The 118,929-nt window shown below is 35.9% G+C and overlaps 1 protein-coding gene across 4 annotated transcripts; it reads left to right on the forward strand.

Annotated features, from left to right (window-relative positions):
* The first annotated feature begins 28,108 nt into the window (after positions 1-28,108).
* LOC132131003 (CBP80/20-dependent translation initiation factor-like) lies at positions 28,109-96,421 on the forward strand. 4 transcript variants are annotated; one of them, XM_059542951.1, is made up of 14 exons: positions 28,111-28,281; positions 41,751-41,966; positions 44,051-44,122; positions 45,851-45,955; positions 46,040-46,110; positions 47,415-47,519; positions 48,489-48,564; positions 72,234-72,310; positions 75,032-75,104; positions 79,220-79,654; positions 80,215-80,514; positions 86,436-86,591; positions 93,744-93,797; positions 95,895-96,421. In XM_059542951.1, the coding sequence occupies exons 2-14, from the start codon at positions 41,787-41,789 to the stop codon at positions 96,108-96,110; spliced, it is 1,920 nt and encodes a 639-aa protein (XP_059398934.1). In that variant the 5' UTR covers positions 28,111-28,281; positions 41,751-41,786; the 3' UTR covers positions 96,111-96,421. The 4 variants fall into 4 exon arrangements, with proteins under 4 accessions (XP_059398936.1, XP_059398934.1, XP_059398933.1 ...); XM_059542950.1 differs by having other exon boundaries at positions 75,032-75,100; positions 79,168-79,654; XM_059542952.1 differs by lacking the exon at positions 75,032-75,104 and having other exon boundaries at positions 28,112-28,281; positions 79,168-79,654.
* Positions 96,422-118,929: the final 22,508 nt, after the last annotated feature.

Genomic DNA, 118,929 nt, shown 5'->3' on the forward strand with positions numbered 1-118,929 from the left:
ATATATATATATATATATATATATATATATATATATATATATATATATATAGTTAAATATGTTATTATATTTTATATTTCCATTTCTTTTAAGTCTATTTAAATTATTATATTATATTTAGTACTTATATTTAATTCTTCTAAAAACCTTTTTTTTTGAGACCAAATAAAGATGGTTGCTGAAGTTGTCATGAGATTTATTTACCATTAAATCTATTTGAATATTTAACATTTATATTTTTTATTGTGTGTTTGTGTGTGTGATTAAATATTTATTAGCAGCAGTGAGATTAATAGCAACTTTTCCAGGAGCTGCTTTTTTTGACAACGATCCCAGTAATGTCTCATATTTCTCTTCTAGAGTTTCAGAAAAGATCTCAGACATGTCTCAAACTGTGCTCAGATATAAGTCTTGAAGAGACCTCGAAATGAAATTCCCCATTGTATATTCTTACTGTATGACAGTTATTGACTCATTTGTGTCTGGTTTTATTCCTCAAAAGGAGTTTTAGGAAAATGAAGTTGATAAACAAATGAAGCATAAATCATCTCTTGTGAGCAATAACATTTTCTGTGACATTATAAAGTATTTTCAAGAACAAAACAGTAAATGAGTGTAATTTTGCAGGATTTTCATTAGCTTTTACTGGAATCCTGTAAAACTAAATCTGTTTGTGTGCTGCGCTGATCATCACGTCACATAAAGAAGCCGGTCTGGGGTTACCTTTGGGTTCATCTGTTGAAAGATTGGCTGGATGAAGTGTTTTCACACTTCTACTGAGATCTCGGGTGAGCTGTGGGTTTTCTGATGTCGATCGGTGTATTTAAAGGAGCATTAGTGAGGGTTTGATTAGTGTAATGACCAGCACACATCCACCCACTGATGCCCTGTCTCTCTACCTCTCCTATCCCTCATGTTTGCGCTCAGCTTTCGTGTATAGATTTGACATTCATTATTTTGATTCTAATTCTATTTTTTTCCCAGGTTTTCAAGACATCGTGAAAATGATGCTGCCTTCAGTTGCACCCTGAGAGGTTTTTGCATCATTACAATTTATATTATTTCCATACAGCACTGAAATGGTAATTTTACAAGGTGGACATTCAGAGTATTGACTGAAGACTTGCTTTCCAGCATCTTTCACCTGGACACGCAGCATCCAACTCTGCTGTACTGCTGAGAAGTCAGTGTTTCACACTGATAAATATGACATTGATAAAGTCACCTGAAGCCTGCATGTTGCATATCCAGAGCAGGGTTAATTATAGTTTAAATTAAAAGCAGAAAAACACATTTTTGTTACCTTAAACAAAATAACCGTTAATTGAAAAATCACAGCTCGCTGCCAAGGCAACACTTCTCATTTATATTTAGTTTAACTTGATGTACTAAAATAACTACAACTGAAATAAAAATGAGTAGGAAAATCTATTTAGAAATGTAAAAAAAAAAGACTTAAACTTTAACATTACAACAGAAAATGTAAAAATAAAAACAAGTTAAAATATTAAAGTCATACTTTTATTCATCAATGATACATTAAATTGATCAAAAGTGACAGTTAATACATTTATAATGTCACAAAAAAAATCTGTCAAATAAATGCAGCTCTTTCTAAAAATAAAATGAATCATTGTCACAAAAATATTCAGCAGCACAATTGTTGATAATAATCAGAAATTGTTTCTTTGAGCAGCTAATCAGTATATTATTCTGATTTGTGAAAATCATGTGACACTGAAGACTGGAGGAACGATGCTGAAAATACAGCTGTGCATCACAGAAATAAATTACATTTTAACACAGATTCACACAGAAAACAGCTATTATACATTGTAATAATATTTACAATATTTACTTTCATTCTGCAATTAAACGCAACCTTGGTCAACATAAAAGACATTCAAAAACATAAGAAAAATCCTCCATATTCCAAATAATGTACATTTAAAATAGTGAAGTATTGAATTTCTGCTTTAATATCTAAAGTGTTAAAATACTAAGGGAATATTGTTTTCAGTGTGTGTGTGTGTGTGTGTGTGTGTGGAGTAGGATGATTTGTGACCCCTGTATATTAAGGGCATCATTTGTATTCATCTCTCCATTAAAACTTCACGTTAATTGAGCCGCACATCTGCATGTATTGTACATCGAACCTCGTACTGCTCAAGGAGGAGGTTATGAATCTCAATATGAACTCAAACATTTCTCATCAAATTTTCCATTTCATATCTCATATCTCTATCTCTCACTAAATGACATCTCTTGGCTCATTTGTGTCTGTTTTGGTTTTGTTTCTGAAGGAGTTTTAGGAGAAGCGTCTGAGATGAAGTTGATGCTCAATTGAAGTAGAAATGAGAAGTCAGTTATGTCTTGTGAGCTACAAAAGAGCAACATCTGAGCAATAATGTTACCCTTGATATCATAAATACACATGTAAGTAATTTCATTATTATTAAATGAATGTTTGAATGTAATCTGCAGTCAAAAGTTGAAGGTCTCAGTATGCACATTTCTCATAAAATTCTTATTTTCTTTTACATATCTCTATAAAAGCATAAGATCCCACCCTCCTTGCAAATCACTCTCCAAAGCCACGCCTCCTCCGAAACACTAACCAGCGACACGAGGAGAGACGGTGTTGGTGGAGGGTTCAATGCAACACTGTCAGATTAACTCATGTCTCATTCACCGGTGAGAAAACATACAAAGTGAATAATATTTCATATAACACCTTCCATTCTCGCTCGGTCTGCAATAGTGTATGACGATGAATGATTCATTTGAGTCTGCTTTTTTCCTGAGGACTGATAGGAGAAACATCCAAGACAAATTTGGCACTTAAATGAACCATTAATAAGAAGTCATCTGTATCTTGTGAGCTATAAAAGAGCAATATCCGAGCAATAACGTTACCTGTGGCATTGTTAACACACAGAGTATTTTCACAAATTATTGTTTAAATGTAAATGAATTAATTCCTGTGCAAAGCATACATGCATAAAATCATTCTTGTAAAAATGTTGCATTTAATTCAATGCAACAATCTGCATTTGAATGTATTTATGAATAATTTGTTGGGAATTCATTCTATTTGTCTTTCGTGAACGAGGCCCATTGTGTTTAAAATCAGTGTGTTTCATGAAATCCAGAGAAGTGTAATCCTCCGCAGTGTTTCTCGACGTGATTGTGAGCCGTTGACGGCCTCCCTGTAGGCGACGGCAGCTCGTCATGACTCTCACAGACTGGTGTGTGTGTTGTAAGTGATGAAATGAGAGGTGTGTGTAGTGTGTCCTGCTGTGGTGACGGTCTCTAATCAGCTTGGGTTTGAGGGCATGTCTGCTCTGCCCAAAGGCAAACTGTATGCTGTGGGACCACCAATATCATTTCATTTCTCTTTCTGTCTACGGCTGGCTCTCTCTCTGTCTCTGTCTCTGTTGTTACTAAGCCAATAATGACCATTGTTTACCTGCGGTCACTGAGGAATGCACAGGCCATGAACCAATATCAAACTACACTCATGTCATCACAACTAGTGCTGCTTTCTCTTACACTCTTAACTTCTTCATATGTTTCTAGTCTTATTGCACTTCTGAAACACAACTTTAGCATGCTTTTACTATAGAAATAATATACTTTACAAGAATATACTGAATGTAATGTTTACTGACACTTGATTGCATGTCATTTGCAATTTAATGAAAATGCATTCTTTTTCCTCCAGATAAGTTAATTGATATATGATTTCATAACTACTTCTGTTAACATTAAAGTGCACTGCTGAATGTACTGACAAGCATTTAAGGGAAACTAAAATACTTTAATGTCGTTTTATATTTTATGTCATGTATTTAAATATATGTGATTTCACATCTGTAATGATGAAGTTGCAATTTAGTACATTTAAAATATATTTTCTTTAAATGTAATATTGAATTAAGACACTAATGTAGTTAAAATCAAGTGCTTTAGTGTTAGGCAACACATCAAAATAAGTGTATACCTTAAAGTACATTAAAGTAAAATGTTTAATTTACATTATTACAAAGCACACTTTTAAAAGTGAAGTGTGTTAAGAAATAGTCATTAAAAAAGTGTACTGTATTTTTAGTAATATTATATTATGTACAAGTGCAGCTTATTAAAAAATACCAGATTTGAAGTACACTACAAGTGCGCATTAAATACATTTGAACATGGTGCTTTTACACATGTGTGCCTGATTCATTAGCGCATAATATTCTTATAGAGCGATTTGTTTAGAGCTGCAATATGGTTCAATGTATTAAATCTGTTTATTGCTTTCTGGGCTCTTTAAAGTACTAGTATTAAATATTTAGGGGTTCATAGTTAGTGTGGTTCACATGCATCAGTTAGCCCCTGCTGGAAGATGCTGTAACTACAATATTATTGGGACAAAAAACTTTTTTCTCCTGTGAAATGCTATTGAAATGAAGCCGTGCATTCTGACAAAATATTGTACTTCTTTTAAAGCACCATATAAAACACAAACATCTCAGTATATTATAGTAAGGTTTTTTTGAAAGTGTTTGTTTTTGTCTTTCAGGCCACTTCAGGCCATCAGTTGCTGGTCCACATTGACTTGCATAGTGTTTTTTTTGATTGAATTTTTTTTTTCATACTGTGGAAGTCAGTGGAGACCAGCAAGTGAAGGTGAACTTCTTCTTTGTAATTATTTAAGAAATTCCCTATTAGTAATTTAAGGTTATGGCATCATCTGTAAACCCCTTTTTAATTCTAAATGGAACGTTTAATTTAAATTTTGAGAATGTTTTCACGTTTGCTTTAGTCTAACTGCTCTTTAAGTTTAACATCTCAATGATTTTCCTTTCATAGTGATGACACCGATAGTATTTCGTATCAAAACCTGACACATTTCATGATTCTGTGCAGCGTTTGAGATGAAAGGCTGGGAAACGGAGATGCTGTAACGAATGTAGCTTGTCATCCGAGTCTTTGTTTTGAACCCAGCGACAGTGACGTTAAAACACAACCCTGTGTGAGCCTCAACACTGTCATTACAGAGGGCCACGGGGGGACGGAAGTCACATCTAACCCTTCATCACCGGCCGTTTGGAGCAGACGTCAACAAGGACAGATTGTATCTGTGAGAGGAACATGGGCCAGTTCTTCAGACATGACCAGAGCCTGAAGATGATGGTATCAGATTGCTTTACCACAGTCAGGAAAGGAGGGACTGATTGATTTTTTTGATAGCACCTTTTAAATCGGATATGCAAAACCTGTATGTACTTGTTAAAGGAATAGTTCACCCAAAACTGAAAATTTGCTGAAAGTGTGCTCACACCCTCCGGTCATCAAAGATGTAGATGAGTTTGTTTCTTCATCAGATTTGGAGAAATTGAGCATCACTCGCTCAGCAATGGATGCTGTGAAGTGAATGGGTGCCGTCAGAATGAGAGTCCAAACAGCTGATAAAAACATCACAATAATCCACACCACTTCAGTCCACCAGTTGTGCGTACTTGTAAGAAACAAATCCATCAAGATGTTTTTAACATCAAATGATTGTTTCTGGTCAAAATGTGAGTCCATAATCCATAATAACGGTTCACTTAATTAACTATTCCTTTATTAGTGATGTAAAGAGTGTGAATAGTATCCTTCATTTATTCCTTACATAATACTATGTGCTTTTCAACCACATGTACAGTAGTTAACTAAAGATTAGTTAACGGTTAACCTATCTTCAAAAATCTTATTAAAGGCATGTTTTTAATTTATGATCATATTTAGCTAAAACTAAAACCAGAAAAAACTTCTTTTACTGAATTAAATATTTAATGCAGATGACACAGCATAATTTTCATTTTGTTCATGATGTTCTAAAACGACTAAAACTAAAATCAAAATGTAAAAAAATAATATTTAAAATGATAAAAACACAACAAAATCATAAATTAAACAAAATATAAAAATACATTCTGATTCAAAATACTAATAAAAACTGTAATAGCATCTGACTCAAACTAAACTGACACTATTTGTTCTGTTCTTATCTTGCATTAAGGGAACCGTCAGTGGAAAATGAATGATATTTAAGTGCGTGTTTCCTCTTGTGAGGTGAGTACAACCTCAATTATTTACTCACATGAGAGAAATATTATAACTGTGGACTATTTCATGCTGGAATTTCCCACGATAAGGTCTTGGAAGAGGCTTTGCTCTTTCGCTTTGTATGTTCAGACTTTGATCAGGGTCAAGTGTGTGGCTTTTACAGTTCACTGTAGAGGTTTGGGGTTCACGGTTCTGCCCCTAAAACTCCCTCCAGAGGAGCAGAGGGTGTGATGACCTCTTTAGATAATCTCACCTGCAAATACATACATGTCATTGGCCTGAATACTTGTTACCCAGTGTGCAAATGTGTATTTCAAATGCTTTAAAATGTTTTCATGGCATTGCATTACATTTAAAAAGTTTGCAATGATAAAGATCTAGTGTAAAGTTTAGTGTCACTTTGTGGACTGATTAAAAAGTGTAAGACTTTTTTGCTGACAGAAATGGAGGATGTGTGCATAATTCATGATGACAACAAACTTTGTAACGGAAATGCATGATGAATGTCTAGATGTATGTCGATCCTGGTGTTTTGTGATGATGTTGTTGATAAAAACAAGGGACGTTTTAATGCACGAACACACTGTTGCAGGAAACTGAATCATCAGTGTCCCAGAGTTAAGACTTGCTAGTGCTTGATTTTGCTTACAATAAACCGCAAAAATTATTCAAAGAAGTGAAATTAGTTTTGAGAAAAGCACTTGAGCAGTTTTTTTTTTCTATTTTTTTTAGAAACTTCTGAAACCAAAACGAATAGGTGGGAAGGGAAATGCATTTTAATTACATTGTCAGTAGATCATTATTTTACAGTTAATGACTTTAATAATTTCACGTGGCCCCCAAACAAATAGTGCACCCTAAAATGAAAATTTGCAAACAATATACTCCCCTTATAGGCCATCCAAGATGTAGATGAGTTTGTTTCTTCATAAGGTTTGGAGAAATGTAGCATTGCACCACTTGCTCAGCAATGGATCCTCTGCAGTGAATGGGTGCCGTCAGAATAAGATCAAATTCTGTGCAAATTATTAAAAAGTCTTCCTGTTCCTGTGCTTGTGTGTTTTTTAGAGGAACACCTCTCACAGGGGGTGTCTCTTTTTAACCGCTATGGTTATTAGACCTTCTGTGCAGCCACCACTATGGCCAGTTTTATTTTAACAGGTTTTAATGTTCAAAAGAGACCACTGTTCTGCAGGGTTTTTTTGTGGGGGGGTTTTTTTTTTTGAGCTCAGGCTGTTTTGAGAGGCAGGCTTGTAATTTGTGGTCTCAAATGGAGACCTTTGCAACCCGTTTCCTTTTGCTCATATGCAACATACATGGCAAAGATAAATATAAAGGCTTTGCCACCTCACTTCTTTGAATCCAAATTTCGCTTTAAACAAAATAGTGTAATTATTGTTTTCTCAGTAATAGAGTTGTGTTTGAAAACACAAACAACAGACATATAAATTACAGAACAAAAAAATAAATGATCCCTGATTTTACCAGGAAACTGACATTTCGCTCAGACATAAGCATTAGGATATTGTGAGGAACAGATTTGTGAGGACTTGAGGGTGTGGAAACATTTAAAACAGATTTTGCATTGAATTATTTGCTTTGCAGTATTGTTGGATAATTTTTTATTGGTAATGCACTAGTGCAATTTAAAAAGCAATAGTTATTAAAGCTATACTTTACCCAAAAATATCAACATTTATTCACCCTCATGATGTTCACAAACTGAATGGCATTCTTTCTGCCATACAACACACACAAAAAATAGATAATTCAAGAATTTTCTGGTTTAAAATATAATATAAAAATGAAATATAGCCTATATAAAATTTAATATATAATATTTAATTTATATATCTTAATAATATTAATTTTTTTAACGATTTTAAATAAATGTAATTTATTTTTAATTATATATTTAATTATATAATAATTTTTTAATATTTGAAAATTTAAGTTAAGTTACATGGGGCAATCATTGCCTAATGGTTAGAGAGTCTTTTTTATCGCAAAATCTTACATCTCACAATTTTTATGGATTTTATGCATTTTTTTTTATTATGCTTATTTTTTTGCATTAATTCATCAACTCTTTAATTTAATAATGAAGTTGAAATGGCTTGTACAACCAAGTTGATCATGTCAAATATAACGCAGCAACTGAACTTAAGTGTTTAAGTTGAAACAGGTGGAATGTATATATATTCTATATATGTTAGTCTTTTGTGCCTCATTTTTATTTCAAGTGCACTTTCCATTTTTTCTTGTGCACTAGTGTGTGTTTATGCACATGCATTAGTTTAAGACCTAATATCAACTGAAACAATTTCCATTTAAATAATTTGTTATGGATTATTTGAATTTTTAACCTAAAATCGTCAGTGACAAATACATTTAGAAGTGATGCACAATAATGCATCACAAATGAGTCACTGATCGTGTCAAATGCACTTGTTGAACAACTGATCGAATGAACAACATTCAGATAGACTTTAAATACAGCACATAAACTGATGAGCGGCACATAAATAAACGTGCTTTTATTAGTGTAACATCACCGGATCGACACAGGCTTTCTGTAGTACCTGCTTCTTCAGTAATGCATCTCATCCGTATGGATTTCTGACCTGATTTTACCCAGAATGCTTTTATTTGCATTGTGGCCCATCCAACAGGCAGCACCATTATAGAGCGGTTTCTCGACTACCAGGGCCTAATTCAGCATGCAGCATTGCAAATGACTGTCAGAGTAATGAGAGCTTGACATGGTGTGTGTGTCCTGTGTCATGCATGTGTGTGTGTGTAAGTCATGTCTCATGCTCACTGGGGCTCCTCCAGGCGACGGGGGTCTGTAAACACCTCATCAGCTGATTAGCCAGACTCAGTTCACACACACACACATTGTCATAGAAACAGGGTTGTTCATGTCCTGCTATAATAGCCAGAACACACTGTGTGTAAAATTGAGGTGCTGTACCGATCAACCTTTTATTGTAACTTCACATGCACGGTTAAAAGCTTTGACTGACCCCCACAATCCAGACAAACTTTACAGTGAGGTTTTTGTTTTTGCATAATGCAATGCATACTGTGTAGAATGTGCATATGTTGTCTATGCATGCAGAACACAGACGACCTGCTGCATTTGCTAAAATATGCAGTATACAAATTGAGCGCATTAAACAGATTACTGTATCCCACAATGCAATGCATTCGACTTGAACTTCCATTTCTATAATCTCTATACATCTAAGCAACTCTCTACTGACTCATTTACAGTTTTTTACAATCACTTTGTTACTATTTTCAGAACCTTGATGTCATTTTTCATAACTCTAGACACAAAACTCACAACCAATGATAAAAATGCACATTTTTCGAAACTCTAACCCTTTTCTCAATTGCTTGGATACAATACACATAAAACTTAGATCATTTGTTCATTCAACAAAAATCACCTGTTCAATATGACACAACTTAACATCAAAGTGCTACTATTTCAAAAGGCAATTCACACATTACATTTCAAATGAGTGTCTATTCATTTCCTTACAATGATCTAACTATCAATTGATACAACTGCTCAAAATGATAAGTAACTGTTGCATTACTCTTAGTATGGAAACTCACAAACAATCTTCCATGTTTACTGTAAATCATGAACGTTTCAAGATAACGAGATTCATTGTCACCATTTAGCGCGGAGCATGAACCAATTAGACTACAATATCCATGGATGTAGCCTAATATTTTATCATAATGCTTCATCAGACACTGTGTCTATGGCCCCAAATACTGTACCACCTTTTCAGACTATTTACAGGATTGACAGTAGTTTTGTAACCAGGCCAAATAGTGGAGGCAGAGGCAGAATTCTAACTGACCAACAAGAGCAGGCTGTGGTCGATTTGGTTGAGGCCAGAAATTATATTCGCCTAACAGAAATTCGCCAGCATATCTTGGACAATGAAGACATGTTCAACAATGTGGGATCCATACGTTTGCCAACTATTGCACGCATACTAAAAAGGCACCAGGTATCTATAAAACAACTATACCGTGTGCCTTTCGAAAGAAATGCAGACAGAGTGAAGCAAATAAGGACTGAGTATGTTCAGGTAAGTTCAGTTTCAAGATGGCTGTTGTAAAAACATTCCCAAAAATTCTACATTGTACAGTAATCTCTAAATCTCTTTCTAAAATGTACTTTCAGAGGGTGATGGAGCTGGATGCTGATGATGACCATCACAAGTTCATATATTTGGATGAGGCAGGTTTTAATCTGGCCAAGACAAGGAGGAGAGGTCAGAATTTCATTGGCCAGTGGGAAACCATCCAAGTACCTGGACAACGTGGGGCTAACATTACCATGTGTGCGGCTATGTCGGAAGATGGTGTGGTGGGTTTCAATTTCATAGCTAATTATTTTTGCTTTGATTCAAATAAACCTATGTTGTAATTGTACTGTAGTGTTTTGCATCAATATATTACAAACTTTGTTCAATGATTCCACTGTGTCTGTAGTATTCTCTCTACTACTGCAGTACTTTTACAGAGATGTATTTACTGTACATGTAGTACCATAATGAAACCTGTATCACCTATTTTGTTCTACAATATTTAATGATTGTACGAACAATGACACAGTGAAACTATCGGTTGCTTGTGTGTGGGTGATCTATAGTTATGTTTCAATGGTATTTCACAGTAAAGTTGTGTTTTGAACCAATGATTGTGCAAGTGCAATATTTCTTTAAAGATGTGAATGCGCAAGGCAATGTTTTGAACATTAGACAGCCTGTGTTACAAGTGATAACCGTTTTGAGTTTTGTGTCTAGAGTTTTGAAAAATTACATCAAGGTTCTGAAAATAGTAGCAAAGTGATTGTAAAAAACTGTATGAAAACTTATTTCTGCCACAGTATAAAAATATAAAAAGCAATTATCTTGCAAATTTTGAGTTTATATCTCACTTTTTTTTCAGAAAGGCAAGAAATGACAATTCTGATGGAAAAGGCAAAATTTTGAGATAAAAAGTTGCAATTGTTCTATGGCAGGGGGAAAAAAAACAATTTGTGAGATATAAACTCAGAATTGCAGGAAAAAGACTTAATTGTGAAGAAAATCATAATGGAAAGTAATGTTATTTACTTATTTGATGATTATGACTGAATGCCGCTCACAAAATTACACGGTTGCAATTAAAATATTTTAAAATAGAAAAATATGTAATACTGTAATAATTTCTCTGTAATAGTTTCACAAAATTACTGTTTTTTACTGTATTTTAATAGACTAATGTCAAAAACCAACCCCAAACTTTTACACTTTTTAAATTAATTTTTATTTGTTTACTTTTATATTTGAAAGTATACTATAACCAGTGTTATTTTAGTATTGAGAATCATTTGAATTAGTCTGAATTTTACATTTTTTACATTTTCATTTTACTTTTAATTTTAATAATTTTTATATATATATATATATATATATATATATATATATATATATATATATATATATATATATATATATATATATATATATATATATATACAGTACAGACCAAAAGTTTGGAAACATTACTATTTTTAATGTTTTTGAAAGAAGTTTCTTCTGCTCATCAAGCCTGCATTTATTTGATCAAAAATACAGAGAAAACAGTAAAATTTGGGAAATATTATTACAATTTAAAATAATTGTTTAAATTTATTATACTTTAAATTATCATTTATTTCTGTGATGCAAAGCTGAATTTTTAGGATCATTATCACATGATCCTTTAGAAATCATTGTAATATGATGATTCATTATCAAAGTTGGAAACAGTTCTGCTGTTTCATATTTTTTCAGAACATGTGATACTTTTTTAGGATACTTTGATGAATAAAAGGTAAAAAAAAAAATGTAATAACAATATACACTACTGGTCAGTAATTTGGGGTCAGTAATTTTTTTTTCTTTTTTTTTTTAAATAAAATCAATACTTTTATTCAGCAAGGATGTGTTAAATTGATAAAAAGTGATAGTAAAGAAAATATATTATTAGAATATATATTATTAGATTTTTCTTTTATTTTGAATAAATGCAGTTCTTTTTAACCTTTTATTGATCAAATATATTAGACAGCAGAACTGTTTCCAACACTCATAATAAATCAGAATATTAGAATGATTTCTAAATGATCATGTGATAGACTGGATGTTACACGTGACACTGAAGTGACATTGCATCACACGTGACATTGCATCACAGGAATAAATTATTTTTTTTAAGTATATTCAAATAGAAAACAGTTATTTTAAATTGTAATAATATTTCCCAAATTTTACTGTTTTTTTCTGTATTTTTGATCAAATAAATGCAGGCTTGATGAGCCGAAGAAACTTCTTTCAAAAACATTAAAAATAGTAATGTTTCCAAACTTTTGGTCTGTACTGTATATATATATAGTTTTCATTTTAGTTAACTATAATAACCCTATTCTGAACATTCCCAAAATATGCCAAAGGTTGTACATTAGTCTTGATTCGTCGTTGTAATGATTTTGGACTGGTTTAGCAATGCAAAGCATAGTTCTAGACTGGTTTACACTTAAACAACCGGTTAACGTTCACTTCAGTCCTTGTACCTGCACTCTCGTCTGTTCATTGAAATGAACTATATTTGGCACAGCTCTGGTCTTCGGTCTTCATAGTGCGGCCCCCCGTCGGCCCGTAGTGGTCATGGCTTTTCGGGGCATCGAAGGGTAACGACAGCATCCGGATACGCGAGGTCACCACCCTTCAATTGCCATGGTGTCAGTTCGGCAACCGAGGTGAAAATTAAAGATGGTGGGAGGCGTCTCGCGCCTCCTTCACCGTGTCCCAAGAGAGAGGGAGGGTGTGTGGGGGGGCGGCAGATGACAGACATCTCAAGAGCCTGATCACCTGACGAGAAAGACGGGCGATGCTTGAGCAGGGGTGCAGTGAGACACTCCCTGCTTCTTTCCTCACACTCATTAGTGAAATCTCACTATTGTTCAGGGTTAATGCATGCTGGCGACGGACGGCTGACGCTGCTGCTTTCAGTTTCTGTCTTTGACAACACAATGCATTAAGAGAAGAGTAGAAAGAAATGAAGATATAGCGTCGGGGAGGTTTTTTGTGTCATCGTTCATGCATCCTTCAGCAGGTGCTTTTCTGAGCCTTGACCGTCTGCGACACTTTCACGATTTGTCAATGGAAGGTTTTCTAGTCTAGGACTGGGAGAAGATTGTGTGTGACAGGTTTAACAGCAACGTTTTGATCGTGTTGATCATTTAGAAGCCCTGTTTGAGCATTAAATATGATACAGCAGGCTTTATAGGGTTAAATTCTTAGTACTTTTACAGTTGACTATCAACTCTGGCTCAGATGTTTTTCCTAAAATTCATTTGTAGACTCAAATGAGTCACTGCTTGTCATCCAGTAAGAGTCTAGAGCTGCTTAGTTCATCTGATGAGAAATGTTTCATTTCATATATGATAACTTGTTTGAGACTCTAGAGGAGAAACATCTGAAGAGTAGGAGATTTGTTTCTCATTTACTTTCAAGAATGTCTAGGAGAAGCAGCTGAAATATTAAAGTCTCGTGTGATTTTCCAGTCCTATGGGTGTGTGTGTGTGTGTGTGTGTGTTCTTCCCTGTGAGTCAGTGTGGTTGTCCATTCTGAATGCCGTCGGTCAAACATTATAATCTTCCTCATTTTGGTCTCTCATCAAAAAAGCCAAATAACATTTATTGCCAAACGTCTTTGTTCCACTGCTGTTTTGATAAAACAAATGTGTTTTTAAGTGCTCTTCATGCAGGCGTCCAGACTGCAGCTCAACGCTTCTTCAACACACAAGTCAGATCAGAGTCACACAGAATGTTATGAAGGATTTTGACACATCCGTGTTTACACACACACACACACACACACACACACTTGGAACATCTGCATATTCATAGGGCAGTATGGAGTGAGATTTTTTTTATTGTGAATTAATTCAAAATGTAAATCACAGATTTGGTCCAAGATTATCTTGAGTTTGATGATTCCAAATCCACACAAATTCAACTACAGTCATTTAAAAAGTAATTGAATATATAACACTTTATATACACTCAGACATAGACAGAAATTATTAATCTGAGCAAGACAAACTATTTTTACCAATCCACATAATGGCCACAAATTCAATTCATGCATTTTTAAAATTACTTTGACTTTTTAAAAAGTGATCAAAAGTGATTATTGTATTTTTTTTGTTTTTTTAGATAAAATCTTATATAATCCTATTTTTTTTTAAGGCAAACTTCACCACAGAATAAAATGAATGCATGAATGCATGTTGAATTGGATGGAAATTCTAATTAAAAAATCTCCAAAATAAATAAATACATTTTTATTATTCAATATATTTTAAATTCAGTCTCAATATTTGGTTGATGGAAATGAGAAACACATGGGAGAACTCAAACTTTTTAAAATGTTCTTTAAAGAAGTCTCTTTTGCTCACTAAGGATGCATTTATTTGATCAAAACTACTGTGAAATCTGTAAAATTATAAAAATATTATTACAGTCTAAAACTGCTTTTTTCTATTTTTGGACTATAGTTCGTTGCTGTGTTTTAAAACTGTATTTTCAGCATCATTCCTCCAGTCTTCAGTGTCACATGATCTTCAGAAATCATTCTGATATGATGATTTTACTGCTCAAGAAACATTTCTGATTATTATCAATGTTAAAAACAGTTACAATATTTTCGTGGAAACTTTGATACATTTTATATTTCAGGATTCTTTGTTGAATAGAACGTTTAAAATAATATCCTTTATTTGACATTGTTTTGTTAAATTAATAATATCTTTACTATCACTTTTAAACAATTTAATACATTCTTTCTGAACAAAAGAGTCCATTTCTTTTTTTCCGGCTATACATATATATGCTTGAGCATGTGCAGTGTGATCTTGGGAGGAGTAGAGAGAGAGAGTGAATGAGAAAGGTTGAGAGGTTAGAGTGTATGTAGAGGGTGGGGAGCGCTGGACGCCCGTGATGGCTGTGTTTCCATGCAGACGGGCCAGGCGGGTGGTTTCGGAGGAGGATGTGAAGCAGGGAGCTACACCCTTGTGCTCAGCTTTGTTGTGTGACACACACTCAGCCCACCCTAACATTCCAGCTGCTAAATGTGGAGCTCAGTACAATTGCATGTTAGCAGAGTTACAAATGAGACCAGCGGCGCAGCTGAGGACAGATAGACAGAGAGGCCTTGCAGAACTTTACCCTGGTAACGATAGCCTATAATTATTGCTAAAATCATAATGTGTATTTGATCTCTTTCAAACAGTATATGGATCTTTGTGTTAAAGGAAAAGTTCACCCAAAAATGAAAATTTGCTGAAAATGTCCTCACCCTCAGATGTAGATTGTTTCTTTATCAGATTTGGAGAAATGTAGCATTGCATCTGTTGCTCACCAATGGATGCTCTGCAGTGAATGGGTGCCGTCAGAATGAGAGTCTGTAAAAACATCACAATAATCCACAGCACTCCAGTCCATCAGGGAACATCTGGAGAAGACAAAAGCTGTATGTTTGTAAGAAATAAATCCATCAAGACATTTTAAACTTGAAACCACTGTTTTCAGCTAAAATATGAGTTCTCTATCCATTTTATTGTTTTCTTCAGTAAAAAGGTCATCTGGTCTAAATCAGGAGAGAAATCTGCACATATCAAACATTATTTACAAGCTAAAATATTTCCAAAATATATGTGGGTGGATTTTGATGTGAGAGACAACAGCAGATGGACTTTTTCACTGGAGGAAGCGATATTATGGATTATGGACTCATAATTTAGCCAGAAGCAACGTTTTGAAGTAAAAACACTTTACTGATGGATTTGTTTCTTACAAACACGCAGCTTTTTGCTTCTAAAGTCTTTGATTGATGGACTGGAGTGTTGTGGATTACTGTGATGTTTTTATCAGCTGTTTGGACTCTCATTCTGACGGCACCCATTCACTGCAGAGCATCCATGGCTGAGCAAGTGATGTGATGCTACATTTCTCCAAATCTGAGGAAGAAACAAACTCAAATGGGGGAATTATGACCAAGGTAAATGTTTTGAAGTGTGATATTGATATAGGATCCATATGTTTGCTTAACCGTGTGCTTGTTCACACTAGGAAAGAATATTTGCAGTGAAGATTTTGAATTGAATTCCTGCACAACTATGCATTCCTGTTAACATACTCACATATAGAAACACTAAATTACTCTAATGACATAAGGTTTATTGTCCCCCCGATGTTGTGCATTTAAGTCTTTTTTTTTTCAGCTTTAAATCCTCAGTTCTCCTTCACTGTCATTGCATGGCGAAGCTTGCATATCAGTGAAAAAAATGCTCCTTTTGTTCACAGACGAAAGCAAGTCACACAGATTGGAATGACACGAGAGTGAGTTCATGAAGACTATTTTTTGAGCATGTACTAAATGGATTTCATAGTGTGTTTAGTATATCGGAGCAAACAAAATCTGGACTGGATCATTTACAAGATGTAAAGAGGATTTCCTGATTGTAACACTGAAACTGTCATTTTTGTGAAGCTGCTTTGAAACGGTACGTACAGTATGCTATTGATTTGAGCACATGTGAACACTCAGGTCATGTGAGGTGGGAGTGTGTGACAGTTTATAACAACAGAACAAGAAATGCAATAAACAGAGACGGTGTGTGACTTCAGAGAAGACAACTATACCACAAACATGCAGTAACACGGGTCAGGGTCACGCTTTATGGCACATTAGGGTTGGGCTAAATGAAGATCAAGTGTCTGTGCACTCAGAAAGCACGGTACAAAAGCTTACACTGTGGCGCTACCTTTTGAAAAGGTACACTTTTGTACCTTATTTACTCTAAAAGTGTGCATGTATGAGTACCTAAAGTGTACATATTAGTACTTACTTAGATGGTATTTGTTCATTTTGAAAGGGTATTACCCCAGTGGCAGCTTTTGTGCCTTTTTTCTGAGAACATATAGTGTGTACTGTATATACAGTATATGCTCACCAAGGCTAGTCTGGTCATACATGTTATTTGTTCAGCTGTAGAGTCTAGCATGAACATTTAACACAGCCCAACCAAACTGAGTCACTGCATCTTGGTCATTTGATTTTTAAATAACTTTTCCCAAAAACCCACCCACCCGCACATACACACACCCATGCCAGAGCTTGTAGACAAACTCATTAAGAGACCACGGCTATCATACTCACACACACCCTTCTCATGGCACACCACACTGTGGTCCTCAGCATCTGCCTGCTGACACACACAAACACACACACACACACACACACACACATGGCCCCTCCACCCAAACACTCAAACAAATACAGCACCCACCCTCAACGCTTCCTCAAAAAGAGTCTGGCCACAAACTCAGGTTCAAACACACTCAAAACCCTCTTTGATCAACAGACCGATCGACCATGAACACACACACACACACACACACACACAGAGGCACGCTGTGGTTTAGGGTCTGAGGTTTTTATTTTAAGTCCGTTGAACCCTTCAGGTGTTCAGTGATGTGAAGACACCCTTTACAGACCCAAAAATGATTTGATGTTTAATGATGATTAAATGTAATTGCAAAAGCAAATATTTATAGTTAATTTTATGAACAGAATCATACAGTATTTAAAATTCTACCTCATCGTTTTATTTAATTATTTTTTTCTAAGTCAAATCATTACTATGATCTATAGATGATAGTATTCGTACATGTGTTTTCATTTTAATTAATTAATAATCTTAGTATTGCAGTATCTCGTTTTATAATAGGATAAATGATCTGCTGTTTTAATTTAATGGGGCTCATTATGGGGAATAATGAGTACAAAACCTATAATGTAATTGTAAAACTGAATGTCCTTGCATAAGATACAAAAAAACAATGTAAAACAAATGTTCATTGTTAATGTTATGAACTACATAATATTTAATATTTCACCTCAACATTAAAATAAATTTTGCATATATCTTCAATGTTTTACCTTTAATGTATTTCCAGTGCAGTATTCTTTTGAATTGTATTACATTAATAATCAGCATCCTTGAGCATGACTACAAAATCTGCTAAAATTTTAACTGTAAAACTGAATGTCATTGCATAAAAAGTAAATGTTTATGGTTAATGCTACATATAACATAATATTTCATATTTCACCACAGTGTTAAAAAAAGAATTTTGCATATATTTTACAAATTTAGAACAGATAGGTTTTTATTATTATTTAGTTATCCAATATTCTATAGATCATAATAGTATTTTAAACTTCCTTTAATGTATTTTCATTTAATCAAAAAAATTAAATAAATATATAAATAAATGTAATAAATGAAAAATAATAATAGTTATAATATTTGTATTATAGATTTCTTTTCTATAATAAACTTTTTTTTTTTTTTTTGCTGTGTTACATTAATGAGGATCATCATTGAAAATAAGTCTGCTAAATAAGAAACAAAGTCTGCTAAAATGTAATTGTAAAACCATTCTCGCGTAAACTGTTGCATTGAACTGAACACAGCAATTAAAGTGGATTTACAAACTATTTTTCACAGATTTTTTCATCTATAGTTTTAGGAATGAGGCTCATTTTATAACCCCTTTTTTATTTTGAGTTTGTGTAAAGCAGGAATCCAAGGCATGTTTTGTGACCAACTGTAAAAAGACGTTTGTATGTAAGTCACTCCACCTGCTATGCTCAGTATTTTGGAGAGCTAAATGATCTCCCTCCCTCGGAAATCCACTGTGATTTACTTACAGTAAATATGCAATTACTGTAAATAGTTTGGACGATGCTTACATCCTCCAAACCCAGTCATGATGACGAAGGAACGCCAGATTCAAAAGCTTTGGCTCTGCCCAAAACCCCCACAGAAAGCAAGGTTGCAGTCACACCATGCAGTGTTTGATGCTGGGGTGATATGTGCAGGATTCCAGTCCGTTCGGGGGCAGGAAAGGAGAGCAGGGGTTTGGTCTAATTAAACATTAGGTTGGTAAAGCCGTTAGTCTTTATGTGGGTTCGGTTTCTGGCGAGTTTTAGCGAGAGCCGGTGTATCCAGTGAGACTTGATTTAATTTTACGCCCCTCTGACACAACAGGGCATGTTTTTAAGACACGAGCACAGGCTGTGGGGTGACTCTTCTCCGACTGGGACACAGTCTGGTTTAACCATCACTGTGCATTAAATGTTTGGTTTATTTCCGCCTTTAGCCTGATATTGATCCGGTGGGTTGATAACTAGTCTAATTTATATACAAAAACCTGGTTGATTTAAAATTCGTGGTTTGAAACCTACAGTAGAGCCACCCACTGAAGCAAATCATGACTAAAATCAGAGCACAGCTGATCAACGTCTAGAGAAGCACTGTATGATTAAGATGGGTGTGCAATTTAAACTGATAAGTAGAGATTGTCTTTGACCTGTCTTTTTTTTTTTTTGGATTGCGCTTGTCGTTTTATGGGTTTGGCTGCTCTTCTGATTTAATTAATCTGTCTCCACCTTTTATAAACTCCAATAGCATCATAATTAATCATCAGGGTGTGGGAATAGTGTTTTACATTTGATTCTTATTCACAAGCCTGCTCTAATTGTTGCCTCTTTGCTGTAAATTGCTTTAGTATAAGGGTTTGTTCACACAATGGTCACAAAAAATATGTCTTATACTAAAAAAATGTAATGAATATCCATGCATTAGACCAAGCGTCTGTATCTGATTAAATGCTGCAGGATCATTTCTCTACATTGGAATCACATTTCTTAATCTCGTTTAAATCAGATTTTATGTGCAGTATGAAGTCAATTTGGCTTATTTTGTTTATGAAATGTTTCTTTATCTACCATTCATTAGTTTTGGGGTCAGAAAGACTTTTTTTAAAGAAATCAATATTTTTATTAATCAAGGCTGTGTTAAATTGATCAAAAGCAACAGTAAAGACATTAATAATGATCCAAAAGATTTGCTGTTCTTTTGAACTTTAAATACATCAAAGAATCCTGTAAAAGGAAATGTATCACGGTTTTCACAAACATATTTGGTAGCACAACATTAATAATAATGAGAAATGTTTCTTGAGCAGTAAATCATCAAACTATTCTGATTTCTGAAGATCATGTGACACTGAAGACTGGAGCAATGATGCTGAAAATACAGCTGCGCATCACAGAATTAAATTACACTTTAACAGATATTCACATAGAAAACAGCTATATTGAATTGTAATAATATTACAGAATATACATTTTTTTGCTATATTTTTGATCAAATAAATGCAAGCAGAAGAGATTTTTCCTTCTGCCAGGACATAGTAGAAATATTGCTTTTACATATTTATTTTAATATTTTTCGTTTGTATGAAGTATTGGTCTGAGGATTGTTATAATTGTCAGTTATGGCTATTTAAAAAAAAATAATGGCAGGTAATTTTTTAACTCATGTCTGAAGAATCAAGAATCGTCCAAATAGTTTATTTGTGTCTCATTTTAAGTTATTCTGAAAATTGTCACATTATTGTTATTTGAATCTGTAAATGTAAAACACAAAATAAATTTAGTGTCATTGCCAGTCATTCTTGTCTGGCAAATAACTTAAAAATGAAGCAGCAGATTGTTTCTGCTTTCACAATACAAAAAAGTAACGAAATGAGTTAATGTGTTTAACAAATAAGACACATGGGTCGCTGAGACAGGGGGACAGTTTGTGGAAATCTGGTCATTTTAACATATAAAGTTGATGAGAGGATCCTCTGGCTGAGAATAGCAGAGACGTGGAGGTTTAAAGACTGTCTGCACACACACACACACACACACAGAAAATGTGCCAATCTGTGCTTAATAAGGTGTCCAGACAGAAACTGTAATAGAAAACAGCAATAAAATGTGACTGTCCGACCGAGTGTGATATTCAAACGAGCATCGGCCTCTCAGGAATGCTCATTAAAGAAGAAATTAACCAGAAGCAGAGTTCATTTAACATCTGTGACACATCTCTCACACAAAACCTCAACGTGTTTAAGGACTTGGTTTATGAAACATTAGTAATATTCAAATTCAGAAAGAAAGAAATGTTAGATACTTATCAAGAACCATACTTTTTAGTGTAGATTTTTTTTTTCTTAGCTATTAATAAAGATCTTCATGCTTTATTGGTTCTTCTGATCAGTGTTTGGTTTATGAAATATTAATATTACAAATCTATCAATGAATCAATACATTGGCTTCTTATCCAGAACGATATTTTGTTGTATATATATATATATATATATATATATATATATATAGATCAATAAAGTTTGTGTTATGATTTGTAATGTTTTAAAGATTCTTCATATAAGTGTTTGGTTTATGAAATATTAATAATTTTGAACAGGACAAAATCAGAAAAAGAAAATACAAATTGTTATGTATGAAAAATTATTCATTAAAATTGGAAAATCCAAAGTTTCTTATCAAGAACCATATTTAGCTTCTTTTTTTTTTTTTTTTTTCTTTGGAGATTAAAACAGTTCTTGATGTTTGAAAGATTCTTCAGATCAGTGTTTTGGTTTCTGGGTTTTGAAAATATAGTTTACTTTTCTCTAGTTTTTTAGGAAACCATATATATGGTTATTAAAGAATAAAAATGTAAACTGTTCTCTTGTAGCACTTTGACTCCAAAAAAATCTGTTTTTTAGAATGTGTTTATGAAAACTTCTTTTTCTGCACGTACATAACTGAATCTGAGACTTCAACTATGGGAACTGTGTATTAAGGAGCAGTGTCTCTCTGTGTCTGTCTGTCTCTCTCACCCTCCCTCTCCTGTACCTGACACCTTCTACGTCCTCCATGAACCTCTCTCATCGGCCCATCTGCCCCCTTACCACCTCTCCCACACTCTTCCAGCTCACCCACCTACTCAACGGGTGCTCACACACTCAGAGCCCAGAGCCCGACGCCGCAGCAGGGGGTCTGACGCAGTACCGCCGACCACCAACAGGGGACAACTTGGATGCATCAGAAAACTGAAAAATGCTGCCTTCGGAGGATGCATTCCACAGTTGGAAGGCATCAAGGCACGTCCGAATTCAATGTCAGCTTCAGTTCCTGTCTCCTGAGATGCCTTCATCTGGCCGGCTCCTGAAGGCAGCATAGATGTATCCTTCGCAGCTTTTGATATCCCACAATCCTATGCGTTCCATTCTGTGACAGTTAAGCCAAAAAAAAAAAAAAGATGGAGTCTGAAAGCTGCAGTTTGTGGTCAGTTTGTGTGTAAATGTATATTTCTAGCGAGAAATTTATATTGCAGTAATGAAATATACAGTTAGTTATCACCAAAGCTCTCTATATTTCGCTGTAGATCATTTAACTGTTACTCTGCCTCAGAAGCATAGGCGGAAATCGCGCGCGCGGGGGGGGGGGGGTAAAATATAATTGAAATATGTGTATTGTAAATAATATAATGATTTATAGTTAAACTAATTGTGTAAGTAGTAAAACAATACAAATGCAAACTGAGCAACAACAAAAAAAGTTTTAAATATCTCGAGTTCCCCCTGCTTTGCCCCACAGTGCTTTGGTCCACTGCCTGCTCCCCTACCTCACCACCACCGACACACACACAGTCCGGTGCAAGAAAACAACAGTTTCAGTCGTTGTGGAACTCCATAAGTCTAGCTTACTTTATTCACACACACACACACACACACACACACACACACACACACACACGGCAAAAGTCTGTCCCCACCTGCTGGCTAAAGAGCCAAACACACACTGAGTGAGGATTTGTGTGTTTGAAACACCTACTAATCTTCAATTATGTTTAAATGTTCAGCCGTTTAAGCTCAACTCCGTCTGTCAATCATCTCTCTGGAGCTGGATGCGACATGCTGGTGTGTGTAGAAAAAACTCAGCTGCATTTTTAAATAGGGTGTTGCTATGCAGGTGCTAAGGTGTTCACATATGTGGTCATCAGGTTACTTTTGACTGGCCATTGGGCTTGCATTCTTACGCAAACCTGGCAACCCTGGTGACGGTTCATCTGGATGTCATTCAGATCTACAGACAAGAGAGTGATGCTGTGGTGAGCAGGTGTGGAAGTGGCTGAACGCAGGGCCTGATGTTGTTTATGTCTGGGAGGGGGACGTGGAGCAGAAGGAAGGGAGGTGGCCGTCCTGCATAATTCCACGTTTCAGTTTTTAAACGCAGGCCACAGCCTCACAGAAATATCATCACGCCGGCTCTCCCTCGCTAATTACTGCCTTGCATACCCTCCACTGACTCTGCTCGCTCGCTCTGGACAGGGCTGCAGTATTCACAGAGGAAAACAAACGCAAAACAGTCTTTACATCAACCCACTGGTGTTGTGTCTGGAGAACGGGGCCGTTTTCGGGTGATACGAGGAAATGTGGAATAAAGGATGGATGGGTCATTCCTTTTGTTTGAGCTCTGTAAACTTCAAAAACCTATTACATGTATATATTTATAGCAGATTTCAGGTTTATTGATTATAATTTGGTTATTTAGATACTATCAAGAAAATAAACAGGATGGAAATAAAGAGCTAAAGTTATCTTACACAGGATTTCAGTTTTTTCATTTTATATATTTTTAAGTCTCGTTAATTTGTCACTTTTGTAATATTTCTTATATGTGCTTTATATGTAACTACAAGTTGAAACATTTTATAAATAAGTAAATGATTATAAATAAATTATTTGAAAACGATTATAAAACTGAAATCATTGCAATTCTCATTTATTTAGTGTACGTTGAAGTACTAAAATAACAAAAATTATATATATACTGTATATATATATATATATACATATTCATATATATTATATATATTATATTATATTATATATATATATATATATACTTCTATCTTCTTTCTCTGCTAATGTCTCCACTGCTAAAATGACATACTACCATAACAAAATTAACAATTCTTCTAACTCTCGCATGCTTTTTAGAACATTTTCCTCAATTCTTTGTCCTCCTCCTCCCCCTCCTGCTTCATCTCTAATAGCTGACGACTTTGCAACGTTTTTCATTAATAAAATTAAACACATTAGTGCACAATTTTCCACACCACAATCAGTCAAGCTCATATCACTAGCAAACTTACACTCATTTACATCCTTCTCTTCACTCTCTGAGGCAGAAGTCTCAAAACTCATCCTTTCTAATCACCCTACTACTTGCCCACTTGATCCTATTCCATCTCATCTCCTTCAAGGAATTTCTCCTGCAGTTGTACCTGCACTCACTCACATCATCAACACATCCCTCCACACTGGTGTTTTGGTGGTGGATTTGCAGCACTTGTGTTGTCAAACTAATGAAGATGTTTTCTTCATTTGCTGATGTTTTTTTCAATTTGCATGTGTTTTCTTAAGTTGCAGCGTGTTGAGCTATCTCGGCCAACGAAGAAAACTCTAAAATAAAAATCTAAAAGTAAAATATAATTAAAAAATTAACACTATATAAATGACACTATAATAACTGGTTAATTAAGTTGTATTATTTTTTTATTGAAGGGTTATTGTCATTAACTGAAACCATAAAAAAATTACTTGCCTGAAATTAAAGAAACGTTAATCAAATAAAATATTATTTTTTTTAAATTTCAGCTAGATGTTCCTCATTTTCTTTAAGTTGAAATAATAAAAGAACTAAACTAAATAAAACAACAGTAAATAGACATATCTATTTTTAATGCACAGAAATGCCAAAGACACACAAGAAAATTATAAACCATTTGAACTGAAAGTATAAAAATATGAAAGTATAAAAAATAAAATCTAATTTAAAATATTAACGAATAGTATATCAATGGTCCTAAATACCTGGTTTAATGCAATGTTTTGGTTGCAATGGCAAATTATTAAGTTGTTTTTTATAATTGTCATGCAGCAAATAGTAATTGAATGAAAAGAGGAAAACAGGTATGAGTGAGTAACAACCAAACAACAAACTTAAACTTGCAGAATTATCTCGATGCTGCTGATCTTTGGCATCATGGAGTCTCTCAGGAGGAAAAGGAGATTTTGAGGTGCTCTCACAGAATGGAGGCCGGTGTGTGTGGAGGCCTGCGCTGGTGACAGGTTGTCCAGGTCGGGCGAGAGATGGAGTGATAGAAAGGATGGAGGAAGAGTCTGCAGGAAGATAGATCACACCAGGAAGATTAATTAGTCTCTGACAGTGACAGCTAAAGTGTTATTGCCATCTGGAGAGTGTGGAACTTCAGGAGACTTCTGAGTGTCAGTGTGTGTGTGTGTGTAAGACATGAGCTTGGCAGTGATGTTATTGATGAATACAGTTCTCGCCAAAATGGCCAGGCGACTGAAAGGTGTCGAATAAGGACATCACATACAATGACCTTCACAAACATAGTGATAATTGTGTGTGTGTGCGTGTGAACATGTGTTTTTGGCATGTAAAGGGAGGCGACTTTTCACTTGTCTTTTTAAATCTTCTCAGAATATGTAATAGTCAGAGAAGCGCCATATTTAATTTCTGACCGGAATGAAAACGAGGCTGTGAGGGACTAAAGTACAGAGCGCTCAGTTGAACTGTTCAGGGTTGCCAAAAAGGTTTGATATATTGCATAAATTGTATTTTATATTGAGATCTGATAAAACTACACTAGATGTTAGGTTTTGTGAAGGGGGCCAATAGTAGGGAACCTTTGAGCTGTGTTTGTTATCACTACCATATAGTGGTTTTAAAATTTGCATAACAATGACAATATATATATATACTTTGGATATGGGAACATCGTATTTCGAGTTTTGATATTTGGTATATGGTCATTGGGTTATTTTTTGGCTATTTATATTCAGTCATTGGGCTAGTTTTTGTAATGTTGTTTAGTATACGAAAAAAACTATAAATACTGTAAGTCTTTTCTTCACAGCCTCGTATTCATTCGCGTTATATTCAGTATGGTGTCTGACTAAATGCTCAAATAACCCAACAGGGCCCAGGACGAGAAAACGGAACTATAACAAAGTAGGCCAAGATCAATACAATGCCAAACCCTAAAACAAAAATCCACATTTTCAATGCAACGCAACAAATAACATGTTCAGATGTTTTTTTGCTACGACCATTATGAGGTTTTGTCTTCATCGCAAATTAAAGAAGTTATTTTTCTAGTTAAATAGTCCAAATGCCAAGTACAAACCACGTGTCTTTAACTGATTATGCACAAGAGGGCGATAGTGAACAGACAAAGATCCACAGAGAGCTGAATGCGGCAGAGGAGATTTATGACCACTAGGGGGCAGCACAAAACAAAAGATTGATATTTGATGACTGCACTGATGCACTTTTATATGCCATCTTATTTTGGACTTAATACTCTCTCTCTCTCTCTCTCTCTCTCTCTCTCTCTCTCTCTCTGTCTGTCTCTCTCTCTCTCTCTCTGTCTGTCTCTCTCTCTCTCTCTCTCTCTCACTCTCTCTCTCACACACTAATACCTAATTTTTTTCTCCTTTGAAACTAGATTGCCCTGGTTTTCCAGTAATTTTTTTGGGCAATTAACCTTGATAATACTGTGATATTATTGTCCAAAAATCGAGTATCATGAAAATTCCATGGTAAATACATTTTAGTACTATGGTGTATATCAACAGGTTGCTTTTTATGTTAGACATCATTCACAGGTGATTTATAGATTAATACATTTTATTATTTTAAATTATTAAATACTTTTTAAGTATTTGTATGACCTTTTTACAAACAATATTTCCAAAGCAATAAAAAAAGGACAATAACAAAAGCAAACAAGCAAACTCACATGTAAATAAATACATTTTATTTCGTTTATTTCTTAAATAAATACTTTATCAGCATTTCCAATGCATCAATACAAATAAAATAAAATAAATACATTTTGGTAACATACATCAAACTTACATGGTATAAATTTTTTTGACAATTGTTTTCTTTTTGTTTATATATATATATATATATATATATATCAATATATATCAATATATTGATATTGGGGAAGTCTATTGGGGAAGTCGTGGCCTGGTGGTTAGAGAATCGGACTCCCAATCGAAGGGTTGTGAGTTTGAGTCCTGGGCCGGCAGGAATTGTGGGTGGGGGGAGTGCATGTACAGTTCTCTCTCTACCTTCAATACCACGACTTAGGTGTCCTTGAGCAAGGCATCGAACCCCCAACTACTCTCCGGGCGCCGCAGCATAAATGGCTCCCCACTGCTCTGTGTGTGTGTTCACTGCTCTGTGTGTGTGCACTTCGGATGGGTTAAATGCAGAGCACAAATTCTGAGTATGGGTCACAATACTTGGCCGAATGTCACTTCACTATATATATATATATATATATTGATAGATAAATGCATTTCATTTTATTTTATTAAAAGTACTTTATTGGCTTTTGTTTTAACAAACAACAGCCTATTTCCAGAGCACCAGTACAAATATAAAATAAACTGAATAGAAAATTAAGTCAAGTCAAGTCAAGTCTGCTTTATTGCCAATTTCCACATGTACAGTACATACAGAGAATCGAAATTGCGTTACTCTCAGACCCCGGTGCACACAGATAACATTACATTAAAGCCTAAAAATCTAGATCAAATATAAAATGTAGATACCACTATACAATAAGGGAATGTAAAAAAAAGACATATAATAAAATTAAAAATAAAGTTAAATAAAGTGGCAGATAGAGTCCAAATCAATGAAGTGAACAACATTGCAGATAAAAGATTTTTAGTGCAAAAAAATTTAAATATTAAATATTAAATATTTTTTTTAAAAATTAAATATTTAACAATGAGATAAGATAGCACAGAATAGAATAACCATTCAACAAGATATTCCTCATAAACAGTCATTCTCTTTAAACTCAAATTCCCACAATCCCCGGTTGCCACGTGCGCGTGCTCTGTCAGCAAACCGGACTAAACGTCACATTCCTGCATTCTCATCACTGCGAGCGCGAGTGCGTGTGTGTGGGAGAGAGAGGGACGCAGGCTAATATCTCCCTCCCGGACACGTCACTGTCCACAGGAAACACTCATGATCGGGCGGATTTAACCCCGGAGGACACCTGGCGATCCCCGCAGGCCCGATCGCAGATCTCGGGTGAGTGTATTCTGGTGTTTTGCCGCAGATCTGAAGCTCTCGCCGGTTTGGGGTGTTTACTGTGGCGTATCCAGCGCCTGTAGTAACAGCGCGCGACCGGATGGAACGTCTGTGATACATTACATTGTAACACTTCACACGAGCTGCCACCCGCAACTTTGTATCTTGTTATTGATAGAATGTATCGGTTTGATCAGGCGGCGTCGCTTTGATCATAGAGAAATGACAGATGTCTAGCGTTCTGATGACAGCTACAATTATTCTGATGTGTGTGTGTGTGTGTGTGTGAGAGAGAGAGAGAGAGTGAGTGTGTGTTTTGGTTTCATTGTTGCTGTTTTGAAAATCTCAAGCCATAACAGCGAACGAATTTTAAGCAATAAAGGCACAAATGTTATGATTTTTGGGGAATAAACGGTCAGATATGTTAGTGTTAAAAATGATCTGCGATCTGTCTCTCTCAGAGCTGTGTTCCTGATGATCGGTTCAGGACTGTATTACCGGTTTCATATCGTATCGATCTCCGATGGTTACATCAGACGCGGGCAGGGCCACAAACATACACATATGCCTGCATGCAGTTAAACAGCCCTGAACTTCCCCTGCTGCTTCTGCCTCCTCCTCATCAGCAGTGACACGCAGATGGGCTGCATTTACACTAGCGATACATAGGCCCTTTTTTCAACTGATACCAGTTATTTCTATTAAAGGTATAGTTCCCCCATAATGAAAATATGCCCTTAAACAAATTTAAAGGAATGTTGCATTATTGTTCATGACTTGCTCAACAATTGATCCTCTGCAGTGAATGGGTGCCATCAGAATCATAGTCCAAACAGCTGATAAGAACATCACAGTAATCCACACCACTTCAGTCCAACAGTTAATGTCCTGTGAAGCAAAAACCTGCATATTTGTAAGAAACAAATCCATCATTAAGTAGTTTTTAACTTCAAATCATTGCTTCTGTTGCTTCCTCAGTCCATAATATTGTTTTCTTGATTGTCATCGGATCTGAAGCGTTATTATAGATTATGGACTCATATTTTGGCCAGAAGCATCAGTTACCAGCATTTAGGCCACTGGTTTGGATAAATAATAATATTAATCTCTTACTCTGTTATTAGTGCGTTATTTAGCTATGACTGCATGACATTGTAATCAGAATAACTATTGTAATCAAAGTCAAAGTCACCTTTATTTATATAGCGCTTTAAACAAAATACATTGCGTCAAAGCAACTGAACAACATTCATTAGGAAAACAGTGTCAATAATGCAAAAATGATAGTTAAAGGCAGTTCATCATTGGATTAAGTTATGCCATCTCTGTTCAGTTAAATAGTGTCTGTGCATTTATTTGCAATCAAGTCAACGATATCGCTGTAGATGAAGTGACCACAACTAAGCAAGCCAGAGGCGACAGCGGCAAGGAACCGAAACTCCATCGGTGACAGAATGGAGAAAAAAACCTTGGGAGAAACCAGGCTCAGTTGGGGGGCCAGTTCTCCTCTGACCAGATGAAACCAGTAGTTCAATTCCAGACTGCAGCAAAGTCAGATTGTGCAGAAGAATCGTCTGTTTCCTGTGGTCTTGTCCTGGTGCTCCTCTGAGACAAGGTCTTTATAGCCAGGGGATCTGTATCTGGGGCTCTAGTTGTCCTGGTCTCCGCTGTCTTTTGGGGATGTAGAGGTCCTTTCTAGGTGCTGATCCAGCATCTGGTTTGGATACGTACTGGATCCGGGCGACTGCAGTGACCCTCTGATTTGGACACAGACTGGATCTGGTGGCTACGGTGACCTCGGAACAAGAGAGAAACAGACAAATATTAGCGTAGATGCCATTCTTCTAATGATGTAGCAAGTACATAGGGTGTTATGGGAAGTGTTTCCGGTTCCGGTTTACCTAATTAATGCAGCCTAAAAATCCTTTAACGGATTTGGATAATAAAAGCATATTAGTGTGTTATGTGTATGCCAGGTTAAAGAGATGGGTCTTTAATCTAGATTTAAACTGCAAGAGTGTGTCTGCCTCCCGAACAATGTTAGGTAGGTTATTCCAGAGTTTAGGCGCCAAATAGGAAAAGGATCTGCCGCCTGCAGTTGATTTTGATATTCTAGGTATTATCAAATTGCCTGAGTTTTGAGAACGTAGCGGACGTAGAGGATTATAATGTAAAAGGAGCTCATTCAAATACTGAGGTGCTAAACCATTCAGGGCTTTATAAGTAATAAGCAATATTTTAAAATCTATACGATGTTTGATAGGGAGCCAGTGCAGTGTTGACAGGACCGGGCTAATATGGTCATACTTCCTGGTTCTAGTAAGAACTCTTGCTGCTGCATTTTGGACTAGCTGTAGTTTGTTTACTAAGCGTGCAGAACAACCACCCAATAAAGCATTACAATAATCTAACCTTGAGGTCATAAATGCATTTGACATTGAGAGCATAGGCCGTAATTTAGATATATTTTTGAGATGGAAAAATGCAGTTTTACAAATGCTAGAAACGTGGCTTTCTAAGGAAAGATTGCGATCAAATAGCACACCTAGGTTCCTAACTGATGACGAAGAATTGACAGAGCAACCATCAAGTCTTAGACAGTGTTCTAGGTTATTACAAGCGGAGTTTTTAGGTCCTTTAATTAACACCTCTGTTTTTTCAGAATTTAGAATAATTATCATATATAATGGACGAGTGAGGCTGGCTGTCACATTTATACAGTACAGAGTGAAAAGTCTTCTTGAGTGTTAGTTAAAAAAAACTTAAATGTCTTTACATATGATTTATGTTGTCACTTTATTGCCTCTGCTGGGCAAAACACTGAATATTTGAAAGTTAACCGCTTTGTTTTGTGATTGCATAATTGTAGTATTGAGTAAATCTACAGTGGGTATAGAAAAGAATCACCCCCCCCCCCCCTTTGAAATAATCAAATTTTGTTGCTTTGCAGTCTGAAATGAAGACAGAAAGTTTTTGTTTTATCCAGATTTATTCACTCAGAGAAAAAAAAAAGAAATCACTGAGTTGGAAGAAGGATCACCCCCCTCCTAAAAATGCCTTGTAAACTCAATAAGTTGTAGCTGATCAGCTTCTTAATGGCACACAAAGCCATCTGACTTTCAGCTGTGCTCATTTTGATCAGCTCAGCATGAAAAGAGCTTTCCTGGAGTATTTCAGTCCTTGGTAGTGCAGCTGAAGCAAACAATGAGCTACTGGTGACAAGACACTGTCAAAAGATCTCTGGGATAAAGACGTGGACAGGCACAAGTCAGGAGATGGATTAAACAAAACATTTCAAATGCTTTATGAGTGCCTAAAGGCACAGAGAAGTCTATTAAGAAGTGTAAGGTATTTGGTAAAACACAGACCCTCCCTGGATCAGGACGTCGCTCCAAACTGGAAGAAAGAGCCAGAAGGAAACTGGTCAGAGAGGCGACAAAGAGGCCGACAGCAGCTCTGAAGCAGTGAGGGGTCATTGTGTGCATGTGACAACAATATCACAAATCCTCCACACATGTGGCTTGTATGGAAGGATTGCAAGAAAAAAGATGCTCCTCAAGAAAGGCCACATGCAGTCAGACTGAGCTTTGCCAAAACACACCTTGAAGATTCTGAGGCAGATAAGACTAAAATTTAATTATTTAGTTTAAACACCAAATGATATGTCTTGTGGAAATCCTATACAGCTCAGCATCCAAATAACAGCATTCCTCCAGTAAAGCATGGAGTGGTAGTATCCTGTTACTGGGAGTTTCTCTGGAGCACTCGTCAGGACAAAAGGAAAAATTGATGGGGCAAAATATCTGCTGCCCTCTGCCAGAAAAATGTCAATTGAAAGACTGTTTACCTTCCGACATGACAATGACCCAAGGCACACAGCAAAACTGAGCACACAGTGGTTGAAGAAGAAAGAGGTGAATGTCCTTGCATGCCCAAGACAGAGCTCCGACTTAAACCATACTGAAAATCTGTGCAATGATCTGAAGACTGCAGTCCACAAACACACACCATCAAATTTAAGTGAGCAGTGAGCAGTTCTGCAAAGAAGAGTTGGTAGAGACGTATCCCAACAGACAAAAGGCTGTAATTAAAGCAAAAAGTGGTTCTACAAAATACTGACACAAGGGGCTAATCGTTTTCCTACCTAGTGATTCTGCTTTTTTATTTGTACAGAGAGAGAGAGACATGTCTACACATATCTACATGTCAGTCTGAGAGCATCGTATACATTAGCAGAGCAGTTTCCCTCTTCATCAGAACTGTACAGTTAATAATATAAACCGATTCGCATCAGAATTTCCTTTGACTATATACACTTATGTGTGACTCAAGTCTAGCTCAATTCATCTCAGGGCAGTGGATTGATTCAGTGTGACTTAGAAGTGAAAGATTATTCTGTCCTGTGTGTGTGTGTGTGTGTGTGTGTGTGTGTGTGTGTGTGTGTGTGTGTGTGTGTGTGTGTGTGTGTGAGCGAGCGAGAGAGAGAGACCGGTTTGGTGAGAATTTGTGTGTATGGTTGCAGATGATTCTGCTAGATCTTTAACTCTTCAAATTATCTTGTGAGAATTAATTAATTTGTCTCATAGTGACACAGGAAGGTTCAAGGTTTGTATGTCACATATACTTAGTTATCAACAGAATGCAGCCTGCATTGAAATATAAGTCTTGTCTACTTCATGACTGTGCATAAGATATATAAAAAGATAAACAAATATATAATGAAAAAATTAGCAAACCTGAAATAATGCAAAGACTGTTAACTGTATCAAACTGGGTCACATGTTCATTTTGCTAAAACGTGGAAAATGTTGGCTTTGTAAATAGAATTTGGAGTTCAATTCGAGGTCAAGTTTTGCCTAGATTGTCAGACAGAGTATGGCTGTTTCGCATGCCCTGAAATGTAAATAAGTTCCCTGGATTGTTATTATATTACTTCCTAAGTAACATACTCAAACATTCACAGACAGCTTTATGTTCTTCAATATGTCCGTTGCAACTGATTTTTAAGAACAGTTGAATAACAGTAATATGCGAAGTAATTTATGCTAAGGGATGATTTATACAGTAACATCATAATGCACATGTAATTTTACCTCCTGTTGATTTAAAATCTATTCCTTGACGAGAGGCTTTGTTTGTCTCATAGAGCAGAGCTGATAGGGCTGTTTTAGTCACCCTCCATTGTTTATCCAATCCCTGTTGCTCTCATCATGAACTAAGATTCTGATTGGCTCAGTCATACAGTGTCTGTGCTTCTCATTGGTGGTCTGTGGTGCTGTGTGAGTTGGAATGGGTGTGGAATGTGTTCACTTCCTGCTTTTTCAGCCAATCAGAGCTGCTGAATCTCATCACATTCCATTGGGATTCAGATCACATCATGATTGTGTGAGAGAGGTAGAGACAAATGTCTCTCCCTTTACAGCTGTAATTGATTTTTGTGGGCCTGTAGTTAAGTCGTTTCATATCTTGCACGTTCAGCATATTCTCATATTACTGTGCATGTTTACAGAAAGACCATTTAAACAGCAGTTTTATACTGACTGTCTCTACAAATGCTAAGATTTAGTAGATTTAGCATTTGCAGTGTCAATGCTTATGCATCCTGGATAACTATGCAGTGTGCTGCTGACCGCCGTAAGCTTGAGAGTACAAATGAATGCATTTGAAGTTGCATTGTTGTGGATGACGTCTTTCATTGTAGGTTCTTCAGTACGGAGAGTGCGGCATTATCTGTTTTAAAAAGCTTTTCTTCAGAGCTTCTTTGGCGGTTGTCTGTCAACTGATTGTAGATGTTGTTTGGTGAGTTCTGTTTGGTTGTGCTTTAAATGTTTAGAGAATAAATTAGTTTAACCGATGCCTGAACTTCTGTCTGGTTTATGTTATTTGGTTGTAGTTTAACTTGATTAGAAAATAAGATGTGTTCAACAGCTGTATTGGCACTGTTCTACCGATTATATCATCTAATCAAACAGTATTTGACCATTTTAAGATGAACCACATCAAGATTTGATATACAATGGTGTTCGTCATTCAGTATGGCATCAAGAACCTGATCCCTAGATTTGAGTAGATATTCAACAAGATCTGATCTGTGAATGAATCAGCCCTCATTCATTGAGCTGATGTTGTTTGATAGCTGTTGATTTGTTCTCAGGTTGTTTCGAGTTTAGCTGTGATCACGTGTTGAAGAATAAGATTGTACACTGATTAGATCCTGTAGTTTGAGTGAAAGTTTGCTATCGTTCTAGATGAGGTTCTGCTTTAGAACAATAGATGCATTGTTTCTTTTATTCTGGTGGCAATGAGCTTTAGTTTTACACACCAGAAAAACTCTCTGTGGTTCATTCTATTAGATGTTTTCAGGCTTTATTTTGATAATTCTCCCTAGGGCTGCACGATTTTTGGAAAAAAAATTGAATGAAGTAAAATGCTAGTAAAAATACTTTCCAGGTTTGCTGTGCTTGTCTGTAGGGCCGCACAATTTGGCGATTTACATTTTGATAAAATGTAATACTTTTTTTATCAATATGCCTGATTTGTCTACAAAATATACGTATTTGGTCTGACAATTTTTTTATGTCATGAGACAAAGATTTTTATCAGGACAAATGTTTTAAGGACCAAGAATATTTGTTGCAATTTTTATTGTATGAATGTCTTTTTGCCGAATTTGAATGATTGTATTTATTATATTGTTGAATCTTTCATCTGTATTTTCCATGTGAAGCTGATTTGGCAATATATTTAAATATAAAGTAAATCAATATGTCTTAAAAAAAAAAAAATATATATATATATATATATACTACTACTAAAAACTAATATAAAAATGACTAAATAAACACAAAATTAGTAATATAACCTAAAATATTTTAAATTATAGATTATAAAAAAAATTATTTTAAGAAAAGTAATATAGTATTAATAAAATAATCATAATACGTAGTATTACAAATTATAATATACATAGTAATTCATATTATAAGTCATTATTTCTCAATTTTCAGATGTTAAACCAGTGAGCTTTTAATTTGACAGAAAACACGCTAAAGATATATTTAATTCATTAAACCACAGTCTTTGCAATTTAATAATCACACTAAGCCATGTTGGAATTTAGATTTGATTTAAATGAATTGTGCCACCCTAACCACCCTTAAAAACAAAATTGATCCAGATGTGTTTTGTGATCATGTTGGATGAGAATGTTGCACTGGTGCTGATGTGACTGAAAGGTGTCGTCTTGACAACCAGCTGACATCATCATGCTGTCAATCAGAGCTCCAGCCATTGATGTCAGGAGAACTCTCAGGACAAGCAGTTTAAAACATCTGTTAGAAACACTGAGCAGCATGCTGTCAACTTAGATTTCTAATTCAACTATTTAAAGTTGAAGTCTCTTCTGCTTGCGTTTATTTGTTAAAATACAGTAAAAATGTATATTGGGAAATATATTATTGGGAAATATAAAATATCTGTTTTCTATGCAATTATTATTTTTTATTAATTTATTCTTGTTATGCTCCGCTGTATTTTCAGCATCATTCCTCCAGTCTTCAGTGTCACATGATCTTCAGAAATCATTCTAATATACTGATTTGCTGCTCGAGAAACATTTCTGATTATTATCAATGTTGAAAAATATTTTTGTGGAAACTGTGATATCATTTTTTAAGGATTCTTTGATGAATAGATAGTTCAAAACAACAGCATTTATTTGAATTAGAATTCATTTGTAACATTATAAATATCTTTACGGTCAGTTTTAAATAATTGCAACCTTGATGAATAAAATAATTTCTTTAAAAGAAATTTACTGACTTTTGAGCGATACTCTTGCTTAACAAGAAACACAAAAGTAAAAAAAATGTAAAAAGGAAAATGTATTGCTGATATGATTCATAATAAGTGGGGCTGATATCATAGTCTGTGTAATCTGAATCCTGCTTTGTCTTTGTCAGATCTAGAGAAACTCGCACATTTCACCTGTATTCCTCAAGTGTTTGTGCTGGTGAGAGGGAAATGGTTTTGACTCTGCTGATGTGATTGATCCTTGTCCCAGTAAATCCTGAAGTCCATCGTTGTGAAGAAATGTGATGATATTTAACGAACAACAGCACCTCTGTGTCAGAATCCATGTGTTAGACATCAGCTGACCACAGGAGGAGTGAATGAGGGACTCAACACAGTTTAAAATGTAGCAAAAATGACAATATAACGTCAAATTGAGTTTGAACTACCATTCAAATGTTTTGGGATCGGTACGTTTTTTTATTGTTTTTAAAAGAAGTCTCTTCTGCTCATTAAGGCTGCATTTATTTAATTGTAAATACTGTAAAAACAGTTAATATTGTGACTGTTATTACAACTGTTTTCTATGTGAATTTGTTTTGCAAAATCTCATTCATTCCTGTGATCAAAGCTGAATTTTCAGCATCATGACTCTTCAGTGTCACATGATCTTCAGAAATCATTTTAATATGCTGATTGGTGATATCTGTGGCGTTCGTGTTTAAAGTGACAGTCTCTGTCTCTTGAGCACATTTGCATGTCTGTGTTTATCAGGGTCTGTGATGGTGTTTGCTCCGTTATTACAGTCGACAGATATTAAGCGCTGGATATTTCTTTATATTGCACCAGGGCAAAGTGTACAGCAGACTTTGACTTACTTCCTGTCAGTGTGTGCTTGTGTGTTTGACACATTAGATATATTAATCATAAACCACAAAGATGCATCTGTGACGATGTGAAACGCCATAATGCAACATGTTTATGGATGAAAGTGAATATTCTTGCAAATCATTTGATATTATTGTTTATTATTATGTTTTATTATTAACAGTTGTTTCAGAGAGATTTTGATGAATGATCATGTACAAGAACATGTTTTTTCTCTGGAATAACATGCACTGATGGAACATGTTTGGAAACACATCGACATGATGGATTGTGTGTGTGTGTGTGTGTGGGGTGTGTCTGTGAGCTCTTTGTTCAAACAGCTGTTGTGAGCGAGTGTTACACACGTGGAGGATTTTACACACACTACTGCACCAGACAACAAACAAAGACCAGACACACACACACACACACACACACACACAGCATCACTATCAGCACACAGTGTCTCCCTGCTGTCACCCTTCTCTTATTTTGTTTCCACATTTACACTTCGTGTTGTTTTCAGGTTCAACATATGCTTCTTGCTCCATCCACACACTCACTCCATTCAGATCCAGTATTTCGGTCAATTTATTAGTGCTTCACTGCCATTACTGTACATTTATTATTCAGAAGCTGTGAGAGATAAATATATGTCAGTATATTAAAAAATAAAGCAATGCTAGCTGTAAACACACACATATATAAATATATTTATTTGTGTAGGCTATATATATTTTGAGCTTTCTATTCATTAAAGAATCCTGAAAGATATGAACATTGAAGATAATTATAAAGGTTTCTTAAGCAGCAAATCAGTATATTTCCATGATTTCTGAAGATCACGTGACACTGAAGACTGGAGGAATGATGCTGAAAATACAGCGGAGCATCACAGGAATACATTACTTTTTAAAATATATTCAAATAAAAATCAGCTATTTAATATTGTAATAATATTTCACATCATTACTGTTGCATAAATGTATACTATTCTAATTAAATCATATATAAAATATAAAATGTAAGGTGTAAGGAGGTGATCAGAGAGCAGTGAGACACACACCATCAGTCAGACAGATAGGGCTTTTACTGCAGCGCTGGAAGAAGGAACTGTTTTGGTGGGAAATTAGACGCACATTAAACAGCTGAACACACACACACACACACACACACACACACACACACACACACGTTATACTGTTGTGTGTCTTTCTGTTCCTTTCTTCTGTTAGTGTAGCTGTGCTGTTGTCTTTGATTGTAGTTCATGTGTTTGTGTGTGTAGATAGAAGCTGTTCTGGAACAACATGACATTTTATTATTATAATGATTGCAGATATGTTATTTTTAACCTCTGCTCACACTGCCAGCATCTTTAATGCAGAATAGTTCCTCTAGTGGTTGGCCACTAGTAAGAGTTTTGTTTAGTATTGTTTAGAAATGTGAACAAAAACACACAACAACCTTTAAAAATCTGCATCCTAAAAGTCATGTTTTTATCATTGTAATATATTTTTCTTCCTCTGAACTTTTCTGTTAATGAACTCAAGGAGAAATAGCATTAACAAATCATTTTACTGCCTTACAGTATTCGCAATTCAATCAAATCAAGTCTGGCTCTATAATTAATTAAGCCTAAATTTAAGATTTATATATTTGAATTGCATTTAAAATGTGTTGGATCACAAAGTGTTAACATCAGCTAATGACCTTAATATTTGTCAGTCATATAAAAATGAGACTGGAATAAATAAAGTATGGTATTGGCATAGTTATTAACTCTTTACGTACCGGTATATCGATTCTGAAATCATAGTCATATTTTCAAAATGCATTCATTCAGATTGCTTTTCATCAACACAAATCTGTTAATTGTCAAAACAAGTTTATATGTTTAAAAAGTGTGTGTGTATGTGTGTGTGTGTATAATGTATGCAATAGTATGCATTTATGCAACAGTAATAATGTGAAATATTATTGCAATATTAAATAGCTGATTTTTATTTGAATATATTTTAAAAAGTAATTTATTCCTGTGATGCTCCGCTGTATTTTCAGCATCATTCCTCCAGTCTTCAGTGTCACATGATCTTCAGAAATCATTTAATACTGATTTGCTGCTCGAGAAACCTTTATAATTATTATCATATTTATATATATACATATTATAAAAAAAACCAGGGTACTGATTATATTCAAGTTTTTTAAAATTTTTTATGACAGACAAATACGCACTGCATTGTTTTCTTAATTTGGTAAAATTGTAAATTTAGGCGTTTTTTGTCCACAATTTTTTTTTTAAAGGCAAATGTGTATATATATATATATATATAGTGAAGCGTTGCAGCATGTGCTTCAGCTCCATTAGCAGAGAGCGTGTCGTAGTGCCCGAGGCTGTGACTGCCCTGTCAGAGACGTTTGCTCATTTAGACTTGACAGGATGATATCCACAGGAATGAAATGAGGAGTGTTCAATGTCACGAGCACCAGTATGTGAGCGGCTAATGGAAAAGCCCTAATGAGAGCTCAGTTAATCTTATTTCTGCCTAGACAGATTCTTCTCCAAATGTGGGTATGTTTGGGCTATTTTTCTGCCAGTTGAAACAAGGCTGCTCATTAGATTAAAGACTTTGTCAACGGCTAATTAGAGATTTATTTTGTTATTTCCAACTTCATGTCTGAAATATTTTCTGATTTCCAACCTAATGAAATTTGTAGCTCATTCCTACTCATGCATTCGTATAAATGAACCAAAAAGACATGTGTCCTGTAGTAATGCTCTTATAATGCGCAATGAGCTGAAATGTGAAGTTTACATTTTAGAAAGCATTTATGTCTTCAGTAATAATTTATCTTTTGCACTGTAAAGTGACTTTTTTTATTATAATTCATGTGTTTAACTGTCAGATTTATTAGATTTGTTTGGTTATACTGTTTTTTTTTTGGTCATTTTATGATATTTTGTAATGTTTATTTCGTTTATATTATTTTCATTTGTTAGTTTTAAAAGTTGTAAAAATGTTATATGTATGCATGTATAAAAAAATTCATTTTCAAGTAACTAAATTTAAATAAAAGGTTTTTACTTATTTTTTTATTATTGTTTTAGTTAGCTGCATTAACTCTGGTACCTGTATGAGGATGATGGTAAAAACAGCCTCCATCAGACAGATCCTTATTTCTCACAAATGAACAGTGTTTCTCTTCTGGGAAAATGGAGCAAAATAGTGATGACTCATCCTGCATTACTCAGATTTTTGTCCAATCAAATGCTCTCCAGAATGAGAATGTCACGCCCTAAAAATTATGACTAATAAATCATGATTCATGGCTGTAATGCAAATAAAAACTATTGGCTATTTATGAAAGGGGGCTGAGCTATTTTGATGCTCCTTTACTTCCTGTTTCAATATGAAATGTCAACACAGAAAATAAATCTGTGCTTGGCACACATGACAAAATCACTTGCAATGTTGTTTAAACTCTTTAAACAAATGTAATATCATTTAACAATATAATTAAGTGTAGCATTTTGTGTGTAAAGCATGCAAAGCTTGAATGAAGTGTGTCATTGACAGACGATCATGCTGTACTCAGCTTATTAAAGCTCTTCGTCTGAATCTAGTGACACAATGACAGTTCTCACGCTTCTAATCCTGACCGTCTCATGTGCTGGATCTCACTCTTTCTGTTTCCTCAGCTCTAGTGTGTGTATTGAGCCAGCTGTCTGTCTGAACAGCTGATATCACAACACACACACACACACACACACACACATCTTTTGTTTACATTCTCTGAAGTGTCTGATGTGGAATATATCACTAAAATTGTGAAATCACTAAAAGTGAAAGTAAAAGTAATATGTAAGCATGAGAATTTGAATATGTAACATGAATATTTTATATATATACTTTATATAAATCAAACAAAACTTGCGAAAGGATAAGAAGAAAAGAAAAAAGAACAGATTTCAGTCTTTTTATTGTTTACATTATTTATTGTTATTAAAATACAAAGACACGCTACCAAAAGTTTGGGGTCTCACAAGATTTGTTAATTTTGTTGAAAGAAGTATCTTCTGCTCACCAAGGCTGCATTTATTTATCAAAATTACAGTACATTTTTAGTTAAAAATGGCCATTTTCTATTTTAATATATGTTAAAATGTAATTTATTCCTGTGATGTAAAGCTGATTTTCATTGCTCCAGTCTTCAGTGTCACATGATCTTCAGAAATCATTCTAATATGCTGATTTGCTGCTCAAGAAACATTTCTGATTATTATCCGTGTTGAAAACAGTTGTGCTCTGTGCTTAGGAGCATGATGAATATGTACACAAAGGATCAATTCACAGATTACTGGTGGTGCAAAGTACAGTTGCTAAACAAAGTAAATTCAATTCAAATTCACAATTGTATCAAAGCAGCTTTATAGAAAATGCATGTGGCTACATTAAAATCTCCCTTTCTCTCTCTCTCCCTCTCTGTCACCTGGTGTAACTGGGGCATGTCGTCCCACCCAGAGCCGTCATTATATAATGCACGCTTTTGACTTTTGAGTAATACATATAGAGAGAGAGTAAAAAAAGTAAGAAAAGAAAAAGTTTGGAGGTGAAAGATGAGAGGAGAGACAGATGTGATGGTAAAGCAGAAGCAGACGAGACTTTATTAATTCGGTGTCTCTGCTGCCGCCGCTGGTGAAGCAGATGAACTGCAGCGTGTTATTATTATACTATTTATTTTCTCCATTTAAAGTGTAAATTCACATGATTTTGTACATTACCAACAACCTTTTTCTCTTTGCCCCGCCCACAGCTCCCCTCCTTCCCTCCCTCCCTCGGGCTGGTGGCCATGGAGAGCTCATCGGTAGCCTCGGCATCTTCAGAGGCGGGAAGCACGCGCTCACAAGAGATCGAGGAGCTGGAGCGCTTCATCGACAGCTACGTGCTGGAGTACCAGGTGCAGGGACTCCTGAGCGACAAAAACGAGGCCGACCAGGATGTGGACAAAACCCCGTCCCACATCTCCCAGGTAAATCACACCCTGTCCCCCAATCCTTACTAGAGCCCGACCGATATATCGGCCGGCCGATATTATCGGCCGATATAAGCTAATTGCATTTAAATCGGCATCGGCATTTATAACGGCCGATGAAACATGAGAAACAGAGTCTCATGCTTCACTCATGTTATGAGTGTTGCATAGTGTGCCCACCAGAGGGAGCTCTGCAGCTCCAGAGTTAACAACAGCGCCAGAAGTCCACTACAGAAGAAAGCGATCAACTGTTTTGACGGTGAGTCTGTCGTTCGTCATGTGAAATGATTGTAGATTTAGTTCATACCCTGTGTATAAAAACTGTGTGGTAGTTCTAGCTAACGGTCCTATCATTATTACTTCTAAATATTCTGTAACATCACTTACAGCCGCTAATGCATTGCTATATTAGATTAGCCACAAAGCTAATACCATGTTTATCAGTGGAAGAGCGCGAACGTTAATAGGAGGTCAAACTATAACGTTAGCGTTTAACTTATTCTTATTCTATTGCGGTGTGTTTCGCACATAATGACCACGTAATTGGGCCTTTCACACAGGACGCGGTATGCACGGCGCTTGCCGCTGGGCTCAGCGTTGCCCTTCAGATACAACACGATTTGCGCTGCGCTATGGCATAGGCGGAGTTTTAAAAACGTTTAGCGGGAGCTATTTCATAGTCTGTTCCTCCTCCTTTCGGTCAGCAGCAAACATGTATCTGTCCCATTGTAAGAAGCGAGCGATAGCGCTAGTCCTGCTGATGAGAATTAAGAGAGATGCAAGGAAGAAGAGGCTACCCTCAGGTCCAGAGAACAATTTGGTGAATTCAGGCTGGTTACGTTACTCTAACGCTAATAGCTTCCTTTTTAGCAGGCCCCTTAAATGCTTGCTATTAACTTGTTTGAAGGTGGTTCTTCTCAAAATTGACAGCGGTGTGTTCATGACACTAACGTTAACCATTCAACTTCGAATTGATTCCATAATCTTCCGGTAATAGTAGGCAAGACGATGTTTTGATTCAGACTGCACAAAGAGAAGAGGAGAAGATATACGGGTCTGTTGTGAATGTGTCTGTGAGAGCAAATATAGTGTAGTTACAGTAACTACAGTAGGTGCGTCAGAAATGATTAAACCAGAGGGGACATGTAAATAAATGTGAGCTGAACAAGCGCTTTTTTTTTTTTTTTTTTACATATTGTTTCAAAGCAGCTTTACAGACATAACAGGAAAATGTTGAAATAATATTGTTAAATATAAGTAGGTAATACCTATTGCTTGACAAATAAAAAAATATATATATATTTCTCATTTTTGCCTATGTAGGAGATCCCAGTTTATTATTATTATAATTCTAATGATGACATGAGTAATGATACATGTTGATATTATTAATACACATGCTTATTCTTTCTCTGTCTCTCTTTCTGCCTACAGATGGCTGAAAAAGGTGAATGCTGTAGCAGCAAAGTGTGGGACTACTTCTGCAAATACTTTAACTTTAGTATTATAATTTATTTACAGTACACACACAGACTGTTAAAACCAGCTTCAACTGGAAGAAAGTAAAAGTGTTAAATGTTTAAAACCAGACTGTTTTTTGATCATTAAGAAATATATACTTTTGATGTGCAATTGTTTAGTCATTGAGACTGTAATCTAAGGCTTTTTTTTAACATAGTCCATTCTGGAAAATGGTTTATACAGCCCACATACATAGAACAGGCAGATATTTTGCTATTGAATGTTGTGTAAATGCAGTTTATAGGAAATGGGTCTAATATCCAGATTATTTTTAAAATCAAAATATCGGCTTATAAATCGGCTCTTTTCGAGTTAATATCGGCATCGGCCCCCAAAAATCCATATCGGTCGGGCTCTAATCCTTACAGGTAAAAGACACCCTGTCCTACACCTAACACACCCCGTCCAGCACCTCACAGGTAAATCACACCCTATCCCAGACCCCACAGGTAAAACACACCCTGTGCTGAGGATGATGCACTGTAATTCTGTTTTACTAAGTAATAATCAAAACAAATAAATACAATTTGACACTAATGTTGTCTCTCTCTGTCTCTCAGTGGACAGAAGACTGCAATGATAAGATTGACGGGAGCTGGTCGTCTTCACGAGGCAGGGGCTCGTCAAAACCAGTAAGTTTTGTGTGTGTCTGATCCATAACACTTGTGTAACACCCTGTTCACACCCGACACAAGCGACTCGTCAAAAGTTATTAGTCTTATTATAACTGATGAAGCTGTGAAAGCATCTGTTGCAGTCGCCTCTGGTGCAGAGACAGTGTTAGTGTTGAAGATGTGTAGAAATGTTTAAAAATCACTTTGAGTGTTCAAAAACAGGTGTTTTTCTAATCAGAAAATGTATTAATGGATTCACACAGAAAACAATAGAAACATCAAATTAGCGCTGGGTCCCAGTTCACATTTCTGTCTACACATACTGTCTGTCCTTAATAGTGAGCGAGATTAGAGTTAGAGCGTCCCAAATCATAGCTGTAAACAGAACGTAACCGATGCCTTGATGGCGTTCTGTTTGTCCAAGTGAAGCTAGATGCTAATGTTAAAATGAAAACACATACAGTAAGTGCACTGGATGCAAGTATTTCCAGCTCTGCTAGTTTGATTGCCTGTGCCATATGATTCAGAAATGTGTCAGACCGCATTTTGTAACACGGTGCAAGTGTGCACTTCATACTTGTTGCCTTAAGGGGCACTATAGAGTAAAAAAAAAAAAGTTTAATTTTTTTAATATTATTATTATTATTTCGGTAAGTTTTTATTTCAATTGCATTTTTATATAATTTTTCAATTTCATTTCCCTTTCCAAAAAGCTTTGTGTGAAAACGTTTGCAAGCGAATTTCTCGAGAGTACTATCGATAATTTGATACGTTTTTTCAGCAAGAGCTGATCTGCTGCAGTTCTTTTGTTTTTGTGTGCAAGTGATTTCTATGCACTTATGCACATTTTTTTTATAGTGCACAGGGTACAAATTTTAAACAATATAAATTTATAATTTCTTTGACAAAAAAAAAAACAGATTTGCGAGATATAAACTAAGAATTCTGAAGATAAATGTCAGAATTGCGAGATACAAACTTGTGATGCAAACTCGAGTTTAAAACATGCGACTGTGAGATATAAAGCTAAAATTCTGAGAAAAAAGTCTGGATTATTGCATATATATTTGCAAGATTAGACCGTAAGAATTGTGAGATTAAAAGTCACAATTTACTTTGCTGTGAAGCAACTCTAAAAAGACAATGGTGTCATTATTCAGCTCAAGTCAAGACAGCAGAAGCATACTGTTCTGCAGTGTGTGAGAGAGAGCATTGTGAATGACACAGTGACCGTATTGTGGGTCATGTGATGTGATGCTGTGTCCTCTGAATGTGATGTCACATGCTCAGTTGCATCTGATGAACCATTGCCTGGATTGACTGAACTGAAATCTCATTTGACATACTCCGCATGCATGATATGTTGTAGATATTTTTCTCTTTACATATCATTTACTTCACCAGCTCTGTCAGCATTTACAGTGTGTGTGTGTGTGTGTGTGTGTGTATTTGATCTACAGTCCTGGAACCATCTTTTTGTGATAACTTTTGTTATTTCCTAATATATATATTTTTCTATATTATTATTTTGTCCTTTTCAATGTAGTTGTCGATAGTTTTTTTTTTTTACTGGATATTTTTGTAGTGTTTTCTAGAATCAATTTAGTTTTAGTTTTTCAATATATAAAAATGTTAATTTAATGTGAAATGAAAGAAGCTCTCCAAGTGAGAACACATATTGCAGGGATTAATTTGTGCTTATTTTTATGTTATTAAAATGATTTTGTTTCTTCTTGTCTCTCTCAGGATGATTGGGAGCACAGCAGTAATGGCAGCACCGGTTCTAGACCCAGTTCTGGTTCTAGATCAGGCAGCAGAGGACGAAACAACCAGTTCAGAGCCCCAGCGAGGGTGAGATATCATATTTATAGATGTATGTCATCAGGAACATTTCTTTTTCCGTGTTTTTAAACTTTCATGATGTGTGTGTTTTAGAATGGAAACAGAGACTGTTCTTTGGATGTTCTTGGGACGGACATCTGGGCTGCAAACCTGGACTGTCATGGGTGAGATTCACACACATACTTTTAATAAACCTAGGCATGTAAGTAATGAGATGTAATTGTAGGGCTGCACGAATAATTGAAATAAAACCAAACTGGTTATATGGCTTAGTCATGATTTCATTTAAAAAGACCATAGAAATGCACACAGTTCATTTACTTTTGAATGAAGTAAAACAGTCCTCGATTAGTCGATCCAGACTGCTGAAATGTGTCCATATTTTCAGCAGTCAGTGAATATTTTCATCTGCTCTGGTTTTTCTGCTTGTGCTTTGCAGTGCTGCTGACTCACAGTCTAATTTAAACCTGGTCATGGCTAAATTTAATTAATGAGGCTCTCACCTTCAGCCCCCCTCCCCCTCTCTCTCTCACACACATACACACACGCACACACACACACTAGAGGCTTGTTCTTATATTAGATTTGATCTGTGGGGAAAAAAATATTGCAATTCAAAATAGATTTTCTATGTGAATATATTGTAAAAAATATTTGCCTGCGATCAAAGCTGAATGTTAGGCTGCATTTATTTGATCACAAATACGGTAAAAACTGAAATATCTATTATCACCATTTAAAACAACTTTCGATTTGAATATATTGTAAAATGTAATTTATTCCTGTGATGTGCAGCTGTATTTTCAGCATCATTCCTCCAGTCTTCAGTGTCACATGATCTTCAGAAATCAGAATAATATGATGATTTACTGCTCAAGAAACATTTCTGATTATTATCAATGTTGAAAACAGTTCTGCTGCACAATATTTTTTGTGGAGTTGGTGATACATTTTATTTTTCAAGATTCTCTGATGAATAGAAAGTTCAAAAGAACAGCACTGGTTAGAAATATAAATCATTTGCAATATTATAAATGTCTTTACTATCACTGTTGAGCAATTTAATGCATCCTTGACAAACAAAAGTATTAATTTATTTTAAGAAAAAAAAAATTTTGAACAGTTTTCAGGTTGCCAGTGCTTTGATTCAGAGTTATGCCACTATAATCTGTTCAGAGCTGCATATCGCCTTTCAGAACAAGCTCTGAGATTCTGTGGATTTTAGGAAGAAAAAGAAAAAGTGCCTGAGCTCCAGTGTGTCTAGGGTTTCAGCAGAGTTTTACAGTCCTGGATGGATCAGGGGAAAATAAAGGATTTGAACGATGCATGTAAAAAAGGCTTAATTGCCTTTACATTTTTAGGGTAAAATGCAATTTTAGGTCTTTAGTTGAAGTGTAAATGTACTGTAGTTAAGGATTCCTATCGTTTGTGTATTGATGTTGTGATTTATGTGCGTTTGTGCTCTCAGAGGCGCTACGTGGGACATGCAACCAGAGAAACTGGATTTCTCTCAGTTTCACAGGAGGCCGTACAGAGGGACACCGAAACACCTCCCGCACATCGACCGAGAAGGGTGAGACAGACAATAACGTCAGTAACACTGACACACACACACACACACACACACACAGATGCAGTCTGAATCACTTCACAGCAATGCACTGAATGCATTTATACACATGTATTTATTCTCACGATATAAACTGCATGTCAGGGAGTTTTCAGCATTCAGTGTTATGTCGCTCTGCTCTCTGCTGCCCTCTACTGGCTGAATGAGAAATGACCTGGGGTGCATTGAGAGAATTGAACCCCTACTGTAAACCCTACTGTGTCATATTTAATACAGGCCTCTAAATAAACAACATCATCAAAACTTGGCTGAAAAACAGCGAATCACTTTCAGCTCGTGCTTCACGTGTCGTTCTGCTGTCAAATATTTACAGATTTTTATAAAGTAAATGAAAGAATAACTTTCATGTTGTAAGTAATAATCAAGATCAACACTTATGGACTGATTTTTTTTTAAAATGTGAGTATCAAATATGATCATCAGATTTTTGATGAATGCTTATTTGTTCATCTCTCAATCATGATTGAATTTCCTTGCATTATGTGATTTGATCATCAAACTAAGCATTTAAACATCATCTTACTTAGACATATTATTGGAGATACAGAGTGACGACTGACATTTCTATCATTTTAAGGATGTATCAAGTATCTGATATGCTATTATAAAGATCTAATTGATTTACATCACAAGTATTAGAATTTCATCACGTTTTGTCATCAACTGAACCAAATTGCCTATTTTTTGCTCCGTTTGAGTCTCTGTATAAAACTGATCTGTTTTTTTTCCTCCATATCCTCACTTTATTTAGGGCTTGGTTTATTTAGTTAGTTAGTATGGAAACTTTAAAGCACATTATTATACATAACAGCTAATACTACTCTGTTGTTGTTTACATGTGTCAAAGAATAAACAAGCCTGGAGAGTCTTTGTCTGGCGGGACGTCTTCATGTCATGTTTGTCTGTTCACAGGATGATGAAGGGCAAACTCGATGATGATGATGATGATGATGGTATTGACCTGGACAACATGGAGAAGTTCCTGCCGGTAAGAAACGACTGTAGATGCTGGAAGGTGTTTTATTTTTAACTGATCCAACACTGACATCTAGTGGTGAAGTGATGATATGACAGTGTGTGTGATATTACTGGATTTTAGCTCTGCAGGATTGCATTATCTGCTCAGGAATGTGTCGTTTACACTGAATGATATGAAATTTACTCCAGGCTTCTGAGTTGGTGTTAGTGTATCTGTCTAATTCAAGCTAAGTTGGGTATTGTCTGCATTCCTCTTGTTCTGAGACACAGAATTAAGTGTTTTAATAAAGTCATTCCCGAACAGTATATGCAAATATTAAGTTGTTACAGTAGTCTGTTTTTCATTTTAAGGTGCATTTTGGTAATTAGTTTAGCTAGATACTAACATGCAAATGAGTAATTACATTAGTCTGAATTTTAATGTTTACATATTTAAGAACTGCTGTAGCAACTTCTTGAGCATCTGTCTACAGAAGGGGATGAGAGAGAATGATGATAAAAGAATATATATATGTATATATAAATAAAGATGTGGTAGCACTGTTGAATGGAGCTATTATAGTCAAGTAAAAACCATAAAAAAACAATTGGTGCTAGAAATAAAATAAACTTTCTAAATAAAATAATAATAATATATGTTTATATATAATATTTAAATATAAAAAACTTGCCTAGGCAATATTTCTAATTTTCATTTATTTTAACTTGATGTACTAAAACTGAAATACAATTAATAATAAATATATGGACATAAATAGAAAAAATAAAATAAAATATATATATATATATATATATATATATATATATATATATATATGTGTGTGTGTGTGTGTGTGTGTGTGTGTGTGTGTGTATATATATTTATATATATGTATATATATGAAAATTTTAACTAAAATTAAACATAAAATATAAAAAACTAATTGAAAGTGAATAAAACGACAATGATACTAAAATAACAAAGCTTTAAGTATATCAGTATGTAGTTTCTCATCTTGCGGATTAAACCCCATCTGGAAAATATAAAAGTTGATTTAAATGTACTAAGTCAAACACACTTTTTTTTTATTCCCCCCTGGAGTATTAAAAAAAAAAACATATTCATGGATCTAACGAGACACAAAAAATCTCAAACTCATCCAAATAATTACCACAAACAAACAACCATCTCATCTGCTGCTGTTCAGTCAGTGGAGTGGCGCCATCTAGTGGTTTCACAATGTCATCACCAATAAACTATAGGTTTCTTTTTCTTTCTTTCTGTTGTGTCTGGCTGCTGGTGAGTTCTTCGATCCACCCAGACCCAGCAGGATGTTGTTAGGGTGGCAGTGGCGGGTCAGAAGGTCATCTGCGGGCAGCGTCTAGACGCGGTGCTGGCAGACAGGGTGGAGTGTGTGTGTGTGATGCCAGCCATTGTTCTTACTCAAGTGATCTGTTGTCTTTCCCTTGTTTTCTGTGATTTTATGTGCGTCTGTTTATTTAAACAAGTTACAGGAAAAACGCGTAGATCACTGGATGTTAAAATAAACACTTTTTTTTTTTTTTACATTTTTTTTTTATTCTCTTCCGTAATTGTAGTTGAGTAAACGTCTATAGAGATACTGATTGAAAATGTAAATTTCTTTAAAAGAAATCTTACATGTGCATTACATGTAAAAATATAACTAGGTTAATGATGATATCCTGTCGAATCATCTTCACAGACTGTGAAAAGGGTCTAGACCAGGGGTTTTCAAACTGTGGGTCGCGACCCACTTGTGGGTCACAGAATGGAACAAGGTGGGTCGCACAAAGTCACTTGGCTGCAGCTAAATTTGCGTTTCAATGACACACACACACACAGTTCAGTCTAGGGCTGCACGAAAGTGACGAGTGGGAACGGTGCGAGGCCGGTGGAGTGATTGGAATTGAGCGACACCTGCTCGACTCACCAGTCTCGAGAACCACGGAGGAGATCGGAAGGATACAAAAGAGGAGCGTCCGTCTCCCCGGCAACTCACTCCAGCCCACCGCCTCGAGCATCCTCCTTCGCCCTACTCGATGGCACTGCGGATTCACCTCAGTGCCGAGGGATCTTCGGCAGCGCGTCCCTCCTTCCTCCCAGGCTTCGGCACCAGTCTAACACATTAAAAACTTCTCAATCACGGGAAGGAGGAGGCGGGAACCGGGAACCCACTCGTCACAATGATATAGCCCACCAACATTAATAAGGACTGCAATATCCTTAGTGTGATTTTCGAATTGCAATTAAGTCCGCGTGCTTTGCGTGTTTTGAAGCGCGGGCGCGCACGAGTTGTAATAACAGTGAAGGTCTCAGAGCAATGTCATTAAAAGGTTCAATCGGTCCGCATTATTAAAAGAGAAAAACTTGCTCACTTCAATACACTATATTCCGCATGAGATTGCATACACCAGAAAACAAATGTTACGAAAACGGTTTCAGGTAGGCCATGTTCATTCATTTCTATCGTCCGTTTGAGCTCTGTGCACTTTTTTCGTTCGGGAAACGGTTTGTAAAAAGCATTTCACATGTACAGGGTGAGCAGTGCACAAACGCAGGGTTAATTGTAACACTACAAGATTTAAACATTTCCACATAACAAAATGCACAAAAAAATAATGCAATACTCCTTGACGTATCATCTCTTTTTAGAGAAAAATTTGCCAAAGTTCAGAAATCTTTTGAAGATATTGCTGAACATTAATTTAACCATTGCTAAAATAAATTTCTGCCTGAACTTAGTCATCCAGTTTTTTTTTTTTTTTGTTTATTTAAAACGAGACACATGTTTATTATTATTTTTTACCTATTTCACAATTATTTTAATCTCCAAACAGTTTTAGATAGTTCTGCTTTGCTTCTTATGCTTTTTCTAAAAAAAGTGTTGGATTGTGCTCCGTTCTCACCGACACACACGGAAGGATCGTGAATGCATTTTCTGCAACAAAACACAGCAGCGCAGATTACAGTTCACTGGAGTGAGCCTGTTTAACGTTTTTATGGACACTACATATTCTAAAGTCTGTAAACAAAAATTAAAACTTAAATATTAATAGTGATTTTTTTCAGGTGTAGGCCTACTCTAAAATAAAAAGGTTTTTTTTCTTAAATACTTCATTTCTGTCATCAAACTTTTAAGTAAGATTAGGCTTAAAGTAATATCAACCTTTTTTTTTCCTCAAATATTGTGGTGGGTCATGAAATAGATTACACTTGTCTAGGTGGGTCGTGGAATGGAAAAGTTTGGGAACCACTGGTCTAGACGACTGTGAGAAGTCAGCCAATCACAACAGAGCTCATTTGCATACATGACTGACAGGTGTTTATAATGAGTTTGAGTTGAAGAATCTTCTCATGTTAGAGTCCTGTGAAAAACATTTTGGCATGAATAATTCATTTTAGTTTTACACACACGCATACACACAATCAGTCTCCATCTCTAATCCATGAACTCTCTAACCTCGTGTGTGTGTGTGTGTGTGTGTGTCAGGTGAATGATTTTTATAACTCTATTGTTTGTCACCTGATACACAATATCCTGCCAGATTCACATGCCCTGTGGTACACTCTCTCACACACACACACACACACACACACACACACACACACACTTTATCTGAGTGTTTGGCTGGCGTGTTTTTATTGTGTGCTGTTGTTCTGTTTGTTTGTTGTGTATGTGTGTGTCATTGTGAGCGGATGTTTCTGCGCATTGTAAATTTTGATTTCCTTTAATACAGAGCAGAAGGAAGTGAAATGTGTGTGCGTGCGTGTGCGTGCGTGTGTGTGTGTGTGTGTGTGTTTTATCACGTTCACTCTTCCCATCATTCCTACAAAATAGGCTTCATTTCCAATAGGGTCAGTCTGTCTGTTTCCGTCTTGATGGAGGTGTGTGTGTGTTTGTGTGTGTGTGTGTGTGTGTGTGTGTGTGTATTTATTTAACTGTACTTCGACCCTGAAGTTAAATCGGTAACTCTTTACAATTAGATCTCATTTTTTAGCATCAGTCATTGCATTTGTTCACATGAACAACAAAAATAAATATATATTTTAACAGCATTTATTAATCTTTGTTAATGTTAACTTTATAATCTATGTCATCACATCAATTGATGTTTATGCAATTTTTGGTTTTAAAAAATCATTAGCAAATGTTGAAATGAACATTAAGATTTTTTAATGCTGTAGAAGTATTGTTCATTGTTAGTTCATCTCAACTAATGGATGTAGTAAATGTTGACGAATGAGAATGACTTACTGGTAAATTTGACTAAATCTTGCTTTTGAGGATAAGACCTACAAAGATTCAGAAGTAAATATTTTTTTAGGAGTTGTTTTAGTCTATAGAAATTATATTTTATATAAAAATAGCTGAAATCAATAGCACGGCCTCATTTAAACAGATTAAATGTATGTGTTTTATTTCTGTCTGTATTTTGGGAGAAAACATTGATTTCTTGTTTTTTGCCACACAAGGTCTCTTTACGCTTTACTTGAAGCCTTTTATATATAATGCATTTTAAAAGTAGTTTTAATGCATGAGTTGTGCCTTGTAATGTACATTATAATGCATTGTATGATCTCATGAATATATGTAACTACAGTTATAATACTTTATAATCTATTAATTATACTTTATCTAATCATTGTTACACCTTTAGAAAATATAATGCATTAAGACACATGACAAAGCTATATATCATTAATATTGTAATGCATTTTAATTTTGCATTTAACTAACAATTATTTACGAAACAATATTATGCATTACAGTGTTCATTATGAATAACTTTATAATGCATTATACATAAAGGTTTTCAGGAAAGTGTTACCAGCTTTGAGAACTGAAGCTGCATTTTTTCATAAAAACAGTAAATATTATTTTATTTTCCAATTAGTTTCATAGTCATTATAATTTATTTTTTTAAAAATAACCGGAATCAATAGCATGACCTTATTTAAATCAGTCAAAAGTGTGTATGTGTGTCTGTGTTTTGGGTGAAAACACTGAGTTCATGTTTTTTGCGTCATATGTTTTGACTCGTGTGTGTGTGTGTATGAGTGAGAGAGACTGTGATCAGTGGTCTGTCTGCGATGGGTCAGATACTAGACGTGTCTAGTTCCTGCAGAACAAAAGGCCTCCAGTTGGCCAGACACTGAGCACTCGCTTCCGTAAACTACGTGCGGCCCGTCAGGAGCAGAGAGAGAGCGAAAGAGACCCTGGCAGATCTGACACACAACAATGAGGAGGTCAGACACCCCTCCTTTTCCTGTGATTGTCAAACACACACACACAGCTCCTACCTGCGTGTCATGCTCTCTTTGTTGTAATGCTGGAAAGAGGAGGTCAATGGAGAAATCTTGGATGCGGAATAATATGTTGGGAGTTGTGGAATTTGTGGGTGGATGCTTGATGGCCGATTATTACGAAACCCGGCACTTTAGAGATAAAATGCAACTATTTTAAAGAGTTTGTGTGTGTGAGAGAGAGTGAAATACAGTGTCTTATTAATGCATCACTAGTGCTGTTACTCATAGTGAGATTGTGAGACTTCAGAGTTTGTGCTTCAGTCGTGTCATGTTGATAATTTACTAAACAACTGCACCCTAGTAACCACATAGAAACACCCTAGTAACAAACCAGGACAGCCTAGTAACCACATAGCAACAACCTGGTAACAAACCAGAACAGCCTAGTAACAGCAAAACAACTCCCTGGTAAAAAAGCAGAACAGCCTAGTAACCACATAGCAACTCCCTGTTGACAAACCAGAACAGCCTAGTAACCGCATAGCAACACCTTGGTAACAAACCAGAACAGCCTAGTATCCACATAGCAACACCCTGTTGACAAACCAGAACAGCCTAGTAACCGCATAGCAACACCTTGGTAACAAACCAGAACAGCCTAGTATCCACATAGCAACACCCTGGTAACAAACCAGAATAGCCTAGTATCCACATAGCAACTCCCTGTTAACAAACCAGAAGAGCCTAGTATCCACATAGCAACTCCCTGTTGACAAACTAGAACAGCCTAGTAACCACATAGCAACACCTTGTTAACAAACCAGAACAGCCTAGTATCCACATAGCAACACCCTGTTGACAAACCAGAACAACCTAGTAACCACAAAGCAACACCCTGGTAACAAACCAGAATAGCCTAGTAACCACATAGCAACACCCTGGTAACAAACCAGAACAGCCTAGTATCCACATAGCAACACCCTGGTAACAAACCAGAACAGCCTAGTATCCACATAGCAACACCCTGGTAACAAACCAGAACAGCCTAGTATCCACATAGCAACACCCTGGTAACAAACCAGAACAGCCTAGTATCCACATAGCAACACCCTGGTAACAAACCAGAACAGCCTAGTATCCACATAGCAACACCCTGGTAACAAATCAGAACAGCCTAGTATCCACATAGCAACACCCTGGTAACAAACCAGAATAGCCTAGTAACCGCATAGCAACACCCTGGTAACAAACCAGAATAGCCTAGTAACCGCATAGCAACACCCTGGTAACAAACCAGAACAGCCTAGTAACCGCATAGCAACACCCTGGTAACAAACCAGAACAGCCTAGTAACCGCATAGCAACACCTTGGTAACAAACCAGAACAGCCTAGTATCCGCATAGCAACACCCTGGTAACAAACCAGAACAGCCTAGTATCCACATAACAACTCCCTGTTGACAAACCAGAACAGCCTAGTAACCGCATAGCAACACCTTGGTAACAAACCAGAACAGCCTAGTATCCACATAGCAACACCCTGGTAACAAACCAGAACAGCCTAGTAACCACATAGCAACACCCCGGTAACAAACCAGAACAGCCTAGTATCCACATAGCAACACCCTGGTAACAAACCAGAACAGCCTAGTATCCACATAGCAACACCCTGGTACCAAACCAGAACAGCCTAGTATCCACATAGCAACACCCTGGTACCAAACCAGAACAGCCTAGTATCCACATAGCAACTCCCTATTGACGAACCAGAACAGCCTAGTTACCGCATAGCAACTCCCTGTTGACGAACCAGAACAGCCTAGCAACCACATAGCAACTCCCTGTTGACGAACCAGAACAGCCTAGTATCCACATAGCAACACCCTGGTAACAAACCAGAATAGCCTAGTAACCGCATAGCAACACCCTGGTAACAAACCAGAACAGCCTAGTATCCACATAGCAACACCCTGGTAACAAACCAGAACAGCCTAGTAACCGCATAGCAACACCTTGGTAACAAACCAGAACAGCCTAGTATCCACATAGCAACACCCTGGTAACAAACCAGAACAGCCTAGTAACCACATAGCAACACCCCGGTAACAAACCAGAACAGCCTAGTATCCACATAGCAACACCCTGGTAACAAACCAGAACAGCCTAGTATCCACATAGCAACACCCTGGTAACAAACCAGAACAGCCTAGTATCCACATAGCAACACCCTGGTAACAAATCAGAACAGCCTAGTATCCACATAGCAACACCCTGGTAACAAACCAGAATAGCCTAGTAACCGCATAGCAACACCCTGGTAACAAACCAGAATAGCCTAGTAACCGCATAGCAACACCCTGGTAACAAACCAGAACAGCCTAGTATCCACATAGCAACACCCTGGTAACAAACCAGAACAGCCTAGTAACCGCATAGCAACACCTTGGAAACAAACCAGAACAGCCTAGTATCCAGATAGCAACACCCTGGTAACAAACCAGAACAGCCTAGTATCCACATAACAACTCCCTGTTGACAAACCAGAACAGCCTAGTAACCGCATAGCAACACCTTGGTAACAAACCAGAACAGCCTAGTATCCACATAGCAACACCCTGGTAACAAACCAGAACAGCCTAGTAACCACATAGCAACACCCCGGTAACAAACCAGAACAGCCTAGTATCCACATAGCAACACCCTGGTAACAAACCAGAACAGCCTAGTATCCACATAGCAACACCCTGGTAACAAACCAGAACAGCCTAGTATCCACATAGCAACTCCCTATTGACAAACCAGAACAGCCTAGTTACCGCATAGCAACTCCCTGTTGACGAACCAGAACAGCCTAGCAACCACATAGCAACTCCCTGTTGACGAACCAGAACAGCCTAGTATCCACATAGCAACACCCTGGTAACAAACCAGAATAGCCTAGTAACCGCATAGCAACACCCTGGTAACAAACCAGAACAGCCTAGTATCCACATAGCAACACCCTGGTAACAAACCAGAACAGCCTAGTAACCGCATAGCAACACCTTGGTAACAAACCAGAACAGCCTAGTATCCACATAGCAACACCCTGGTAACAAACCAGAACAGCCTAGTAACCACATAGCAACACCCCGGTAACAAACCAGAACAGCCTAGTATCCACATAGCAACACCCTGGTAACAAACCAGAACAGCCTAGTATCCACATAGCAACACCCTGGTAACAAACCAGAACAGCCTAGTATCCACATAGCAACTCCCTATTGACAAACCAGAACAGCCTAGTTACCGCATAGCAACTCCCTGTTGACGAACCAGAACAGCCTAGCAACCACATAGCAACTCCCTGTTGACGAACCAGAACAGCCTAGTATCCACATAGCAACACCCTGGTAACAAACCAGAACAGCCTAGTATCCACATAGCAACTCCCTGTTGACAAACCAAAACAGCCTAGTAACCACATAGCAACACCCTGGTAACAAACCAGAATAGCCTAGTAACTGCATAGCAACTCCCTGTTGACGAACTAGAACAGCCTAGTATCCACATAACAACTCCCTGTTGACAAACCAGAACAGCCTAGTAACCGCATAGCAACACCTTGGTAACAAACCAGAACAGCCTAGTATCCACATAGCAACACCCCGGTAACAAACCAGAACAGCCTAGTAACCACATAGCAACACCCCGGTAACAAACCAGAACAGCCTAGTATCCACATAGCAACACCCTGGTAACAAACCAGAACAGCCTAGTATCCACATAGCAACACCCTGGTAACAAACCAGAACAGCCTAGTATCCACATAGCAACTCCCTGTTGACAAACCAGAACAGCCTAGTTACCACATAGCAACTCCCTGTTGACGAACCAGAACAGCCTAGCAACCACATAGCAACTCCCTGTTGACGAACCAGAACAGCCTAGTATCCACATAGCAACACCCTGGTAACAAACCAGAACAGCCTAGTATCCACATAGCAACTCCCTGTTGACAAACCAAAACAGCCTAGTAACCACATAGCAACACCCTGGTAACAAACCAGAATAGCCTAGTAACTGCATAGCAACTCCCTGTTGACGAACTAGAACAGCCTAGTATCCACATAACAACTCCCTGTTGACAAACCAGAACAGCTTAGTAATCACATAGCAACACCCTGGTAACAAACCAGAATAGCCTAGTAACCGCGTAGCAACTCCCTGTTGACGAACCAGAACACCCTAGCAACCACATAGCAACTCCCTGTTAAAGAACCATGACTAGCCTAGCAACCACACATAGCAACTCTCTGCCTAGCAATGCTCTGGAACCAAATAGGATACACTAGCAATTGAATAGCAACCTGTTAAATTATGATGATTATGAATCTAAAAATGCAGTGATGTTTTTGTTTCCCAGTTGAGAAGTGTGTGTCTGAGTGCCGTGGTTGAGTGTGAGATCATGCACTGGATCTTTACCTAATTGGGCCTGAGAGAGCCATGATGATGTCTGTCCCATCATAAACACTCAGAGACTCGAACCTGTGTTACCCGGGAACCAGACCAACACACACGCTGAAGACATGTCCAAAAGAACATAAAGCTCCTGCTGCTGTAAACACATGAAACGGGTCACTGTCTGAGATCACTTCATACACACTCGAAGAGATTGTGTGCTAAACTTCATTTAAGGAGTTAAAGAATCTTGACTGATTTTTCTCAAGGTATCCAAAATCTGGAAATATCAGGGAATTTTTAAACTCTATAAAATGATTCTTACAAATGTTTATCCAGTAACAGTTATTTTAGTACTATTTATGTACCTGTGTTATTATAGTATTTATTTTTATATTTTAATTGGCTTTTTTATATTCATTTTTCATATTAATTTTAGTTAAATTTTTAGTCATCGGTAGTGCTTTTAACATTTTTATTTGTTTTGTTTTCATAATTTATTCTATTTTCTATTTATTGTATTATATTTTTCGGTTTCTATTTGGCTTTAATTTATTTAATTTTATTTCAGTTTTAGTTTTAGGCATTTTAGTACTTAAAATTAAAATGACAAATCTTAAATGAAAATACAAATATTGCTATATAAATATTAGTTCATTTTTTTATTTTTACGTTTTTATTTTTTTAATTTCATCTATATTTCAATTAACAGAAATACATTTTCATATAGTTACTTTTGGTAATTTTTGTATTTCAACTTAAAATTAAAAAGCTTATATGAAAATTAAAAATATTGCTTTGGTAGCTAACTGAAATATTCAAATAATATATGTATATCCCAAACTTAGAATTATTTGTATTGTCAAAGAAAATAAGAAATGTTGTTTTTTAACTTTGAACTGTTTTTTTCTATCTAATACTTATATTTTATTTGAAATCAATTATATTTCAGTTAACGAAAATGGTATCATCAGTTTAAGTTAAACAGTCATTTATGAGCGGCTAAAAACGTAATGGAGATTCATTGGTCTAAAGGTGTGGGAACTCTGATTTTCAGTCCCTCTTTTTCTTTTTCTCTGGAAATCTTTTAATTGTTTGTGTGTGTGTGTGTGTGTGTGTGTGAAGCTAAGATGGTTTGATTGAAAGCGTCCAGTCTCTCTCGCTCTCTCTCTCTCTCTCTCTCTCTGTGTGTGTGTGTGTGTGCGTGCGCAAGTGTGGACCATTTAGTGGAAGTTGGTTTATCTGTTGGAGATGTTTTCTTGCCTGTTTTACCGCTGTCGAGTCCTTCAAAGAGGGTAACTCTTTCCAATGTGCCTCCGTTCATTTCTAACGATTCACTTGAGGGATTACTTAGCCGTTATGGTAAAATGATGATGCCGATTAAAATGATCCCTCTTGGTGTTAAAAACCCAGATTTAAAACACGTTATGTCTTTTAGACGTCAAACTGCTATGATTTTGAATGCAGATTTTCAGTGCTTGGACGTGTCGGCGAAATTGACTTTGGCAGGTAAAGATTATACGATTTTTATCAGCACTGAATCACTTAAATGCTTTTCCTGTGGGGCCTTTGGACATACAAAATTGAAATTTACTAATAATAAGGTGACTGAACAAAATGAGACTGAGCCTAAAACACCTCTGGAGCAAGTGGCTCCTGCCATGGAAAATGGTAATCAGGATGGCAAAGATAAAACTGATCAGCGGGCTGAATCGGATTCACTGTCAAAATATGATGAAAATCCGAAAGAGGCAGTGATCAGTCATGCTGAGAATGCGGGAGAGTGTTCGCTGAACGCTAATGAATGCGCTAATGTTCGCTGTGTGGCGATCGGTGCTGAGACCGGCGCTGCGGGAAACAGCGACTCTGAGCGCTCCAGGGAGCCAGATGAGCTCGTTACAGTCGAAGAGTCTCAGTGGATCAGCTATCTGAGAGAGGTGAGGCTCAGTCCATAAACACAAACTCTGACAGTGAGGAATCTGATATTGTGGATTATTTCACTGATGTCAGCTCACAAGGAAGTGCTGCGGAGAAAAAACGCAGTTCGCAAATAAAACCACCTTATTACACAGTACAACAAATTAATAATTTTCTCAATGAAACTTTTAATCAGCGAAGACCAAAACTAGAGAAGCATTTCTCTGATTTACGACTGTTTGTTGATTCATGCACTGTGGCTATGAGAAAAGCTTCATTGGAGGAGCTTGATCAGCCTAAAAGATACAGATTAAAGAAACATGTCAGTGCCGTTAAAAAACGATTAAACACGTGTCATAAAAAACATTGATACGGTTATGTATAGTAAGGTGATATATTATTTTTGCATTCTTTTACCTTTCGTTATGACAACCTTAAACATTGGGACCTTTAATTTTAAACAAAGAGAGTTGCTTTGTTTGATTACCTGCGGTTAAAACCGGCAGATGTTATTTTGTTGCAGGAAACGCATACAGATCGTCAAAATCAAGCACAGTGATATGGTGATTGGAAAGGCAGTGTTGTATTGAGTCATGGTACAAACCTTAGTGCGGGTATTGCCATCCTTTTTTCTCCATCTGTTAGTATACAGCCAGATGTCCTTGAAATAATACCTGGTAGGATGTTGAGAGTTGATACTGTTTTTGGTGATACTCCTTTTTCTTTAATTAATGTGTATGCGCCGAATGTTGGTCAAGAACACATCTCATTTTTTAAAACACTTTCTGATGCTTTAGTTAAGTGTCCTCAGGGAAATATTGTTATACTTGGTGGAGATTTTAATTGTACTGTTAATTCACATTTGGATAGGAATCATGATGAACCTCACCAAGCTTCTGCTGAGATTTTAGAGAAAGTAATTAATGAACATAATTTAGTTGATGTGTGGAGGGAGGCCTTTCCTGGGGTCAGACAGTACACATGGTTAAAAGCTAATTCTAATATTATGTCAGGAGCTAGGCTTGACCGTTTTTATGTAGAAAAGGGCAATAGGGGTAGGTTTTTAGTAGTTCAATTTCACCATCTTTTCTGTCAGATCATCACTCTGTTGCAAATGATAAACTGCTTTTTGAAGAATTTATTGGAGGAGCGAGGAAGATCAGCCCTTCTGAGAACCAGATTTGCACAGCTGAATGACATGGATGCTCCTACATCATTCTTCTTTGGGCTTGAAAAAAAAAAATCAAAGGGAACAGAAGAGTTTTCATCAGTTAAAAATACCAGGTGGTGGAGTTATAACGGATCAATGGGAAATTCAGTCTTAGGCTCTTTCTTTTTATAAGGATTTATACCGTTCGGAATTATGTGACGATGCAGTGACTGATGAATTTTTATGTGACCTATCCAAATTGACAGAAAAAGCAAGTAATGAGTTGGACAGGCCTTTGACTTTTGGAGAGATTTCACAAGCTGTTCAGGAAATGTGTTCTGGGAAGTCACCTGGATTGGACGGGCTCTCGGCAGAATTTTTTAAATCCTTCTGGAACCTACTAGGACAAGACTTGTATGATGTTTTTCTTGAATGCATCAATCAAGGGACCCTTCCTTTGAGTTGTCGAAGGGCAATTCTTACATTAATTCCAAAAAAGGGGGATCTTGGGTGCCTAAGGAACTGGCGGCCGGTATCACTGATATGTGTTGATTGAAGATTTTATCCAAATCATTGACTAACAGGCTTAAGAAATATATGGCATCAGTCATTCATATGGACCAAACATTTTGTGTCCCCAAAAGGACAATTTTTGATTACCTGTTTTTGATGCGGGATATGATTACAGTGGCAAAAATGCACAATTTAGACATCGGGTTGCTTTCATTGGATCAAGAAAAAGCGTTTGACAGGGTCGATCACCAGTATTTATTTAAAACTCTGGAAGCTTTTGGTTTTGGTCCTTATTTTGTATCTCTTATTAAAATATTATATAATGAAGTTTTTAGTATGTTGAAGATCAATGGGTCTTTAACCAGGCCTTTCTCTGTGTCCAGGGGAATAAGGCAAGGGTGTCCTCTCTCTGGACTTCTGTATGCTATTTCTATTGAGCCTTTATTAGTCTCACTTCGGAGGCAGCTAAGTGGTTTTAATATTCTTAGTGACCCCAGTGTAGGTTCAGTTAAATTTACAGCATATGCTGATAATATAACAGTAGTTATAAAAGGCTCAGAAGATGTTACAAGTTTGATATCTTCCTTAAATGAATATCAACAAGCTTCATCTGCATGCATTAATTGGGAGAAATGTGCATCCTTGCTATTGGGCGACTGGCAGGCGACAGGACCCCCTAGGCTGCCGCAGCAATGCAGATGGGCCAGAGATGGGTTTAGAATCCTTGGTTTATATTTTGGCACTAATAGTTATACAGAAAAGAACTGGGAAGGGTTAGCGGACAAGGTAATTCTCAGAATTCAGAAGTGGCGATGGATTCTTCCACATCTCTCTTTTAGGGGGAGATGCCTGGTTATTAACAATTTAGCAGCTTCAATGTAATGGCATAAATTTACTGTGTTAGATCCCCCTAAGGATTTACTTTCTGGAGTTCAAAAAGCATTCATTAATTTTTTTTGGGATGGCTGTCATTGGCTTCCTCCAGGTATCCTTTATCTTCCTGTGGCAGAGGGATGTCAGGGATTAATACATTTGGAATCAAAAGTCCTGGCAATGAGGTTACAAACATTACAAAAACTTCTGTATAGTCCAGATCCTTTGTCTTGGGGTGGGTTTGGATGATACAACCCGAATTCCGGAAAAGTTGGGACGTTTTTTAAATTTTAATAAAATGAAAACTAAAGGAATTTCAAATCACATGAGCCAATATTTTATTCACAATAGAACATAGATAACGTAGCAAATGTTTAAACTGAGAGATTTTACACTTTTATCCACTTAATTAGCTCATTTAAAATTTAATGCCTGCTACAGGTCTCAAAAAAGTTGGCACGGGGGCAACAAATGGCTAAAAAAGCAAGCAGTTTTGAAAAGATTCAGCTGGGAGAACATCTAGTGATTAATTAAGTTAATTGATATCAGGTCTGTAACATGATTAGCTATAAAAGCTTTGTCTTAGAGAAGCAGAGTCTTTCAGAAGTAAAGATGGGCAGAGGCTCTCCAATCTGTGAAAGACTGCGTAAAAAAATTGTGGAAAACTTTAAAAACAATGTTCCTCAACGTCAAATTGCAAAGGCTTTGCAAATCTCATCATCTACAGTGCATAACATCATCAAAAGATTCAGAGAAACTGGAGAAATCTCTGTGCGTAAGGGACAAGGCCGGAGACCATTATTGGATGCCCGTGGTCTTCGGGCTCTCAGACGACACTGCATCACTCATCGGCATGATTGTGTCAATGACATTACTAAATGGGCCCAGGAATACTTTCAGAAACCACTGTCGGTAAACACAATCCGCCGTGCCATCAGCAGATGCCAACTAAAGCTCTATCATGCAAAAAGGAAGCCATATGTGAACATGGTCCAGAAGCGCCGTCGTGTCCTGTGGGCCAAGGCTCATTTAAAATGGACTATTTCAAAGTGGAATAGTGTTTTATGGTCAGACGAGTCCAAATGTGACATTCTTGTTGGAAAACACGGACGCCGTGTCCTCCGGGCTAAAGAGGAGGGAGACCTTCCAGCATGTTATCAGCGTTCAGTTCAAAAGCCAGCATCTCTGATGGTATGGGGGTGCATAAGTGCATACGGTATGTGCAGCTTGCATGTTTTGGAAGGCTCTGTGAATGCTGAAAGGTATATAAAGGTTTTAGAGCAATATATGCTTCCCTCCAAACAACGTCTATTTCAGGGAAGGCCTTGTTTATTTCAGCAGGACAATGCAAAACCACATACTGCAGCTATAACAACAGCATGGCTTCGTTGTAGAAGAGTCCGGGTGCTAACCTGGCCTGCCTGCAGTCCAGATCTTTCACCTATAGAGAACATTTGGCGCATCATTAAACGAAAAATACGTCAAAGACGACCACAAACTCTTCAGCAGCTGGAAATCTATATAAGGCAAGAATGGGACCAAATTCCAACAGCAAAACTCCAGCAACTCATAGCCTCAATGCCCAGACGTCTTCAAACTGTTTTGAAAAGAAAAGGAGATGCTACACCATGGTAAACGTGCCCCGTCCCAACTATTTTGAGACCTGTAGCAGAAATCAAAATTGAAATGAGCTCATTTTGTGCATAAAATTGTAAACTTTCTCAGTTTAAACATTTGCTATGTTATCTATGTTCTATTGTGAATAAAATATTGGCTCATGTGATTTAAAAGTCTTTTAGTTTTCATTTTATTAAAATTAAAAAAACGTCCCAACTTTTCCGGAATTCGGGTTGTATATACTTAAGAATATTGGAGGATTTGGGCTTGATAAACAGTTGTTCTTAATGCAGAAGACATTGGTGGAGAAGGTGCATTCTTTACCTTTCAGTTTTTATTTAGGAGTGATTAAATCTTGGAATTGTTTTAAAATATTGAGACACGAAGATGAGCATTATGGTGTTTCAGAACCTCTTTTTTTTTATAATCCCCTTTTTCAGTTATCGGCAAATGTGTCGTCATCTTTAGTCAATCAGTTTTTGAAGGCTGGGGTAACAAAAGTCATGGACTTGATTGATTTAAACAATGGCCAATGGTAAACTGTACATGCAATTGCGGATCAAGTTGGAATAAATTCCGTAAGAATTGTGGAGAGATTAATTGGGGATCTTAAGTCATCTTTCCCTCAGACTTTCATTTCCTTTATTAATAATGTTTTTATGAATGGTTTTATTTCTCAGACCTTTCCTGAGTTCAGGGTAGTTCCCAAAGACTGGGAATCTGATTATAACAGTCAGACCAAATTGCTGAAAGGTTATAGTGCTATGGTGTTTCATTGTATTGGGAAAAAAATGTTATACCATGTTTGTGTCAAAACTGTACATTTTGACCAGTTAAAGCATAGATCAGATACAAAATGGAGGTCATGCCTTTCTCTTTCAGATGAGATCTATCCATCATGGAGGTTGCTGTATAAGCCTCCTATCTCTAAGAGATGTGGAGATATTCAGTGGAGGAGACTACATTGTATTATAGCCACAAACTCTTTTGTGTCTAAAATTAACGAGACTGTTTTGCCAGTATGTCCTTTTTGTAATGCTCTTGACAATTTGTTTCATATGTTTTGTGAGTGTTTTAGACTTAACTCACTATTTTCAGTATTGGAGAAAATGATTGTAAGATTGGGTTTTACATTTACCAACAGTTTATTTATTTTGGGTTGCAGATATAAAAGGTCTTGGCAGCAACAGTGCACACTTGCCAATTTTTTAATAGGACAAGCTAAGCTTGTTATTTTAAAGTCTCATCGGTGTAAAAATACTGGTAAAAATGTGAATATAGTAACTCTGTTTAAGTCTTTAGTAGAGTCAAGAGTGGTGATTGAAAATACTTATTATCAACATAATAATAATGTTCTTTATTTTGAATGGAAATGGGATGTTGAGGGAGCTTTGGTGACTGTGTGATTCAGGCAATTTGGTTTTTAATTGGTAATGGTTTAATTATTTTGATGTTTGGTTTGGATTTGTTGTTAAACTTGTTTTGATTTATATAATTAAAGTAGTTTAAGAGTCAAAAGTCTTTCTCTCTCTCTCTGTCTCTCTCTCTCGCTCTCTCTCTCTCTCACAGCTCACAGTCACATGCCAAGTGTTCGGCTCTTTGACTGATGATTCATTGTCTTCCTCATTCCATCCGTTAGCAGCACAGGAATTCCTGTGTCACTTTCCCTCTTGGAATTCTGCCTCATCATCCAGAATGTCATGACACAGACTCAGGAAAAGGGTCACGTCAATACCAGAGGTGATGGCTTCAGTCATCCTGCAATAGTCATGCTAACAAAGAGCTATCTCTGCTAAGTTTAGAATCACAGATCTCACACGGGACGCTCTGGCTTAGTTCGGAGAGCCTGCAAATATCAGAATTTTTTTTAATGTATTCGCATTGTATCCGTTGACTTGTTTATGGTCTGAATAGCAAAATAAAAGCATGACATTTAATCTGTTTTGTGAACAAACCCTCAATAACATCTGCAGAGATTGGATCACACGCCCAGCCAATCAAAGCACAAGAATTGTTTCTGTAGCTCAAGTGGTAGAGCATTAAGTTAGCAAGTGCAAGGTTGGGGGTTCGAATCCCAGGGAACACATGTTAGGAGAAAAGTGTTAGACTGAATGCAATGTTTCTAATTCTAAGTGGGTTTAAGTAAAACCTCTTTCCTAAGAATTATTTGAATTATTTCCAGCTGTTTTGAGCATTACACGCATCGTTTTAAATTTCACATGAAATTTCCAGATTTTAAAGCTGATGGAGTGCGATACTGAAGATCTGTAGAGTCTCTCTGGCTAATCTTTCTGAAATGAGTTCTGCTCGGACTGATGTAATAATCTCTGCGTCAGGGTTCGTCAGTGTCCTGTGACGGGAAACGTCCTCGCTCAGGTTAAGGCATGCTTTCCTAATCCACAGTTTTTGAAATCCCATAACCATCTAATATCATCTTGTGCAGGGAAAGTTGAAGTTGTTTCAGTGAGGGAAGGTTTGTGTCATTTCATTGGCATGAGTGAATGTTGAGCTAGTTGAGATCTCATCAGCAGTGATGGTCATGATGATTTTAGGACCGATGTCAGACGTAATCTTACCCACCTTGTACTCTCTTGGACCCAGGCCCGGCGCCACAAGGGGGCAAAAGGGGGCAAAAGGGGGCAATGCCCCCTCAGATCTGACTTGTGCCCCCTCTGTTTCATTTTTGTATTCATGGTTAAAAATAAAATGTTCAACCTTTTGAGTTAAATAATAATTGAACCTTATCCCCATGGGATTTAGAATGTTCAGTGTTGTGACTCGTGACATTACTGCCAGATTCAAACGTCTTTCGCGTTGGTTGGCGCTGAGCCAGATACTGACGAGCTCAACGCTGTCATATATCACAACTATGCAGTGTTTTCAACCTCCTAATGTTTATTTTAGATTTCAGACATTAAAATACACATAAGCACTGGTAAAACAATAGCCTACATTTGGAGTCTGTGGAAGCAGCAATAACAATCTATTCAAATATAATTTGCTGACGTGTGTTTTTCATATCAGACAAACACAGTGGAAGTAGGCTAACTATAAAGTTTACTCTATTGTTATAAAGGTTTTTAAACGACCAAACACACTCACTTAAACATATTTGAGAATCGTAATATCAGATAGTTGATGACATGGTAAGTAAGTTTGTGAATATTTCGAATAAAAAAGGAAAAACGAAATGAAAGATAGCCTACATCTGTTATACAGTGTTATTATTGTGGCTGCGATGTTTCACGTGACAAATATGATGCGTTGCCATGGAAACATTAAGGGGAAACATTCTAAAATAACTGTCGCCTTGAAAAATCTTACTCTCGGGAGTCAGTTAGAATATTTTAAACTTAAGTGTTTTAGGGAGCGCTGTATTTAAAAATCTGTTGTTGCAAAGCGAGATCTCAGTGTGTATTAATCATTGATGGTGTAATAAAGTTAAGCCCCCTTAACAATTTCACATGCCCCCTCAGTCATTTCATCCTGCAGCCGGGCCTGCTTGGACCCCTAAATCATTCCACTGGCTAGAAGAGAAAGTATTTGTGTATCATATTTAGTGGATAATTAGAAATAATAAATATTGCTTGTCAAAGTCAAGTAAAACATTCTTTTGAATTTTCACATTTTAAAATATTTTTTTCTATATAATTGTCAATTAAATTATAAAATGATTTAAATACAGTTTTTTCATATGTTGTCTATATTATATTATTATTTTATACATTATATATTGTGTGTATACATAATATTATTTGTATATTAATAATATAAAATACAGTTTTTAATTTAAATCATACAATTCTTCAAATGTGTTGTTTTTATATAAATGCTATTTATTAATACCATTAATAAATGAATAATGGTATTTCTTTATTAAATATTTTTATTAAGTATAAGTTTTATCTTTAAATTATATGCCATATTATACATTATGTAACCATAGTTACAAAGGGACAGATTAAATTGTGTTATGAGGTACATTATGGTAATTCTATTCTATTCAACACAAAAGATGCTATTCTTTAGTCAGTGTTGTGTACTGTACCTGGGTTTTTATATGATATGTCTGTCTCTCACCATTTGCTTGACATCATAACCTCACTGTTACATCATCATTACCTCATCACTGGATCTCTGTGCAGACCAATCAGGTCAGAGTGGGAGGAGTCATCATTCCCCACTCTGTAAGAATGAATTCCATTGTGACCTTTAACCTCTGGAATGTGGTGTTATGCATAAGTTTCCTGCCGTTGGCGACTCCTCCCAACTTCACACCCCCTGCAGTCACGCATACACACTGACCAACAATCCTACAGCCCAGGGTCAAAGGTCACGCTCAGCAGGGACATGCCGAACGGTGTGGTGTGTGTATCTATGTGTCAACGACTTTGATCCGTCGTGCGCAGGACATACAAACTCATTCACATTGTTTCACATTAAAAAAAAACAGTCAGCCCTTATTTCAAATAAACCGAAGGTCTCCTCCCTACAGATTATTCATCACATTCCTTATGTGTTTTAAAACACGCCTCGAAGAAAGCCTGATTTCTTTGTGCTTGCTCGCAATAGTTTACTTTTTTGTACGTGAATCATAATTGAGGGCTTTAATCACGGCAAACGAAAACTCGTGCCTCGCTTTCCTCGGTTTCACGCTTGTGCAAATATTGACATATTTAGGTGCTTTGAAGTCTGAATGTGTTTGGTGTGGTTGCGATTATCATCTGGAGAACATTAGAGCGGAGACGTCCAACTTGTGACATCCTGCAGGACTGCAACAGTAGCTCCACACACACACACACACACACACACACTGAAGATGAATGGATGCTTGAGGACCCGCCTCTCTTGTAAGGAAGTTCCTCGTGAAGTTTAGAATCTCGTAGACTTGATGGATTCCGATGGGACCAAACCCAAAATTACAGCTGTACCCTCACAAGTCTTTATGGCTGCATTCACACTGTCAGATGGATGCATCTGGCACACAGCAGATCCTGTTTCTTGTATGCAAACGGCAAATTGATTATAAGATGAGACCTTACCATTTTACACACGGACATCTGACCCTGATATCTAAACACTCTGAATTCAGGATTTCTTGCATGTGTAACAATAGCTGGAATAATGTAAGGACTTGATTTTGTCCATTTGTGTATTTTTTGGATTCTATTCATTGCTCAACTGTCAAGTTACATCTCATTACTGTATTGCAAAAATGTATTAATCTGTATTAGTAAATTATTTAAATATTGAATATTATATTATATTATTAATAATATTATTTATATATTCTTATTTATTTCAAACTTTTGACTTGTAGTATATATAGCTTATTTCTGTTGCATTTTCCTTGCATTTTTTTCTTCTTCTCTGAATTGTGATATATAAACTTGCAAATGCAAGGAAAAATAGTTATGATATAAAAAAAATGTGCAGTTATTAAATTTTTTTCCAAGGCAGAAAAAAAAAAATCTGAATCGTGAGATGAAAATGAAGAAATCTGAGAAAATGTAAAAACAAAATTATTATTCTACTGCTAGAAAATTGCAAAAAAACTATAATAAAATACTTATGAGATTAAAAGTCACAGTTTTTGTAGTGATGCACCGAAATGAAAATTCTGCGCCGAAACCGAAAATTTAGGATGCACTTGGCCGAAAACCGAAACTGAAGCCGAAAATGGCTTCTTTTAAAAACGTATATATATATTGCTTGGATTTAATGGATCTGAATTGAAAAATCACAATATAATAATCAAACTTTTATTAACAGTTACATAACAAAACATAAAATATTTTTTACAATAAATATAAATAATAATTATTCTTCAAGTTTTATGTTCCATCAAATAAAATAGTTTTTTTAAAAATGTGCAAGAAAATCCACAATTTTGGAGATTTTTGCAGAACAAATGTTACATATTGCAACTTTGGTGTCCTCTCGTATAGGGCTGTCACTTTTGTGAAAAAAAAATCCTGTTCGATTTTTGAGACATAGGCAAAGTGTTCATTGAATCGTTAGTAAATTGCCAGAACCTGCAGTTTCTGTGTGACGCGCGTTCGCTGCGAGCGTATAGTGGCGAGCTGGACGCGCTCCGAGAGAAGGCCGTTAAAATCGATTCCCTGTTTTCGTTTTCGAAACTTGTGTTGGTTGGTCCGATCGATTGTGCAGCTTTTGTGACAAGCCTTTTTTGATTGTGACAGCCCTTTGACATGCTTAATCTGTGATAGGCGGACACGTGATAACAGCTCGACCGTGAGTGAAACCTAAGCGCTTGCGCACGGATGGGAGGGGCGGGTGACATTCATTTTCAGTTTACGTTTTCGGCTGTTTTTTTTATTTCGGCCCGAAACCGATAATGCCATCTCGGCCGAAAATTTTCGCCGGCCGAAATTTCGGTGCACCCCTAATTATTTGTATTCTGTGGCGGAATTTATGGCAGATTAAGCTTCCATTTTTGCATAAATACAGTATTTATATAATAAATATGAAGTATAATATATAAAATATTCATGCATCAATGTTGTAATTGTATACAAAGTAAAAAAAAAAAAAATATATATATATATATACATATATATTTATATATATATATTTCTCACTTTAGTCTGAGCCAGTCAAGTGTGTATATTCCTGCCAGATTTTTGATCATTTTGTTGTATTTTCATGAATACATCCGATGGTTGTGTTTTCTTAAGTTTCAGTTGTTTTTGTCATTTCTAATAAATGTGATGACTGGCGACTCTCTGGGTTCGGCTTTGGCAGGGTTTCTTTGCGGTGGCGGGGTTAAGCGTTAGAAGCCCTCTTTACCCGGTTGATGAGGAAAAGCAGCCATTTACACTAATCTCCCGCCACATCTGTGTCCAATCAGAGACAGCCAATCAGCACACAGTGGTTTTGGCTTCAGAGCCTCAGAAGGGTTAGAAAGAGAAACCCTGAGGGTGTGTGTGTGTGTGTGTGTGTGTGTGTGTGTGTGTGTGTGTGTGTGTGTGTAAATGCTGCCACCGCAGCTCAGAGCTCAAGAATGTTCCATTATGCTGTGAAATGGAAGGTTGTCAGAGTTTAGGTTTTTATTACCCATCATGCACCAGTACTTGTTTCCCAGATCTTGTCGATAAACTTTGGCGTTTTATCCTCCTTTAGTATCCAAGAGGTTTTTTTTCTTCTCTCTTTATCTCTAGTTTGTGGTGTGTTTTGTAGATGATGTCTAGGAATTCTGAGCTCTGAATCACATGCACAAACACACACACGTCTTCATGAAGTAATTTCACGTGAAACACTGAATAATGAAGGGTGGGACTTGATTTTTACCATCTGTATTTGAATGGATTGTAATCATTGCTAAACTGTTATGTAATGGGTCATATTTGACAGTTTTATAAAAAAAAATAATATAAAGCTAGTTTTCTTTTTTTTCTTTTTTTAAATGCATCAAAGATGCATGCATAATTTATGAAAAAAGTGTGTAGTATTTTGCTAAATATTTAAATTTTTATTTTTTTTAAATTTGTAATTGTTAAATTAATTAATTAAATTGTTGTTTTTTTATTTAATTATATAAAACAGTTATGAAAATCACCATTTAAAAACAATGAGAATTAAAACAAAACATTACAGTAATGAGAGTTTATGGGGAAATGTGCATAATTATCATGAAAATAAAATCTCAACAATAAAATTCTTAATGTTCCTGAAATTATTAACTAAAAATGTTTTAAAATTGCATAATTTATGCTATATATATATATATATATATATATATATATATATATATATATATAGCATTTTGCTTTTCCTCATCTTTTTTCTCTTTTTTATAATTTTTTTTTTTTTTTTTTTTTTGAGGTCCGTGCTTGTTTTCAAACTGTAAAATACTTTTTGCTTTGGCGTTTCTCATGTTATTTTCTCTCTCTTTCTGCAGGTTTTCCCTCCTCTGCCTAATGAAGCTGAGATCGCACACACGAAAAAACTGTTTCGTCGCCGCAGAAATGACCGCCGGTGAGTCGCTCCGTCTCAATGTTTCTGTCCGACTCTCTTGCAGTTGTTTAGCGCATAAGTTACATACACAACGCTGGACTCGTAAAGCAGAGAAAACAGCAGCTCACACTTTTCCACACGTGTTAATGAGAGCATCAGCCGTGTGTTTGTGCTCAGTGTAAACCCTCACACTCTGCATGTTCTTTACTCATAATCGGCTCTTTTAATCTATAACAGCACTCCCACTTTTTTTCTTTTACGTTTTGACTTTGACTTCATCGGAAAAGTGCTCTGTTGTAATTTGCAGTTGCTAAGAAACTGCAAAAAAAGAAAATATTTTGGTCTAAAGAAAGCGGAGGGTGAAAGAAAGCAAAAGCTTTGTATTATTCGTGGCTTTGTTGATGTGAAGAAAGGCTCTCGTCGTCGTGGCTCTGATGTCCTTGTGTGTGAAAGCCAGTCTGACTGGATGTCTTCAGTGGACGCTTCTCATGTCTGCTTGTGATGCCGCAGGGTTCGAGGACGTTTACGCTGAGGTTTTGGCTTTTACGGCATGTGTGGAAAAGAGTAGATGGTTTATATGAGAATAAAGGCTTTTTATTCTTTAAACTTTACTAGTGCTCTTGATGCCTGGATGAGTCAGGATTTTTATAGTTAACTAAAACCATAAAAGAAATTTTTACTTGAACTATAATAAACTGAAAAAAACAAACAAACTTCAACTTTTACTAAAACTGTAAAAAACATTTAAATAAATATGATTCAAAATAAAATTTAAATGAATAAATATGAATATATAAACCAACTTATAAATGAATAAACATTTTTGAAATTAAATAAAATATAAAAACTTAAACTTAATTTATTTCTATTGGTTGCTATTAGTTTATTTAGTTTACTTGATGTACTAAAATAAAAAAGTAAAACTGATTATGTAAATGAACTAGATTGAAATATTTAAACTGAATAAAAATGAAAAAACAATAAAAATTACTGAATATTTATCCTAAAATTAAATGAATATATAATTTAAAATAAAATTATAATGAATAAATATTAATATATAAACAAACATAATTATATATTAAATTATATAATTGTGTAATTAAATATATATTAAATGAATAAATATGAATATAAAAATATAACAATAAAAATATAATATAAAAAAGTATAAATAATTATTTATTTGTTTATTTTAAAAATGTTCAGGTTATTTACTGGTAGATATTAGAGTGAATTTTATGATAATTAGTGGTTTTAAAGTTGATTGTGTAAGTAATCTCATAACAATAAGTAGCCTTACAACCACTTGGAAAGTTTAAGGATATGTCCGCTTTGACTGTAAAAGTTGGATATATGAGAAAAGACAATCTAGAGAAGTGTGTGTGTGTGTGTGTTAGTGTGTGTGTGTGTGTGTGTGTGTGTGTCGCTGCTCACTACATGAGATGATTCTCTTCCCACATCTCTCTCTTTCTCTCCCACTCCTCTAACAGAAGGCTTTTTCAGCCTGTTATTGCTGGTCTTGGCCACCCACAATGCTTTGCTCCTGCCAGAGAGGACTCTGCGGTCGAGTTGTTTGTTGGCATCGCTTCTTGCCTTTCTTTCTTCTCGCTGTCTCTCTCTCTCTTTAGATTAGTTTGCTGAATCGAAACATCTTTGCAGTCTCATTTATGAACTGCAGCATTTTGCTGACAGAATCTCACAGGAAAGCAGCAGCTGTTTGACTTCATTAAGGGCCAGCAACTTTGAAAAGTTAAAAGTTAAGTCATGTTTTAATGTACTGTACATACAGCAGTTGGAGGCAAAGGAATATGCTTCTCAGGTGTGTGTGGGCTTTTTGGTCTGTTTCAAGAAGCTCAATATCAAGTGAATTTGCAGCTGATGACTCAAATCTGCAATCAGATGGACTGAAATAAACCAAGACCCTGTTCATCCTCTGGATGAGGAATGATGTGGACCTTCGCGATTGAAGAGAGAGGGACGATACGGACACCAAAGCATCAAAAAAGACAGTATTTTTGTTTTTATTCAAGGATTTTTGGCAAAGGAAATGCACAAGCTGCTCACAGAAAGTGTTTTGTCAAGCTTGTTTTAATGAAACTTTCATCACCAAAGCCATCCTGTCTTCTCATATTAACGGCAACATATCTCTGGTTTACACAGCATTGTGTAGATTCAGATGCCTGTTGCTGCCCTTAAACCCTATGTCTACTGTTTTTTTTTTTTTTTTTTTTTTTTTAAATTTACTTATTTTACTTTTTAATGATTTTATTTGTAATTATTTTTATTTTATTTTAGTTGTTTTAATTTATTTTTAAGTTTTTATTTTAGTTGTTTGTTTGTTTGTTTTTTACTTTTGAATTATTTTTATTTTAGTTTAAGTTATTTTACTTATTTTAATTTATTACATTTAATTTTTAGTTGTTTTATTTGTATTTTTATTTACTTAATTTATTATTTTATGATTTTATTTTATTTTTAATTCTTTTAAGTTTATTAAATTTTTTAGTTGTTTTATTTTAGCTTATTTACTTTTTAAATATACTATTTCATAACCGATTTCATAATAGTCCCAGTTATTCACTCCTGCAGTTTTGTGTTAGTTGTTACTGTTCCATCTCCTCCATTTCCTTTTGTTCTTCCTGATGTATTTAGTTTTCTCGTATCTTCTTGTTTTCCATCCCTCCTTGTTTCCACCCTCCCATCCACCTTGTTCACGTCGTCTCCCTGTGGTACCCATAGCCGATCCAATCCGCCCCAGGACCAGCTGACGGTGCTGCTGCCAGCCGAGGGGAAGCGACAAGTGTCCAGGTCAGTGTCCCAAACGGGTCCAGCTCCTAAATCCTGTCCGCTCAATCTTGTCCTTCCACTTGCAAACTTCACTCACAAGAACCGGATTACGGGATCTGACCTGCTCTTGGGATTCAAACTAACCATCTCCTGACTGGATCGGAGACCCTGAGGTCCTCTTTGCTTTATTCTGCTTGCACAACCTAAATCCTCTGTACAGCATGTCCTCATCCTCATCTGCCTCTCTTCCGCTGAGTCATCATTAATCTGCAAAGTATCTCCAAAGTAAAATCCAAATCCACAGGCATTAAGGTGGCGGGTGTGAGAGATATTAATGACGGTCATTGGAATGGGTTCAGAAGATCTGGTGGAGTTAAAGGTCTGCTTAACATTTGTTGTCTAACAATTATGGATTTTTTTTGATTGCCAAGCAGCTTGGCATGAAAATTTCCAAAATTGTTAGATTCTTTAAATTATTTAGTGTGAGATCATATATATATATATATATATATATGTTTGGGTTAATGTAAATATGGTGTGTTGTGATTTTAACTTGACTGTGATGCAGGTGTGAAGGGTGAAGATTCCCATCAATGACAGACCTGTCAATCAGGGTTTATCTTGTGTAAAGTAAACACTTGATGTAAATGTTATGTAAGAGGTTTTCTCAGAACTTTTCGTTGTATTGTGGTGTGTGTGAATGAGGGAGAGGAAGGGTTGGGTGTGGACGACATTCAAGCCGGCTCTTGAGCTTCTTAGAAGTGTACGTCAGTGAGAGGTACACACACACACACACACACAATGTACAACATGCATTTAAACTATTTTTTAATGAGAATCGGCACTAAGATAAACACAAATTTTAGACCTTCTGATAGGTGTGCTGTTTAACATTATTTGTTTGTTTCCCAACCTTTGTTTCATCATTTTCAAAGTCAAAAGTTCATTTCTACATCTAATTGAGATATTACTTAACTCTGTGTATCTGAAGGCTTTGATTCGGTTGAGCAGATGTCTGATTTTAAATGAATAGAAGTGCTTTGATTTTTTTTTTCTCAGAAACATATTCAAGGACGTCATCATAATCTACTCCAAACTGAACTTTTCTTCAAAGAATCTTTTCATCTTAATGCTTTTTCATGTTCTGTTGACATTTGCATTTTTGCAAGGTTAAGATTTACTTTCATAAGGTTTTTCAAGAAACTAAAGCATAGTTTGCCTTGACGAACACTTGAAGAAATTAGCTAAAATGCTAAAAATGTAAGTGTGTGTGTGTGTGTGTGTGTGTATGTGTGTGTGTGTGTGTGTGTGTGTGTGTGTATATATATATATTAGCAAGGATGCATTAATCAAAAGTGGCATTTATAATGTTACAAAAAAAGTTATATTTCAAATAAATGCTGTTCTTATGAACATTCTATTCATCAAAGAATCCTGAAAGATAAAAAGTATCACCGTTTCCACAAATCTATTGTTCAGCACAACTGTGTTCAGCATTGATAATAATCAGAAAAGTTTCTTCAGCAGCAAATCAGCATATTAGTATGATTTCTGAAGATCATGTGACACTGAAGACTGGAGGAATGATGCTGCTTTAATCACAGCAATATATATTCACATAGAAAACAGCTATTTTAAATTTTAAAAATATTTCACAATATTAAAGTATATTTATATGTAATAAATGCAGCCTTGATGAGCCTTGATAAAACTTTTCAGTTATAGTCTGTATGTGTCATTTCTGCATTTTTCGCTTCTGCTGGAATAGATACGTGAAGCATCTGTGTGAAACATGTTCCCGTGGAGCGACGTCAAGGGTTAACCCGCGTAAAGCCTGAAGAATGTGATGGTCAGCACCTCAACATCTTATTTCCGACCTGTCATTCAGCACACTTCCCCTAAAATTAACCCCTAGTAAAACCAGAACACCAGAGTCAATCGTGACCTTAACCTGGACGCCTCGCTCTAAAGCTGTCAATCAAAAGTAAAGCCCGTCCTTTGAGCGAGGAGATTCCCGTGTGTGGCATCATGTGTGCGTGAGTGTTTTAAAGAGCACAGTATATCTCAAAGTTCGTCTTTAAAGTGTCCGCTGATGTTGTCTTTTAAGTTCACTGCAGGACTCTCGGTGCTTGTTTATTCTTCGTAGAAGCAGTAAAATGGACCTTGTTCCTTTATAACAATGTTATTTTGTTTTCATTGAAGTACTATTATAATTTTTGTTAATATTTTGTATAACACTTTATTTTTAGTTAAGTGTTTTTGTAATTTTTAGTTATTTATTTTTAGTTTATTTTTAGTACTTCATGTTTGTGTGTGTATAATATATATATATATATATATATATATATATATATATATATATTTATTTTTCTATTAGCTAAAATAACCCTACAATGCTGACACTAGAAGATGCTGCACATGCAAAAGTTTAATTTTGTTCATATTGAGGTATTATGTTGCTTTACATGTTGGTTTCTGTTTAGTCATAGCAAAATGTCACTGATCGAAAAACCTGTATATTAAACATCAAATATGTTGATTGGTTGGGATTTTGCTCTCAGTGATGCCAGAAAAATGCATTTGAAACTCAGTTTGCATCTGATTTGGATGGAAGTGCATTACAGTTTGTCTGAAAAATGTTTAACTCCAAAAAAAAAAAAAATAGCTGGGCTGCATATATATATTGTCTTTGCTTGAAAAGAGTAAATAGTCAGCCTACTTCAGCAGCAATTGTGTTCACATGATATGCACTCACACACTCACACGCTCTGAATACACACGTCAGAATGCATACACATGTCATACAGTATACACACAGTAAAGCCCATAATCCAGTATCTGTCTTTAGGATGACTGGTGAAGATGGATCGTCCCATCAGTCTGCTGCAAACATAGAGATCTGGGTGTTTACATATTGACTCACATCTGCTGTAAATCATTACACACACATTAACACACTGTGTGCGACTGCGGTTATTATTAGTGGTGTTTATAAGCCAGTCTTCACTATTACTGTTGCTCATATTTAGGGTTAAGGCCCATTCACATCACAAACTACAGTTATGTAGATAACTACTGTATATTAGTGTCCACACCAACACACAGATGTTGATTATTATAAGTGCATGGTGTTGTCAGCCACTTTATATGTTCATGTTCTTTAAAGCCTTGTGGATTCTGATTGGCTGTCAGTGTATTTATCGTTCATCTGTAAAAATCATTTGCTAAATTATTCCAGTGGTATTATTCCTCTTTCATTATTGTTGTGTGGCCATCTCCATTCTCTAAAATTATTAATTTTTTTTTTCTTAAAAATGAGTTTTATTTATTGTGTATTTATTACTTTATTTTATTTTATTTTATTTTGACTTAACCAACCAAAACACTCTTATTGCATTGCGTTATCCTGCAGCGTCTCTCATTATTTATTAGTTTTTTGGTTTGTATATTTATTTATTTATTAGTGTGTTTATTTATTTGCTTTATTTATTTTTGTGCATTTATTTTTCTTTTGACCACCCAGAACACTCTAAAATTCAGTCTGTGTATGCTGTGCTGCAGCGTTGACCAAAATTATTATTAATAATAATTATTAATCAATTTATATATTTGCATTTATTTATTTTTGTTCAGGTTGTGCATTTATTTGTTTGTTTGTTTGTTTATGCTGTTCCCATTATTATATATATCCATTATTTGTTATTTCTTTGTTGTTTTGTTTTGTGTTGTGCATTTTTTTTGTTTTTGTTTTGTGCATTAATTTATTTCTATGTATTTATTTATTTAACCACCCAGAACATCCTCTGGACCGCTTAGTAACATCCTGGCAACTACTCAGAACACCTTAGAAATTATTTCTAAACTTCTAAGACTAATTAGTTCAACACTTTATTCTCAAAATACTAAGCATTGCCCTGGCAACCACCTAACAGTGCCCTGTCAGCTACCCAAAACACTTGCGACATCATAGCAACGTGCAAAAAATCCTTCAGAACACCAAAGCAACTGCCTAGCAACACCCTGGAAACACAACACACGTAAAGCTCATTGACATAAATATAACAGGCCTATTTTGTTTGTCATTCTAGGAGACAGCAGCGCCTGCCTGGAGGAGGAGGAGGGCCTGCTGGGAAATCCCAGAATCCTCAGCAGCAGCAGCAGGGACTGCAGCAACAGCTGCCCAATCAGATGCAGCAGCCCAACGCAGACCACCAATCAGGTGCTGGCACTAAGCACGGGGGGCGGGGTTACCAGGGGCAGCAGAACCAGGGTGGGCGGCAGGGCGGCCCGCATCACGGCTACAGCCAGAACCGCCGCTGGCATCAGCATCCCAAACACCAGATGAACAGTTTCAATCTGGGGCCCTCAGGGGCCGACAGGGGCCTCACACACAATACCAAAGAAACAGAGAATGTAAAACACGAGGACCCAGAGCCCCACATGGAGAAAGGAGCGAAGGACGAACCTGCGAAAGAGGAGAGAAAGAAAGGGGACAAAGAGGAGAAGGAGGAGAGCGGGAAGATCTGTTTACTGCAGTCGTCAAAAGAGAGACTGAGGAGGAGATTGAAAGAGAAGGTGTTTAATACATTAGCAACATATTATCAGTGTGGTAAAACATGTTAAAAACATGCTAAAACAAGCCAGAAACTTTCTAAATTCCCTAACAACATACTATCAATACTGTCAACATGCTAACAAGCTAGAAGCATGTTAAATATGCTGGCAACATACTGTCAGTGTGGTAATACATGTTAACAACATGCTAAAAAAAGCAAGAAACATGGTAAATATATCAATAACATGCAATGAGGGTGGTAAAACATCTTTAAAACATGGTAAAACAGGCTAAAAACATATGTTAACGACATACTATCAGGTGGTAAAACATGCTAGAAACATGCTAAAATAAGTTAGAAACATGCTACATGTTAACAACATGCAATCAATGTGATAAAACATGTAAATAGCATGCAACAACAAGCTAGAATTTTTATATATATATATATCTACTGTCACTTTTAATCAATTTAACACATCTTTGCTGAATAAAAGTAGTCCAAACTTTTAAACGTTTTATATGCTATTCCTCAGTGATCTGAGTCTTGTGACCGCGGTTCCTGTTCTCTGATTGGCAGGAGGAGGTTCCCGTGGCGACCGCCGGACCTCAGCGGAACCGAATGGACAGATTGTTAGAGATTCTGAACAGCATGAGGAACAACAGCAGCGGCGTGGAGAATCAGCTCACCACGTTCATGGTGGAAGCGCAGAATTCGGCCGACTCGGAGGAGACACTGAAAGAGATCGTTCACACCATTTACCGCAAGGCAGTCAGCGACCGAAGTTTTGCAGCCACGGCAGCCAAACTCTGTGACAAGATGGCTCTGTTCATGGTGGAAGGAACCAAATTCCGCTCGCTGTTACTCAACATGTTACAGGTAAGATCTGAATGTTCGTAACTTATTTGATCGCATTCATGTTCTGCAGGTTGTCTCCTATTGAGCAGTGCTGTGTCTCTGAGGACCAATCAGATTGCACGATTCACAGCTGCGAATGTCATCCCACCTGCTTCTCGACCACATCCATCTCAGCTCTTTCGTTCCTCTTTTGCATCTGCCGTTTCTCTTCTTCCTCTTTTTCTGAAGGGCTTGAAGAAGCCAGAGTACCAGGATGTGACTCACGTCTGCAATCCAGCTGAGTGACCCTGTGCAATTTCCTCATTGGACAAAAGGGACTTTTTAGGCCCCAAATGCTTTCACCTAATTTTGAAATGAAGTCTCTGAAAGCAAATTAATATATTTTTGAAGAAATAGTTAAAAATGAAATTGTGTCATTTGTTTGTTCACTCTCATTTCCTGTGGAATGCAGAAAGCCAGTTTTTTTGTTTCTTTTCCCTGTCTGCTCTTTCCCTTATAATCGCACAAACTGTTTTTTAAAAATGGCCATGACAAACTAAATTATGTCTAGCTTGACAAACATTCAGTGCTATTTAAGTATTATTAAAATATATATAAAAGGGAAGATGCACAATTTTAACACAAATGTTTCCATTTCATGCATTGTACCGAATATAGCCAATGGCTCATTTTCATCCGCGGTCCCTTGGCAGGTAATCACTGACATAAAAACAACAAACACATACAGTTAAACATATACCTACACATCCTATCAGAACCAAATAAAACAATAAATATAATGTCCAGGTAAACCACAGCCATATCAGTGTTTACAGAGGAAAGCTGATTTTAAATAGGATTTTAGTTGAAATTTTTAAAAATCATTAGATGTGCACATCATTATGTTGTCTGGTAAAGTACAGTTAGATAGTTGTGCTCAGGAAAAGCACTGTATTATAAACTTTATTTATGCTTAATAATAATTATTATTACGAGTGCTCCAGTCCCTGCTGCAGAGAAACTCCCAGTAACAGGATACTACCACTCCATGCTTTACTGGAGGAATGCTGTTATTTGGATGCTGAGCTGTATAGGATTTCCACCAGACATATCATTTGGTGTTTAAACTAAATAATTAAATTTTAGTCTTATCTGCCTCAGAATCTTCAAGGTGTGTTTTGGCAAAGCTCAGTCTGACTGCATGTGGCCTTTCTTGAGGAGCATCTTTTTTCTTGCAATCCTTCCATACAAGCCACATGTGTGGAGGATTTGTGATATTGTTGTCACATGCACACAATGACCCCTCACTGCTTCAGAGCTGCTGTCGGCCTCTTTGTCGCCTCTCTGACCAGTTTCCTTCTGGCTCTTTCTTCCAGTTTGGAGCGACGTCCTGATCCAGGGAGGGTCTGTGTTTTACCAAATACCTTACACTTCTTAATAGACTTCTCTGTGCCTTTAGGCACTCATAAAGCATTTGAAATGTTTTGTTTAATCCATCTCCTGACTTGTGCCTGTCCACGTCTTTATCCCAGAGATCTTTTGACAGTGTCTTGTCACCAGTAGCTCATTGTTTGCTTCAGCTGCACTACCAAGGACTGAAATACTCCAGGAAAGCTCTTTTCATGCTGAGCTGATCAAAATGAGCACAGCTGATCACAGATGAAAGTCAGATGGCTTTGTGTGCCATTAAGAAGCTGATCAGCTACAAGTGATTGAGTTTACAAGGCATTTTTAGGAGGGGGGGTGATCCTTCTTCCAACTGACTTCTGTTGTTGTTTTTTTCTGACATGTTGGCGTTAATGTATATCTTTCACTTGGATGTTATAAGTTGATTTAAATACAGCTGGATAAAACAAAAACTGTCCTTTTTTTAATTTCAGGCTGCAAGCCTGATTGTTGTTTTGGTCAGTCTGTCTGTACTGTGGTTTCAGTGGTAAAGCTCTAAGCATTTTGTCATTGTTTTTGGGAACAGACTGTTAGTCTCGTTTCTCAGTGTGATGTGACACCAGAACTCTGACCCACTTCTGCTGTGGCCAAAAAACACATCCTGCTCCACACATACACACACACACGTGGCATACTCACAAATACACAGACCAACACTCACTGCACACATCTCAAACAAGTGCAATCCTGCTAACGTGTCAAAAACAGGACTGTGAAGGGAAGATACTGCAGGCAACTACTAACCTCTGATAAAGCATACAAAATAATAATGTATAGCATTTATGATTTACTTTCATCAGTTGTAACATTAGCATTATTTAGCATCCATAAAAGGCAATTTTATTTTATTTTTTGGTAAAACGAAACATTTAATTTATGCAAATTAATTTTTACAGTGCTTTTGATATAATGTGTACCTTACAAATTACTTCATACTATTATTCTGTGTATACCGTTCAAAAGTTTGAAAGAAGTCTCTTCTGCTCACCGAGGCTGCATTTATTTGATAAAAAATACAGAAAAAACTTAGTTAAAAATCTGTTTTCCATGTGAATATCAGTTATAATGTAATTTATTCCTGTGATGCGCAGCTGTATTTTCAGCATCATTCCTCCAGTCTTCAGTGTCACATGATCTTCAGAAATCATGAAAATATGCTGATTTGCTGCTTAAGAAACCTTTATGATTATCAATGTTGAAAACCATTATATAAATACTGTATATAAACAGAATATTTTTGTGGAAACCAGGAAACATAATTTTTTTCAAGATTATTTGATAAATAGAAAGTTCAAAAAACAGCATTTATTTAAAATAGAAATATTTTGCAATATTACAAATGTACTTTTACTGCTAATTTTGATCAATTTAATGCATCCTTGCTAGATCAAAGTATTAATTTCTTTAAAAAAAAATCTTACTTTTGAATGGTAGAGTAATCGTTTAAAAGGATAGTCACAATATAAACATTTGTTAGTTGCATATACCAATATAACTATAAAATTATAATTATTATTAAAATTATAATATTATAATATGATGATGATTATTATTATTGATTATAATTATTATTTTTAACATGTAGTACCCAGTTAACCCCATGTGGAGCATCAGTCTGGAGTTTTGTGCATGTTGAGGTGCATGAATCATCTGGTTTGTCGTGGAGCAGACGCTTTCGTTCTGATGGGGTTATGTAACAGAGATGCGCAGATGCTGACCCCACTGAAAGGACACGTCTGCTCAAACTCATTTAGCAGTCTGCCACAAACACACATGCAGCTTATCCGAGAACAGAGACAAGCTGTCTGTGTGTGTGTGTGTGTGTGTGTGTGTGTCCATTCATAGTTAATGTTTTTTGTTTCATACCTAATACCATTTTGAAATGCCTGGTTGCCACAGATACACTCATATGAGATGCTATTTGTAGTAAAAAACTAAATCTCCCAGAAATCTCTCCAGCATTTTTGGTGCAGAAGTTTAATAATCACATCATAACGCATCATATTTGCAGAATGAGACCCAATACGTGTTTCTTACTAATTGTGAGGTGCTGATTCCAAAAAAATAGTGGCTGTGTAGTTCTACTGCGTCACATCTTTCTCACAAAATATGATGCATTTCGTAGTATTTTTGCCTTCTATGACCGTTTGTGACCATTTCTTCAGTGTCCATTTTTCTAAATTGAGATTTAAACATCTTCTGAAAGCTGAATAAATCCGATTTGTATTGATGTATGGTGGGTAATATTTGTCCGAGATACAACTATTTGAAAATCTGGAATCTTGAGGGTGCAAAAAAAAATCCAAATACTGAGAAAATCAAAAAATAATCAGAAAATTAAGTTTTAATATTATTACAATAGGAAACTTTCAAAATATCTTCATGAAATATGATATTTACTTAATATCTTAATGATTTTTGGCATAAAAGAGAAATCAATAATTTTGACCCATACAGTGTTTGATTTTTTTGTTTTTTTGTTATTGCTACAAATATACCCCAGAGACTTGAGACTGCTTTTGTGCTCCACATTTGTAAGGTGAATAAGTCTTGTATTCTGCCTTAATCCCCCCCCCCCCAAAAAAAAACCTGATTCCTGTCTTCCTCTGAACCAAATTACAACTGTTTGTTCGATTCTCAGCCTAATTTCACATGAATGACATAATTTGATGCCTAATCATGATTTTCACTCCTTTACAGATTATAAATTAAATACATTTTAAATAGTTATTTTTGCCAGAAACCTTTGACATTTGACTGCTTTAATTATCTTGAGTGCATTAAAGCTGATACATATACTGTATATCATTTGAAAAATCTTCATTATTATTTAGAGAAAAAAACTCTACATTTTATTGGTATTTTTTAATTTAACATCATCACCTAATGTTGGCCTTTTTTGCAAATCAGCTGAATTATTTGTCAAGATGCAGGGCTGTGCCATAATCAAAATTATAATTCTATCATATTGAATTTACATATTTTAGTAGTTTCAAAAATTTAAGCGATTCTTTAAATGTATTTTTTGTTTCATCTTTTAATGAACATTTCAATCACTTACAACATAAAACCAAACGAACAAATTCCAGCACTTACTGTACAATACTTGAGGAAAAAATAAATGGAGAAAGGAAGGAGAAAATACATAAATGAGTATTTAATAAATCTAATGTTTATTTGAAAATATGTAATATTTATGCAATACATTTAATATGCATTAATATTTCATGTCTATATATTAATGTAATATCTATGCAATAAATAACATTTAATATTTATTTAATACATTTAGTTAAGAAACAAACAAACCATAAAGACAGTAGCATTATGATATACAGCACATATCAAAATATTGCTCATGCATTAAAGGTACAGGTTGTAGGACCTGCCACTAGAGGGCGCACTACCAAAACAATAACAATTGCGTGGTTTGATGACGCTAAGAAGGAGCGTGGAATGATGGGATTTGTTGTCTTCTAACACAATAATTGGGCATACATAGCAAATGCAAGTTCAATGATTTGTGCGAGTAGATTACATACAAAGTCAATGCAAAGACACGATCAGACTATGGATCAGACGCGTTCTCGCGCGGGTCTAGAGACGCGATGCCCCGCGTTTAGCATGTATGCCCCATAATACTAATCTTGTTGATCGTTATAATAGCATACTTTTTCTGTAAAGATACGAATCAAAACAACTCACCTGTCGAGTAAAACACAAGCGAGATCAGCATCTCTTTTTAGTTGAAGTTTGCCGCGAAGCTCTCTCCATCCAGAAAATGCAACACTGATATTGATCCTTGCGCTTTCTCTCCTCTTGTCTCAAACTCTTCTTGGGTCTGTCTGTACGCTTACGTTTGAGGGAGCTGTCCTTGTCGACAGAACCAACGGCAGACGGTAAACAGTAATTATGTTCCATAAATAAGTAACACAATCCACCATAAAACGTGCCAGAAGAAGTAAATAAGGAACAGCTTGAAGCAAGCTAGTGGCTAGTGGCTATGTCCCCTAGCCACTACGTCAGTAAAGGCGGTAACAAAGGGGAACTAACGTCATCGACAGGCGACTGCACTGCCCCGTGTCACTGTTTAGATTGGGAATTTTCTCATGATTTACAAATAGTTGAAAACTTTTTAGATATTGTTAGTAATCAGCTGGACAAAATATATAATAACACTAGCCTAGTGGTTTTTGGATATTTTACTGCAAATATCTTACAAATTGTACCTTTAATATGATCAAGAGGAGTTCAGGGCAAATTAATAACACATGTTCCAAAGTCTAAAGGAATACTTTTTCTAATGATGTTATCCCAACCTTTGACTAATCCAGGTTAACACATTTCTTTTCTGCTAGTAAACAAATGTCCAGCAAATTCGATCAACAGTTGTCTGACTGGGAGACGTAGAGTCGAACTGTAGATGCTGGGAAGTGGAATGGGTGTGAAAGCATCTGAATGTTATAGTCTCTGAGTGTGTGTGTGTGTATCATGACTGTCTCTCGGTGCGTCTGCAGAAGGACTTCACGCGGCGCGAGGAGCTGCAGCAGATGGATGTGGAGTGCTGGCTGGGCTTCATCACGTTTCTGTGTGAAGTGTTCAGCACCATGAGGAGCAGCGCTGGAGAGCCGTTCAGAGTGCTGGTCTGCCCCATATACTCCTGTCTGAATGAGGTACACACACACACACACACACCCTCCAAACCCGCCGACGGCCCGCTTGCAGAATCATTAAACGTTAAACTCAAAGAGAAAGAGGGATGAACAACAGCCAGAGAGAGATGGAACTCAACACAACACACTTCCTACACTTTTAGTCCTTCAGCTGTTTAGAAAGAGGATATATTTCTAGAGCGGGGTCAAGTTGCTGAACACTGGATAGATGTTGTTAATGTGTAAATGTTAATGATTGTAGTTAAATGCCTTTTTCTGATGGTAATGAAGGTAATGCATTGTACATAGTTTATAGCTGCTGTAACTCTTTTTTTCCAGATACAATTGCAGGTTTGTTGTTCTTATTTAACCACAAATGTAGTTTAGATATCAATATAACTATATAAAATAATAATTGTAAAGATACATCTTCTGGTGCAAAGGTTGGGCACATCATCAGTGATGTTATCATTGGTCATCGGGTGTTTCGGGTCTTTCGAACATCACACACCCTCGCACAGGTGACCCAGCTGAGGTTGATCATGGCACTGTAAGCTCCAGCATGACGAGACTCCAGGACAATGTCAGGCCTGAAGGTGGTTTCAGCGACACTTGAGTTGACTGCCCACCTCCGCTGACAGCTGCCAGTTGAGAAACCCTGATATTTCTCTAGATGTTGGTTTTGGTTTCTCCCCAGCTCTGATGAAGCAGGGGGTTTGCGCCTGGGTTTCGGGCCTTCGACAGCTCATGATGGGACTGCATATGCTTTCTGCGATGGTCTTGAGCACCTGGTTGTGTCGCCATTGGTATCGGCCTTCCCCCAGAGCTTTTGGGCAGCAACTCAGAATATGCTCAAGGGTCCCCTTCCTCTGGCAGAGTGGGCATGCCGGTGTATCGGCCAAGCCCTGGCAGTACGGAATGGATGGACTGGGAAGGACGTCACAGACTGCCTGTACTAGAAACTTAATACAGTGTGGCTCTGCCCGCCAGAGGTCAGTCCACGTCATCTTCCTCTACACAACTTGCTCCCATCTCTTCCAGGCGCCTTGTGGTCTCATTCCCACTGCTCTGCTAGTCCTTTCCTACTCTAACCTTGTGCTGGACCAATTGCCTCCTTTCCTTCCCCCGAGTCTTGTCAAAATGGGGGGGTGGCATAGTTCCTAGTCCAGCCCTTCCTCTGGCCACTGTTCCCACCAGGACTCCATGACGTAGCCGTGATTCTGCTTGATCCACTGCAGTCTCTGCTCTCCACTCTCCACTCTGCTCCGGAGACCTTGGGGTCTGATGATTCACGGAGTTGAAGCACCACTCTTGCACATGAGACTCCTCCTGAATGGATTTTAAAGGGAGTTTAAGCTTGCTGGAGTTCCCGTATAGGACGATGCTGCTCAAGCTCCTTGGCAGTCCAAACCATCTCCTGAGGTAGCAGCTAACTCTTCTTTCTAGATCTGAGATCGTAGTGATCGGAAACTCATAGAGGAGCAACAGCCACAGTATCTTTGGCTGAATCCCATGTTGATAAATCCACGCCTTGAATTTTTCTGGAAGGCCTGGCTTGTCAATGTCCTTGAGCCATCCGTCCAGCTCCTCACAAGAGCTCTTGATGGAGGCTGTGTCCCTGAGGCTACTGTCAAAGAACTTCCCCAAGCTCTTGATCGGCTTCTTGCAGATGGTAGGAATTGGTGTTCCTATGATGGAGAATCAAAACCTGTCCACCACTCTGCCCTTATAATAATAATAATGATAATAACAATCAAAATATTTGTAAATAATAATAGTAATAATAATAATTATTATTATTATATAAAATATTAAAATACTATAGATAATAAATGTATAAAGTAAATTAATAAATAATAAAGTATATTAAAACGCTTTAATAAAAATATTAAAGAAACATCTTTTCACTGTAAATTAAAAACATTAAAGAATTTATTATTATTGTTGTCGTAATTTTTTTTTTTTGTGTGGGGGGGTAAAATATAAAACTAAATAATACATAGACTATTCCTATTGTAATATTTCACTGTAAAATAAAAATAAGACATTTTAACATATATAAGAATTTTTACAAATTATTATTAATATTATTATAATTAGTTATTTAGCCTTAAATGAAATGTATATATCAATATGATTATATAATAATAATAATTATTATTATTATTGTTATTGAATATTTTTGTATAAATATTACAATAGGAATAAGTCTTATTTAGTTATTTTTTATATAATAATAATTGTTATAATTTAATATTTTATTAATTTACAGTGAAACATTACTATAAGAATGTCTTATTTTGTTTAATATTTTAGATATTATAAAAATAATAATAATAATTGAATTTTTTTAAATTTACAGTGAAATATTAAAATCTTTATTTTACAGAATAGTAATAACAATGCTTAATTTTTTTAATGAAAGTAGTTTTTATAGTATTTTTTTATTTTATTTTATTAAAAATATTCCACAACATATCAAACTTTCATTTCAAAAGATTAGGATCTTTTTTTTTTTTATTATTATTATTTTTTATTCCGACCCCTTTAAGACTTAAAGATGGTTTCTATCTGGAGAAATGCCCCGATGGCTGTTGAATAGGGCTTCCCTGTCTGTGATGAATCCTGTCAGTTGTTCAGGTGATGACAGACATGATCCATCAAAAGCCAGAGTTTTATTCTTCATCAAAGAGCCGTCATCTGGGTGAGAGTTCGGCGTGTGTTCGTGCCGTATGAATGCCGCTATTCAAGAGCGAAGCCGGATTATCATCACATTCGTCTCTCGTATCGGCACGTCCCAACACGATGGTCTGGGAGTCCTAACAGGTGCTTTGTTGTCGTGTGTGACAGCGATTACAGTGTGTTTACAGACCCGTCTCAGCACGTGTGAAGTGTGTGATGTGTGTGCGGTGGACCGGCAGAGCTGGTTGCTTAATTACAGGTGATCCAGCTGTAGTTTGGAGCTGACAGGTGTATTTAGAGCACTGAGGGTGTGGGAGAAAATAAAAGACAGGATGAATGGAGGGAGGGAGGAAAGAGACCGTCTGCTAGAACTGAAAGGTTGAATATGTCTCTGATCTTCTCAAATCCTTTTGTTGGATTCTTCTACGCAGTTTTACATACAGTTGCATACATTTAGGAATCGTATTCATGACATATTATGAAATTTTGTCTGTGAAAGGATTATGTTTGCACTTTTTTCTCAATTAAGGACCTACACTAAAAAAGTAGATTGTAGAATCAATTTTTAATGCAGACATTGCAAATAAATTTCAAAAGCAAATGCACAGAAACGGCAAGTAATGCATCAATTTAACCATGCGTCTTTAAGTAGAAAACTGAAATAGTTTTTTCTTGTAAAACCTACTCCAATAAAAAATTTTTTTTACAACTTTAAACAGTGATTTAAAAAATATATATTATTTAAAACAGCTATTCACAATTACATTCTACACAATTCACTACTTGTTTTTAATTTCTTTTGAATTTTATCTACTTTTAAGTCTTGTCTGGGTAAAATTTAGAATTACCTTTTAAACAATGAACTTTGAAACAATCCCATATAATATGTTATGTTATGTTATGTTATGTTATGTTATGTTATGTTATGTTATGTTATAATCAATTCAAGATTAGAAGAGAAAATTTGAGATGTAAATGCAAAATGAAAGCAGAAATCTGTGGTTTGTGTTTGTGATTTCATGGACTTTTGCACATTAACTGCACTTCTTGCAGCGATGCTTTTTTTTTCATTCTGTGACAAACTAGTTTTAGTTACGCATTACGCGGACATTTTTATCCAAAGCGACTTGGGATAGAGAGAAACAAAAGCAGTTTGTCAAAGAGCCAACAATATTCATGATGTACACAACTAGAGAAGAGGAGAAATTCAGAAAACAAAAAAGGTTTTATTTGTATATTTATTATTTTAGCATTCACATAAACACTCATGCATGTTCTACTGTGGGTGACCCATTCTTTAATGCTCTCAAAACTCAATATCTGGGTGTTTTTTTATTAAACGATTGATTTTGAGACATGCATATAATCATGATATATGTCTCTAAGTGGTAGTGGAGAGTTTGGCCATGCAGGATCATGTTAATGTGTGTCTATAGGGAGATGATTACAGGCTGTGGACTTGTGTTGGTGTTGTGTTAGTTAGGTTAGTTTGAGGTGGTTTCTGTAAGACGAGCTCTGCTCCTGCTCTCAGGGGACATCATTATGGACTATAGATCTCTAGTCTTAAAACAGCTGTTACTCTGGAGACCAGAACAACGAGACCCCACCAGTAAATTACCCCACTAGACCACCAGGACTAGATCCTTCCAGACACCAATATACTCTTTCACTGGATTCACATCTGCTATATCTCATCATAGAGTCAGACAGTTTCTCTGGTCAGTTATCTGAAATGATATTTTCAGACTGGTTTTCTGTTATAATATGCTGCTTTGTAAGGGTCCTTCAGTATTGGCAAGGGTGAAATTTTATTATAGAGAGAAAAGTTCTAAAATAGAGTTCCCACAGTTGAGAAAACCTGAAGAAATCAGGTTTCTGAGACAGTATCCAGAGCTGCTCACGTCAGCTTTGATCCGCCCCTGCAGGCCCCCTGCCTCACAAAGAGCTGCCTGTGTCACTGCCCGAGTGCTTTTTTTCCCGCCCACCGCTCTATGCATGTCGTCTCAGTAGACCTCTTCAGAAGTGTACACACACACACACACACTGATCCACAGACAGTCCACCTTCAGGGGCAAGAGCTCCAAAAAGAAGGGAAAAACGACCATGAACGTGTTCATACATCACAGTCACGTGATATTTGAGTAATAGTTGGCTAATGGGGGATATTGACTTAGAAAACACTACTTATAGGTTGGGACACAACATTCATTTCATAACATGAATAGGGAAGGAAATGCATTCTACATTTTTGTTACAGCTTATGAATGTAATCGTATTTTGTTTGTTTACAAGTAAACTTCATTGAATAAGCTACCTTTTCATTTATGGCCCCATTAAATCAGATTCATTATTTCTGGATTCTATGTTTTCTTTTTTATGGATTCAGATTCTAGCATCAAATTTATTATCAAAAATGGTGTCTTATGGAACGAATTCATAAAGCTATAACAACTGAATCAAATACAATACTACTACTAATAATAGTAGAACTAGTAGTATTAATAATAATAATAATAATAAATATGTATTAAATAATGTTGTTTTGTAAAGAATATCGTATAACCAGGATATAATAATAATAATAATAATAACATGTTTTTAATAAATAAATTATTATTATTATTATTATTATTATTATTATTATTATTATTACTATGAACAACTACACCAAATACAATAATAATATTTTTAATTGTTTTTAAGGAATTTCATTAATAAATTTGTCAAGTTAACCCAAACTTTGACTTTATTTCTGGTATCATTAATAGTCTCTCCTTTCACTTTGATGACTGAGCTTTACAGCTTTCAGATTGACTTTCACAAATGCTGATTAAGCTCAGCTCTTGGTTATGAAGATCTAGTCAATATCCAATTTCATTCATATCTGGTGTGTGTTTTCAGTGGTGTTTCGTCACTCAAAAAGCTGTAGGAATACTGTTGAGTTATCATGATTTGAACACAGTTCATGTGTCTCTGGGTCATATCGGCAATTCTGCATTACACAAACACATTAGCCAAGACTAAAAGAACATTCTTACATAACATCAAATGACATAAATCTGTCTGTTATAGGAAAAGGCAAGTGAATGCATGGGAAACCAGAACACAGGATTCTAATATAATAGCAATATTGTGAAATGCATAACGCTGGGAACATTATTAAATGCATAAATGTATGCATTTGTTTGGTTATTGAAGTATGTAGGTGCATTTATTCAGGTGCATTTCCATGCACAGAAACAAAACTGATGACACTGTTAAAATTGCCTTTCGCACACAGAAATAATTATTGTGTCAGGCTCAGTTGCAGAATAATAAAGTGTATTTGTCCTGTTGAGTGAGTTTCACTTCTGTTTTTGTGGTCAGAGCCAGCGCTTTTCTGTCTGTCTGTTGCAGCAGTGGTCTGGGGTTCAGACTGATATCGCTCTCGCTGGCGTCTGTCGTCTGGTGGTTTTTGGGGAACAGTGAAAGAGGAAGTGAAAGATGATTGGTGTAGTGATGTGTGGTCTGGATTAGCAGCAGTGACCTCCTGAAAGCTGAAGTCTGTTAAACACGCAAGACGAGAGAGGAATGCAGATTAATGATGCATATACAAGTAGCTCAAAACCTACAGGAGAAAAAAATAAATAAAAAATCAAGTCAAAAGTTTTGCTTCCATTACATGTTTTTACACATACATGCATTTACCAAATGATAAAAAGAGAAATCCAAAATCCCATCTATAAAAACCTTTCAATATGTCAACAATATGAAACGGAAATGTATACAAATAAGTGCAGTTTTAATTAGTTTATGCATATTTAATAACATTTAAAAAAAACATGCAGTATTAAACAACTGTGATTAATCAACTGGGATATCTATTAGCTGTTATTAATAAATAATTATTACATCATAGAATACTTATTATATCCTATTAGTTATATTTTATCCACCTGTAGTACTAATAATAACAACAACTATTATTGTTATTAACAACAACAATTATAATGAAATTGATTAAAATGTGTTATTAATAATAATAATAATAATACATTTTAATAGTTATTAGTATTTGTAGTAATAGTAGTTTTATTACCAACTGCAAAAAATACAATAGTAATAATATCAATAGATTATAAGGAATATCATAAAACCAAGATTTATTTTATAATAATAATAATACATGTTTTAATGCTAAGTAGTAATGGTAGTAATAAGTAACAGCAATATATTCAATACATTACTGCTTCTACTTATAATATTTATTGTTTTTGTTTTGTAAGAATGGTTTCTATTATAATAATAATAATAATAATAGAATGAATATCTAGTGGTGATAATAGCGATATATACAGTAATAGTTACTCTTTTTACTCTATTCAGCTGTAATGTCTTGACTTAAATATAGACTCGGGATGCAATGGATGAAATCATCTCCCACATTCATAAATGAGAATGTATTAAAGATGTTGAATGTGTTATGAATTATGTATGTTTTGTGTGTTTCAGCTCCTGGAGTCTGTGGAGGTGAAGGAGGACGCTGTGCTCTGCTGTTCGATGGAGGTGAGTTTATGAGGCCCAAACCCTCATGTGTCTGATTAACTTCTTTCAACAGAGGAAACTGCTTTCTGGGGTTTGTTTGTGCTCGTTTAGAAATGCAAGCAGTTATATCTGTTTGTGTGTTTGCTTGCTTTAGTTTTTTAGTTTTCTCAGTGGTTTACAGCTGTAAGAAGGCACGAGGTCAGACAGCACGTATTCTTGTGTTCAGCTGGACAGAATGCAGAAGTCTAAAGATGTGTTTACAGTGGCCTGGCTTGCAAGCATTTATTCACAACAAAGGCTAGACGACAATAACATGTATCTTTTTAAATAAATAGATAAACCTAAATAAATACATATTTTCAATTTAAAAATGGGGGAAAAAATAAAAGATTTAAACATATAAATAAAATTTATATTTTTTATATGAATGTTTTTCAGTTAGTTATTATATAATAAATAAAATAACTAAATTATTTTTATTTCAAATGATACAAATTTGAATAATAGAAGATGCATTTAAATAGCAAATTTATAAAAGAAATTATTTTATTTTTGCTTTTTTTTATTGCATTTTTATTTTTGAAGTGGAAAAAAAATCTATATATGTATATATTTTATGCATCAAATATACTTAAAATATAGACTCTAGTATAATCATAACACTAAATGATGGCACAATACAAAACAATCGTAAAAAAAAAAAAACTTTTATTTCATTTTATTAAATTAATAAAAGAAAATATATACAAATCTAATTCTCAATATTATCTTCATTACCATAAAATAGTCTGAAAATGTGAGTGTGACGTTGCAGCACGAATAAATAAATGAATATATACATTTTTTGTAAAAGACAAATTCTTCAGTGTGTGTTTGAGTGTGGCTCCATCCAGACAGTAAATGATGTCCCATCTGCTCACAGACCGGATCATCAGCAGACCGTTTGTCTGGACATCTCTCTCTCGCTCTCTTTCTCTCTCTCTCTCTCTCTCTCTCTCTCTCTCTCAGACTAGCATCTGTTTCTCTGTGACCCCTGTGGAGTTGACCTCTGACCCTTGCTTAAGCCTGAGTGTGTCCATCTCCCTTTCAACATCTTATTTCTTCTCAGAAAACACTCCTGCCCTCTCTTTGTCTGTCTTTCAACCATCCCTGGTTAAAGACATATTTTGATGCGCTACAGTCATTTCAGCTCAAACCTCTGTGAGTCTCACGTAGAGCGTGACCAGGTCACCTGAAAATGTATTTTACATTAAGAAAAAGAAGCACGTTTTAATTTGTGACGTTACTTTCATGACATATAAACTCCAGTCTCCTAGTTACGTCACATAGATGCTGAGTCGGATATAACTTTGTTATAAGTGATGCATATCGCAATACATAAATTTACGATTTTTAAAATCATATTTTGCATTAACGATATAAGTCAGACATTATGAATCACTGTCTTTAGCATTGTCATTAAGTGTTATTATTATGCTTGAGTGTGTATTTATTTATTGTGTATTTAATAAAAAGTCATTACATTTTTTCTTTTTGATTATTAATATTATTATTGATTGTGTTAATATTCTTACATACATACACACGCACATATATATATATATATATATATATATATCTCTGTGTGTGTGTGTGTGTGTGTGTGTGTGTGTGTGTTTGAGTAAAATTTTAACTATTAAATTTATTTATTTATTTTTTGTGGCGTGGCACAAACACATTACATTTTCACACATTTTTAGACTAATGAATTTTGCAATGATAAATGATAAAATCTAAATTTGAGAATTAAATTTCATTATTTTCTATTAATCTAATGAAATAAAATTTAATGCATTTGTTTAATTTTCTATTTAAAAATTATTATTTATTTTTTTTGCATTGTACCATTCTTAAGTGTTGGGATTATACTTTTAATACTGTTTGAGATTTTATATTTTAAATAACAAGATAATTTCTTTAATTAACAGTTCTTTGTTTGTGGTGCAATAACAAACAGATTTATGTTTGGATGTTGGTCACAGTTTCACACTCTTTCCTGCATAATCATTCTGTTAGAAGTAATGGAAAAGTTGGGACTATTTGGAGAGATTGCTGATTTTGCTGTGCTTGTTCTGGCAGCTCCAGAGCACCGGCCGGTTATTGGAGGAGCAGCTTCCTGAAATGATGACGGAGCTGCTGGCGGCCGTGCGGGATAAGATGTTGTGTCCGTCTGAGTCTCAGCTGACGCGCTCGCTCCTGATGGAGGTCATCGAGCTCCACGCTCACCACTGGACCCCACTGGAGGAGATGACCACCGCTTACTACAACAGAACCTTCCAGAAGCTCACCGCGTGACACACACGCACCGCTGGATGCACTGACCACTGCGAACCACAACACTACCAACCAGAAACTCATCAGGAGACAAACAAACATGGAAACCAACCACTAGAGGCCACAGACACAAGCATTCTGTGATAGGAGGATAGAATCAGGCATGGGTGGAGGAGACAGGCCTTATGGGATCTGGGGTTGGCCCAGGGGTCAGAGGGTAAAATATGCAGATTGAATATGTATATGTTCACACTTCACATCTGCATATTCATGAGCTGAGCCAGACGTACAGATGTGAAACCAGACAGTCATTAGACACACGCGAGCAGACGCCAGACCAAACCTCAGCGGAAAGAGCAAAAGAAAAATTCAACTAAAATTCAAAAGAAAAAAAATCTAAAGGAAAAATGTATTTTGCATAAAAAATGAAGCCAATGATGTCATTATTTTCATGACCATTATGCAACTCCCCCCAAAAAATATTATCATGATGCATAGATACAGTTGAATTAATACATAATTGTATTTTGCATTAATGATCATATTAAAAAAATTAGGATTCTTTTTAATATATATATATTTTTTGGTTTTGGAGTTTCCACATTTCCACCCCAAAAATATATCATGATGCATAAATACTTTAATTACTACAATTACAATTTAATTAATGCATTATAATTTCACATTAACATTGATTTTTACTTTTTTCCTGACAGCACTTCCTCCCTATTATGATGATAATTTTGAGAATTACATTTTTTTTTTTTTTATGTTTTAAATTGAATTTTAAAAAAATCATTACTATTTAATAACCAACCCTTTTTTTTTCTTTTTGGAGAATTGGTGTTACAAATGTGCTTAATATTCATGAAAATTGTTACAGTGCAGCTGTTTTTATTTATTGCATTTTTTGCATTACTTTAATGATAGTTAAGCACTCCCCTAAATCTTTTTTTTATGCATGATTTTTTTTAATAAAAAAAATGTGCATGAAAAAAAAAATTGGGGGGGGGGGGGGTGATTGTAGGTATGTGCTTAATATTCATGGAAATAATGCCAATGTGCAAAAAAGTCTTCATGGTCCTAAAAATAGGCTTCATTTTCTTTTTGAATCATTTTTTTCTTTTGATTATGCTATAATATAAGATATTCTCTGGCCATTTTCCTGAATTGTGTTGATTGAACTGTCAACCCGAGAGACTGGACGAGCTCTCGTTTCTTTTCTTTCCTTTGTCACACACAGCAGATGGGAGACACACTATAGCATGTGTGTGTGTGAGGACACATTCAAGATGAAGTGGTCCGGTTCAGTCGGATCACTTGAGTTTCTTGTTGCGTCCCTGTTTATAATGTGTTATAGTGTCCTTAATATTATGCATTATTGTTATTATAATAATTATTGTAACTATTTCTTTTTCCCTCAAAGTTGCGATTTTTTTTTTACAATGTACATATAATAGGCTCTGTTTGTGAAATGCAAGCAGAGCACGAATCATTCGTAACGTCACAATGATTCACCTGCTCGTTTTTCACAAGTGAGGTTTGTTTGTTTTTAGTCGTAAATCTGTTGCACAGGATTACTTTCATTTTGCACTGTTTTAAGGCGATTGCTTTAAAAAAAATCAAAAAGAAAAGAAGATAAACATGTATGTAAAAAGCGATGGGCTGTGGAGGTTTTCGAATGTTAGTCGAACAGTTTTAGAGTGATTCGTAGAATCAGTTTTGGGGAGAAAATAGTGGCCTTCGAAACCCCTGCGAGTTTAATCTTTAGCTGATAGAAGGTCCTGTACAGCCAAGATGATTTTATTTTTATTGCCCTGCAATGTTCAGCTTCCTAAATAGGCAACCTGAGATATTGAAAAACATAAAAAATCGAGCATGAATCGAAATTAAATTAAACAACAATGGTTATCGAGTATATAGGGCGTACTGCCGTGGTCGTTTTTTTGCAAGTCGTTCTATTTAAAACTATTTACTTTTGACTAAATTTGTTTGCCGAGGATGGTGGTTGAATCTTTTAACGGTATATCTAGCTATTACGTGTCAATTTCTCTGGCTTTGACGACTGTGTGCATTGATATTGATTTATCACAAGCCAGTCATCTAGTTATAAATAAGCTACAGTACATGTAATCTTGTAAACGGCATATGAATATGAATTTTAGTCGATGAGGAGAAACATATTAAGTGTTTTTGAACTTTTTTTGCGTAGTCTGTGGCCTCCAGCATTATTTAGTGGAGGAAACACGCGCAGAACCTTGTGGTTTGCTGGCCGGTTTGGGGTTTGTGTATTTTCTGTCTTGCATCAAGAATCCACATGAAAAAACAAACGCACACGTGAGGGTTGAATCTGGTTCATATTCCACCCTACATTTTAAAGGAAAAAAATATTTAAATATTTTGCATTATAAAAATTTAGATTTTATTCATGCAAAACATGATTTTGTAATTTTTTCTTTTGATTTAGTGGTCAGATTTCCCCTCATAGAGTGATTTTTAGACACGCATATTGAATATCTGATGCTCTGTGAGTGTGTGTTTGTCTTTCAAACATGTTTTCAGTTGTTGTTTTTTTTATTTTTTGCTTTTTTTATTTTAGAGTCTCGTTTGATTTGATCTCAGCTTTGTCAGGGTTTTGTTTTAGGCTCCGCCCAATTCAAGCAGCAGGCATCATGTGACCTTTGACTTCTTGTGTGCGACCGACCAGACTACTGAATGCAGATCAGCTTCATTTGCATCTTCTTGAAATGCAAAGCAGATGTGGCAACCTTGTCAGCTGACCAAACTATAGATCTGGGCTCATTCAAAGATGTCAGCGATTGTTTTGTTTTTTATGCAACTGAAAATAAACTGAAAGGGGTGAAACATTAAGTGTTTGTCCTTTTTTTTTTTATGATTATAGCTCAGAGTGATGTTTGCTGTCCTTTTGTTTTTTGTTTTTTTGTGCAGAGTGAAGAACCATCAACTGAACGACTTGGTGTTAATTTATTTATTAATTTATTTATTAATCATATTTCAATATATATATATATATATATATATATATATATATATATATATTTATTTATTTATTTAATTGTTATATACAGTATTAAAACAATGTGTGTTTACAAGAAAGTTATTTTCCGTAACACATTTTGAGAACATTGCGGAAAAACTTTAAGATGCCTTAGCATCTAAGTTCATTAAACCTGGTTGTGCAATGGATTGTGGGTAATGTTACCTCAAAAAGCATGAATGCACACATAAAATCCACAAGAAATAGTACATCATTCAGACTCCTCTTGAGCATCACATTCATGCAATTACTAATAATCAAATAACAAAAAATCACTACAACTTTATTTTTAGAATTTAGAATAAAAACTGAAAATGTAAAAAAATTTCAACAAACATTACTAAATACTATCAAAGCAGATCCTGGCTCTAATGTGCTGTCTTCATGTCTTTATTAACAGCCCTTTTGTTTTCTACACCCCTTACATCATCATCATCTCCATAGCACTGTTCGTGTGATTAATCGCTGTGTCTGGGGTGAGTGTGTCGCCTGATTGTTTCTATTGTTTGTAGATGACAAAGAAGCATTTGGCTCCTCACACACACACACACACGCACACACACACACTGCTGGACGCTTGCTGCAGCTGCCACAAGGCTTCAAGGATAGCGATCTGACAGCTGTGCAGGAGGACAGAGATCAGCTACCTGCAGAGAGAAAGTGTGTGTGAGTGAGCAAGTGACCATCAGGCTGCATTGTTTGCATGATGGCCAGTGCATAAGTCCTCTTCAGTGAATGGGTGCCGTCAAAATGAGAGTCCAAACAGCTGATAAAAACATCACAATAATCCACAAGTGATCCACACCACTCCAGTTCATCAGTTAATGTCTTGAGAAGTGAAGAGTTGCTTGTTTGAAAAAAAAATCTATCAAGATATTTTTTAGTTTCAAGCAATAAATTTCTGCCTAAAATATCCATAATAGTCCTCCATCCATAATATAACTTTCTCCAGTGAAAAGTCATACAGATCAAGCACTGTATAAAAGACAAAACAATTAAAAACAGTTCAAAACAAACATGTAGGTGGATTTTGATGTGAGATGACAACAGGAGATGGATTTGTTTCACTGCAGGAAGCATTAATATGAATTATGGACTATTTTTGTCCAAAAGCAACATCTTTATGGATTTGTTTCTTTCAAAAACACACAGTTTTTGGCTTCTCGAAACATTAACTGATGGACTGGAGTGGTGTGGATTATTGTGATGTTTTTACAGACTCTCATTCTGACGGCACCCATTCACTGCAGAGCATCTATTGATGAGCAACTGATGCATTGCTACATTTCTCCAAATCTGATGAAGAAACAAACTCATCTACATCTTTGATGACCTGTAGGGGAGTACATTTTCAGCAAATTTTCATTTTAGTGTTCAAATACGTAACTCGGATATGTTCTGTTTTACAGCGATTTGTCGATCTCTCTCTGGAGGATCTGTATACCCTCGGCCCACATCCTGCCCCTGCCAGCGAGGAAATGATGTCATGACCTGTTCACTTCCTGAATGAACTGTTTAATGGTTCTGTTTTTCTGCCACATAACGTATTACTGTTGGAGCCTGGAATTCTCTCTCTTTCTTTTGTCTCTTGTTCAATCCCTCTCTCTCTTCTTCTCTGTTTTTCCCGTTTTCATCGTGTCTTATGAGCCCCCCAACCCCGTTTAAAGCCCAAACCTCTCTTCATTTCCAGCCAAGCCTGATCCGCTTCCAAATCCCAATGCCCTGCCTGCCAACACCAGGAGCACAGAAGAGCAGGGAGGAACTCAAAGAGGATTCTTTCTTCATCCTGCAGAGCGAAGTCTCGTGGGAGAGCGTTTGCTGTATGGGTTGATCTGCGCACCCTAATAATCTCGAAAGAGAGACACTGAGAAAAATGTTTGTAGTTCACCCAAAAAATCATATACTCGCCCTCATGTTGTTCTGAATTTGACAGCTGCAGTATCTCGTTCTCATCCGGAAACACATCGCCGCCGTCTCTCTGACATCAACCCATTCTTTCTTGTGAGATTTATTACACAATGAATTAACATTTAAAATTCCTATTGCTCAAACAGTAAAGCATGGCAATACGTCATGGGTTTGATTCCCAGACAATGCATGTACAATGCATGTCCCAGACACTTACATGCAAATGTAAGTATAGCTTTATTTATACAAAACAGTGTTTACCAATAGCTTTATTGAAGAGAAATACATGTTTGCATTCACAGAAAATACATGCATAATAAAAATAAAATAATAAAACAAAAAATGGAATGTGTTTGTAACGCAATGATTGTAACGCAAAGTAAAGTGCATGAAAGCAATGCTAACATTATTATTTAATTTACTCGTGGTTAGTGTTTTATAATAATAATAATAATAATAATATAATGTTTTATAAGATGCATACATGCATAAGATGCATATGTATGTCTGCAAGATGTCTGTTAAAGATCCCTTAATCTAGAAAGCATCTGCTGTATACAAACATCTGATAGACGTCTTAAAGATGTCAGTTTTACATGCATTCTAAATCATAAACATGAAACATCATTTCATTTTCTATTTGACATCTAATATGAAATGTCTGTAGATGAGCAAACACTCAACAAAATACGTCTTGCAGATGTCAAATAGATGTCTCTGTGATGTATGTGTGCTTATTGCACTTATTACTCTCATAGCTGGCCTCCGTTACACTAACATTTTAAGTCGAAAATAACCTAGAATATTTCTTCAAGTCCTTTGCTGGCTGACCCAAGCAATCATTTACACTGATGAAATGGCAGCCGAGTGCGCGAGTTTTTCACGCAGGTCAGGAGGTTCTCAAAACATCTGCAGCTACACACACATACACACAGCTCATTGATTTGCAAGGTGGCATGTGCCTCGATGAGTGAACGTGTGTGTGTGCATGTTTAAAGCAGCTCCACATGAAAGTTTGAACCCAACACTGCAGTCACATGATCCGTTCTACAACGAACCCCGTTGTTCGCGAGCAGGTTTGATTTGGCCAGCCGTCAGTTATTACACACACAGGTGTGTGTTTGTGTGAACGGCAGGATTATTTGCCTTCGCCGTCACTGTGGTTTCTGTCCTAGTTTTGAGTCTTTGATGGTGGATTATATCAGCATTTAGTGCAAAATAAGTGACATTATTAGCTTACATAAGCTTACGCATAAGCGGAGATTTATGATTAATTCAGGCCTGGCGACATGTAATTAGAGATGTTTGCTAAGTCAAGAATCACAGTTACTGTTGCTCATATTCAGTGTTAAAGATGTGATCTAAGATTTAGAGTGTGCATTGATTAGATGCACCATTTTCACCTGCTGGACCAAAAGCTTTCCATGGCTTACTTATCAAACATGGGCGAGGCTAGCCCCTTTTTAGGGGTGCTGAAGCACCCCAAAAAAGGAGCTCAGCACCCCTAAAACTTGGAGTAAGAAATTTTGTTATTCTAAAATTTTTGTTCGTCTTTTACACGGTTAAATATTGTCCAAAACATACTCCGTAGTTTGTGGTTTAAAATTTATGTGTTAAGGAGGAAAATGAAAACATTCCCGCATAGCAAATGGTGTCATCTTCTTCTCTTCTTCTACTTCTGTGTACCTGCACCGCTCAGCACGACCGTCATCCAGCGCGAAACACACGCAGAGTGAAAACCCGTGATGTAGTGTTGTGATCGGTTGTGTTGCAACTAAGTTCCGAAACCATATCGGTGAATACTGGAGTCAGTATCCTGAATCACCATGGTGGTACATCTATAATAAGTGTTTATTTTCAGACTATTTTAGTCCGGCGGGTCGCCGCCGCTGTGGAGTAGCACAGGACCTGGGTGACTCCTCCATAGTCATAAACGGAGAGAAGTAACGCCGGTTACAATGTTCTTCCGCAAGACGCATGCAGTTCTGTTTATTAACTGCTAGAGCGTGAAACAAAAACAGAAGCGCGACAAATAAACTGCGTACCTGTGTACTGCGTACGTGTGTCTCTGTTGTTAAAGTTTATCGTTAATTTAATACTCGGGAGTCATGTAAACATGACGTCACGTGCGTCTTTTCTCGTCAGTCGTCATGGAAACATGAAGCCCTGGCGTTTTGAGTGAAAACACGTATCACTGAAAACACTCACTGTGGCTTTTTAAAAGAATTGTTATTAATTCCTAGATTTATATCTGTTATTTTTCAGTTGTGGCTGACAATCAAACTAGACAATAAAAGAAAGTTTCATGTTTTTCTTTTGCTGTATTTATTCATTCATCACACACAGGATTTAACCTGAACCAGGCTTAACTCCTGAACTCCTAGCATTACTCTCTCTCTCTGTGTGTGTGTGTGTGTGTATGTGTGTGTGTGTGTGTGTGTGTGTGTGTGTGTGTGTGTGTGTGTGTGGCCTGGCAGTGAGCAATGGACATACGACAATTCTTTAAAAGAAAAAAGACAGATTCAGGTGAGAGACTAGGGACAGTCCATAATGACCTCTGTCTTGTTTTTTTTTTTCTTCTGCTGAAAAGAGTTAAGTTAAAGTAACAGATAATGCAAACCCGCTGCTTTTGTATCAAATTACTTATCTAGGCAATGGTCCCCTGCTTTTATTTTTTATTTATTTATTTCAAACTCACAAGTTTCTCTTGTGAAAGGAATTTGTCATTTAAAAAAAGTTTCTAAGCCCAATAATAATAATAATAAAGACATTTAAAATGACTCTTGATATGAAGCTTGTTTTATTATTATTTATTGAATACATATTGGTTTATGAAAGTTCAGACAGGCGTGCATCCAGATATGTTAGAGATGGCCATTTGTAAATAATTTACAGAAGATGAATTACATTTTGTTGTCCAAGTACCTGTTACTTTGTTCAATGACAATAAAGTTGAATCTAATGTAACCAATCTGATGACTGTTGATACAAAAGGAGGCACATGGAGTTAACGGTCAGGAAAACCAGCTGAGTGAAGAAGGTTTTGTGTTTGTTACAGGGGGCTGTCTGTGTGAACTCTCACAATTAAGCTGTTGTTTTGAAAAGGTCTCAAAAAAAATAAAAATAAAACTGGATTTTGGAGTTAGTTGAATCAATGTTAAAATTATAGTTATTTTTCAATAGACATATTTTTTGTTTTTGTGTGAAAAGAGGGTGGGTGGAGGCATTGGGGCTCATTGGGTGCTCAGCACCCCTAAAGCTCTGACCCTAGAATCGCCCCTGTTATCAAATGTTTTCAAATTGATGATCATCTGATTCTAATGTGTTGTAAACTGCCCATCCCTGATCAAAAAAAAAAGAAGATTAATTTACATGAGAAACAATATTTTGATAAAACATATTGCAATGCCCAGGCAATGCACAGCACTATAAGCAACACACAGGAGAAACAACACAGAGCATCCTAGCAACTGCATAACAACGCCTAGCAACACACATGGTCAGATTTGCAGAGTTGTTGTTTTTTTCCTCTTTATTTTGACTTTAATTGCGAATATTCCTGAATAAATGGACACGTCTCACTCAGAGGCTGCTGCTGATGAGACAGTTGTGTCTTCACACCTCTAAAGTTTCTCACCAGCAGACTGTTAAAATGTATTCTTGTCTGTCTCGCACAGGAGACAAAACGAGACACAAATCTGCAGAGATCCTGTGAAGATGACAAAATACTCTATATATACTGATTATGTTTCCTCTGTCAGGATTGTGCAGTGTTATTTTAGTATAATTTATTTATTTACTAGTACTGTAATTAGTATTAATTATTTTTCATATATTTTCAATTTGAATTTTAATTTTAGCTTATGCGTTAGTTATTTTATTAGTTGCTTTTGTTTATTTCAGTTTTAAGTTTAGTACTTAAATGAAATTTTAGTCGCCAAGGCAAAATTTCTCATTTTCATTTCAATTTTTTATTTTATTTGTTTGTTTAGAAGTCCCTGTATGGTTTGTATGTGTTCTCTTAAGTATTTTGTTAAATACTGATTATTCTCTTGACATTTTCAGCAAATTACATCTTAAACGCTGGACTTTTAACAAAGTCCACTAAATGAGGTAGAGCTTTTTTACATTTGGCTCCCGATATTCTAGAAACTTAATTTGCTGTAAAGTTGTTTGTAATGGTTTGTATCGGGAAAAGTGCTATATAAATGAATTTGAATTTAATCAAATTTCAATCTGTATCTGAATTTTATGGTGTTGTTGTTTTTTGGTTTAGCAGATGCTGGTCACTGTTGCATGGAGCTGCGTGAACATCCTGCTAAACGTCTCCGTTTGTGTTCAAGAAAACAAAGACAGTGAGAGTGAGTGAACAGAGAGAGAGAGTTGTTCCTTTTACACATGCAAGTCAACCTCTGTGTAGTGAACAAGTTTTCAATAGATTCTGCTCTTTGTAATTTTTTCATTTGAACCCTCACTTATAGATGATATGATAATGAGTGGAAAATATCCAGAATGGCAAAGAACATTTCTGTATGGCTCCTTCATACACACAAACACACATGGCATGTGAATGTGATGCAGGCAGGAGCACAACTGCATGAATTGACTTGCTGTGAATAACAGCTTCCTGTCTACTAGAAACAGTGTGACGGTGAGCGCTGACAGCACACCGCTGTTCGCATTTCCCACTCAGTGCGTGTGTGTGTGTGTGTGTGTGTGTGTGTGTGTGCATGTGTGTGTGTGTTCTATCTGACAGACTGAGATGAGAAAACAGTATCAGCCTTCAACATCACTTTAACTTAAACTTGTCTCTTTTTCACCCTTTCACTAAATCACAGCTAGTGTTTGGAAAATAGTGCAGTGTCCAATTATATACATGACAATATATGACAATTTTTCTACCACTTTTTACTAAGTATGTGAAAAGGTACATGCTTGTTGTTTAAATAAGCAAATGACTTTAGATTATTAGGGTTGATTTAAATACCTTAAGTTTTTTTTATATTAAAATAAATGTTGAAAAAAATTAATATCCTTAATATAAATAGTAATATTATTTATTATTATTTTATCATTTTATTATTATTAAATTATTATATTATTCCTATATTTAAATACTTTTTGTTTTATTATTAAATTATTATTACTATATTAAAATAAATTATTTTGATGATTAGATTTGTTTTATATTAATAATAAATTAAGTATTACTAAGTATTTTATTTTGTTAATAATATTTTACATTAAAATAACAATAATTATTATTTTATAGATTAATATAAAACATTTTAAATATTTTATTTTATATTAATTTGAATTTATTTATTTATTATTGATAATATTATGGAAATAAAGTATTTAAATCTGAGATTATGAATTGAAGTCACTTTCATACTTAAACATGGATAACATTTTTACTTTTTTTTTTATTCATTTTTACATGCTATTATTTTTACTGAACATATCAGATTTCATTCAGAAATACTTTGAGCTCGTGCATCACATGAGAGGTTGATTTGATCGCATTGCACTGTGGGATGCAGTCCTTGTTCCAAAACATTATTGAAAAAACAAACATGTACTGCTCTGAAATCTGATTGGATAAGCGGCATTCGGGTCTGTCTGCATACTTGAGTGGCGCGGATTGTTAAGTGTGTGTGTCTGTGTGTGTGTGTGTGTGTGTGTGTGTGTGTGTGTGTGTGTGTGTGTGTGTGTGTGTGTGTGTGTAATTGTGAATGAAGGCTGACTGGTGCCAGAACCTCCTCTCTGTCTCTCCCACCCAGCAGTGCTGGAGCCCGAGCACCAAGGACGTGCGTCTGTCTCTTGCCCTCCGTCTCTCTCTCGCCACAATAGACTATTGAGAATATGAGACACAAACAGGCTCAGGACTGACGCCGTTACTGCTGGAACAGACAGACAGACATAGAAAAGAGCATTTACATGAGCAGATATTTCATTTCTCCGTCCGCTCACCCACAGCATTCCTTTGTGTGGTCACTATTATCACTCTCTCTCTCTCTCTCTCTCTCTCTCTCTCTCTCTCTCTCTCTCTCTTTCTTTCTCTCTGTCTCTCTCTCTCTCTCTCTGTCTCTCTCTCTCTCTCTCTCTCTCTCTCTCTCGGGTGTGTTGCATGCTGGGAAGCAAGAGTGTGGCGTGGGGTGTGAGAGCGGTGCATTTGAATTCGTTTCAATTTTCCCATTTTTTATGGTGAGGTTTTCATTTTTTTCATTTATCACTTTTTGTCTCTTTTATTTATTATTTTTGAAAGAAAAAAAAAGAAAAGAAAAAAAAATCGTTAAAATCCGTTTGTTGATTTAGAAAACTATGGCGTCTCCCTCGGGTGAGGGAATGCCGGTTTTCTCAATCAAGAATAGATGTAAAGTTGCTCCGGATCAAGCGTTTACGGTAGAAGATGCTCTACTAGCAATGAGAGAAATTGTGGGAAATGGAAAAATAGTCTCAGCCTCCAGAATGAACAAAGCCGTCGTAGTTTTTCTGAAAGAGGAAAATTTAGTGAACAGGCTTGAAAACGGAATTGTTGTGTCAGACACTTTGGTGCAGGTAACGCCGTTGCACGCACCTGCTACTAAAGTAACGATTTCAAACGTGCCTCCTTTCATTTCTAATGAAGAAATAATCAAAGAACTTGGTCGTTTTGGTAAGTCTGCTAGTTCCATCAAAGCAGTTCCACTTGGATGCAAAAATACTGCATTGAAACATGTGTTGTCTTTTCGAAGACATGTTTTCATGTTTTTAAATGCACCCTCTAAGACTTTGGAAATATCTTTTCGCATACAACATGGAGATAGTTCGTACATGATATTCGCAACAACAGATAGTATGCGCTGCTTTGATTGCGGAGTTTGGGGGCATAACAGATTTACTTGCCCGCATAATAAACAGACGGAGAATGAAGTGAAGGTCGGAAATATTGAAGAGCACGTAGATCGAACCGAGAATACTGAAAATCATGATAAGGAAAAAAGACTTAACATTGTAAAAGACAACGATTCCAACAAAAAAACAAGAGAGGCAGGAAACTCAAGGTGAGGATATCGAGGCATCTGTTTCTACCAGTGGATTTCCTCAACCCAGCGAAACAACCCAGGTTAAATCCTCAACTGAGCAAAGCGCTTCAGAACTGAGTTCAAAATCAGAGATGAGTGCTTCTAATTTATCTAAACAAGATGCTGAAAACATAGGAGGCTCAATTGTTCCGAAAAATGTAGTTGATTCTGTAAAGGACAGTGGACGGAGTACTGGAGTTGAGGATGAAAGTGCTAGTGGTTTGCAGTCTGCTTTGGTAGTAGATGAAGATAGCGATGATGCTCAGATGGAGGAATGTGATTAAATGAATTACTGGATCAAACTAAAGGAAAAAAATTGATGTCTTAAAATACTTCGCTGATGTTAACAAATTTGTTAAATCGGTAATGATTGCTCAGAAGACACAAAAACTAAATTTCGAAACAAAAAAGATTTAGGCTGAAAAAAATTCATGACGGCTGTACGTAAAGCTCAAAATGATCAGGCAAAAATGTCAAGGCGGAAAAAATAAAAAAAGCACATGGGTGTGGGATCTATTTTTGCTTTTTCTTTTTTCTGCTTTTTCTTTTTCTGTTTCTTTTTTCTCTCTCCTATTATGCAGATTCTAAGAGTGGGATCTTTAAATGTTAATGGGTTAAGGGATGGTGGAAAAAGAGCTTTACTATCCGAATTTCTTAGGCTTAAAAAAAAAAGTAATATTTTTTACAAGAAACGCATAGTGATTGCAATAATGAATCGCAGTTGAATTTGTGGCGGGAGGGGAAAAGCGTTCTAAGCCATGGCACAAATATCAGTGCGGGAGTAGCGATCCTGTTTTCAGCTAATATTGATGTTAATATTTTATCAATAATAGAATTGGAGAAAGGGCGGCTTTTGATTGTGAAAGCTGAAATTCATAATCAAGTATTTCTTTTTATAAATATTTATGCTCCAAATAGAGGTACAGAAAGAACTTTGTTATTCAAAAAGTTAGGAGATATTTTAAAAACTTTTACCCTGGATGAATTTATAATTGTCGGTGGTGATTGGAACTGTACTCTTAATTTTCTTTTAGACAGAAATAATGAGGAACCAGATACTGTTTCAGCTTCTTTCTTAAAAAGTATTATTGTTCAACATGATTTAATAGATGTGTGGAGAGAAAAGAATAATGTTGTAAAACAATATACATGGACAAGAGTTTTCCAAGGGAGGATTAGCGCAGCTAGACTTGACCGGAAGACTTTTTGGAAGATCATTGGAAGAGACTTTTATGAGGTGGTTCAAGAATGTTTTAAAGATAAACTACTTCCCAAAAGTTTTCAACGGGCAGTGTTGTCACTGATACCTAAGAAAGCAGACTTGAGTTTCCTAAAAAATTGGAGGCCTGTTTCAATTCTACCATCTGACTATAAGATAATAGCTAAGTTATTGGCCAATAGAATGAAATCTGTTTTGGGGATATAATACATTAACAATACATTTTTGATCAGAGATATTATGGACTACTCTAAACTTTATGAAGTGGATGTAGGTTTTTTGTGCCTGGATCAGGAAAAAGCCTTTGATATAGTTGACTATGGTTTTCTGTTCGAAACATTGCATGCGTTTGGGTTTGGAAATGCTTTTATATCTTGGATCAAACTCTTGTATAAGAATGTATCTTCTATTTTAAAGATTGGTGGTGGTTTAAGTCCACCAATAAGAATACAGAAGGGTATTAGGCAGGGGTGTCCAGTGTCAGGTCAGCTTTATGCTTTAGCAGTGGAACCACTTTTATGTCTACTAAGAAAAAATCTGTCTGGTTTAAGGATTGGTGATGATATGTATTCTGTTAAACTGACTGCGTGTGCGGATGACATTACTGTAATTGTGAAAGAACAAAACGATATTGATATTATTAATTACAGTATTGGATTGTATGAGATCCGCAAAACTCAACTGGGGTAAAACAGAAGCATTTTGGTGTAATGATAAAACAAAAATGCATTTACCAGTTATCCCCGAGAATGTTAAGTGGGTAAAAACTGGTTTTAAGTTTTTAGGTATTTTTATAGGTTCTGAAAACTACCAAAGAAAAAACTGGGAAGGTGTGAAGGACAAAGTTTGTGCCAGATTGTCAAAATGGAACTGGATTTTGCCTCAACTCTTCTATAGGGGAAGAGTGCTGGTCATAAATAAACTTGCCACCTCTATCCTATGGCATCGATTAATTGTATTGAATCCACAAGAAGATTTTATTGGAGGAGTCCAAAAATTGTTTGTAATTTTTTTCTGGTCTGGACAACATTGGCTACGAGAGTCAGTTTTGTATCTGCAGGTTCATGAAGGAGGTCAAGGTCTTATGGATATTAAGTCTAAAGTGGCTGCTTTTAGACTGCAAACTGCTCAGAAACTTCTATATCATCAGTCTCAGAGCGGCTTGTGCCTTATTGAATCGAGTGGGACGGTTGAATTTGGATCGACATCTCTTTTTAATGAATTTAAAGGAAATGGATCTTAGTGGGCTCCCATCTTTTTATGCCTCAGTACTCAATGCATGGCAGATTTTTATTGTTAAAAGGGAGACTTCTGAAACACAGACTCTTTGGGATCTTGAAGAACCCTTAATTTTTAACTCTCACCTACCCAGTGCGATATTGGATTCTCAGACTGTACGCACAAGTTTGGTGAGAGCAGGAATTTATAAGATCTGCCATCTTAGGTCAAATGACCAGTGGATTAGTGCAGAAAAACTGGCCATAAAGACTGGTATACGTTCTGTTCGAGTTGTCCAAAAGCTGCTAGCTGAAATTCAAGTTTTTTTTCCTGTTCAGCCACTAAAAGTTGAAAAGTCGAAGAATTTGTTCCCCAAGATCAATGTGACTGTGGATGTAAGAGACTGGCAGGAATTTGAAGGAAGTCTGCTCTCTTTTAGGACGCCTGAACTTGGTCTTTTTAATATTACTTCTAAGAAAGCTCTTTATTGTGTTTGTGTAAAATATCTCAATTTAAGAGTGTTAAAAAACTTCCAGAAACTAAGGCTACGTTCACACTGCAAGGCTTAATGCTCAATTCCGATTTTTTTGAAAAAATGCGATTTTTTTGCAAGGCCGTTCATATTTCCAATTAAATGCGACCTTTTGTGATCTCCTGTGTGAACGTGAAATGACCCAGAAGTGACCCGCATGCGCAGAAGAGTACTTAACGCTCAACGACGTCACTCGTTGTTTGCGGAAGTAGCTAACGTTAAACATGGATGTCAACAACAGTGTAGTCAACAGCGGAGCTCTTTTTGCAATGTTAAAGTTATTTTCCCAATGGAGCCAGCACAATTACAATCTTCTCGTTTAAGAAGAAAATTAAAAAGAAGGAGGAGAGCAAGGTTTTTGGCCGTGGCGTTTTGTGGAGCAGTGTTAGCAACGTCGGTACAGAGAAACGTGTGGGTGCGGAGTCGCAGCCAGGAGTGGTGGGATACTGATGTGAGTTGCTTCACTAACACAGAATTCATCAGTTTATCTTCTCGTTCCCGCCTACTTCAATGCAGAATTATGACGTTTGTAGCGTATCAATGACGTACGGGTCGGATATATGTGGCCGGGCCGTACAGACAGAGGTCGCATTTCAAAAGATCGGATACGTATCGGATTCAGGACCACATACCCAAGTGGCCTGGGTCACATTTGAAAAGATCGGATCTGTGTCGTTTAGACTGTCATGAAAAGATCAGATACAGGTCGCATAGGGGCAAAAAAATCAGAATTGGGTCATTTCAGCCTGCAGTGTGAACGTAGTGAACTGAATTTGTTGAGTCTGGTACTTCCCCAAAAGGTAGTTGGAGGTCCTTATATAAGAAACCAATCGAAAAATGAAATGGAGATTTGCAATGGCGAATTTCACATTGGATAATAGCAACGAATCGATATAAGGCACGTTTGAACCCTTTGCAGGAGGAAGAGTGCTGTTTTTGTGGAATTTCAGAAACTGAGTTTCATATTTGTATTGGTTGTTCAAGGCTAAAAGAAATGTTTAGTGTATTAAGAGAATTGTGTCATGGTTTTGGTTTCAACTTCACAAATGGTCTTTTTGTTTTTGGACCAAAATATAGTGCCTCAAGCAGAACACACATAGTTTTGATAATTTTTTTGTTTGATGAAGCAAAAATGGCTATATGGCTGATGAGGAAGAATAAAACACTTCTTAATGGAGAAACAGATCCTTTATATATGTTTAAGATTTTGGTAAAAAGTAGGTTAATTATGGAGTATAAATTTTATGAATTTGTAAATGATACTGATTCTTTTTTTTCTTTGTGGGGTACTAAAGGTATTTTATGTCAACAAAGTGAAGAGAGAGGTTATGTTATAATGTTATGAAATGAAATTGATTTTAATGAGAGCTAATAACCTATTCATGTATATGTAGATAGGATTTTATTTGTTATTGTGTAATATAATATTTATTGTTTTTTATTAAGTGTCTGTGAATAAAAGAAGCTTAAAAGTCAAAAGTCTCTCTCTGTCTCTCTCTCTCGCTGTCTCTCTGTGTCTCTTTCAGCTGCCAGACATTGTTGTATTTCTTCAGGATCGGTTGTGGTCATATAAACGTCCTTTATTTCTGTACTTTGTGTAAACTGTCAACAGTTAAGTTCTGTTATTGCTATTCAGCTCTCTGGAATAGTTAATTCTATTCACTGCATTCTGCAGTTAAATTTGTATGAAAAAAACAAACAAAAAAAACATTATTATAATAATTAGAATATTATTATAAATAAACATTGGTGTTTTTATCATATTACTGTCTACTTGAATTGTGTATAAGAGTGATTTTATCATGTCAGGCACCAAACATCTAACAACTCTTAATCATGGTAAAATCACAGTAATGCATAGCCTTTCACGGTTTATTGCTTTTATAATACATCTTTATTAGGATAACGTATACCTTTTTGTCTCTTCTGCTCACCAAGGCTGCATTGATTTTATCAAAAATACAGTAAAAGCCGTAATATTGTGAAATATTTTAAAATAAGTATTTTCTATGTGAATATATGTATTTTCAGCATCATTCCTCCAATATTCAGTGTCACATGATCTTCAGAAATCATTCTGATATGCTGATTTGCTGCTCAAGAAACGTTTCTGGTTATTATCAGTGACAGTTAAGAAAATTTATATTTTTGTGGAAACCATAATGATTTTTTTTTTTTGGCTTCTTTGGTGAATAGAAAGTTCAACAGAACAACTGATGTAATTCAGCTCAGTTCTGACTGACAGCGAGGTAGCAGCGATATGATGTAGGGAGTAATTTATATGATAATTCATCTCTCTCTCTCTCTACATCTGCTAAAGCAGCTCTTTTATCCTGCAGTCAAGTGTTGCCTCATTGGTGGGGGTCAGGGGTCACACGTATCCAGCAAATCAGCCCTGCCACGTGAAACAGACAAAGACACATTCATCACAACACACACACACACACAACTAATCACTCGCTATCCTCTTTTGACATGCACATCCTCGTTCTCTTTTCATACAGTCTGTATGTTGCTCTCTCTCTGTCTCTCTCTCTCTCTCTCTCTGTCTCTCTCTCTCTCTCTGTCTCTCTATCATTCTGTCTCTCTGTATCTCTCTCTCTCTCTCTCTCTGTGATATTGCTAGCGTGGGCAAAGCCTTCTACTCTCATCTTTGGCAGAACTGTGGCCCTAAATTCCTCTGAATTCCTCACATTAGTTAAATGCTTTCAATAGTCTGTTAAATGCAGAATGTATATTTCTGATTATTGTGTCCCAAAATGACAGAATTAGTCAGTTTTAAATCAAGTCAATCATTTAAATCATTTTTACTTTATATATACAATGCAACTCAGTACTTTTTACTCCGTATAAGTGTCTTGTTTACCAGTACAAATATCTGAACATTCTTAAATCGAGAGACATCTACTTAAGATGCAAAATGAAATAAGGTAAGAAGTATTACTTTCTGATAAAAAATTTAAAAGTTTCCCTAGATTACGAGTTTACATTTTACAATATATGCAAAATATATGTTACGTTTATATATATTTAAAACATATCTATACATAAACTAAAAAGAAAAAGGTAGAAACAGACAGTAAAATAAAAATAAACCTAAATTAAATTTGTGATTTACATTTTTTCTTTTTTTCTTTTTTTTTTTTTAATCATTTTGCTTCTCGAGTTTTGAATTTTTTTCTGAAAAACAAGACAAAAATACTATGAAAATTGTGTTGTTTTTGCAGCATAGTACTTTATACATTACAGTACAATTCTTACCGTTTCAAAGCAGCTTGACAGTAATAAACTGTAAAATAACAATGTTAATGCTGCTAAATGTAACAATTTCATCTAGATTTCAGCAGTAAAGCAGCTCCACAGAAGACTCTAGTGTTGTTATTCAGCTCAGTTCAGTTCTATAAAAGTGTCAATGTTATAGTTTAAAAATGATAGTTTCTAGTCTTCGTTGTTTTGTGAAATAAACTCACTTCAAAGTGTTTGCATAAGTCAGCTCGTATAAAATCACACCTTACATAAAAAAGCCCGAAAGCATTTTTTTTATTTTCTCCCGTTGCGCTGTGAATGAACCTCTGTGCAGGTCACCAGATTGATTTGATCTGGCTCTCGACTGCTGAACGTGTGAAATCTTGAACACAGTGCAGTATTAGTGAGAACTGACGTCTGAGAGAAACACATGAAAACCCAAGAGTGCGTGTTTGCATCAAAATAATCTGAAAAAACACTGAACACTGACCCAAATATGTCATCACATAGCTAAATACGGTCTAAAGGTCTTGCTGTTAACAAGTTTAGACTGAGCTCTGAAAGGCAAGAAAAAAAGTGAGAGAGATGCATATATACACACACGCATATATACTTTTGTCTTCTTTTTAACGAATCACGTAAAGTATATTTCAATTAGTGCTGTGGAGTGCTTCTAACTGTGAAGCATCCGCAGCTTTAACATCTACTTTTCTGTAAAAGCCTTTTTGGTTCTTAATAGAGTGAGGTTGACCAATTATAGTGTTGAGACAATTATTAATAAGCATGATGAGCAATAAATCATGACTAATCCATCACTGCAACACTGACTCAACCAATGGCATGCGTGTGGGGGCGTGGCTAATTGTTTGACTGACCAATGACAGATGGGAGGAGTGTTGGTTAAGCTTATATGGTGCAAAAAATTACATGCTTCAGGTGTACAGTAAGGAAATTAGAGGTGTGTGTGTGTTTTCCACTGTCTTCCACTATTATTCAAGATTTCATTACTAACCTACTTAATTGTTAAGGTTTATCCAAGACTGCAGTCAGAGATTATGTGTGTGTGTGCGTGTGTGTGTGTGTGTGTTTGTGTGTGAGAGAGATTCCAGACAGACCACCCCACTGCCTGGTTTTAGGGGGTCTGTGATCTCATTCCTCATTTCCTTCTGTTCCAGCTCTCTCTCTCTCACACACACACACACACACCGCAGAGTGTTTCTAACTGTGAAGTATCAGCAGCTCATGTTGTGTTGGCTGTCACCATGGCAGCGTTATATTCCTCCAACCAGGAGTCCCAGTCATTGATGATGTCATTAAGGAACTGTCTCACATTTGTAATGTTACAAAAGATTTCTGTTTCATGTAAATGCTGTTCTTTTGAACTTTCTTTTAGATTCTATAAAAAAAATGTATCACAGTTTCCTCAAAAATGTTGTGCAGCAGAACTGTGTTCAACACTGATAATAATCGGAAATGTTTCTTGAGGAGCAAATAATATCTTAACTGATATTCACATAGAAAACAGTTTTAATTTTTGTTTTGAATAATAATATATATATATATATATATAATACAGAATCAGAATTCAAAAAAGTTCAAATTGTGAGATAAAAGTCCATAATATCATTCTTCTGTGGCGTTATTGTAGTTGTGGTGTGAACTCTGTTGCTCTTTTAAATTTAGAATTAGAAGCATCAGCAGCTCAGGCTCTGTTTCCTGTCACCATGGCAGCGTAATATTCCTCCAACCAGAGGCGATGTATTTATGAATATCATTATAGTGAACGGGTCTTCATTGTCTCACTTGAGTCTCGTCTCATTCCGTCATGCTTGTGTGTGTTTGACAGATCTGACCACAGCAGATTCTAACCTTTCAGTCAACCTCTGCAGACACACACACACACACACAAGCATCTGGTTTACTATCTTTGTGGGCACTCTTCATAGGCCTAATGGTTTTTATACTGTACAAACTATATCCCCTTAAACCAACCCTACACCTAAACCTGCCCCTCACAGAAAACTACAGGCATTTTTACATTCTCAAAAACAAAAAAAAAATTGTGGATGATTTATAAGCTTGTACATTCATGCAGATACACACGCACACACACACACACACACACACACACACACACAGAGAAGCACACACTTATGCAGAAACACATACACACACACATACACAGAGAGACACAAGCACACACACACACACACACAGTCTGTGGGAAATGCCCTGTGTTTGAGGACAGTACAGGCACACACACGTACAGTTTCAGCATCAGACACAAACCCTCATTCAGAGCAATTGTCCTGCATACTTACATGACTGTAATCGTGTAATTCATCATGTAAATGCCTGTAATGCTACTTGAAGTTATAATTAAAGCTAATTAAACAGAAATGTGCGTGATGTTTCCCAATGTAATCTTTACACGCAATATTAAACGGTTCTGGTTTATGAATGCAGATGGATTATATTAGATACATATAGAATGATCTAGAAGCATCACTGAGAGTGTGTGTGTGTGTGTTGTGTGTGTGTGTGTGTTTAAAGGATAGTTAACCTATAAAATAAAGATTTTGTCATTATTTACTCATGTCGTTCCAAATCCTTTATGACTTTCCTTCTGTGAAACAGGGGTTTTTTTTTTTCTACAAAAAAAAAAAAAATTGTATTACTTAAAAAAAAGATAAACATTAACTGAAATAAAATAAAAAATTTAAAATATATATTTAAAAATACAAAATTTTCTAATTTTTGTTTAGTTTAAGTTGATATACTTAAATAACTACAACTTAATAAAACTATATAGACATATTTTAAAAGCAAAACCTAATAAAAATGACGAAAACAAAAAAATTACGAAAACTTTAGTACTTGAAATAAGATAAACATAAAATGAAATAAACATGATATATATAAACTTTCAACAACAACAAAAATTAATGAAACTTTCAAATTAAAATTAAAATAGGAAATATAAATATTTTATTTTATAAATGTGTTTGTCTATTATTTTAGTGTTATTTATAGTATTTATTAATATTTTTAAATTCAATTTAATAATTGTTTTATTTTCATCTTATTTTTAGATTGAGTTTTAATAATTTTGTTATGTGATTTTGTCTTTTTTATTAGTTTATATATAGCTTTATATTATTTTTAGCTTGTTATTTTAGTTTTTCAAATTCCCATTTCTAATTTTAATTAAAAAAAAAAAAGTTTCTGCCTATTTTAGTGCAGAGTTATTTCAAGTACCAACATTTATTTAAAATTATTTTAGTTCTAGTTAACAATATCAACACTGAGAAGAAAACTGATTACACTATAAAGTCTGCTTTTCAGTGTTGAAAATGTGACACATACTTTTGTTATGTTATGAATCGCAAATATGTATATGAATCATTTGCATTCACATGCATATGAATGTTTGGGCCATATGTGAATAAATAAATAGATAAATTATTATAAATTATTAAATTAAAGTGTTACACTTTATGTGCAATAAAAAGTGTGTTTTATTATAAAAGACAGTTTTACCATGTCTGTCTGACAGTTTTTGTTCCACGTTTGTTTTACAAAAGTAGCTTATTATTATACATAGTATACATTATATGTATTATGTTATGCATCTTAATATACACATACATATGTGTGTGTGTGTGTGTGTGTGTGTGTGATCTCAGACTAATTATCTCTAAGTGACCTGGGGAAATGTCAAGCCTGTATTAATGCTGCATGTAAGCAAGAAACGATCAAAGGCATGAGGGAAACTGCAGGCTTTAGTACATCACACACACACACCCAGTGTGCCATTGTTCAGAGATCGGCTCAGGTTTGAACACATAACACAGAGCCTGTCAGAGCAGGAGATCAAGCAGAGATGAGCAAATTATCTCAACGTTTGGCCTGATTTTGCTGACAGCAATCAGTCATCATCACATTCATAATTTGAAATCACAGCAAAAGAGAATTCTTTTAATGATTATTTATAATAATCTTGCATTCAGTGATATATTTTTAGCTTTGAACGAACAGTGGGATAATTTGTTTCTGGTCTCTTGTTAATTATACTTCTCTTTTGTTCTTTCATGTCTTTCTGGCCTGCTTATACAAAGTCAAATCTTTTTGGCATGTAAACATGCATGAGAGCGGCGCTTCTCTATGAACATCACACTGAGATGTGACACTGAAAAGGTTGCTGAACATTTGAGTGCATTATTTAAGATTTTTGTGTCATTTAGTCATTGTTTGTCTACTTTTTAAAAAAGCCCCAACAACTCCAGGATCCCAGAAGAGAGCCGCAGATGGTCACCCATCAGATAACTGCAGTTTATCGCTGCAGATTAATATTTATCAGGAGCAACAGAACACGCTAATGTGATCAAGAGTCCAAACAGACATACAGCAGCAACAACACACATACGTGCATCTGAGACATCTGCAATGTCTGTCATATCTCTAACACCTCCAGAGCAGCTTTTTATTGTTTTAATCAGTCAACAGCAATCAAACAACCTACAGAAACCTAGCGAGCTGCGTGCAATATTCATGATGAATGCTGCAGCTCTGCCATATAATATTGCATTTCA

Source organism: Carassius carassius, chromosome 47 (genome assembly GCF_963082965.1).
Source record: "Carassius carassius chromosome 47, fCarCar2.1, whole genome shotgun sequence".
NCBI lineage: Eukaryota > Metazoa > Chordata > Actinopteri > Cypriniformes > Cyprinidae > Carassius > Carassius carassius.

Excerpts from the sequence above, each read along its gene's own strand:
- LOC132131003 (XM_059542950.1), top strand. The coding sequence starts at position 41,787 with ATGGAGAGCTCATCGGTAGCCTCGGCATCTTCAGAGGCGGGAAGCACG. Across the intron at positions 48,565-72,233 it reads ACATGGAGAAGTTCCTGCCG|GTTTTCCCTCCTCTGCCTAA; the intron begins GTAAGAAACGAC and ends CTCTTTCTGCAG. Across the intron at positions 86,592-93,743 it reads TATACTCCTGTCTGAATGAG|CTCCTGGAGTCTGTGGAGGT; the intron begins GTACACACACAC and ends TGTGTGTTTCAG.